General features: G+C 35.1%; 9 protein-coding genes across 12 annotated transcripts in view; 5 read left to right on the top strand and 4 right to left on the bottom strand.

Annotated features, from left to right (window-relative positions):
- Positions 1 to 20,688: 20,688 nt before the first annotated feature.
- Positions 20,689 to 23,846, bottom strand: LOC120344612 (cytochrome P450 4V2-like). Its single transcript, XM_039413906.2, has 6 exons — positions 23,378 to 23,846; positions 22,907 to 23,113; positions 22,399 to 22,688; positions 21,655 to 21,889; positions 21,363 to 21,455; positions 20,689 to 21,101 (listed from the first exon to the last, which is right to left on the bottom strand). Exons 1-6 carry the CDS (start codon positions 23,815 to 23,817, stop codon positions 20,846 to 20,848), a joined length of 1,521 nt encoding a protein of 506 aa, XP_039269840.2. The 5' UTR covers positions 23,818 to 23,846; the 3' UTR covers positions 20,689 to 20,845.
- Positions 23,847 to 25,227: 1,381 nt separating this feature from the next.
- LOC120344998 (uncharacterized) lies at positions 25,228 to 29,360 on the bottom strand. Of its 3 annotated transcripts, XM_078113003.1 has the most exons (7): positions 29,221 to 29,360; positions 28,427 to 28,483; positions 27,479 to 27,628; positions 27,147 to 27,239; positions 26,502 to 26,789; positions 26,054 to 26,259; positions 25,228 to 25,715 (listed from the first exon to the last, which is right to left on the bottom strand). In XM_078113003.1, exons 1-7 carry the CDS (start codon positions 29,279 to 29,281, stop codon positions 25,536 to 25,538), a joined length of 1,035 nt encoding a protein of 344 aa, XP_077969129.1. In that variant the 5' UTR covers positions 29,282 to 29,360; the 3' UTR covers positions 25,228 to 25,535. The 3 variants fall into 3 exon arrangements, with proteins under 3 accessions (XP_077969129.1, XP_039270291.2, XP_077969130.1); XM_039414357.2 differs by lacking the exon at positions 27,147 to 27,239; XM_078113004.1 differs by lacking the exon at positions 28,427 to 28,483 and having other exon boundaries at positions 29,221 to 29,350.
- Positions 29,361 to 32,414: 3,054 nt separating this feature from the next.
- Positions 32,415 to 35,921, top strand: LOC144423004 (cytochrome P450 4V2-like). Its single transcript, XM_078113150.1, has 6 exons — positions 32,415 to 32,879; positions 33,386 to 33,592; positions 33,912 to 34,189; positions 34,537 to 34,771; positions 34,971 to 35,063; positions 35,482 to 35,921. The coding sequence occupies exons 1-6, from the start codon at positions 32,440 to 32,442 to the stop codon at positions 35,741 to 35,743; spliced, it is 1,515 nt and encodes a 504-aa protein (XP_077969276.1). The 5' UTR covers positions 32,415 to 32,439; the 3' UTR covers positions 35,744 to 35,921.
- Positions 35,922 to 37,205: 1,284 nt separating this feature from the next.
- LOC120344824 (cytochrome P450 4V2-like) lies at positions 37,206 to 40,942 on the top strand. The gene is made up of 6 exons (XM_039414137.2): positions 37,206 to 37,659; positions 37,865 to 38,071; positions 38,689 to 38,975; positions 39,349 to 39,583; positions 40,235 to 40,327; positions 40,530 to 40,942. Exons 1-6 carry the CDS (start codon positions 37,223 to 37,225, stop codon positions 40,786 to 40,788), a joined length of 1,518 nt encoding a protein of 505 aa, XP_039270071.2. The 5' UTR covers positions 37,206 to 37,222; the 3' UTR covers positions 40,789 to 40,942.
- Positions 40,943 to 48,542: 7,600 nt separating this feature from the next.
- LOC120344949 (uncharacterized) lies at positions 48,543 to 50,778 on the top strand. Its single transcript, XM_039414292.2, has one exon. It carries the CDS (start codon positions 48,847 to 48,849, stop codon positions 49,834 to 49,836), a length of 990 nt encoding a protein of 329 aa, XP_039270226.2. The 5' UTR covers positions 48,543 to 48,846; the 3' UTR covers positions 49,837 to 50,778.
- Positions 50,779 to 50,896: 118 nt separating this feature from the next.
- On the top strand, positions 50,897 to 52,680 carry LOC120344950 (uncharacterized). The gene has a single exon (XM_039414294.2). The coding sequence runs from the start codon at positions 50,897 to 50,899 to the stop codon at positions 51,884 to 51,886; it is 990 nt and encodes a 329-aa protein (XP_039270228.2). The 3' UTR covers positions 51,887 to 52,680.
- Positions 52,681 to 53,369: 689 nt separating this feature from the next.
- On the top strand, positions 53,370 to 62,762 carry LOC120345066 (putative GTP-binding protein 6). Its single transcript, XM_039414454.2, has 9 exons — positions 53,370 to 54,304; positions 54,906 to 55,026; positions 55,721 to 55,888; positions 56,354 to 56,491; positions 57,565 to 57,746; positions 58,402 to 58,516; positions 60,446 to 60,539; positions 61,166 to 61,332; positions 62,188 to 62,762. The coding sequence occupies exons 1-9, from the start codon at positions 54,061 to 54,063 to the stop codon at positions 62,558 to 62,560; spliced, it is 1,602 nt and encodes a 533-aa protein (XP_039270388.2). The 5' UTR covers positions 53,370 to 54,060; the 3' UTR covers positions 62,561 to 62,762.
- Positions 62,763 to 63,159: 397 nt separating this feature from the next.
- Positions 63,160 to 65,362, bottom strand: LOC120344679 (guanine nucleotide-binding protein-like 3 homolog). The gene has a single exon (XM_039413976.2). It carries the CDS (start codon positions 65,343 to 65,345, stop codon positions 63,552 to 63,554), a length of 1,794 nt encoding a protein of 597 aa, XP_039269910.2. The 5' UTR covers positions 65,346 to 65,362; the 3' UTR covers positions 63,160 to 63,551.
- Positions 65,363 to 89,402: 24,040 nt separating this feature from the next.
- Positions 89,403 to 123,749, bottom strand: part of LOC120344825 (uncharacterized) — a 35,487-nt gene continuing 1,140 nt past the window's right edge. The window contains exons 2-36 of one of the 2 annotated variants that reach the window (XM_078112398.1): positions 122,473 to 122,667; positions 121,332 to 121,490; positions 120,925 to 121,013; positions 120,209 to 120,315; positions 119,445 to 119,602; positions 119,077 to 119,191; positions 118,382 to 118,543; positions 117,690 to 117,764; positions 117,075 to 117,164; positions 116,282 to 116,488; positions 115,608 to 115,699; positions 114,921 to 115,032; positions 114,711 to 114,825; positions 113,299 to 113,423; positions 112,712 to 112,954; positions 111,934 to 112,170; positions 111,103 to 111,313; positions 109,339 to 109,452; positions 108,574 to 108,747; positions 107,784 to 107,895; positions 107,066 to 107,203; positions 106,358 to 106,468; positions 105,658 to 105,885; positions 105,156 to 105,233; positions 104,381 to 104,541; positions 103,249 to 103,530; positions 102,258 to 102,578; positions 96,934 to 101,658; positions 95,791 to 95,975; positions 95,443 to 95,597; positions 94,863 to 95,060; positions 94,174 to 94,251; positions 93,370 to 93,497; positions 92,357 to 92,593; positions 89,403 to 90,524 (exon numbers count right to left, since the gene is read on the bottom strand). In XM_078112398.1, the coding sequence (XP_077968524.1) occupies positions 90,284 to 90,524; positions 92,357 to 92,593; positions 93,370 to 93,497; positions 94,174 to 94,251; positions 94,863 to 95,060; positions 95,443 to 95,597; positions 95,791 to 95,975; positions 96,934 to 101,658; positions 102,258 to 102,578; positions 103,249 to 103,530; positions 104,381 to 104,541; positions 105,156 to 105,233; positions 105,658 to 105,885; positions 106,358 to 106,468; positions 107,066 to 107,203; positions 107,784 to 107,895; positions 108,574 to 108,747; positions 109,339 to 109,452; positions 111,103 to 111,313; positions 111,934 to 112,170; positions 112,712 to 112,954; positions 113,299 to 113,423; positions 114,711 to 114,825; positions 114,921 to 115,032; positions 115,608 to 115,699; positions 116,282 to 116,488; positions 117,075 to 117,164; positions 117,690 to 117,764; positions 118,382 to 118,543; positions 119,077 to 119,191; positions 119,445 to 119,602; positions 120,209 to 120,315; positions 120,925 to 121,013; positions 121,332 to 121,490; positions 122,473 to 122,667 (10,158 nt within the window). In that variant the 3' untranslated portion in view covers positions 89,403 to 90,283. The remainder of the gene's footprint in view (positions 90,525 to 92,356; positions 92,594 to 93,369; positions 93,498 to 94,173; positions 94,252 to 94,862; positions 95,061 to 95,442; positions 95,598 to 95,790; positions 95,976 to 96,933; positions 101,659 to 102,257; positions 102,579 to 103,248; positions 103,531 to 104,380; positions 104,542 to 105,155; positions 105,234 to 105,657; positions 105,886 to 106,357; positions 106,469 to 107,065; positions 107,204 to 107,783; positions 107,896 to 108,573; positions 108,748 to 109,338; positions 109,453 to 111,102; positions 111,314 to 111,933; positions 112,171 to 112,711; positions 112,955 to 113,298; positions 113,424 to 114,710; positions 114,826 to 114,920; positions 115,033 to 115,607; positions 115,700 to 116,281; positions 116,489 to 117,074; positions 117,165 to 117,689; positions 117,765 to 118,381; positions 118,544 to 119,076; positions 119,192 to 119,444; positions 119,603 to 120,208; positions 120,316 to 120,924; positions 121,014 to 121,331; positions 121,491 to 122,472; positions 122,668 to 123,749) is intronic. The other variant, XM_078112399.1, reaches the window with a different exon arrangement.

Genomic DNA, 123,749 nt, shown 5'->3' with positions numbered 1-123,749 from the left:
CTAAAAGTTAATAATGTTGATAATTAAGCCTGCAAGTAATGACGTAAAAAGTCTTTGTATTTCTGCTAAATACTACAAATTAAAATATAATTAAATTATTTAACCAAATAATTACTAGAAATTTAATTGACTATGAATTATTAAATATCCTTTTGTTCTAGAAGCTATTGTGTGTATGACGTACAAAATGTTTTATCCAATTTGCGGTTTTATTAATAACCCAAAATTACTTGACAAGTTGCGTCAAGTCAGGTATTTTAATCGTTATTACATTGTCGTAGGAGTAAACACAGATCCATAATTACATACCCTGGAATTTACGAAAACTGAATATCACAAGGTGTAAAATTGTTACCTATATTTTTCAAAATTGGCATGGAAATTCGAGGCATGAGATATAAGCTTGGAAATATCGATTGGATTTCACGGTAGCACTTTTAACTTTGAATGTGAATAAATAACTTATAAAAGGTATAAACTTATTTAAACATTTGAGCAGTATATCAAATACCTATGGTCGAAGTTTCTTATATATATATATACCTAGTAGATAAAGGAAGCTCACCTGAGCAATCTATTTTTGAACAAGAGAGCAATGGTCAACGATATGGACAAGAAGGCCAAAACGAAGTTTCATCGAATCTTACTGACCGGACCGCAAAATGCTCGGCACGGTGTGCATTTTTTAATTTTAATAACGTCATCACACACAAATTTGAAGTGAAAAACGTATTCCATAGAGCCAACAGAAATTTGTGAAATAAATAAAAGTATTAGTCTTCTAGAGACAACAACAATCTTTAACCACTGCAAATTTCAAAGCAATTGATTCTGTAGTTAATGAGAAAAGCGATTGTTTCTCAACGACAGAAAGACGCCCAACTAGACGTCTTATTGCATGATCGAATCTAAACTGGGATATCTCAATATAAATTGTCATGCCACAAATGTTCTTCGGTCTGTTGGGTAACTGCAATTTCACGGCAATTTCCAACTTATATCAGACGAGTACGGTTCAATAATGTCTTTTATTCGAGCCCACCGTCATACTCGGATATAAAAAAAATATCGAAAAAATACAAAATCGATAAAAGTATAGTTCATTCCCATTCTTATTTTATTCAAAATATTGCGAAGCACATGTATTAGGCAATTTTCAAATACATTAAAAAGTGGGAAACGAAAACAATACTATAGACAAATTTGGGACCTCCTGAAGTATGCGCACCAAGATGACGCACAACCTGAACTCAGGTTGTGTACCAGGTTAGGATTCAGGTTGTGCGACACCTTGGTGCGCATACTTCGGGAGTACCCAAATTTGTTATATCTGAATTTGTGGTTTTGAGTCCAAAATAGCGTCAATGTGTATGTTATTATTGTGATTGATAATATAAATTGTTTCTGAAGTTAATTTATACGTGAAGCACGTCAATTTTGCGTGATTATTTCAAAGTACACATTTTTTGGAATATCGACTTTCATTTATACTAAATTAGTCAATTTATGTCTTTATGTGTTGTTTAATTGTGAAGAAATTGTGTGAGTGAGAATATTGACCGAAATATAAACACTTGAAAGCAAATGAGTAATTCCGACAGATCGATATTATATTTTTATATTCAAAATCCGATGATCCAATTTGGAGCACAACCAACCGTAGAATTAGGTATGCACCGTTGGTACCCAATCTCCATTTGATATTGCCCTTGTAGTAGGGAAATTGGGTTTGCATAATAGGGATTTCAGAAAAGCCATCACTAGAAATGCACTACCAAACAAACGCAAATTATATCCGAGACATCGTTACATTGAATGAAAGATTTTTTTATGGTTGCATTGATACACTGATAGCTATCATGTGCCTGATATTTTAAAAAAATGACTAATAATTACATATGCTTGTTCAAATTGTTTTTGATACATGTCATTGAATTTCTTCAATCAAAAATGAATAAATAAAATAAACGCGTATACCAAAGATATCATATTTTTTTAATTTCTGAAGGTGGAAACGAGTAAATATTGCCTGTTCTTAACGTTAACCCGTTTTATTCTCAACAGCCAAAACGTTGAGAACCTTTGATTAACAATTATAGCTATAATGAAAACTCGCCGATATGGATATTCATTCAAACGAATTTTTGTACGATAGTATGCTTATAATTATTACTTTTTCATTGCAGATTACCTCTGTAATTATCGATGCCTAGACGATCGACATTTTTACAAGTATAAATTTGCCACGAATAAAATTTAAAATATAAATCGGTCCTTTCATCTTTTACTTTAGTGAAACTTTGAGGGTAATTTTATAATATAATTTTATTTGACCCTTTGGTTCCAACCCGAAGACGTTCACGAGTTTGCATACGATAAACTGGTTTCAATAGTTTTCATGGATAGGACAATGGGAAAACTTACCAATTATAAACATTACAGAACAATGTAGCAATTTCAATGACCATTCGAAATATAGTGAGCTGGTTACCTAGTTTAGTTCCATAATCAGGATATTATATTTATTTTATATATGTATCCAACACAATCCCGGCTGTGTTTCATTTCGAACATCAGAACTATAGAAAGTTCTGAAACTCGCTATTTTAATACAGTACTTCTCAACCCCATTATTAGGCTTCCCGCTGCTTGTCAGCAGGGAACCTATTGTATTCCTGTGTTTTATTATTATTATTATTATTATTATTATTATTATTATTATTATTATTATTATTATTATTATTTTCCCGCTGCTTGTCAGCAGGGAACCTATTGTATTCCTGTGTTTTATTATTATTATTATTATTATTATTATTATTATTATTATTATTATTATTATTATTATTATTATTATTATTTTTTCAAATTGGTCCTACAAACTTTAAATTCACCTCAAATGTGCAGAAGTTCTCAGCTAGCAATAAAACGCAAATTTTATGCATGACTGACCATGCTTTCACGCTCCAGTGAGCAAAACGCGTTTTCAGTTTTTTTGCGATTTCTCAAAATTGATACATGCTATTGGGTTGAAATTCATAACAATGATTAATGGACATGTTCCGGATACGATATGTCAAGGATACGCATGAGTGACCTCGGCGATACGCTCCAGTGATCAATATAGGATTTTACATTTTCATCTTCTTCTCGAGAACGACACTACTTAGAGACTTGAAATTTACATCACATGCAGATAATGAGTCCCCCATCATAAATTGCAAATTTTATGCATGAGTGACCACGCTTTCACGCTCCAGTGAACAAAACGCGTTTTCAGTTTTTTTGCGATTTCTCAAAATTAATACATGCTATTGGGTTGAAATTCATAACAATGATTAATGGACATGTTCCGGATACGATATGTCAAGGACACGCATGAGTGACCTCGGCGATACGCTCCAGTAAGCAATATCGGATTTTACATTTTCATCTTCTTCTTGAGAACGACACTACTTAGAGACTTGAAATTTACATCACATGCAGATAATAAGTCCCCCATCATAAATTGCGAATTTTATGCATGACTGACCACGCTTTCACGCTCCAGTGAGCAAAACGCGTCTTCAGTTTTTTTCTACGCGGGAAGCCTGTTAAAGCTGCACGCAGCTCTAGTTCATTTTTGTGTCCCTGTTCCGGAACAGTTGAATTTCTAACAACCATTTTAATATTTTTTAAAGCATACATATATATATATATATATAAGTTTCGACTTCAAAAACATTAACATTTGCAACTTTTCTTCTTATTTTAGTGTGGTATCTAAAACTCTGACTGACCCTCATTTAAATTTTGACACGCCCGATGTGTGATTACGTGATTTCAAGTTTTTCGCCGCCGAATTTGAAAATACGACAAGAGTAATGTTAGTAGTCGACTTAATATTTTGAGCACCACATTTAAACATAAGGTTTGCTTCCTGAATGATTTTTCGATGATTTCACATTTTCGGTTTGCGGGATTTGAAATTGGGTCGACATTTCATCTCGGAAGCAATTGGTTATTTAATTACATACCCATTTCAATGATATATAAACTTTGAAATTTTTGTTGTATATAATTTAAACTATCAAATCAATTAAAATAAATTGAGCTGTTTCAAACTCGTCTTAAGTTAGTGCCATATAATTAGTTCAGGAAATTTGGTTTTGAAAAAATGATAAAATAAACGTCGAGTTTATTCTGGAAATGCCTTGATTGAAAATTTTATTTAGTTTATTTTTCAAAATCGATAAAACAGTTTTTACATATTTTATTTTAGTTTGGAATTTTTTCTTTTGATGAGCAGAGTGTTTTCTCAAGTATATTTCAAGGGCTCGACTGATGGTGCATGCCCAACATACACTTGCCTTTCATTATCCTACGTCTGAAAATCTATCTGAGCAAACAAAGTATCTAAACGGCAGCTAAAATTTCAATTGCCCATTCCCCCTTTGACATCGTGTTGATTACCCCATGTTACGGAAGCGAGTGAGGAGAACAATGCTCGAAAAATACCCATTTGATGTATCTCCCCCTTTGTTACCTCCTGACGAATTCAACAACATTTTATATAAATAAATTTATTTTCATACATATTGCACTGTAAGATAATATTATAAATATATTTCGACGGTAATGTAAAAATATTAATAGCAAGATACAAGAAATTTAAATCCATGTTTCTCCCGGAAATGATTTCGTGGTTTGCAGTTGATAGAACGATACCGTTTTGCGTTTAATTCCGTATTGTAAATTATTTCGTCTTTTTCGTCAATTACCGGTAACATATTGTTCATTTTTCGTCGCAGATTCGTTTTATTATTTTTTGAAAATATTTGTCTTTCCGTGAAATTTCTTTGATTCATTTCAATTTTAATCCATAAATTCGATGATTTGTTTGTTGTTTCCACTTTTTCTTCCAATTCTTTGACTGCGCATAGATTAGTGAATTTTCTTTTTGATTTTGTTGAAAAAACTCGCTTTTGCCTTGCCATTGACGATGGTTTTACCACAGGAGTGAAATTCTTTAGTTCGTTGATGTTCTTCCGACTAGAATTTAAGTTTTTGTTCAAGCAATGTATTCTCTCCACAATTCGATTACTATTGCAATTTTTATCAGTTGTCTCGACAATATTTTTGCTGGAATATTCAATTATTTGTAGAACAGCCATTTTCTCTGCTATGTCTCTTGACAAAGTGTTTCGTAAAATGAGCTCACGGACAACATTCGCGAGCTTATATTCTGAAAGGAGAAAATAAAATATGATAAACCAACTAACTCATGGAAACATCTGAAGCAAAGGGCTAGCACTTAAATAGTATTAAACAAAATTATAAGTTTCAGTATGCCTGATTAAAAGAGTTTAACTTCCTTCCAATTAATTTCTAATTGTTGATTCCAAACACTATAATTAAAAACGTAGCAGCTTCGTATTGTAGTGAAGTCAAACAAATAAATAGGTAAATATTTTGATTAAGTATGAACCAATCATGAAACACGACTTAAAAATGATCACATAGGCACTGATAAATTACCACTATTTTTTGAATTGACAGTTGAATGATGTCATCATTAATTTTTGACAGCAGTCTATCGACAATGTGAATCACTGTAATTCAGAATTTCAATATAACTCACCCCAAGAAAAAGAAAAAACATTTCACCCTCATTCCCACACGTTAACATGTAAAATAGCGGTATTTTTGACTGATACCTCTTTAAGCAAAACTCGGTGCGAATCCTCTAAAGTCTGTAGAAAGTGTAGGGAACTGCCATGGAGTACCGAAATATCCTTGAACTGCTGGGGTCTACCCAACTTTTTACACTCTGCTGAAATGGTAGGCTTCTGTTATGAGTGGTTCTTTCCGTTAAATTCGTACATTTGCGTATTTCGGATTTTTTTATTCCATCTTCACTACGCATTAAAACTACTTTTTTTGTTCACTATTTAATGGATTAGCTTGTGATATGCGCAAGTCGCACTCCCGCTTTTGTACAGTTCAAATAGCTGTGTGCATAAATGTAATACTAAAAAGTATTATAGTAATGATAAAGTACTAAATATTAATACCACATCGAATGCAAAATTTCTCCCAAAGAACGACAAAATTACTTTCGATGGAGAAAACCGGCGATAAAAAATAGCCCATTCGGGATAAAAAAAATTATAAGCATGGTTACAAATATTAGGACATTTTCGAATGATTCCAGAATCAAATCGAACATTTATTCGAATCGAATGTACTTGGAAGATATTTAAATTAATACAACGACGTGTCTGTATGGGACTTTTTTATTGCAATGGGACCTCCAGACACATACGGTAAATTAATGAAAACATAGAATCCATCACTCAGTTAGTACACGGAGTTGTCGTACACAGTAAGAAACATGTTCCATCAATAGCGAAATAGGAAGAAACTCGTCAACTTTGGTGGTCAAAAAAGACAAGATGGCGGCGATTCAAAACTGTCGTATGAATTGACTCGAATAATTTACTTTTCGATTCAAAATACCCAGCCATGCGATGTTGACAGCCATTGTGCTAGATTGTTTATTATTATCCGAAAGCGTTTCCTCCAGCTGCCGGTGTGTTTATTATTTTATTTAGTTCACAATTGATTAAGAAAGCCATAATTTAACAGGAAAACGGAACTACGGTGATAATTATAGTTGTTTGGGATCCGTTAGACCTTTATAATTTTAATCGCAGTCCGACCATTTCCGTATTTTTCCTTCTAATTACAGGCTGGAGTTCGGAAATCAGTGTTTATAATAATAAATACCTCATATGCGGCATACCCGCAACGTGTGCCATATAACGAAGATACTGACAGACGACACGAAATATATATATTATACAGTGAACTCCATTTAAAACCGAATCTTGTTTTAGCCTATAAGCATAAATTTCACCCGAGGTACAAAATAAACAGTAAGTCGGAAGTGATCAAAAAGGTTGAACATCGTCGAAGAATAAACAAAAGAGCTACATTGAATTAAGGACATTTTTTTTTCTATTTTTGTAGCGTCAATCATGCTTTAACATCTGTAACTTGTTCTATGTCAAAAAACTTTTGTATCTTCATTGTTAACGCGTACATTATGTTTAAGGGTTACATGCTCTTATTGTTCATGAACTATTAACTTTTAATTCGACGCATCATTTGTTCTGTACAAGAAATAGTAGTAATTGATGATTGTGGTTAACGTTGACGTATAGTTCGTGGATGCCGGCTTTTTGATAAAGACGATTACAATCAATTATATTTCTATTTATGTTTCCAAATACGATCCAGAAAATTTGTCTTTGGGTTCATGTTTTATAATATATGAGTTTGATTATGATTTCAGAATGGACCGCATTTTGAAAGAATAAAATTTATAATAAGCAAAATAATATTTGAAATATCTTTTGTCGCGTGTATTGTTTCTCCAAAATAAATCCAAGCGAAGATTCATATGTGGTTGCCTGCTAACCAATAATACGATATAGTGAAAAAACAGACAAAACAAATTAGGTAATTTTTCTATTCTTTCAGGCTTAAACAACAAATTTGCTTTTAAACAGTGAAATTAATAAATTTATATCAGTTATATTACCTAAAATGAAAAAAAAAAGATTTGCAGATTTTTTCACGATATGTGATATATTCAAACGACATATATTCGCAATAATCTTTTTTTTTTTTTTTTGCAGTAAAATGACAAATACTTTTCCTGGTTTCAATATATTTGCACCAACGTACAATTGTACACGTACATTTGCACCCAGGATAATTGCATCTGTATATTTTTGCACCCACGAACATTTGCACCCATGAACAATTGCACCGATACATTTGCACCAGCAGATTTTAGCACCAACACAGATTGCGCAGATGAACATTTGCACCCATGAACATTTGCACCTATAGATATTTGCACCCATGTATATTTGCACCCCCTTAAATTTTCACCCACGGAAATTGACACTCGCGGACATTTGCAACGCGTACATTTGCAGCCGAGAAAATACATTTGCACCTGCGTACATTTGCACCCACGTACTTTTGCCCCTGGGTTCGGTAGAGCTTTATCAGGGGTTCGTCGGAGCTCCTCTGAAATAATTTCACATCATGAAATCCTTCCATTACCAAGCCACTCATGTAAAGAATACCATATTTAACCAAAGATATCAACAATCCTACGTTTAGCTTGGCTGAGTGTGATTTCACACATATACAAGTTTAATTGGAACTGTCAATGGTGGTTATACCTCAGATCCCACTTCATCGAAAACTCGTTGTATCACCACAGGTGTCGCACGCTCTGTGTACATCTGCGCGATAGCGTTTCAAGATGCCTTCTGCTTATAAGAATATCTTAGGTTGTGGTTACAAACCTCATGGTTTTAAGCTGAATATTTGCGTCAACTTCACCAATACATATTCATAATCTGCTTATAAAATGTAGCTAAGCTTTACGCAAAAGTGGGAAATCGTAACAATTTAATCTTCGAGTCTGAATGAGTCACAACCAAAAAAAACATTTGTTCAGACCAATTTTTAGTCACGACGCCCTACAGGCCTACACTACATTAACCAAACGAAGACAGATCAATCATTGCGTTAACATTGTTTACTTTTGAGTATGAACTAGTGAGTTTTCTGTATCAAAGAATCGATGTCGGTAAATTTTTCAGCTCACTTTTCGCCACCCAATCCCACTCTTAAGAAATGTAATCTTGACCTTTCTACTCTACAAAATCATTTAACGTAAAATATGATTAATAGCAAATTAACTTTATTTAAAAAATCTTGCACGCAATGTTAATAAATATATTTCAATAAAAGTTTTAAATAATATAATGACGAGCTGAATGGTTTCACAATCAGCAGCAAGATATGACTGTTGCAGTTCCATGTTTTGCGTGGAAAAGATGTCTTGGTTTACAGTTGAGAGAACGATGCTGCTTAGCTTTTAATCACTTGTTGTAGATTATTTCATTTTTTTCGTCATTTGTAGGCAATAAATTGTTCATTTTTCTTCGCAAATCTATTCTAAAATTTTTCCAAAATGTTTGTTTTTGTACAAAATCTTTTTGAATTTCAATCCAAAAGCTTCCATATGTTGTTTGATTTGTTGATTCTTCTGTTTTATCGGATTCCACAATTGAACACAGATTGTTGGTAAATCCATTCTTTATTCTAGATGCAGCAATTATATTTTAGTAATTTATTGATGTTGGCTCAGTTTTTTCGCAACCGTACAGTTTTTCAGTGTTAAGTCCTTCTGTCTACGTAATTTTGTGTTGTTCCTGAATCGATAGATTTTTTCTAGTTTTCTATTTGTTTCATCATTTGTTTCATCATTTTTGCTTTCAAATTCAACTTCTGCAGAATAGCCATTTTGTTCCTATGATTTCGCCAATGAAGTTATTCAAAATAATGCCATAAGTAGAATTATCGTGCTTATAAGGAATATTCTTCTTATATTCAGGAATATAGAAGAGGAAAATATAAAAATTTTCGCACACGTGAGAGAAATGATAATGTGAAACTTCATTCGTCATTTGAGGCAAATTAAAGAGATCTTTAACCAAATTATACGTTTCGATAAATCTTATTAGAAACTTAGAAAGTGACCACTTTCATTGTTCGATCTAATATTGACATCCCTAACAACGATTAGAAATTTACCCATAGATTATTTTGTTATTACTTATCGATTTTAATCGTTACTTATCGATTTTAATCGGTGAGTATGGTGATAGGTATTTGTCTGTCTGTCTGTCTGGTTGTGTGTATGTCTGTTAGATGCACGCGATATCTCATGAAAGCGGGATTGAATCTGCTCCAGATTTTGCATGTGCATTCATCATATCTCGGACCTATTGATTTTGGGCAGATTATGTCGTATAATTAGCGATTTATTAATTAATTAGTGATAGGACATAGAGTGTCACTATGAGGTAAGAGCGCTGTTTTGGGGATCCCCTAACTTTCGATCGATAAGTCTTCGGATACTGACCGATATTCCCGTTATGTTGTTGTTGGTATTTTTGTTCTTATTTTTATGAAAAATTAGCATTTCTTATTAACTTCGGGACCAATTGCTTTGAAATTTCATTTAAAGAAGAAATTTCATTTTCATTTAATTTTGGCTAGAAGCTATTCCTTACCTCAAAATATTTTATGGGCTCCATGAGATTTGTTTTTTCGTTTATTGTGTGCGATGACATTCGCGTTAGTTGTGAAGACAGCGCTAGCATACAGTGACAGATTGTATACCTTATATTACTTCGTTTTGGCTAATGTGTCATATATTTGAGCAACGCTCTCTTATTGCAATGAGTTTCACTTTATAGACAACAGCACATTTACTTGCAAGTTCTATGCCGAGTAGTTAATAATTGCCGTGTAATCTTGTCTGGGATTGAGTGTGAAATACGTCATCAATTTTGGTAGCTCAAAGTGCTCAAAGTGATAAATGCTATTAATTAATTGAGTTGAGATTATGGGCTTAAAGGGAATCATTTTTTAAGTAATGCCTGACCTGTTTCTTACAATTTTGAATATATCGTGAAAATAATAAATTTGAGTTGATTATATTTAAACAAAATAATGATCATTTAGATCCTTTTGTTCAATCCGTTTTAATACAACTAATTTCATTTTAACGTATTTGGTATTACGTCAATTCTTTAATCAAAAAATTTTAATAGTACTGTAAGTATTTAGAAAACACTTGTTTAAACCCATAATCATATGGAATGAGTTACCGGTAGTTGTATTAAGATTGTTAATTAAAGCTTCTTAATTCGCAAATGTTATTAAGTATCTCCAAATAACGTATTTAATTCTAGTTCTTAATTGATAAATTGATTTGACGTCTATCGTATGTAATATTTAATGAATGCATTTATCGGAGAAAATCAGGCTCGCTGTGTTTATTTTGAAGTTAAATTGTCATGACACACCAATTATGCCGTATATCGTTTATCATCTTATTATCTAATATTATTATATCAAATTCTGCTACTAAAGATTCACTTGACTAGTCAAGTACAAATCCATCAATGAGAAGTATCAGCCCCGTGTCATTTCCAGTAAAGTCAGCTTCTGGGACTCAATTCAAATCGAGTTTTAAAAATAAGTTGGAGATTAAGTCTTCATACACATCTCAATTAAATTAAACGACTAATATCTGTGCAACACAGCACATAGAATAAATAACGGAAAATGCATATTTTCACTACTATTTACATTCTGTGCAATTAAGAAACTATTTTTCAACAGACAATCATTTAATTAGCATTTTAAGTAACTACCAGTTCAACTTCGGCAAAGCATGAGAATGCACCAATGCCCAAACCTTGTAGGAACATAAAACCCCATGGATGAATTATAAAAATCCACCAAAAACGATAACAGCCAAAATTAACATAATACAAATGCAAAGTTTTTCGTTTTCCTTGATAAATTTATGAAAGAAATGCAAGCTAGTGTCTTGCAAGAGTTATCCCCGCAACGCAAGCCAAAAATTACGAGAGAATGCAATATTTTTATTTCTCTCGTTTTGTTGAAAATACCTTTTAATAGTTATATTGTGTGAGAGTAGCTTTAAATAATCACCTGAAAGTGGCATAATTATTATGTGTTACACGACGAAAGTATTAAGTATATTTCCTGGAAGTTTGTCTTCGACTTATGATTAGTTTCAGTAAATGAGTGAAAGTCAGGTTGATGTAGTTTTGTCATTCCACTAGGACTGCCACTCCCGGCTATTAGGGGAGTACGAATACGACCAGCGCAATGTTAGTAGTCCACTTAATATCCCAAAAATTACGTTTAAACATAAGTAAGGTATGCTTCTTCTTAACAATCTACAGCTTCTCCTTTGTTTTTAAATTTCGGTTTGCGGATTCAAAATTGGGTCGAAATTTTATTTACTCATTTCGACGATATATAAACTTTGAAATTTTCGTTGTATATAATTTAAACTATTAAATCAAATAAAATAGATTGAGCTGTTTCAAACTCGTCTTAAGTTAGTGCCATATAATTAGTTCAGGAAATTTGGTTTTGAAGAAATGATAAAATAAACCTCGAGTTTATTCTGGAAATGCCTTGATAGAAAATTTTATTCAGTTTATTTTTTCAAAATCGATAAAACAGTATTTACATATTTTATTTCAGTTTGTAATCTCAAGTATATTTCAAGGACTCGACTGATGGTGCATGCCCAACATACACTTGCCATTCATTATCCTACGTCTGAAAATCTATCTGAGCAAACGAAATATCTAAACGGCAGCTAAAATTCCAATTGCCTATTCCCCCTTTGACATCGTGTTGATTACCCTATGTTATACGGAAGTGACTGAGAAAAACAAGGCTCGAAAAAGCACTCAGTTGTCGTATCTACCCCTTTGTTACCTCCTGAAGAATTCAACAACATTTTATATAAATAAATTTATTTTCATACATATTGCACTTTAAGGTAATACTATAAATATATTTCGACGGTAATGTAAAAAAATTAATGGCAAGATACAAATAATTTAAATTCATGTTTCTCCCGGAAATGATTTCGTGGTTTGCAGTTTATAGAACGATACCGTTTTGCGTTTAATTCCGTATTATAAATTATTTCGTCTTTTTCGTCAATTACCGGTAACATATTGTTCATTTTTCGTCGCAGATTTGTTTTATTATTTTTTGAAAATAGTTGTCTTTCCGCGAAATTTCTTTGATTCATTTCAATTTTAATCCATAAATTCGATGTCTTGTTTATTATTTCCACTGTTTCTTCCGATTCCTTGATTGCGCATAGGTTAGTGAATTTTCTTTTTGATTTTGTTGAAAAAACTCGCTTTTGCCTTTCCAATGACTTCGATTCGAATTTCTCCACAGCCATGAAATTCTTTAGTTCGTTGATATGCTTCCGACCAGAATTGATTTCTTTGTTAAAGCAATGTATTCTTTCCGCAATTCGATTACTATTGCAATTTTTATTAGTTTTCTCGACAATATCTTCGCTGGAATATTCAATTATTTGTAGAACAGCCATTTTCTATGCTACGACTTGTGACAAAGTGTTGCGTAAAATGAGATCACGGACAACATTCGCGCACTTATATTCTGCGAAGAGAAAATAAAATGTAATAAATCAACCTACCCACGGAAACATCTGAGGCAAAGTACGTACCACTTAAATAAACTTAATATTAAACAAAATTATTAGTTTCAGTACGCCTATTTAAAAGAGTTTAACTTCCTTTCAATTAATTTCTAATTGTAGATTCCAAACACTATAATTAAAAATATAGCAGCTTCGTATTGTAGTGAAGACAAACAAATAAATAGGTAAATATTTTGATTAAGTATAAACCAATCATGAAACACGACTTAAAAATCACATAAGCACTGATAAATTACCACTATTTTTTGAATTGACAGTTGAATGATGTCATCATTACTTTTTGACAGCAGGCTCAATATAGCTCACCCCATGAAAAAGAAAAAACATTTCACCCTCATTCCCAAACGTTAACATGTAAAATAGCGTTATTTTTGACTGATACCTCTTTAAGCAAAACTCGGTGCGAAATCTCTAAAGTCTAAAGAAAGTGTAGGGAACTGCCATGGAGAACCGAAATATCCTTGGACTGCTGGGGTCTACCCAACTTTTTACACTCTGCTGAAATGGTAGGCTTCTGTTATGAGTGGTTCTTTCCGTTAAATTCGTACTTTTGTGTATTTCGGATTTTTTTATTCCATCTTCACTACGCATTAAAACTACTTTTTTTGTTCAATCTTCAATGGACCATTAGCTTGTGATATGCGCAAGTCGCACTCTCTCTTTTGTACAGTTCAAATAGCTTTTAATGTGTGCATAAATGTAATACTAAAAAGTATTATAGTAATAATAAAGTACTAAATATTAGTAATACCACATCGAATACAAAATTATTTCTCCCCAAGAACGACAAAATTACTTCCGATGGAGAAAACCTGGCGATAAAAAATAGCCCATTCGGGATAAAAAAAAAATTATAAGCATGCTGGGTTACAATCATTAGGACACTTTTCGAATGATTTCAGAATCAAATCGAACATTTATTCGAATCGAATGTACTTGGAAGATATTTAAATTAAAACAACGACGTAACTGTATGAGACTTTTTTATTGCAATCGGGCCTCCTACGGTAAATTAATGAAAACACAGAATCCATCACTCAGTTAGTTCGCGGAGTTGTCGTACACAGTAAGAAACATGTTCCATCAATAGCGAAATATGAAGAAACTCGTCGTCTTTGGCGGTCAAAAAAGACAAGATCGCGGCGATTCAAAATTGTCGTATGAATTGATTCGAATAATTTACTTTTCGATTCGAAATACCCAGCCATGCGATGTAGACAGCAATTGTGCTATCAGTGGTTCTCAACCTTTTTTCTTTCGTGGCCCACTTTCGTTGCATGAAAATTCTGTGGCCCACTATCTTTCTCATGGAAGGAAAAAACTACAAGAAAAACGAGACTTTTTGGCAAAAATAAATACTTTCATTTTAAAATTAGAATGAAAAGCAGCAGCATCATTCATTGCTACCACCCTAAAAATTTGACTATACTGACACAAATGAAACCAAACTTTTCAATAACCGTAGTAATTTTTAATAGGCTTGTGGCCCACTTGAAAAGAATCTATGGCCGAGCAGTGAGCCATGGCCCACTGGTTGAGAACCAGTGTGCTAGATTGTTTATTATTATCCGAAAGCGTTTCCTCCAGCTACCGGTGTGTTTATTATTTTATTTAGTTCACAATTGATTAACAAAGCCATAATTTAACAGGAAAACGGAACTACGGTGATAATTATAGTTGTTTGGGATCCGTTAGACCTTCATAATTTTAATCGCAGTCCGACCATTTCCGTATTTTTTTTCTAATTACAGGCTGAAGTTGGAAATCAGTGTTTATAATAATAAATACATCATATGCGGCATACCCGCAACGTGTGCCATATAACAACGATACCGACAGACGACACGAAATATATTATACAGTGAACTCCATTTAAAACCGAATCTTGTTTCAGCATATAAGCATAAATTTGACCCGAGCTTCAAAATAAGCAGGAAGTCGGAAGTGATCAAAAAGATTGAACTTCTTCGAAGAATAAATAAAAGAGCAATACATTGAATCAAAGACATATTTTTTCTATTTTTGTAGCGCCAATCATGCTTTAACATCTGTAACTTGTTCCATGTAAATGAACTTTTGTATCTTCATTGTTTACGCGTACATAATGTTTAAGTGTTACATGCTACTATTAAGTTCATGAACTAATAACTTTTAATTCGACGCATCATTTGTTCTGTACAAGAAATAGTAGTAATTGATGATTGTGGTTAACGTTGACGTATAGTTCGTGGATGCCGGCTTTTGATAAAGACGATTACAATCAATTATATTTATATTTATCTTTCCAAATATGATCCAGCTGCAAGAACATTCGTCTTTAAGTTCATGTTTTATAATATATAAGGTTGATGTTTATTTGTCAATTTGGCAATTTGTTTATTCTCTCAGGCTTAGCACTTTTGCTTTTGAATAGTAAGATTATTAAATTTATATCGGTAAAATTACCTAGAACGGAAATTTTTTTTTTACCTAAAACGACATAGATTCGCAATTATCTTTTATGCTTTTTTGTAGTAAAATGACAGATATTTCTCTTGCGTTGAAGAAAGAGGTGAAACACCTTAAATAAATAATTCTACAGCGTGACTTCAAATATACTTGAAATTCCAATTCGAAAAATATTATACTAGTTGATATTCTAAAAATACTTACACCGTTTGAATTTACCTATCTCATTTGTAGATATCATAATAAACGTGGCATTTGGCTTGGTTCTTATCGGAAAGAGTTTGGTACGTCCACCATCTAATCAGACAGATTCCATTTATGCATAGCAAAGGTTGTCACAAAATCTTCTGTTTCGTGGAATTCGCCACGTCGAGGTGTTTCTATGGCAGTTTCGACTTGTTTCGTTAAGTAATGCGTCAGTTGCTATGTTCTAAGTTTTATGTTACCACCTCTAAGATGAGCCTATATATAAATACAGACGACAGTGATAGATTCAACATTTTAAATAACAGGTTCTCTGTTGTGTCGAACTAACTAACGACACTTAACTCATTTCAGAAAAGTTATGTCAAATTTATATATCTGTAACTGTACGTAACAATTTCTATTTAATGTCACAAATAAGCTCATTAACATGACATGCTTTACATAAATTTAGTACATAACTTACGCAAAGCAGCAAATACAGTACAACGCTGCAGTCGTCTCGTAGGTACGTTACCAATTTGCTGTGGTCGTCTAACGTTTGAAACAAAACAAAAACAGGGTTGCTAAGTATTGTGCCATTCTGTTAACGGGTTTGAGAGAACCCCATGAATCCTACCACTGGGTACAACCCACCAATTGTCACTTGTAACTCCGCGATTGTTACTATTCATACTTTTTTGCCTACAACTAAATTTGCATACAATTAGGCCCAATTCCTATAGCCCTATATATGCTCGATACTATCTTACTTGGTTACAGCGTAATTTGTCCGAGTTTATAGATCATCCAACTCGGTTGTTATAACAATTCAACCTTCGAGGCTGAATCAGTCACTACCCAAAAAAATTTGAATTCTAAAATTCGTTCAGATTCATTTCCTAATCAAACCAGGACAGATCGATCATTGCGTTAACAGTGTTTACTCTTGAGTAGTCTATATGCTAGTGAGTTTTCTTTATGAAAGAATCGATCTCGAATTTTCAGTTCACTTTCCACTACCCATCCCTACTCTTAAGATATTTAATCTTGACCTTTCTACTCTACAAATTTCATTCAACGTAACCTATGGTAAAAATTAAATTTATTTGAAAAATATTGCACACAATGTCGATAAATATAATTCAATAACAGCTAGAAAAAAATATAATGACGAGCCTAATGGTTTCACAATCAGCAGCAAGATATGATTGTTGTATTTTCATGCTTTGCGTGGAAAAGTTCTCTTGGTTTACAGTTTAAAGAAAGATGCTGCTTAGCTTTTAAATCCTTGTTGTAGACTATTTCATCGTTCTCGTCGATTGTAGGCAATAAATTGTTCAGTTTTCTTCCCAAATCCATTTTAAAATTCTTATAAAATGTTTGTTTTTGTACAAAATCTTTTTGAATTCCAATCCAAAAGCTTGCATTTGTTGTATTATTTGTTGACTCCTCTGTTTCATCGGATTCCACGATTGAACAAAGATTGTTGGTAAATCCTTTATTTCTTTTAGATGCTGCAATCTTATTATAGTTCTGCGTTGATGTTGGTTCAGTTTTTTTCGAAACCGTACAGTTTTTCAGTGTTAAGTGTTTCTGTCTACGTAATTTTGTGTTGTTCCTGAATCGATAGATTTTTTCCAGTTTGCTATACGTTTTAATATTCCTTTCAATATTTTTGCTTTCAAATTCAACTATCTGCAGAATAGCCATTTTGTTTCTATGATTTCGTCAATGAAGTTATTCAAAATAATCTCACGGGTAAAATTCGCGTGCTTATAAGCTATTCAGGAATATAGAAGAGAAAAAATATAAAAAATTTCGCGCACGTGAAAGAAATAATAATGTGGAACTTCATTCGTCAATTGAGTCAAATTAAAGAGATCTTTAACCAAATTATACGTTTCGATAAATCTTATTAGAAAGTGATTACTTCCATTGTTCGATTTAATATTGTCACCCTTAACAACGATTAGAAATTTATTATTGGACACGAAATGGACCTATGAATCGTTTTGTTATTATGTTGTTGTTGGTATTTTTGTTCTTATTGTTATGAAAGAAAATCGAATTTCTTATTAACTGCTTTGAAATATTCAGTGGATAAAGATAGTATTTTTCGATGGAAGACTATTAGTTTCACTTATTTTAAATTTTATGGGCTCTATGGAATTCATTTTTTGTGTGCAATGACGTTCGCGTTAGTCGTGAAGCCTGCGGTATACATGTAGTCTGCTGTGACAGATTGGATACCTGTATTACTTCGTTTTGGCTTTCGTGTCCATATATTTGAGCATCGCTCTCTTGATGCATTGAGTTTTATACCGCAGATAACAGTAAATTTATCTGCGAGTTTTGTGTCGGGTCAGGATTACTAATTGCCGTGTAATCTTGTCTTGGGATTGAGTGTGAAATACGTCATCCATTTTGGTATGGCGAATTACTCAAGCTGCTCAAAGTGATAAATGCTATCAATTAATTGAGAACATCTGAGATTATGGGATTAAAAAGAATAAGTTTTCGAATGAAGCTTGACCTGGTTCTTACAAATTCAAATTTTGATTGTATCGTGAAAATAATAAATTTAAGTTGATTATATTTAAACAAAATAATGATCGTTTGTTTCCTTTTGTTCAATCCGTTTTAATTCAATTAATTTCATTTTAACGTATTTGGTTTTACGTCAATTCCCTAATCAAAATTTTTTAATAGTATACTGTAAGTATTTAGAAAACACTTGTTTAAACCCATAATCATATTGAATGAGTTAGTTGTATTAAGATTGTTAATTAAAGCTTCTTAATTCGCAAATGGTTTTTTTAAGAATCTCCAATGAACGTATTTAATTCTGGTTCCTGATTGATAAATTGATTTGACGTATATTGTATGTAATACTTAATGAATGCACTTATCGGAGTAAATCAGGCTATGTATGTTTATTTCAAGATCAAATTGTCACGACAGACCAATTATTCCGAATATCGTTTATCATATTATTATCGATTATTGTTATATCTAATTCTGCCACTAATGATCATCAAGTATCATCCCATAGTCAAGTATCAGCCACGTGTCGTTTCTAGTAAGCCAGTTTCTGTGACTCAATTTAAATCAGGTTTTGAAAATCGGATGCGAATTAAGTCTAACTCCATTGAATCCTGTTTTTCTTAGTTTTTTTTTTTTGTTTGCTCATTTTATAAAATAATTTTTAGAGTGGTAGTACGATTTTCATGTACGTCGCAATTAAATTAAAAGGACTAATAACTGCGAACAGTACATAAAATAAGAAACGGGAAATGCATATTTTTACTAGTACTTACATTCTGTGCAATTAGGAAACTTTTTCTGAACAGACAATCATTTAGGCAGTTTAATGTAACTATACTGGTTCAACTCAAGCAAAGCATCAGAATACACAAAAGCCCAAACCTCGTAGAAACATACAAACCCATGAATAAATTATAAATTTCCACTAAAAACAATAACAGCCAAAATTAACATAATACAAATGCAAATTTTTTCACTTTACTTCCTAAATTTATGAATGCAAGCTAGGATCAAGTAGGATTTCGTTCCCATGTAACGCAAGTCAGAGATTACGAAAAAATGCAATTTATTTTCTCTCGTTTTGCTGAAAATACCTTTTAATGCTTCTATTGTGTGAAAGTAGAATTGATTAGTCACCTGAAAGTGGCATAATTATTATGTGTTACACGGCGAAAGTATTAATTATATTTCTTGGAAGTTTGTCTTCGACTTATAATTAGTTTCAGTAAAAGGTTGACATTGAAGTTGAGGTAGTTCAAAAAGTTTGATTCTTTGAAAAAAATAATTACAGCCAATTATATTTCTATTTTAGTTCTCACCTGGGCTGAATTTGAAGTTACATTGTGTTAGCGGAACAATAGACAGTGTATTATTTCATATAAAAAAAAATAAACTTTTATTAAAATAGGCATTTTGGTCACAACTTTGATTAAAAATGGGTTTTCTTGTTACAAACGATTTGCAACAACATATTTTTTTTAAATGAAATGCCGACTGTTTTATCATTTTACATAAATTTGAGTTTAATCATTGTATCCAACTTCAAAAAGCGGATAACTCTAATAGTAGTAGTCATCGTATTTTGAGTGTAGTGTCTGACAATTGTGCTTCACAATTGTACATAAATGTATATGAGCCTTCAAAAGGTATTCCCAGAAAACCAAGATTTGCGATGTAAAATCAAAAATAAATCAACATTTAGAAGAATGAACGATTGAAAATTAATCATGAATTATAGCTTTTTTTTTAGTTTTTTTAGTTTTTAAAAATAAATCAACATTTAGAAGAATGGACGATTGAAATTAATCATGAATTATAGCTTTCTTTTTAGTTTTATTTTAAATTCATCGCGCCAAAGTCTATTATCGAAAAAGGTCAGATTCACAAAACTCAATTTTTGCAAACATCATTTTTATAATAAGCGGTCCCTCCAACCATTAACTCAGTGGTTCACAAACGATTGGGTGCGCCCGACACGGGGGGGGGGGGGGTAGATAATTTTCAAGGGGTCATGAAGCTGATTAAAAATATTTGTTAGATTGATCTTGCCCGCCCCATTTTGAATATTTACGTTCCATCCACGTAATTTCAACGTGTTTTTGAATAAAACATACGTTCGTCTCACTTCCTGGTATTTGTAGCTTATTGGGAGTTAGTTATTTTCGAGGGGTTCACGAGACTTGACAAACTCTAAAAAGGGGGCGCGGCTTAAAAAATTTGAGAACTACTGTTTAACTTTTACTACAAGCTGTTATTATCCATATAAACTTAAGGACATACTTAGCAAGGCGTGTATATGGTGTGTTCTATGGATCGTGTCAACAACCAATACTGTAAAAGCGTGTTTAACTTTATTTCATTTGAACAATAATCAATAAATAATCTTTGCAAATTTTGTTAATTGTAAGAAAATACAAATTACAAACAGTGTATTACTTCGAATTCAAAATTGAATCTGGATATAGATTATAAATTGCACATTGGAAAACAAAAATTGGCAAATTATTCGAATCTTTTCTTCAGTTTTACGTTGATACCGTCTCCAGGTCGTAGAATAAGATCTCCAAGTAGTTTTATATCTTCACGTTTATCGCACGCTTCGACAGAAAATTTTCTGAACAAATGTGCCAACATAACTTTCTCCTCCATCATCGCAAATCTCTGACCAATGCAATTTCGAGGACCAGCAGAAAATGGAAGATATGCGTATGGATGTCTTCCAACACTATTTTCAACAGTGAATCTTTCCGGGTTAAAACTAGAGAAGAGTTAAATATTGTTCATCAATTTAGTTTTGCTATGTTGAAATTTTTTTAAAGATATGAAGCGATAGATTTGGTATGAACGTATTTGTCTTGGGCGACCTTAAGACATTACATACAAACGACATTTCTTATTTCTGAATATGAAAAAAACTACTTCCTCAAAACTGATTAAAATTGGGAAAAGGCTGAATGAAATTTAAGTAATACACGACATGTAACAATGATATGAAGCAACACGCCAATCGAAGCATTACCTTTCAGCATCCGGCCAAAATTTTGGAAAGTTGTTCACAAGTTGAGGAAATAGCAAGCATTCCGAGCCTTCGGGTATTTTGTGTCCATCGATTCTGTTTTATCATAAAAAGTAGAATGATTACGTATGTCATATTGTATGTTATTCGCATGAAGAAGATCGCAATAAATATATAAAAATAATTCTTGAATGGTGACAGATGACTTGGAATGAAAATTGAAAGAGGAGTAAGAAAAAAAGTTTGTGAGCGTCAGATAGAAAAGGAGAGAAAGGGTGCAAGTAGAATTTCTTACACGCATTCACAGCTTGTAACTCTTCCGATGAGTGGAACAGATGGTATAACCCTCAAACATTCCTTCACAACAAGTTCCAGATAATCCATCTTTCGAAGATCATCCATGGTTATATTTCTGTTCATATCTTGTCCTAATACTTCATCCAATTCTTCCTGAATTCTTACTTGAACTTCCGGGTGAGATCCAATTAAAAAGATTGCCCATGACATTGCTGCAGCAGTTGTGTCGTGGCCTGCGAAGGGGATGGATCGACAAGTAGAAATGTTGTTTACTGTCATATTATAGTATTTACAACAATCGAATACATACAGTCCGGTATCTTTCCTAACGAAGAAATATTGCTAATTTCTATCAATATTACAAGTGGCGTCTATACTGTACAAACTGTCCACAATAAATCTTAAAACGCCGTGATCACAACTTCTCTGCCATTTGTTGTAGAAGTTACCTTTCATAAATTTGGTATTTATGCCATGATTTTGTTTCCGAAAACTTGCGCCATTTCGAATTGAATTCCTTTGAGTTTGTGGACTTTTAAATCTTTTACAGTGGTTGTTCGTTACTTTTGTTTCAGTGATTTTGTTCACATTTTTTTTGACTTTTTGACTATGCTTTGAATAAAATACTCATGCATGATAATGTATTACTGGTATTTTGTTCATAAAAGAATCAATGTGCATAACTGCTGCTGCAAATCGTTTATAATCGATTATGGATATAATTAATAGCAATAGGCGAAACCTTCAAACATAAATGTATCCACTTCTTCTTGAATATCTTCAAATGAAAGTACTTTTCCGTTTTCCGAAACTCTAAGCAGAAGGTCGAGAAACGCTGGTCGTTTTTTAACATCAGAGGTTGCATCTTCATCGAGATTAAAATTTTGCATTCGATCTTTTATGACAGATTTTGTGAAGCCATGTAAAGTATTCAAGCATTTGTAATACCGTTTACCACTACTTGTGAGAGAGAACGTAAAATCCGGCCATAACCATGGAGACCGTATTCGATTGAATAACATCTCTGATATCCTAAAGAGCAGTTATAGTTTATTTTTTCAAGTCAAGGATGATAAAATTTGGGACCTCATCTTATATATAGCAGCAAACATATAGATTCTCAGTAACGTGAGGAGAAAATCCACAGCGATGTATGAAGGCACAATAAAACTTGTAGTACACATATTAAATGACAAAAAATAAGAAATGGTATATTTTTCCATGCACAATTTGTCGACGCCTATACTTACGTGTACAAAGCAGTGACATAGTCCGACTCTGAATTATCCTGGGCATTAATCTTCTTTCCCATTGCTGTTTCGCATATGATATCAAGTGCGCACAACGTAACTGGATTAAAAATATCCAAACGTTCTCCAGTTTCAGCAAATTTTTCCAAATTTCTTGTAAAAACGCTTGATTGTTCGTTCATGACCTCAAGAAAATCTTGGAGTATGCTGAAAAATGCGGGAATTTGGTTGAAAATGATCAAAATCTATATTATCAAATATATAAACAAAAATCAGATAAACAAACAAATTATTAGTGTTGGTTGCTTGTTAAAGAAGGAAGCAATAATAAATCAAATTGTATCTCATTGCTTATCAAGACCGTTCCAAGACTATTCTTGTGAAAAAAATAATAAAAGTTTCATTAGTTATTAGTTATCAGTAGACGTAGTACATGTACACATATATACTATGGTACAGAATATTCCAAACCTGAAATGGAATGTCGGCGTGAGTAATCTCCTCCTTTCCTTCCATTTGTCACCTTTTGATGTCAACAAACCCGTTCCTAGCCATTCAGTTAAAAAATGATACATGAAGCCTTTTTCGTTGTGTTTGGAGCTCCGGAGAATTACTTCTGCTGCATTTGGACCGCAAATGAACAAAACCGGTATCGGGCCTAGAAAGACGCACGCCACTTCACGCTCACTTGAAATCGCCATTTCATTCAAGCCGGTAGTGATACGTGTGTAAAATTCCTCTACTCCTACGCGTTCTCTGAGTAAGTGTCCTACGAGAGGTAATGGTCGATGCGGGGGGCCGGGCACATCTTTGAAAGTGATCCAATTCTTTGCAAACGTTTTTAAAACAAAAAATATTTGGAATGAAATGTATGCTACAAGTAGATATACAGAGTATACTGCCACCCCCATCTTACATACTATCGGTGGCTTTTAGGAATAAATCTGTGATAAATAAAGCAACATATATTTCAATTTCTATGGCTGTTTTTAAAAAACAATTATTTTGGAAATTTTCCATAAAATGATACGACATCAGGTACTCCCGATGTATGTGAACCAATTGGGCGGACAACGTAACGTAGTTTGTGTACCATGTTAGGGTTGGGCTATAATCTTATTCCAATTTTCCATATTTTAGTTCTATTACGAGGTCGGGGACTACCCAAGGGACTCCCGTAGTATTTGTACTTGAATTCCGGTTCCGGTGTCCGCCATCTTGGTTCACATACTTCGGGAGTACCCGATATCGCAGCTACTATAACTAAGAACTAGCTAGAATAGCGTCCTCAATTATATAGCCGAGCACGATGCCTTTCTTCTCAGCCTTCTTGAGTGGCTGGTTCTCATCTTACCTCATGTAAGACCCCATAAACCGTTTGCAGAGACTATACATTTTGCACTCTTGTTCAACTCTCACCCCGCCTTTTAGATACGGTTTAAGCCTATATTGATCACCTATTGTACTTCGACAAGATTCAGTTATGGAAAATAATTATTAACTACACGAAGGCTATAAACGCTTGTCGTATTCGTTGATTGGCTATGGCAAACAAAGTACGTAAATCATTGTGAAATTTGGATTGTATATTTGAAAGATATGTTGGCAAAGGTTGTGTTTATGAGCTAATTTCGTATAGAGATATATATGACAAACCCAGACACAGTGTACTCAAACCAAAACTCATTTCAAATACCCGAAATTGGTAAACGCCATGGTCTGCTATCTCATTATAAAAGTACAGTACCCTACCTTTTTGTCAGACCCCGCCGTTTGAAATACACATTCTCTCGTTTATTCGCCGATAGCGCTGTCTTGAAAGCCCTTGTCGACCGCTATTTACAGGTATCTCTGCCGTCGAGATAAACTACGTAATCGCTTTTTCACATCTTCTAGACCAGACATGGGCAAAGTACGGCCCGCGGGCTAAATCAGACCCGCTAGGTAATTCAATCTGGCCCGCTTGATGCTGCCACAAACAAACTGAAACCAAATTTTGATGTTTTAGTTAAAAATAGCTCAATGAATTTGTTGAGATTGCTGTTAAATTTAGTTTTGGCGCGAGGTTAATTGTTTTCCACAGTTGCTTTTGAAACACGATAGAGTATAGATATTGTTCATAAAATGTAACTCTTCACGTCATACCCACATGGCCCGCCAGTTTAGCTGGGCAAAAAATTTGGCCCCTGATCCAAAAACCGTGCCCACCTCTGTTCTAGACGTAAGTTTTCCATTTTAACAAAAACATGTAATTTAGATATCACCAGTGGGGGGATTCAGCCGGGGATTCATACAATTGTTCCATCATCATGTATTCATCATCAGCTACTATAGTTTACCGGGCAATTGTGACAAAATAAACATCGGCGGTTTGCGCATGAACGCAAACTTCGAGGTTTCATTTCATGTATGATAAATTGTAAATTTTTCTTGTGGAACGCAATATCTAGTTAGCACAACATACAGATTGTGGAATAGAATAATGTCACAAAATATACTCTCTAAGCCGTTAATGAATAATGACGCAAAAAATTAATGTTATTCTACCTCCTTCTCGCATGTGAGTTTTAATTATTAAGCTACAAGGGCGAACCCATTGTTCTTTTAAATGTAGCATAACACTTTTGTTTCACAGTTGACACAATACTTTGGTTCTCGCCCAATTTGGTTCAGCGTTCATCATTCCACTATACATCGGATCTGAACGAACTACAAGTGAGATGTTTGTATAAGTTTTGTAGCTACTGCCGATTCCTGGTTCTCCGCTAATCCATTTCGTGAAACCGTCAGTTGGACAGATTTGTTTTGTCTGAAAAATAATATTAGAAATATTCCATTTCCCAGTTAAGGTTTATTTTCACATAACCGCGTTTCCCAAATAATAATTCTAGGCCGAGATCCAACATACACCGGTATAGCAGAGCAGTGGTGGTTCAATAATCAAATTTCTAGGAGCAGATAAAATAATGCAAAAGTCAATACCGTCAAATTGGCGGAATTGATAGTAAGGAAATTTAATTTAAGTAAAAGACGACATAAGCTTTGTGAACATCAATAGAAAAAATCAGTCAGAAGTTTTGTGAATGATCAATGCTACCTTCTCAAAATTGATAATTTTGCAATGACGTATAATTTATTGGGACTTACTATTGGATTTATTCCCAAGCCAATCCATACCGTAATAAATCCACTTTTTGGGCGCAACATCGACATCACAACATCATATTCCTGTCTATTTTTTATTTGTGCCATTGTTGACCAGTACTTCGCACACACATTGTAGGCCACAGTATAATTCAATCCAGGTGCAGTACCGGTCCAAAATAACTTGCCATCGACGGTGGTATAATTCTCTGTGTGAAGAAATCATGTGATTGGTATTTTGTCACAACATGAACATATTACAAAACACTTTCAAACGACGGAAATTTCATATCATGTTGTGCTACTCAGCCCGGATTGAAAAGTATGAAATAACGAAAACTAGTTATTAAATTATTTTTTAATATTCAGGTTGTACGAACTTGCATATACAAATGATGCTTATTCTCGGTATACTATGGCCCAAGATAGAACGGGCCATTGGAAATATTACCTCCCGCCTCAATTACAGTATCTTTAATCAAATATTCTTGTGCAGACTTCAACTGGTTTGTCGCTATTTGAAGTTGTTCCAGAACTGTTTTGTTGACTTCCCTCGAATCACCTTCAATTATGCCAAGTACCTCCAATTTTATGTCGGATAAGTTCTCTTGTACTTCACCGAAACTTAACTCCAACTCGGTGATATCTTTTCTCTGCTCGTCAATATAGTGAACAAGATTCGCTGGAGTTTTGTTGCCGACTCCAACATTTCCGATTAGTTGTGTTTCTTGATTTTTGGCTAAAAACATATTTTGTTAGGTTAAAGTAGACTAGTTGGTTATATTTTTAAACGGTTTGAATGGCATATAATGTGGTTTGATAATCTCTGTTTCAAACATTAGAAAGAATTTAATGACTGAGAAATTGTGAAAGATGAAAAATTGTGAATGATTGTCCCTTTTTAAAATCTTCGTTATTTTCCAATATTGAATGTAAACCGCATAGCTAAACTAGCTATTGTTACTGGTCCAAGCTTTTCCAACGTTCAATCAAGACCCAAATGCGTCCCTCCCCGGATCTCTCTAAATGACAGCACATTGAAATGGGTTTTAAACGCCAAGTCAAACCTTAGTCGGCAGCTTTAAATGATACTTACTCAGCATGTATACTGTGGCCAATCCAATTCCAAGTAGCACTGCAAACGTTATTGTGATCAAGATGAGGAATTTTTGCTGACGAACTACAACTTCTACAAAAATATAAAACAACATGAGAATAATGCTCAAATATATGTACACGAGAGTTATATGTTAAAACAGTGTTACCGTGAATGTAAAATAAACAGCTAAGTTTGGGTGAAATATCGGGCTATGCATGCTCTTAAACAAAAAATAATAGTCTCATAAAGACTTCTTCAATTGCCAAGTACTAAAAATTTGCAAAAAATTTGTGCAATGAATGAAGCATTAAATATCGAACTTAACCTACTAGATAGCTTGGAGGTTTGCGCCTCCACATTGGTCACAGCGTTCTTGGTTTTTGTAAGTTCTTGTCTGTGACTTTCTGCAGCTGCATCACCTGCGCTTGTCTGAGCGAGATCCAGATAGAATCCTTCATTACTTGCAATTTGCCTACTACCTGGATAAAAATACAAGTCTTGTTTTAGGAAGTTAAGAAAGTCAAAGTACGGTGCACATTTCACTTTTAATACCGTACTCTGGCAGTATGTTAAGAATGAGAAGGAACTCAAGACCATAAATTTACCAATATCAGTCAATGAGGATATGTGCATAATTGGACACGAAATGTACATGTGGACCGGAGTGGTAAATTCTTGTTGTTGTTGGCGTTTAACTTATCGTTATGATTGTTATTGGAAAAATTTGACTTTTATCCAAGTATTGCACAATTTTATATTTTGGTATTTAAATATAGACCTAGCTGTTTCATTCATGGTGGTATGTAAAGTGCAGCTGATGAATTGATGCTTCGTAGCATAAAATGATTTATTTTATTATTACATGCCAACAAAAATATTGAAAATTTCCAGGCAAATCAATATCACAATCTATATATTGTGGTATAATCCGTGGCTGTGATAACAATAAGTTTTTCTCATTACTCATGTATTCTGGACTTCTCAGAGTCAAAATTCAATATATATTTTTTATGAGCGATTTTACGGTATTTGCAATTAGTCACATACTCGTGCGTCGTTTTCAAAGATCTTTTGCTCTTTCTTCATATATAAACTGATATATAAACTGTCTACTGGTAACGAAAAAGACGATTTTTACCAACAACACTCCATAATCACGACAACAATAATACCAATAATAACAACAACAAAAACGATCCCTAATTCCACTTCGTTTCCAATAACACATATGCTATAATACCCGCCTTAAATTATGTTTGAATAGATAGGATACATACCTGCATTCGCTTCCGAATACATATTCTGTCCCGAACTGATGGGATTTGCTGCCGAACCTTGAACAAAGAATACAAGTTGTTCTATTTTTTACAGTTATGAGATTGCATTGTAGAGATTTTCCCATCGCAGGTGTGGGCAACCTTCATTACAGGAGGGCCAAATACAAGAAACTGGGTGGAGCTGCGGGCCGCATCTTAATTTAAGATAGCCTTTCTAGTAGTTGCAGGCACAATTTTTTTTTTTTTTTTTTTTTTGGTATTGATCTTACGGCATTATTAGGAGCCCTTGCGGAAATTGTGAGTTAAAACGCATAAATTTCTATAAAAATAAACTTTTATTTAAATTTACTGTCACAACTACTTTAAACGAATTCAGTAAGAGGCACGTTTTTATAAAATCATGTATTTTGCAAAAGGAGTTTTGCTAATATGACAGTAGCACCCAGGTTCTGGTATGGGCTTTGCGGCGCAAAAGGATTGGAATTGCTCGCACGTACCATGTTAAACAAACTAAAAACTCGTTTTGCTGGCACACCATTCCAGATTGGCACTTCTCCGCGCAATTTTTCCTTGTGGGCCGCTTTTGGCCCGCACTTTGCACACTCAGGCATGTTCAGAGTGAAAACTTGAAGTTATAAAGTTAGTGAAAGTTTTTACATTGCACGTGTGGAAAAATATTACTTTTATAATTGTCAGGAAAAGTAGAGAGTTTTTTTGCCAATCATCACATTCAAACGAACAAATCATTAAATCTTGCAGAGATTAATTTCTGAAATTTACTATTTCATACTTACTTTGTTCCCGTACATTGAATACTTGTGTCCTCAAATCATTTGCATAAATTCTATCAGCCATAATTAACAGTGTCGCTTAATCAGCTAACATAATTTATGCGGTTAAAAAAAAACTTAAAACATTTTACTTTCTATATTTGGAAGTTCTAATTTGCCTAATCAAAGCCATGAACAATATTTATTTTTAACAATTTTTTGATTTTATAGAAGTATAACCCCAACCTTCTTTTTCTAGATTTATTTACTTGGAAAAATCTGCTTTACATGACAAAAAAATCTATAAAAGTATCCGTGATCGTTCAAATAGTTCTAATTTTTGGTCTTTTCATTGAATTGAACTTTCATTGAAAGACATTGAACCAGTCTACTACGCAGCCTCACCAGAACTCCGGAAATAGCTCAGACACAATGTCATATATATAGACACATAAGCAATAATAGTTGGTGATAATCGAAAAAGACTTTAATAAACGAAACTTCTCGGGACTTATTCCGAATTGAATGTAAAATCCAAAAACTAAAATTTAACAGTACATAAAAGCAACACGAAACCAGAATAAACAGTGCAAAGATGAACAAATATGACTCACAAATGAAGAGCTCATACCGTATATAATGTTCACTTTAAATTCTATTGACAATACGAGTAATACGTTTCAAAAATATAGAGGAAATGCTGACCGTTATCTCGACTTGTTGACGCGCGGTATTATTACTACACCGTGCCATTTTTTCAGAGTTAAAATAAATAATTTTGATGTCGTCATCGCACACAAAAAACCATAGATTCTTCAAAAAATTTTGATATGAATTAAAGTAATACTCTTTCAGCGAAAACTACAATCTTTAACTACTGAACATTTCAGAGCAATTGGTCCGGTAGTTAATGAGAAAAACTTTTTTTACAAGAAGACGAAAAAGACTAATAATAACAGCAACAACATAATAACAACACGTTCATTATGTACACTACGTGTCAAAACCTAGGCGCGCGGCCTAGTTAGCAACCCCAGTCAAAATTTCAAAACAGAGTTTTAAGACAAGAACAATTTTAATGTAGTTGGAATTCGAAACGCCTTTAAGCGTTTTAGCGGGGTTATTGGTGTTTTTTGACGGTTTTTCACTGTTTTTAAGCGTTTTAGCAGGGTTATTGGTGTTTTTTGACGGTTTTTCACTGTTTTTAAGCGTTTCAGCAGGGTTATTGGTGTTTTTTGACGGTTTTTCACTGTTTTTAAGCGTTTCAGCAGGGTTAAGAGGAAGTTTGCGATATTGAACTTCAGACTGGAAGCGAAAAAGAGATTTTTCTGGTGGATAGAATCCGATTTAGGTATGTGTATATTTATGTCATGTTTGGCATAGGCAGTTTCCATACTTGTATATTCCCATACAATAATGCCGACCATAGCTAATATAACGGAAGTCCCAGTATTGCTGACGCAGCATACTAAAGTTGCATAGCAAGTCCTTTTTCGAATAGACGTCAAACTTGCAGCTGCATCGCCGATGTTTCTTTGGTGTTGCTGCAATGGATGGAAGAACAGTTCAAGGACCATGACTTGCATTAAAAAAGATGAGATGCTAAAAGCCAACAACAGAATTTATTGAAAAGAAATTTTACGCCCCATCACCACACAGCGCCCTTGTGTAACTTCAGCCGCGGCGAAATTGAACATGACAAATCCATTTGCGATTGAAAAAGACAACCAAGGCCTGAACAATTATACTCACTGTACGTGTAAGAGAGTTCGTTAAATGTGCCATTGAAGGTATGCTATAGATCAGTGGTTCACAAAGTCTTTTTTTGCGCGACCCCAAATTTTGTAAAATCGCGACCGGCAATAAGAAAAGTACAATAATTTCAAAAATCAGAGGATTATATTCAATTCTTCATGAGAAATGTATATTGTAATTGTATATATATCGTCTGCAAGTTTTTCGTGCGTTGTGTGACGTTGTTGTATGCAACTGTTAGCCTTGGGGTTTCCCAGCTCTCTACCCTGGTGAACTGGTAACATCAAATAAAATGACGACGAGGACTAGTAACAAAATAAGAAATCAATGAAACAGATAATACACCTGTGTTTGAGTAATATTATAACCTAATGTTTCGTTGCAGATTTGAAAAAGAGAGCAAGAATATCGGGTTATTGAACTCAAATATAAGCATTTGCATTCACATAGACGGTGAATATTTGCCCAAAATTTGAATATATTTGGACGCGTTCGACAACGCGTTTCATTTTTCTTGATTTGTAGTCTAACGGTATTATCGTTACAGATTTCTTCACTACGAAATTCGAAAGTAAAACAAAGAATGAAAGTAGTATGGGAAAAACATGTATGAGGTCTCAAAATCCCATTTTTTTTGCTTGGATTTGCTGTCGTGTTGTTTTGGTATCTAATTACAATAATACTGCAATAATAGAATGCAGCATTATTCACTTATATACGGAGGCGACGCGGACTTGAACACATATAAATAGATTTTCAGATTTTGAAGACTTGTGAGAATTGTTAAAAACCTTTCTCAACAATCGGATCCTGAAGTGTGATTACTGGGCAAAGACACCACTGCGAAATCAATTGCATTTCTTCTTTCAACACCCAATTTAACGACGGAAGACAAATCGATTAATTAAGCAATGTGACTTCGTATTCTCTGTAACCAAGTGGTCACGCTGGCAGCAAAATAATAAAATAAATAAAAACAATAACACATGTCTCGCGGACAAGATAACTGGGAACTACTGGTTTAGCCTGATGACTTATGCATAAAATGTTAACAGTATTATTTCGACTTTTATGCTATCAACCTCTCTCATTGTTTGCGCTAGTCTGTGGTAATTGTTTTTTGTTTGACTTGAAGGTAGATTTATTATAGGAATTCCGATAATCATTCAACCACAGCGAGTTCACACAGTGCTATGTTAAAAAAATGTCCTTCATAAGCACTCCCATTTCGTTATGATCAGTGAAATGTATAGTATAAGCAGGATTTTGCCGCGGTGTGCTTAATTCCTGAACGCTGATTTGGTTTTGTTAGTTTTAAACATTTTTTACTCCAGATATTAATTAATCTTGAAAACTGTAGAAGATGAAGAAATTTTAATTCACGGCTGTGTACCCCCTATGATTTATTGCTTAGTTTAGCAAATTAATCGAATTTGAATTATTTATTACAGCAGTATTTTTAACCTGTATTACGCTTGAAAATAAAACATGGAAGTTTTGTTCACAATCATATCTTTAGCGGCGGTTTGGGCAGGAATTAAGCTACTATTTTTTCTTAAAGAATATAAACGTAAATGGGACATCTTCAAGGGACTGCCAGGCCCGGGAGTCAGGGCGATCCCGTTCTTGGGACATGCTTTGATTTTGACTGGAACACCTGACAAGTACTACGAAAACGTACTTAAACTAATGATTGAAAGTCCTGCACCTGAAACAAGTGATGTCGGACTGGCTTGGGTCGGAACAGTTCCAGTTCTTATTGTCGGTGGAGCAAAAGCCGCTGAAAGCATCCTTCATTCCTCTGATCACACCGAAAAAACATTCTTTTATGATTTTCTTCATTCGTGGTTGGGAACTGGTCTTTTGACTTCATCTGGAGAAAAATGGAAGTCAAGAAGAAGATTATTGACACCGACGTTTCATTTTAGGTCTGCATACCGTATAGCTAGCTGATAGCTGATAAATTTTTTCAAAGAAAAATTTGCCGTCTGGGTGCAATTTGTAAAAATTTAAACGCATATTCGTGAAGATGGATATACGCAATATATATTGAATGCACAGATTGTAATAAATTATATTTTACTTCAAATGCCCAAAATTTAAATCGAAAACTCAAAAATCAGTCAAATTTTTATGAAATCATTGCATAGAACCTTAGAGCTTTCTAAATAAACCCGTCGGAAATTTTCAGCAAGTGTAAATATCTCAAAAATACTATTCTATCACTTGAATAAAGATAGTTTCGGCGTAAATCATTTTATCATTTATTCATCATAATATGCCACGCTCGGCCTTAATCTTATTGCGTATAATAGACACTCGTACTCCGGGTTATCCCAGCAGTTGTGATTGTTCAATGGAATTCAGAATAATTTTGCAAAAACTTCACAAGTCAAAATATTATACAACTTGATAGTAAATCTTCATTTTTCAGCATTTTGAAAGATTTTCTCGAGGTAATGAATGAACAGGCAAAAGTGTTTATGGAGAAATTGAGTCCATATTCGAATACGGAAAAATCTTTTGACGTTTGGAAACCGGTAACTTTATGCACGCTGGACATAATATGTGAAACAGCAATGGGAAAGTCGATCAACGCACAGGATAATGAGAACTCGGAATATGTGAAAGCAATATACAAGTAATTATTGTGTGCTAATTGCGATAAAAGGACCAGTTGCAATTTTATTTTTCCATGCAACTCCGCCAACTTACACAAAATCCAACGCTTAGACATCAAACACGCGGAAGCACATGCATATAAAAGCGATTGGCTGTGTATATACATTACCTGAATGGCTGAGCACATTAGGTTGGTTGTTTATGCATGTCACAGGCTGTATATGCATACTTGGCTGTATATGTACATTTTTGGCTCTATGAGCATAACAAATTATCAACTCCGTTGGTATTTTCCAGATAGTACTGTATCAAGTAATTTTAATATAAACTTGTTGCAGATGTACCGAATTCATACTCGATCGTGGGAAATCTCCGTGGCTCTGGCCCAATTTCATTTATCGCCATACTGCCGATGGAAAAGAATATGAAAAATGCCTGAGTATTGTTCATGAGTTTACACGATCAGTTATTCAAGATAGGAAAGATAATTTTGGTGGAACGTTTGAGAAAAAGAAACGCTTAGCTTTCTTAGATACTCTCATGACTGCATCAGACGACGGTACACCACTGTCATTCAAAGATATTCAGGAAGAAACGGATACTTTCATGTTTGAAGGTAAGGGGATTATTCAAGGCAAAATGTGACCCAAAAAGGTCACCATCGTGGTGTAGAATAATGCTCACCCTTTAATCATACACCAACGCAGTTCACAGTCTCGACGACAAGATTTTGGGAGACTATATCTAAAGTGGTAGTAGCGGCGTTTGACAAATATAGCGCAGAAAATTGTACTCTGTTCTTGTTTGAAATCATGATAATTCTTCATTGCTATTTCTGCTTATATGAGTTTCAAATTTTACCTCCAGTTATTTGTAATATATATATTATGGTTTTCATTCTTTGTTCATTTTTACATAAGGTAACTTCTACCTAATTTATTGAGTATCCATTTTATCTCGAAGGACATGACACTACTGCAGCTGCATTAAGTTGGGCAATTTATTTAATCGGACTTCATCCAAAAATCCAAAGGAAAATACATGCAGAATTAGACGAAGTTTTTTACGGGAAACTCGATATAGATGTAACCATGAACGATTTAGCAAATCTGAAGTATTTGGATCTCGTAGTAAAAGAAGCTCTACGGTTGTTGCCATCGGTACCGATGATCGGACGAGTCACCACTCGAGATTGCACGTAAGACATAATCCCCAATGTCGGTATTATTATTACCAATTCTAGAAAAAAAGAAGAGCACACAAATATAATTATTATTTTTATTTATATATAATGGTGCTTGTTAACAGTATTTCTAACAGCTATGTATAAATGCATTCACGAATATGAATGGCTTCTTCTGTAGAAATGTGTTTGAGATTGTTTCTTCTCTTCACAGGGTGGATGGGCATTTCATTCCAGAAAGAACAGAGTGTCTTATATTTTTACATGCTGTCAACAATAATCCAAGATATTGGACAGAACCTCTGAGGTGAATAGAAATACTATTTTATTCACTTCTATTGATTTTCTAGAAAATCATATGTACATTTATATATCTGAGTTTTCCGAACAGTTTTCTTGGAAAATCGGTAATAATTTTATATCAACAGGCACTGACTAGGCTAAAGAATGGTATATTATGGTATTGTATTTCCGTATGTATAAATATTTTCTAAGTACTTTTTGTCATTAAGCGAGCTTGCATTTTGCAATATATATGCAATAAATTTCCAGAAATCTTTTCAAGCGTCATAATTATTCAAACCAAACTGAAAAAACGGCATGCGCACTTTTATATTATATTTTAGTTTTCGACCCCTGAGGATAGATTTTTACAAAATGTATTTCAATATATTTTGCATTTTTGTGGGTAACCCCCGAAAGCAGACAAATTAGTTTTTGTTCAGATTCGATCCAGAACGCTTCACCGTTGAGAATAGCGTAGGAAGACATCCATATGCATACGTACCGTTTTCTGCCGGTCCTCGAAACTGCATCGGACAAAAGTTCGCAACGATGGAAGAAAAAGTAATTCTTGCTCATTTCTTGCAAAAATATTCCGTTGAATCATGCGATAGAATTGAAGATATAAAACTCATGGGTGACGTCATACTCAGATCAAGAAATGGGATAAATATAAAAATAAAAAGAAGAAGTGTTGAAATGTGACAATATTTTGATTGTTTAGTTATCAAGTTTATGAATGAAATGCTATAACTGTGATTTTTTGGTAATTATAAATGCCATAGATAAAAATGTTCAAATACAAGCACACTGGTCAAATCCATGCAATACCCTAGCCTAGCCCAAAGGTTAAAAAACAGAACACATACATACGGCCATCAACGTCGTTGCTGTGTCGAACTTTATTTCGTTTATACCTTCTCACCGTGTTTCTTCGAAAATAAGACCTAGCCTGAAAATAGGACCTATACTAAATTTTAAAAATGATTGTAATATAAATCCTCCCCTTAAAAGCGAGTAGAAAAAAAGCTCTCCTATACCTTCTAAATTATTGATAATCTATGTTAACCCGTTTTTGAAATAAAAACTTGTTATTTATAAGTAAATGGATATCGGTTTTCATATTTTGTATATTTGAAAACCTCGTAATTTTCTACTTTGTAGTTTTGTTTACGATAAATGAAAATAAAAAACATCTCCTCGAAATATTCCTTAGCGCTTTTTTTCGAAAGAAAATTGAAATAAAACCCTGTCTTATTTTACGGGAAATACGGTAAAAATGAATGCCAAATTATGAGACCAATTAGATGATTTATCACTTTTGACTTAGTCTAACCTAATTATAAATAAACAGAACCAATGAAAACATATCGAAAAATTAGTGGAACAAAACTTTGTTAGTGCGACGAATTTTGTGTTATTCAATAAATAATAAATGGACAAATCAAAATGTTATTTCATTCGATGTGTTATTATCGACACAGAATTGGTAACTGCGTATTAGTAGCAAAAGCGTTTCGTTAGAAGAAACGCTCTAGTTGTAATGTTAGTAACAAACTTCAGCAAATACCTGTTGAGGCCGGACTATGCGACTCGAAATCATGGCAAATACAGGTAATAATAATACGACCTTCTGGCATGATAGACCGAAGAAAAATTTCGGTATATTTTGAGCCCTGAAACAATACGGTCCAAAGTTCAACAAGCATATCTTAAAATATTAATGCATTGATATAGCAGTGTGCGAGAAGGTTTTGGGTATTTTCGGGAAGGTATAGCTCATAACAATATGAATATACTATTCGAGCTGAGAACAAGGGCAGCTATAGTATAAATGTGTTAAAGTTAAGGCTGAGATTGTTAGGCTATTATTTATGATCTAGATTAATTCTAGAAAGTATGTTGATATATATGATTACGGAAGAGTGTAATAAAATCGAACATTGGATTAATATCAAATAGTGTACGAAGTTTGACAGAAAAGTTGATCGCTCCATTAGTATAAGGTGCTGGAAAATGCGGTGCGTTCTTCTGAGGTATTATGTTCGAATCAATTTTGTATGTGACCGAACCTACTATTAATATATAGTCAATCACAAAGCTTAGGTAATAGGTTTCGTTATATTTAACCATTTATAACTTCTACTATAGATATATATATAAATATCTTCTAGCATTGTAAAAATGGAGGCCGCTTTTCTGACAGTAAGCCTTGTTATAGCTGTTGTACTCGTCAAACTGTTTGCATTCTTCAAAGATTACGTGCAAAAATTGAACGCTTTCAAAAACATCCCATCGCCACTACTGAAGGCTTATCCAATTATTGGTCATGCATTGCAACTGAGAGGTGATCCTGATGAAATGTATGAGTTTCTAATGAAAATGATTAAAGATAGACCAAACCAAGAAGACGAAGTAGGAATAGGTTGGATGGGAATGAAACCTGTAATTGTTATACTTGGACCAAAAAGCGCGGAAACGTTACTCCATAGTACCAATCACATCAAAAAGTCATTCTTCTACGACTTCCTGCATTCTTGGCTTGGCACTGGCCTGCTGACAGCTAGTGGAGAAAAATGGAAGACTAGACGACGATTATTGACACCAACTTTCCATTTCAGGTATAAATTCATAGTACCGAGTAAGTTGCAAATATCTTTATCCATATTTCAGAGATATACTGGTATATATAATAATATACTATCTACCTGTATGCGCCTATGTTGCTCAAATTATTTGCTAGGCTACTTTTTGCGCGACCCATGCAGTCGCTTTGAAATAAACTTGCCAGACTCGACTCGCTTAACAATTTTTTGTTTTATTCAGTATTCTCAACGACTTCCTTGCGGTGATGAACGAACAGGCAAAAGTTTTTTCCACTAACCTTGAGAAATTTGCGAAAACCGGAGAAACATTCAACGTCTGTACACCTATAACACTCTGCACACTTGATATCATTTGTGAGACTGCGATGGGGAAATCTATCAACGCACAAGATTCTGAAGACTCAGAATACGTTAACGCCATCTATAGGTAGAAGAAAATCATAATCAAATTTGCTTGGTAAAAGACTATTTAATTGAACTTCAACGTTTAGGTCTTTCGTTTAAAATTTTGTAATGTAATATGGCATAGTTCAGTTTTTTATAGAATACTTTCACATTCACAAGTTTCTAACGTTCGCTAATGCCATAACAGAACAAAACAATATTATATATATATATATACGTCTATATAGTGCCATGTTAATTTGGTCCAATTGGCATCTAAGTATATATATTGTGACCAGAGTTTGAAAAATATGTTATGATGATAAGAAATATCCGTACTCCCGGGGTATGTGAACCAAGATGGCGGACACCGGAACGTAGTGCGTGTACCAGGTCAGGTTTAGGCCATAATTTTATTCCAATTTTCCTTATTTTAGTATTATTACGAGTTCGGGGACTAGCCAAGTGACTCCCGTAGTATCAGCACCTGAAATTATGGCCTAACCTTAACCTGGTACTCAAACTACGTTCCGGTGTCCGCCATCTTGGTTCACACACTACGAAAGTACCGATATATCTTGTTCATATATATGTTTCTTCATAACATATATGTATTTTACATTGGCTTTCATCATATATATTATTGATGATGATTTTTAGAACATCTAGCATCATACAAGAACGTCAAAAGTCGCCTTGGATTTGGTCGGATTTGGTTTTTCGTCACACTAAGTATGGTAAAGAATATTACAAATGTCTTGGCATATTGCACGGTTTTACGAAATCAGTTATCAAAGAAAAAATGGAAACATTTTCGGCGAGTGAATCAGGGGAAAAGAAGCCCAAACGTTTGGCATTCCTTGACATGCTTCTCAGTGTTGCAGACGATGGAAAGGTGCTTTCATTTGATGATATTCGAGAAGAAGTAGATACTTTTATGTTTGAAGGTATGCGCAACATATTACTGTATATAGTCTAATGTAAAGTCTATTGTAATTAACAAATATGCCGGCTTGAAAAACTTTAAACTTTTATTTCAATTGGTCCAACACACGGCACCGCCCACAACGAGGGTTTCGATAGAGACAAGGTAGGCGTATATTGCAATAAAACAGTTAATGAGCACATCATCGCTATATATAGCTAATGTGTAGTCGAAGACGATCCATTTATGCTGTGCCACACCTCGTCGTTGGCTCATACTCGACAATATATATAATCGATTTCATATTAGCCAAAGAAGTACAATCAGTATGTTTGCAAACCGTCAACAAAATAAGAATTGTGCTCAGTTAAAAACAAATATTTTCTTTTACCAAGGACACGATACCACAGCAGCAGCTTTAGCATGGGCTCTGCATTTGATTGGCGCCCATCCGGATGTTCAAGCTAAAATTTATGACGAACTCGACAGGGTATTAAATGAAACCGATTCTGCGTACATAACAATGGAAAATCTAAAAAAGCTTGAATACCTGGAAATGGTAGTAAAAGAAAGCCTTCGCATCCTACCATCTGTTCCTATCATTGGACGTATAACGAGCAAAGATTGCGAGTAAGATCGTCCATGATCCCTATTTATTAATTATGATCACAATCAGACAAGCCAGAACTCAATTTTTTGGTCACATTGGAATTAGTGATGGGCCGAAATGACCTGCTAGTGATTCCTATGATACCTATATTCCAGTTTTTATGATAAATTATCTCTATAAATTTTTATTCAACGTCTGGCTGAGATATATTGATTTATTTTTTACGCTTAAACTAGTTCATCACCAACGGTACGGCATTTGGGAATTCCGACTTTTTAAAGGTATTTTTTCAGGAAACTAGAAAATTCAAGGGCAAACCCATAAATGGATATAATTCTTTATTATAATATATTAAAATGGATGGAATTCTAAAAGTTCATTTCGACCAATCTACTGTTATTTTTAGCAATATTTTGTTAACAGACAGTTCCCAGAGAAATTTGTTCAATCGTAGGTGTGACCGGTATGGCCCTTTTTTCAAAAATGTTCATGTAGAATTCTGCGAAACAAATTTAGGTTGTGTATCATCATAAGAAGACTTTTCCAAATTCAAGCTTGTGCCCTGCCCAACCTACCAACTTTATCATCATTGATATCGCGCTCGGTATAGCTATGTCGTTATCTTACATGTTTTGTCTCAAACTATAAATCCTATGAATGCAATATTTCAGGATGGATGGACATTTGATACCAGCTGGAACTGACTGCGTCTTGTTCACACAAGCAGTAAATAAGAATCCTAACTATTGGACCGATCCCGAGAGGTAATATTTAGTTTTACGATGCCTAATGCGCTTGCTTCGGATAAGGAACTTAATATGAAATTGGTCGTTTGATTTGTGAATTAGTACGAGTGTATGACGTGTTAAGTCTCGGGCTCAAGTCATTCATTCACGAAATGATAATTCTTTCAGCTCTGATTTTAAAAGCTCATTTTGTATTTTTGAATAACTGCTTCTATTTCAGTTTCGAGCCTGACCGATTCAGTTCTGAAAACAGCGTCGGACGACATCCCTACTCATATTTGCCGTTTTCAGCAGGACCCCGAAATTGCATAGGTCAAAGGTTTGCATTGATGGAAGAAAAAGTCGTATTGGCTCATTTACTACGAAAGTATGCAGTTACATCTTGTGACAAGACTAAAGAATTGCGTTTGATGGGCGATATCATATTAAGATCACGCAATGGTATAAATATAAAACTATCCCAAAGAAATGTAGATTAAATAAACATCGAGCATGTCATCAAGTATTCTACTTTTTGAATTTTTATAATTCGTTGCAAAAAATATGCAATAAAAATATCGATAATTGTGAAAATTCTGACTTTATGAACAAATGCAATATCATCTATGTAGGTATAAATAGTTAGACATTACTACTACACTATGTACACTACACTACGTGGTCAGCGTGACGACACGACCAATCCAAGGCGACAGACGCGATTTGCTATTAGCACACAAAACTGTCTATTCACGGTTGGCGTGGCCGCTATTTTAGCTCAGTCTATTTTAGCGAAGGTGTACGAAATGCGATTGTCGATGTCTACGAAGCTCGTGTTCCTGAATATATTTGGGATAATGTCAATTCTAAATGTTTTAATATGTTCAAATACGTATTCAATATATATATATGTATAAATAAAAACGCGGTGTGGTGCATCGTTAGGGATTAGCTCGCTAATGTCACTACTGATTACCTTGCATTTGCAGGTTTATGAGCGAGAGAGTTGCTGGCAGTGTTCCCTCTAAGAAAATTTCACACTGCGCAAATGTTGTTTTTACTGAGCAAAACTATTTTAAGGCTGAGCAGAATCCTAAATTATTTCAAACTTTGTGAAATGTAGTAATAGTAGTATATTATCGGAATGCGAACAAAGCCCACGTTTAACTCAAGTAGCTTCTCATTGTTTTCGTGCCTTTCCAACGTTTATACACTTTGTCCATGTTTGTTGTGTTTATTGCTGAATCAAGCGACAATCATCCAAAGTGCAATACTTAATGTACAATCTAGATAGACATATTTGTTGTTGAAATATCATTGCTTTCATCAACACTCAGCGTATGAAATTTTGCTTGTCTTATGCTCCGCATGATTTCTTCCCTGGCGACAAAGTCTATGCTTATCAAAAATTCGAAGCCGTAATTTTTGCTTCACCATGAATGTGGCAATTTAGTGTATTTTGACATATTATTAATTTGCGACTATTTATTAAAATTTGCGGGACAATATTGACGAATTCAGCTTAACACGTGGTGGACACTAACTATGTGAGTCTTTATTTCACTTGAGGTTTTTTTTAATATTTCACTCTCTTCAGCGGTTGGAATTGCGGTGAAAAAATTCGAACAACATCCTCTTGCTTCCACGTTTCGCTTCTGATGCATCTAGTGCAGAGGTCGGCAACCTTTTGTCGCTCGCGGGCCAAAATTAAGGTTGCAAGTCATTGACGGGCCGCACATATTTTTTAGAAAGTTGAAAAACCGAACGGATGGTACTTTTTATAATAAAAATCAAGCAGTGATACATCTCTCGAATGGAATATAGATTTATTTCCTCATTGCATCTCATAAAATTTCATTTGAATATTTTCAGCGCCATTGAACCCTTTGCTCTTAGCATCAACTTTACGGCGTTTTGTTGCCATTTGCTTAATTATATTTAAATTATATGCTCATTAAACGAGTGATTGTGAAATATATAGTTGTTAGGCTATAATATAATTTATTCTAAAGAATATATTCGTCAAAACGGATGTTTTGTTACTATAATTTAGTGAAGCGTCGCGGGCCGGATTATAGTGCTCCGTGGGCCGGATCCGGCCCGCGGGCCGTAGGTTGCCGACCCCTGATCTAGTGCGTCAACGTGCTTATATTATTTTTTTAAATGGCGTTTTAGATAGTCAACTTCTTATTCCCACCCATGATTTTCATATCACTATCAGGTGACACTTCCCGACAAACTTTGTGGATTATCACATTCCTTGGCGTGAAATAGCAAAAAATTTTGTAAAGTTTAGCAGTTATTTTTAGCTTATGCATACCGGTATCCACGATTGCAAATTAGTGTCAAACACCTCACTGTTGTATGTAGCCATTCCACTTTAAAATCAGTTTTCTTATTTTTAGCTTTACTTCCTTGAATAGACATTTCACCCACGCGTCAGATAAAGAAAACTAGTATATTATTGGTTTTGGTTAATTAATAAACCACTCATTCTAGTAATGTGCTGAATATGAAAACGCTTAAAACTCTTTTTAGTAATTTCTGGTGAAACATACTTACAGCATCGCTATATTATATAACATCGGTATCATTCAGTATAAGCTCATGGCCACGTGTGTACGGCTTATGTTCCCCAGCTTTTCATTTTATGGAGGGGGGGGGGTGTTTCGAAATTTAGGGGGTAGTAAAATAAAACTACTTCTATTCTTAAAAAAATGGTATGGATTTAAGAAGCGATGTACTTATGGCGATGTACGATGGCTACTTATGGCTTGTTTTGTTACACATTTCCCATTTTTTTGAACATGTTTGTTTGACTTTTGTATGAATTAAGCAATTAATTAAATGCCGAAATACGCGCGTCAACTGATCATAATGGCGCATAATGTTGTATTCCTTCAGAACTGAAATATTTTGTTGGCAAGGAAGACAAATCGCTGAAGTTTGATTCTTTTCAATGAGAAAATAAAAACGCTGCCATTCATCTAGAAAACGTCTATTTTCAGTACCTAGTTTTTGTTTTGTGACATCTTTGAGCTTTCTTAATATACGGCTGATATCTAAAATACTGCAGTGTGTAATCCTAATACCCGTACGTATACATAAGATCCCGGTATAATTCAATTGTTACGAAATAAACGTGCTTAAACTGTGATAATGATGTAACGATAGACGGTATCTAAAACTCAATAGGTACCACCATTGATGACTTAACATTTAAGGTATCAATGGTACCACTTGAAAACTATTTCACTTTTCAAATCGTTACGCGGGCCGTAATTGGCCCGCAGACTGCGGTTTGGAACCCCTCATCTACACTGATGAATATGCCATGGTCGTTATATTTAAATACAATTATACTTGAGTTAGGAATTACAGTGTGGAATCGCACCTCAAAAGGAGGGGGGGGGTTAAATTTTTAGGGGAGGTGTTAACCCCTTATAAGAGGGGGGGATTATTGTGTGCACCAACCTCGAGATTCAAGAGCCGACACTGCTACCAACTCAGACCTCCTCCAAATCCCATCTAGTTTAGCCTACGAAGAAGATCAAGGGGGGCCACGACACAAGTTTAAAATTGTTCATAAAGAGGCTTCGTTTGCATACTTTCCTTTAAAAATATAATTCCCCGTCCAGGCCTTCACCGCATTCTCAGAATCTGAATATGTTATTTGCGATCACAGGGTGTATTTACTTTATTATGCGTGAATTGTTTGTTCATAATTGATTTTGGAATCTACAAATCAAAATATATCGCTGGTAGGCCGTCTAACCCAGTGTTCTTCAACCTTTTTTATCGAAGTATACCTTTTACAGTTTTTCAGGAACTTTGTATACCATTACCTTACAAATACCAATGTTTATTTAGGGCTCAAATAAACAATAAATTTTAAGCACATATTGTACTGCAATATCATCATGCAATCTAATAGGCTAGTGACCGCAAGTTATAAATTTGACTGACTGCCTTAGCGTCGACGGGAATAATGTTCGACGTAAATCAAACAAAGTGCATGGCAGCCGAAATCACCAACCCAGACACATAACCGTATTATCTATATAATTTGTGATGTAACAACGTGCTCACTTCGGTTCTTAGCGTTAATAACATTTTATATTTCATGTGCGCCGCGTTTGCATTGTTGTCTCCAATTGAATATTTTATTATATATATATTAGAGTTTAGATTTCCTGAGTTAGGTTGTACACCTTTCGTATACCCTTTATCAGTTGTATACCCAACTTATGGTCTGGTATACACTTGGGTATACCGTATACCCGGTTGAACAGCACTGGTCTAACCTACGAACGGTGGGTTTCTCTAGGACTAGACTACGAGATAACCTTCACTATCGCATCATATACGCAAAAATCGATTTGTAAATTCCTGATGCCTAAAATACAAAAAAAGACCGAGAGTTACGTTGGCTTTACCAAAATAAGTCGAGATGACAAAGAATGTGCCCAGTGCCTGCATGGACCTTTCCCCGACCTTTGACCCTCGGAAAATTCTCCCTATACTTTACCATTGCAAAATTGTCAAGGCTATTTTAAGAGTGCTTTTGCGAGTTGGCGTCTGTAAAATGGGGTATGTGTTTCAAACCATCATTATGATTCATCGCATACAACAATCTGTTTTTTAAAAGTACCGGTAAAGAATTTCAGGCTAGTCTATCACAGCCTAATTTTTATGACTGCAATTAAATTAAAACTCCTAGAAAGACAGAGTGATCATTGAATTATCTGATTTTTATTTAAGTTCCCAAAACACAACTGAAAACTAACGAATAGAGTTCAAAAACGCGAAAACGAGGTAATGTTTACAATCACGCTTGAAAATCTGTCTGAGTGAGAAAAGTGTCAGAGCGGAAGCGAAAAGGGGGCATTGTTACGTCACTTTTTGCATCTTGCTGATTGGCCAATGTCACGAAGTAAACAAGGAAGTCCATGCCCGGGGAAAGGTCCATTGCTCGTACGTAACACGAGAGCTATGCTCAAATATATGGACACGTAGAGTCACATAATTTTGATGACGTCATAGCGAAAAAAAAAGTAATAGCCTTCTGGAGAAAATTTTTATCTTTAACCACTGAAAATTTCAAAGCAATTGGTCCAGTATTCGAAGAGAAAAGCGACTTTTTAAAAACGTGTCAAAGAACAAGAACAACAACATAATATTGAAACGATCGTTATGTCCACTACGTGTCCAATAAGCAATGAATCATTAAGTCCATCTAAAGTTCAAACCTACCGTGACAAAAATCATCCCCAGGCGAAAGACGTTGACGGTTTCTTGGCTGCCAAGCGAGTTGTGACAATAAAGGAGCAGCCTTGGCCAAGATCGGGTTTCTGATCTTGTTACCATCAAACAAAATCTAGAAACCGTCTTGATGTTGACAGTGACACTCGTCTAGCTTTATCAAAGACAGTGTCTAATATAAGCAACCTCTTCAGACAGTCCCAAGTGCAAGATTCCCATTGATTGTATACTAAAAAATTTGGACTCTCTTGCCTGTGGTTTGTTTTTGCATTCCATAAAAGGTTGTACATACTTATTTCGCACGAGTGCAAAAAGACACCGGAAGGGGGCCATGAGTCATAAAAGGTTGGGAACCACTGTTCTAAAGATTCCAACCACTGTTCTACTAGATAATTACCAATCTGGTATTTTATAGCGTGTCGGGGGTGTTTTTCACAATCTTGCATCAGTGGTGGATGCCTTGTACAAAAATGCCCCGCGATAAACGTAAATCCCATCCAGAGGCACACAGCCTAGCCCTATAGCTATAATGTCAGCAGTCTGATGTCGCTAACGTTACAAGAGACTCCGATTACTTCTGTAGATTGTATCAGCAAAACATTAGCAAAAGAAGTCCCTTAAGCACAAAAACATGTTAAAATGATAAAAAAAAACATGGTGAAATGCTGCTATTGAAACCGTGAAAAAAATGGAAAGTACTGTAACTAACATATTCCCAAAACGGCGGACAACGCTCCCTGTTGTGATGGATTTGTAAAATTTTGTGCAGGTGTTTGTTAGAAGTTTAGGACACCTTAACTACCATCGAACATTGGTAGAATGCTAGACCTCACTAGTCTTCTAGTGTTTGTTAGGCCATACTGGTACTGAGTACAATATTGCATTTGTATGCGATCCAGGAGGGGTGCGGTAGGTTTATCGGGTGGAGGGCAATTTTGGGGTCTGATGTAGTTTCTTACCTGAATAACTTCTAGTGGCCGTCACGTAACAATTATTGCATATGTCAATCCGAACCCCCACCTGTCTGCGTTATACAAAATTACGTCATCACGACGTCACTGACATAATACCGATAAGTCCTTTCAAACGGGGCTATACGAACTGTCATCCAAGATGTGCAGACGATCATCCAAAATTGGGCAAGGTATTTCTGTCGTTTTAACGATCCCGATATGACAGCTGCTGTTCTGATTAGTGAGTTCTTTATCGTCAGCGCAGAGGTGCAGTTCTTACATCCACCCAAAATGTATCCATAAGATAAACGTTCCAACTTACCCAATATTTATCACCATCAGGGGCCGACATGCCGTGGTTACGGCAGCAAAATTGGTGGTATTCGATTTGCTGCCGTTGGCTTGATCATAGCGGCCATGGTTTTGCGGCAGTTCTAGGCGTCACAAAAAACTTGAAACAGCACTTGTCAGCGCAGATGCCATTTTGGGTGATCGTAGGTACTGTAAAATCGGCTAACTTCGAATGCCCTGTAACTTCGGATGAAATTTTCAAACGTTTATATCTCGACTAAATTGCGTCATACTGTGCTCCTGACAGTTTCTAAAGTGAGTCCTTATATATTTAAATCAGTTATCATATTCAATCAGGCAATTTAATCTTTTTTTTGATAAAAAAAAATCATGTTTTACGATAAAATTGATACTCCGTTTTCGAGTGGCTTAAATCGTGACTTGTAACTTCCTTAAAATATCGTCATTCGACAGAGGGCGTCGAATGACGGGTTGGCAGTAGATTTAAAAATAACAACGATATTTTGTTTAATTGGATCAATATCGGCTAACATATACATCAACAGTTTTCTGTGGATCTTGAATTCATGGCGTCAAATGTTGGAAATGTAATATAATTAAATTGATTGAAAATGGCAATTAACGAAAAGCATTTTCGTTCAATTTGACGATTTCAAATTCCTCCATTTGGAACGGCAGCATGGTTCGAAATAGAAAAATTGTGAGCAGTCGTGAAATACTGCGTAATTATAAAATATATGACCAGCGATAAGTTGTCGCAAATGAGTTCGGTTTTATAAATTTAACAAAAGTTATTTAAATCAAAGTTGCCTATTGCCAAATCAGTGTTTTGTCGTGATTATGCGCAAATATTTTCATAAAGAAACAGCCTTATGAATGCTTAATAACATTTATCGTGCGACTATTTACGAAGTGGAGTTTGAAAAACGGTATCAAAACATTATCGGCTATAACAAAATCAGCTTTGATCGGTGAATATTCGGATCTAAAGTTACGATAATAGAAAATACAAGAGAGCTATGCTCAAATATATGAATACGTAGAGTTACATAATTTGGATGACGTCATGGCGGAAAAAAGTAATAACCTTCTGGAGAAAATTTTTATCTTTAACCACTGAAAATTTCGAAGCAATTGGTCCGGTAATCAAAGAGAAAAGCGATTTCTTCAAAACGTGTCAAAGAACAACGAAACGATCGTTATGTCCACTAAACGTGTCCAATAACAACAAAATGTTGAAACGATCGTTATGTCCACTACGTGTCCAAAAACAAGACGTTTTAGATGAGCACAACTTGAGAGTGCTGCACCGGAAAATCTACGGACGTCATCATCACCGCCGCTCGCGATGGGGATTGAACATCTGGCATTTACGCAACGACGTAAAGCGTGTTTTGTCTTCTCGCACGCACTTTTATCTCGAGTTGCGGTGACGCAAGGAGGTGATTCCCCATCCGAAGTTAGATATTTAGTGGCGTAGTAAAAATGAGACAATTAAGACATAAAAAATGATCCGATCGACGAGAAAATTAAATGCATGTACAGAGAATTACATCAATGTAATGTTAAGTTTGACGCGAATCGGACAACAAACGGCTGATTAAAGTACCGGTATAGTGAAGTCATCCTAAGTTACGGTAACCAGTTTTACGGTACCGGTACCGGTTTACTTTGGCAAGCTTTATGACGTGATTGTGACATATGGTGTAGGTTTGGGTGGTGTCAGACCCAGGGTGTAGTCACTAGTCAGGTGAGGGTTAGGATTGATCCAGCTGTCTTATCAACTTTTCTTTCCCGGGATAAATATGTAAATCCTATTCTATCCTACTTTATTCCGATTTCCTCTTGTTTATTTGACAAATATTTTATTTTTAATTTCAATAGGCTACATCATTCAGTTATTAGGCTGAACAAAATATATTTGAAAAATAAATTTGTACCAGTATACCGTAGGTATATTAATGTATTAGCAAAACTTTATGTTAATAATAATAAGGCGAATTTATTCAGTAATAACAACCATCTTGAACCATGAACAAAGAGAAACATACCAAAAAATCCACTTCTGGTGATGTTATAGCTGCAGAAATAAAAGAATTTGAATGTGAGATATGTGGAAAACAATACAGTAGCGAGGGCAGCAAAAGACAGCACTGGAAAAAACATTGGAAGAAGAAGCAGTACAAATGCCCTTTATGCGAAAAATGCTTCATATTCAAGTGTTACATGGAGAATCATTTGATTTCTCATTCAGACGAAAAGCTCCATCAATGTAAAATATGTAAAAAGCAGTTTTCCAGAGCAAGTGGCGTAAGTACCCATCTTCGACGTATTCATTCTGAAAACAAAACTTACTATCCATGTGATATATGCGGGAAAAAATTCACCTCTAAATCCTATCTAGAAGAACACATGATGATACATATTGGTGTTAAAATGCATGTATGTGAAGTATGCGATAAGAAATTCACTCACACTGGAAGCTTGACGCAACATTTGAGAACCCATACAAAAGAAAAGCCATATGCTTGTGAAACATGTGGGAAGAGATTCAGCTATTGCAGCAATCGCAATAGACATGCGAAACACCATGCAGACCAGAAAAACTATAAATGTGAAATATGTTCTAAGACCTTTCGTTGGGAGAGCAGTCTTGAGTTGCATTTGAGAACCCATATGCGTGACAAGAGATTTCAGTGTGAAATTTGCGAAAAATACTTCACTGGAAGCCTGAAACGTCATATGGTCATTCACAATTCGGAAAGAAATTATAAATGTCCATTGTGCGATAAAAGATTTAAGAGATCTTATGATGTGCAAGTTCATTCAACCGTTCACACTGGCATAAGAAATTTTGAATGCAAGAAATGTGGTAAGAAATTCAGTCATGCAAGTGGACTTAAAAGACACATGGTGACTCATATGACTGAAAAAAAATTCAGATGTGAAATTTGTGCAAAAACATTTAAGCAACCAGCAGATGTGGACAATCATATGAGAATCCATGCTGTCGTATCATAAAACCTAAGATGTAATTTGATGCATTCGGTCTCTAGAGTACTTCCGAGAGTAAGCGAGAAGCTATGGTTCACCATATAATCAAGCTAGTTTATCAGACTTCCTCTCCCGCAATAAATCTGAAAATGCCATATTAGCAAATTGTATTTTTCTTTTGTCTATTACCTAAAATCGATGCAGTTGCATAAACAAGGCAACAATTGTATACTTAGTTGTGATGGTGAATGCCATTTCAATTTTGAATAGATCATCGAAAACTAAACAGACCTGAAGTGGGCTAACAGGACTGTATTTGTTCATGTAATTCCTGCTACAATCCTACAAATCTTCGAGTATTCAGATATTGCTATTTTATCAGAGATATGTCACATGCAAACATTTTTGTGCAACACTGATTGCTTCGCATTCAGATAATAGATGACCTGAATTGCCATCATTTTGTGATCTGCATCTTGGCTGCACTACCAGTAACTTACTTTATTTTGTGCTAGGGTTTAGTCACTCGGGCTAATGATTAGGCAACAATTTTTGGCCTTTCGTTTTGTTCTGTATATATTCTATTCTCACAAGAAAGCGACAATAGCTTGTGCCTTTGAATACATTGTGAATTTATACCATAATATTGTACAGTATAAGTGTTTTGGTTGCATAATTGGTCAACATGGCTCATTAAAGTTTTGTCAGGGATTTTGTATTTCCAGATATCGTAACCCTTCCTTATGACTTTCTCCATCATTCCAGTTCATGCTCCTGAAAATAAATAACTGGCTAGTCCCATATCCTAAATAAACTGGTAACCTGATGAGAGGCCATGGTTCGTCACATGATTAGGCTTTCTCCGGGTTAAATATGTAAATCCTATTCTATTTAACTTTATTCTGGTTTCCTTTTGTTTATTTAACAAATATTTTATTTATAATTTCAATGCATCAATCCGTCATTAGACCGAACAAAATATATTTGAAAAATAAATTTGTACCAGTATCGTACTTAATGTATTAGCAAAACTTCCTGTCAATACTAAGAAGGCGAATTCATTCAGTCATAACAACCATCTTGAACCATGAACAAGGAGAAACATCCCAAAAAATCCACTCCTGGTGATGTCATAGCTGCAGAAAGGAAAGAATTTGAATGTGAGATATGTGGAAAAAAATACAGTAGCAAGAGCAGCAAAAAACAGCACTGGAAAAAACATTGGGAGAAGAAGCAGTACAAATGCCCATTATGTGAAAAATGCTTCATATTCAAGTGTTACATGGAGAATCATTTGATTTCTCATTCAGACGAAAAGCTCCATCAATGTAAAATATGTAAAAAGCAGTTTTCCAGAGCAAGTGGCGTAAAAACCCATCTTCGACGTATTCATTCTGAAAACAGAACTTATTATCCATGTGATATATGCGGGAAAAAATTCACCTCTAAAACCCATCTAGAAGAACACATGATGATACATATTGGTGTTAAAATGCATGTATGTGAAGTATGCGATAAGAAATTCACTCACTCTGGAAGCTTGACGCAACATTTGAGAACCCATACAAAAGAAAAGCCATATGCTTGTGAAACATGTGGGAAGAGATTCAGCTATTGCAGCAATCGCAATAGACATGCGAAACACCATGCAGACCAGAAAAACTATAAATGTGAAATATGTTCTAAGACCTTTCGTTGGGAGAGCAGTCTTAAGTTGCATTTGAGAACCCATATGCGTGACAAGAGATTTCAGTGTGAAATTTGCGAAAAATTCTTCACTGGAAGCCTGAAACGTCATATGGTCATTCACAATTCGGAAAGAAATTATAAATGTCCATTGTGCGATAAAACATTTAAGAGATCTTATGATGTGCAAATTCATTCAACCGTTCACACTGGCATAAGAAATTTTGAATGCAAGAAATGTGGTAAGAAATTCAGTCATGCAAGTGGACTTAACAGACACATGGTGACTCACATGACTGAAAAAAAATTTAAATGTATAGTTTGTGCAAAAACATTTAAACAACCAGCAGATGTGGAATATCATATGAAAATCCACACTGTTGTATCATAAAACCTGCATTCAGCCGCCAGAGTTCTTCCGAGAGATAGAGAGAAGCTGTGAATCACCATGTAATTAAGCTAGCTTATCATACTTCCTCTCCTGCAATAAATCTGAAAATGCCATATTAGTGAATTGTATTTTTCTTCTACCTAAAATCGATGCAATTGCACAAACAATTTTGAATAGATCATCGAATACTAAACAGACCTAAAGTGGGCTAACAGAACTGTATTTGTTCATGTGTATGCATGCATTTTTATAGTGCCGACCTGAACGATAATGCTGGTTGAACTTGTAAATAGCTTAATTTGAACTGCAGGAGTAGTATTAACACTAGGGATGGGCAATTCAGAAAAATTCACTATATTAGTGTCAGTAATGTGCTTCAATCATATTCAGAATACCGAATCCTCTTCTACTTAGATTTACAGTGAGCTGAAAAATTCTGAAGATAATTGATTTTTCAATAACTGAGTGGAAATGTTATGAGAATTGGATTTTAATTGGTGCTAGTCATACATCACTTGTGTTGATAAAATTTATAAATTTGGGCCATGGTTTTCTCTTTTCAAAATTGAACACATATGCCAATCGAATTGCCCATCTGAGACAGTCGCTTCAAAATTTTCTGTGCTTAAAGCTTGTTGTTATCGTTATCAATAAGGCTATATCAATTTAAGTAAAAGCTGACATTACTTGTATAGTATTGTGTGTCTTATTGTTATGATGGTGAATCAGCAATTCTATTTGACAATCGAAATGAGTGACTTGCTTTTTTTTGTCAATTAAAGACTTCAATCATATACATGTGAGTTTCTGGCTTAGTTTGATGATTTATTTAACAAAAGAGAAATGCTTAAATATATTGAAACGAAGGCCGAAACGAAGTAACAAAAGATATCATTTTTAGTTCTGGGTCTAGGGAGGCCGATAAGACTCGGCTTATGTATTGTTTGGGAACAATTAGCCAGCTATGGCGCATGTTTTAGAATTAGATACTTGGCGGTCGAGGTAGGATAGGATTTTACTTTTTTATCCCGGGGGAGAGGAAAGACGGCTTATCCATATGGCAAACCACGGCCTTTCGTCCGGTTACCATTCCATGTCGGGTATGGGATTAGTTACTTGTTTTTCGGAAGCATGGACTTGATGGTGGAGGATGCCCTAACCCACCAGCGGTTATGTGAACCACCCTACGGCGGCGAGGAGTCCAGCAATCCTCTCGCACATAACCTTCCCGCATGGGATCCGAACCTGCGAACCCACGCAGAGTAATTAGAGGTGCGGTGGCGAATCGCGATGAGCCACACCAGCGCGCAGGTAACCAGTTACCGGTACCACCCCACAACTAGGCGGTATGGCGCATTGTGCTAAGCGTTAGGAATACGCTAGCCACCGCACCTCTAACACTAATCCCATAACAGACATTTATCGGCAACCTGACGAACGGCCGTGGTTCGCCATATGATTAGGCCGCCTTGTCGCAGTATCGACTTTCCTCTCCCTCGGGATAATTATGTAGTACTGTCCTATGATTCGAATCTGCGACCAGAGGCGTCATGGCTATCGTATTCCCAAAGTTTAGCACATGAGAGAGACGCCTCCATTTATATCGTCTTATATCACATTATGCATCCTTGAGAAACGGATCTACGCACTTGGGCCTAAGTGGACAATGTTCTAAAGAAAGTATAACTTATACCGGTATACAAAATGATTGGCTCAAATATGAGATTTATTATTTCGTCAACGAAAAATACAGTCATCAATAAAATAGAAACAGCAACAGCATTAACATTGTTTTGGTAGGAAGAGGAGGAACGATACGGCTATTGAGTTCAGTTCATTTACACTGGAAGATGACTAGTGGCAAATTTTGAACTAGTACGATAATATTTTTCAAGCTTCTATAACAGAATTGGGGGATTCCCAAGAAATTTCAATGTTAAACACGACTACACGTGTGTTTTAAAGGGGAGTTGGGTGCCAATGAAAGTAGGGGAATCCCCGCCGTATTCGTCGTCGCAGGAAAATTTCTGTAATAAGGTAGTATGAAGGATCCGATTTGACAACATTACCGGTATCGTTTGACGTTTCATATATCTGTACCGGTACGGTAGGGTATATCGGGAAATGCGATGGCCCTAATGATGAATTATTCGTAGCAATTTTTTTTCCAAAAGATGATAAATAAATTATTTAGTAGAAAGATTTTATGTGTAGGTAATAATTTACTGAGAAATAAGTATCAAACTTTTGTAACTTATCAAGCCGCAATTCCTTTGAGACGTGTACATTGTTCTGCAAACTTTTATCGATCCATAGATGATGAATATGAGGACAATGAACCAATAAATGACATTATTGACAGTGAAGTACTGAAATTAGGAGATCACAATGTATTTGTTATACAGCCTGACTTGATAGGCAAGTTTATTTTCAAAGTTTTTTTTTTTTTTGAAGCATTGGACAAAAATAAATAGATAAAGTATTTGAAAAACTCTGGGTCTACAGGTCTATTTAAGTAAGGTTTCGTGTTTTGAATATTTGTTGATGTTACTGTTAAGCATTCTTCTCATCATACCTCTCCATACTGCCATATGCATAGAGGGACGGGCTATAGATATTATTAAAATGAACTGGTCGTTTCATGTTAGGAGGATACCAGAGACCTTTTTTAAATTATCCTCTCCACTAATATATGAACACACTGTAATAAAACTAAGTAATTTGTTGAAGGGTTAGGGAGAACTTGAAAACGATCCTCTCATTACTCTCTAGCATATTTTTAATATAACTCAGTTATTTCATGTATTGCAGAAAGGGGGGGGGGGGGGTATAGGGTATTATTTAAAAAAAGTGGTTTGGATAATCATTATATGCTCACATTACTGCACTAAGTCAAGATTGTATCACTATCCTCCATTCTAGTTCATCACTTCACATTGTTCATCATGTGTATAACCTGGTATTCTGAGAATGCAGGGATAAGTATTGCTTTGTCTATTCTAGCTATTTGTGTATTCAGGTGAAGTTCGTCCTCATAATTTGATCAACACAACCACTGAATTACAACTTGAGGAATCGGTAGCTTTAGTTGAATGTTTACCAGGATGGAAAGTCAGTGGGAAAATGATCTTGAAAACAAGGTATTTTGTAGAACAGCTTGACACTTGGGATATTTGCAATAGTCATTGCAATTTTCAATCTTTTTTTAAGTGCAGTTTTAAGTATTCTGTGGCGTCTGCAGATGCCCCAAAACCATGGCGGTATTTCCATACCATGGCCGCTACAGCCAAACCTATGGCGACTGACTTTTTAGCTGCCACAAACCAATGACGAGCTGCCGTTACGATGGCGGCAAATTGAAAACCAATGGCAGGTAAAATTTTGTTGCCGTAACCACGGCAGGTGGACCGTAAAAACAGGGCTGCCCCTTATGGTGACAAATATTGGGTAAGTTGGAACGTTTTTCTTATGGATACAGTTTTGATGGATTTGGGTTTAGGTAGATATAATTCCACATGATCAATTGAAATCTGGTACATACTGAATACTGAATAGCACTATAAAACCATGGCAAGAGCTTTCGCGGTTCGTTCGTGGCAGGAGCTGCCATGAAGTGGTAAAAACTGCGCCTCCTTTTTGTAGCGATGATATAGAGTTAAGACTTTGAAAGAAACTTTGTTTTTTAACTTTCCTATTTTTGCTAAATAAAACATTTACTGGTGAAGAAATTGGAAACTCATTTTTTCCGATTTTGCAATTTGAATTTATTTAATTCAAAAGCTATATTCTATGTCTTGCAAACATAATTTACAAATACATTTTGTACATTCTTAGAACACCACATGAACAAAGAATTTTTAGAGGTGAAAGACTTGAACGTCTGAAAGAACAGATAGTTCAACATCAAGATATCACGGCTATATTTTTAAGTCTGAATGGATTAAACGGACTCCAAAGAAAATATATTTCTGATATGACACGAATCGAAAGTATTTTCGACAGGTAAGATGAAAAGGAGTATATATTGAAAAAGGAGTTTTATCATCACAACCTTTACCTAAATATATAGGTGCTTTAGATGTGATCTTGGTGTGTGAAATCTGTGAATTTGTTACTCCGGACATCAATTGTAGATATGTTGAAACATGAGATAGTTATATGATAATGTAGTCTCTGAATAAACACTGCTTTTGAAGGGTACTCTATATAATATATTTTTATTGAAAAAAAAAATAAAGGTGCAAACTTTCAAGAACATTTGTGAACCTTCCAACCTTGTTTACTCCTCTCTCTTTCATTACCCAATGCCTAAGGTAGGATGGCCTATCAGCAAGAGGTTCGGGAACTTTGAGAAGAAGTAGATTAAACAACTTATTGTCTTAATCTTGTCTTATATCAAACTCTATGCTCGTATCAACGGTATCATTACAGATATTTAAATTTTAGTTTTCAAAATTCCATCAACAGATATTCACTTGTTTTGGAAATCTTCCGATTGAGAGCACAAACCAAACAAGCAAAACTACAAGTTGCATTGGCCGAAATTCCATATCTGAGAACGCATTCGAAATCTGAGCTAGCATCTTACAACAGACAAGGAAGAGGGTATGATAGCATTATTTTTCATTGATCTATAATATGTCAAATCTATATTTTTATATGATGAATAGCAAAATATGACAGATTTTAATTTTTGAATGTCATTGCTCATTGGGTCACTATGACATCAGTGCCAGTTATATAGCTTTTAGTATGTTCCTCGTCGCTTGTAACTCTACTCTTGGCGCGGCGGTTCGGCTCAACGGGCTAAGCGTTAGGGATACGCTCGCCACCGCACCTCTAATTACTCTACGTGGGTTCGCAGGTTCGAATCCCATGCAGGGATGGTTATGTGCGAGAGGATTGCTGGACTCCTCGCCGCCGTTGGGTGGTTCACGTAACCGCTGGTCGGTTACGGCTTCCTCCACCACCAAGTCCATGCTTCCAAAAACAAACAATATAACTAATCCCATACCCGACTTGGAATGGTAACCAGACAAGAGGCCGTGGTTCGCCATATGGATAAGCCGTCTTATCGGCTTTCCTCTCCCCCGGGATAAATATGTTAATCCTAATCCTACTATGTAGTACAGCATTGTATCTGCTATACGAAAATGCATGTGACCTTGCTTACATGAGAAATTCATGCACTTACGGTATTTGTTTTATAATAAGCCCATCCATGGATGTCGAAAATGAGACATAAAATAGGTTTCTGACAAAATAGAAAACTAATCAAAATAAGTTTATATATTTTAGCAGTGGTCCCTATGCATTACTGGACTAAATATGTACATAGTTGGCAATAATTTCCGCTTATAGAGAATTGCCGGAATCAAATTTTGTATAATGACGCACCTGAGATACCTATTCCTGTGTTAATTACGAATGATAGTGAGTATGATCGCAAGTAAACTTGCAACTGACACATGTTCCAGTTACTTCTACTCTACAAAATGTTTTCATGTATTTAAAATTTGCTTGCGGGCCACAGTTTGCTGAACCCTGATCTATAGTAGGCCTATAGTAAATTACCTGTTTCTGGGTATCCTTGCCACCACCCTTTGTTATCCGCGGAGATGATAACATGTACGATAATCTAATTCTGATATATTATCAATACATATATATTCAATAAGGCACGGTGCTGTCGGTGGCCCTGGAGAAACGCCAATGGAATTACTGAAACGACAATTTAAAATTCGAGAACAAAAAATTAGATCCCGTTTGACAGAATTAAGCAAACATCGAACATATCAGAGACAAGCAAAGAGGAAGAATAATATACCAGTAGTTGCTGTTGTTGGATACACAAATGCTGGTTAGTCGCTAGTGTTGCTCTTAAGAAGTAGAAAATATGAATACATTTGAAATTCTAATATTCTCTTTACCAGTAGTCAATTGTTTATTTTAGGAATACTTTAGAAGTTTTTCGTTTTATCATAACCATGAAAAAATCAACGTAAAATTTATAAATTTTTTCTGGCTATAACACAGATCTGTGCAACAAGTGGGCCACTAACCGGCTCGCCAAGCCATTTAGTGTGGCCCTTGTCAACACTCACTCTGTTTAAAAAGTCACTCACATCAATCACATGCTTATAAATACATATTATTTTTTGCCCTTGTCGCTGTGTTAAATCTTTCGTCGTTTCGCCTTTGTTACTGCGAGGTTAAGCAATAGCCGCATTTTCTTTTCTTGCCTTCCCTGCATTGATTAACAAAATTTTATGTGTGGCCCCGTCACTGGCCCAGCTAGATGTCTGAAGTTGGTTATATGGCCCACTGACAAAAAATGTTGTACACCCATGGGCTCATTTAATCAATCTTCACAAATATAAATCTAATCCCAATTCAGTATTTATTCGATTTAACATATTCAAATATAATATTTCAGGAGATAGTCAACATACATCCTTGCAATTTTTGGCAATTTAGTTGTTTCTTTTAAATATCAACACATTTTTTTTGTTTAGGTAAAACAACTTTAATAAAAGCACTTACTAAATCTGAGAGACTTGAACCAAAGAATCATTTATTTGCAACATTAGATGTTACAACTCACTCAGCATTATCTTGTGGTAACTTAAGGTAAGATGGCAACGATAACTAATGTTCATGATGCATGGCAATCATGATTCTGTATATTTGAATACATTGTTGTAAAAAAAGTTCTTGGTCAACTCCATTAATTAATAGGAATTCGCCAAATAATATCAGTATCGTGGTATGGTGAAAATTTTCATTATTTTCGCTGGTTTTTGCAAAAAACAAATTGCCAAGCCTGAACCATCTAGGTTATTCTCATGTAAAACAAATTATCTCTGTTTTTTCTGAAAAGTTTATCTTTTAGAGCAGGCATGTCCAAACTTTTTAGTGTCGCGGGCCACTTCCACGTGGGGGAATTCATTGCGGGCCGCAAACGTTTTTACCAAACTCAAATAGCAACCCAATTCCGATTTACGTTAGAATTTGATCGTCGCTAAATCAAACGCGCCTGGATTGCACAAAAATTTTGCGGATTCCTGAACACAAGATGCACACAAAGACCATGGACCATGAAATTCAACTCATTTTTTATTCAAAATGTACATACATTGGCGTAAATAATCAAAAAAATAAATAAATATGAAGTCAGCAATTTTCCTCTTCAACTAGTTCGAAACTTGCTTTTGATTGTCATTGCACAACTGTTTAATATCAACGTGTAGTTTTGATACTGCCAAATGTAACTAACTGGCTTGTCAAATTATCGTTCGTCAGCGTACTTCTAGGCTTCGACTTCATAATTTTTAAAATATAAGACTTCAAGCTCGAAACAAATTTACGGCATATTAGGCATACATCGTTGTCTTACAACTCTTCCCAATCCTTTTGATATTTCTGATTTAAATCCTCAAGTGACTTCAACCTTGACTCCACAATGGGTGGAGAAATTTACGGCATATTAGGCATACATCGTTGTCTTACAACTCTTCCCAATCCTTTTGATATTTCTGATTTAAATCCTCAAGTGACTTCAACCTTGACTCCACAATGGGTAGAAAAACCCATTGTATCGCCGCAGGTGTCGCACGCTTGAGTGGCCTTTGTGAAATCATGTTCTGTAGCGCATAACAACGCTTTCCATATGGCGGAATCACGTGAAATCATAGCCCAAATTATGGTAAGATTTGATATCATACCAGGAAATTTATGTTAAATATGTTTATATGTCGGTATTTATATAAAAACTACACGTGGGTCGCACAAATTCTATCTGTGGGCCACATGCGGCTCGCGGGTTAGACATCCCTGTTTTAGAGAAAACACAAGAAGAACCAACATTACCAAATTGCTTCGGGCTTTGTATTTGCTCTAGTATTACGATTATAATATTCTTCAGTTCTTTATTATTATCATAATAATTATTTATGCACACATCTTCGAACTGGTACTTAAACTGTACAAAAATGGCTTGTGCATAACACTAGCTGAGGATCTATTAAAGATTGAATAAATAAAGGGAGTTTTTATGCATAGCGAGGTAGAAATGAAGAATTCCAAATTAGGCGAAGGGAAGAATTTAACAACAAAGATTGGGAGCCACAAACACCCTACAAAAAGTATACTGCTTGAAATGATTACTGACCTGATGAAAATAAACGCAACATATTATGCACATGTTTAGGATTTACAAATTTACTCATAAGAACATAAAAATTGGATAAAAGTGTTCAGTTATGAACAAACATAACTACCTGCCCGGTTACCAGTCTATGTGTAGTGTGACACTTGGGAGTAGTTCTGGATGCATGGACACATTTTGTGAAATAGCCTCTATTGATGAGCTGCTATTATGTTCCACTTACAATGGCGAGCAATGCTTTTTGATGTGGCAACACCTAGTTGGGCTGCATAATCAGTCTGCAAGTCAAATAATATGTGAAAAAGGGATATTGGTATCAGATAAGAGTTACGCAAAAGATAAGAAATTTGTTCCCTCATGCTTAAAAATTTTTAAAACCCGATATTTTTCAGATACTTATTAATTGACACTGTGGGATTTTTATCTGATTTACCTCATTCACTTATTGATGCTTTTAGTGCTACAATGGAGGATATGTTACAAGCTGTAAGTCCAATTTTTCTTGAAGATGTACTTTTTCACCTTTTTTCCAAAAAACATAAAAACAAATATATGAATATAACATGCAGTTTAGAATAATAACAGGAGGGAGAAATGCTCAAATATGTAAACACGAAAGCCAAATTGAAATATTTTACTCAAAATGTTCCCCAAAAATATATCTCGGATGAAGCTGCAACTTCTGAACTTACTAGTACCGGTACCCAAACTTTCCTAGCTTTACCTGGTCCTGTCATGATGATGATTCATGTGTATTGTGCCAGCGCGAATGAAATTACCAAATGTTTCGACAATCTTTCAACGGTAACCTAACGTACGTAGTTTACAGTAAGTCACCAGTAGCGTGAAGCTCTAGACTTTTGCGTAGCACGAAATCAAAATCCGAAGACTGACGTTTCGTTGTGTTCTCATGAATAAAAATTGGATAAAATATCAAATCTTATAGGAATTATAGAAAATTTAGGATAAATAAAAGTAATAGCCTTTTAGCGATGACCACGATATTCAACCACTGAAAATTTCAAAACAATTGGTCCAGTAGTTAGAGAGAAAAAAGATTTCTTTATAGAACTCCAATAATGGAAAAATTCTAACATTACCTCTATTTTCAGGATATGATAATTCATGTGAGTGATATAAGTCATCCAGACTACAAAAATCAGAAGATGAATGTTTATAAAGTATTATCGGATCTCAATTTGCCGGAAAAACTACTAGAAAATATGATAGAAGTTCAAAATAAAATTGATTTATTGCCAGATACTCGAAATATTGAACAGTAAGTTATATAATTTTACTTGCATTTGTGTCTACATTGTGATTCGTCTAATTCTAATTTTTCTAAGAGTTCGTTCATCCAGATTTTAGTATCCATATGTCGTGTCTAAGAAATGGTCAACTTTTGGTACAGGGTGATCCCCAAAAAAACAGATCTGTCGGAACATAATTATGTACAGTAAGAGACTTTTGTGCAAAGCTTCTTTCCTAGTTTACCTAAACGTTTGGGTACAATCATAAACAATGGGAAATTTAAGTGTTAAATTAATTTCATGCATTTTTGCAGAATTGAGAAATTTATGGGTTCTGTTTCTTAGTCACCCTGTATGAATGCTGGTTCATGTTTTTATATTATTCAGACATCTGAATTTCAGTATGTTTTTTTCTTTATTCAATTAGTATCAAAATTGTTTATATTTGGTGGTCTCAATCTTATAGTCATCTCTGCTTGAGTGGATCCTCGTCGTTGGTTAAAGAAACTCCAGTAGATATATACAAAACTAGTGAAACAAGGAAATACTTTAACATACAATAAATTTTTGAATAGACTTCATTATTTTAAGACTAGTATTTTTATACATCGCTTATCATTGCCTTTCACTCCAAGCAAGGCACTATACCAGCTGCTTTTGATTGAAGGACAGATATGGGGCGACATTGTCTATCAATTTTATTATAGCGTGGGTGAGGTGGGGGCTTCGGATTCGAACTCGAAAGGTGCAATCTGCAACACAATTAAGTTTTATCATTTAACCGTTACGCCAAAAGTTCAAATTGCGGAGAAATGATTTTGCGTTTGGGAACCGCTGGTATACTAAGAAAACTTTATTTGTACTTATGCTTCGCTACATTACAGAAAAGATTCTTCAATTCCAATTCAAAAAGAAGCTGCCTATTCAAAACGTGGTAAAAAGCTGAAGCGCCACCACCTCTATCTTCAACCGTCATCTACATGTATGGTATCTGCCACAGAGGGGCCTGGTTTAGATGAATTGAATAAAATAATACACGATCGATTAGTAAAAGTTACTGGAAGTTCTTATTGTAAAATAAAAGTTCCGGCTGATGGTGACCATATGGATTGGTTTAATCAATTTGCAAATGTGAATGATGTAAAAACTGATGGAGATTTTCATTTTATATTTGATGTTGTTATTTCTCAACCTATGCTTAATAAGTTTAAATCAAAATACAGTGTTTATGATATACTCTCAGGCGATGTATCGTAATTTTATGCATATAAAAATAGTTGCACATAACATTACTGCGTTGTCATAATGTGGTATATGGTAATGTTCCCTGAATTAGAGCCCCTTGGAAAAAATCTTTGCCAACATTATTTGATTCGCAGATAATTTTAATAACTTCTTGTGTTTTTTAATGAACCATATATATGCGTTACAGAGTACTAATAAATGGTTTTGTTTGTTATCTGCATGAAGAACCAGTTTGGATCAGGGTAGCGCAGCATTCGAATAGTATAAGACGTTGTTGATTTATGAGAAAAATACGATATATCCAGGTTGTTGACATGCTATTTTAAGAGAAAACATACAATTGTAATTAGCATTGGTTGCAGTAACAAGAGATCAATTTGAGTCCCATTTATCTCGTGCTTGACTAACCGGCAGCGGGACTCTGATGACTACGACCTGTAAACCGATTCAGGAACTACTCAATGCTGAAAGAGATGATAGTAATGAACAGTTAGTTGAATTGTGCTTGAGATAACGGCAGTATTCAAACCACAGAGGTTTTATGAAGTCTCCCTAAGGCTCTGACCTCAAGCAGCAGTGGCTACCCAGTAAGAAATAAATATGCAATCATGTGCCGTATGACCGCTATTTATTGACCAGAAAAAGGCATTGCATCTTTATTCCCTCTATTTTATTAACCAGGCAAAAGCAATGTAAACATTTATATGATATCACATTACTAAAAGAAAAAATATGAAATAAACCAATTTGATATAGCTGCTAACATTGGATTTTTAACATGATAATTTTGTTAGAAAGGAATACTCTATTGAAATTTTAATGCTTTGATAATTTTTCACTCAGAATTTCAAAGGTACTTGTGAATAATATTTCATGTAATACCGGATTGATGGCTTTATCGAGATATGGAGTAAACGAACAATAGAACGGGAAATTAAGGTATTATCCGTCTGAAATTAATTGTTAGTCCCAATAATATTTCTGTATCTGAATCTAAGCATTATTAATTCATATTAAAATCAGATTCAAAATCATATTCTTGGTCTTTGTCACCGTCACGGAAATCCATTGCAGACATGAGAGATTCTCCAAGTTTATCAGATAAAACATCAGCACGTTTCTTTTTCTTTTTGTTCTTTTTCATCATGTCCTTCAAACCTTTATTTGCTTGTATATTGCTGCCAGAACTTTGTAGTTCATCCGCTGCAGAGACGTGTCTGATTGCGGAATGTTTATCTCCTTCCGGTTTGGTTACTTCGACTTTTTTCTGTTTTGTGCTTCGCATAGTGATTTTTCCCATTTCTATGTCATCATCGCTTTCTTGCATTTCTTCAACATCGCTATCTTCTTCAATGTTTTCCTCAGTTTCCATGTGGCCGATTGATTCAAATACAACGCCTCCGGATAGTGATGGATTACCTCGAACGGCATTCAATGTTGCTAAATTATCAGATTCAAGTGACGCCCAATCGAATTCTTTCGCCATTTTTGAAACAATCTCAGCAGATACTTGTGATTTTCTCGATACATCTTCAGGTGGGTGTGTGTAGTAGCTTATCTTGCCACTGTTCCAGTCATTAAGCACTGATCTTGCTGCTTTGTTGACATTCGGAATACCACCTTTTTTCAATTTACCTTGCCGCCTTGCTAACTGTGATAAAAACTCATTTGTATTTTCGTAGTTACTAATATTATAATGCATGATCATCTGTTGTTTGTTACATCTTTTCAAAATAGCGTCCACAGGTGTAACTGGATCTTCAATGCTTTCAACTCTGACGCAATTCCTTAAAACTGCCGTGGCCTCGTTACCACTTGCCATTACGATTCCAGGACAATCCAAGATCTTGATATTCTTATCAATGTTCACAGGTTGCACGGATTTTGTAACCCCAGGAGTGGCTCCTACGTTACAAGCTTTAGCTCTCTTCAAACTGTTGATTATACTGCTCTTTCCAACATTTGGGAATCCAACAACCCCGACAGTGATGCTCGTTTTGATGTCGGCGTTCCGACAGTAATTACCTAACAATTTGAGGAGATTATCGGCACCGAGACATTTACTGGATTTCAGCAAGAGATCCTTGTTTAACTCGCGAACCGGAACTCGATTCTGACTCAAATTCTGTCTTTGTGACTGTGTACTTGCTTTAAAAGCAACTGTTGGAAACTCAGCTCGAAGATACTTGAGCCAAGCTTCCACATTCTCTTTGGGGACAAGGTCAATTTTGTTTAAAACTAGTATGATTCTTTTATTCAATCCAGAATCCAAGACAGCCTTCTCAACTTCAGCACATCTGCATCCTATTGGATCTCTGGCATCAACTACCTCTAAAATTACATCAGCAGATTCAATAACTTTTTTAAATTCTTTGTAATATGCCCGCCGAGAGTTCTCGTGAACAAGATTCTTCGTTTCATTTGAATCTTTTCCTCCAAACTTGGATGAAATTTTTTCAAAATCTTTTTGCCTTTTCAATATGCCTTTCTGAAAACTTTCCAAGTCATTGCCCTCAATTTTAAGATCACGCTGTTTATTAAACATCTTTCGTCTTTCTTCTTTTTGTCGTTCTTTTTGCTCAGCTAGTCTTTGTTTTCGTATTTCTGCCTCTCTGAGAATTTCTTCTTTAAACGGACAGTCATTCGGGATACCAGGATCTTTCTTTTTTGCTCCTTTTCCGTTTTTCTTGCTTTCCTTGCGAGCTTTTCGGTGATGTTCCTTGACCCTCTTTTGTATCTTAAATTTCAGTCGACATGTCATTCGTTTGCTTGCCTTTTTTAGTTTAGGACGTTTCATTATTAAATAATATAGTCCTGTAAATGCATAGTTATAAAATACTGAATTAAAATGAATACCATGGCCAAATGATGTTTTGGCAAATGCAGAGCAACACTGCAACATGGCTCGATTATAATGTATCAAAATATTATTACAATGTCACGTGGGTCAAACTTTCGAACATTATTAAATCATAGTTTTTATGGCCATAAAAAGAAACTTGTTTTCACGAAAATTATCAGGCACTCAAGGCCAGTGTTCCCTCTACGGTGTGCGCGTGTGCGCGCGCACACAGCTTTCAGAGGCTGCGCACACGCATAGATTTATTTATTTCGATGTAATATAACAATGTGCTCGGTTGGCAGGTTGAGAAAATTGTTGTTGGCCCACTTATTACCCGGTTAGAACGCCAAAATTTCTTCATTGGTTTTTGCACAAATATTAGTCATTTCCAAAAAAGTGCGCACACACCAAAATTTCTGCGCACACATACTACAAAAAATTAGAGGGAACATTGCTCAAGGCGTAAAGCTATTTTATAATGATTGCACCATAGAGCCATGTTAAAAATCAAGGTTCGTTTGCGTTGGAACTTTCAAGTTCATCTCCACTTCCAGACTTGGGCCTCCTGAAGTACGTGCCGTCAAGTACTTCTAGTGAGTGAGAGTAGCATAACGATTTTATTAATATAATATTTCTAACCCTCACCTTTGTACGTCCAGACGTCAGCCAAAAATTACATTACATGCGATGTCACAATTGCGTCATAGAGCTTGCTAAAGTATAGCTACAATCGTCCAAAATGACATCTGTGCCGACTATAATAAACTCACTAACGTCAGCGACTTCTCTGTTATCGGTATCGTTTCAAGGAGAAAACGAGAGAAATAGCTAGCTCGATTTCGGATGATTGTCTGGGCGACCATCTGTACAGCCGAAAGGGCTTGGGAGGTCTGTAGGCCTATTACGACACTGCGAATTTGCAGTGATGTAATTTTCGAATGACGTAGTCAGGTGGGGGTCAGAAATGACATATGCAAAATTATTGAGCCAGGCCAACTAGACGTATGTGCGGCGTGTACTTCAAGAGACCCCCAGACTTCGGGTCTCGTGTAGTTTCGTACCTAACGTACTTCTAGTGGGCGTAGCATAACAATTTTTTGATATGTCAATCCTAACCCCCATCTGATTACGCCATCCAAAAATTAAATCACTACGACATCACAATCACGTCATAGAGCTTGCCAAATATACTCACGATCCACCGAAATGGCATTGGCGCCGACGATAAAGAACTGACTGACGTTATCGGTCTCTCTCCTATTGGAATCGTTGCGACGAGAAAACGAGAAAAACAACTGTTCGATTTCGGGTGCTCGTTTGGATTTCGGGTGCTCGTTTGCACGTCTTGGATGGCAGTTCGTATAGTTTGAAGGGCTCTATTACGTCACTGTGACGTCGTAATGACGTAATTTTCAGATGGTATAGTCAGGTGGGGGTTAGGATTGATACGTAAAAAAATTGACATGCTACGCCCACTAGAAGTATGTTAGGTAAGAAACTACATGAGACCCCAGACTTCGTCATAACGAAACAATTTAAGGAAATCATAACCTAACAGTACACTACCGAAATAGGTTTTTCCTTTTTTATTAACAAAATACGTATAAAATTACGACGATCGAGCCTAGTCTTTTATCGCATGCGCATTGTCTGATTGTGTATGAAAGTATTTCCAACCAGCATGGGTAAGCTGTATCCTGGTATCGGTAAGCTATTTGAATGGGATCCCTATAATCCATAAATCTGTTCCTTCTTGGTTCTCTACTGTTTTACCTCTAACATCAGAACATAAAAATAAAAACGTTACGGGTACCGTATTGTTTCGTGTACGGTACCGGAATTCGACGTCAAGACTTGAAAAGACAACCCTAAGACAGTAAGACAGGCTGAGCCAAACGGTACCAGTATTTGCATAACTGGAGGTTAGTGGATGTGTTAAATGCCTAGCTTACCCTAGCCATATTCTGACAAGTCCGTTACCGGTACATGTACCTAAAAAAACGAGGAAAACGATTACCGTACAATTTACCACTGTGAAGCTAGTAGCAATTTGACCTTTGTGTGCGGCGAAGCGGAAAGGTTAATATTTATGGCAGAAATGGAGGCGTGTCAAAATCTACACCCGAAAAAATGAAGATAAACGAAATTAGCATACTATTATGGGAAATATGTTTATAATTTAGGAAAAATAACAATTATATAGCAAAAAATAAAAAATAAAAGCTTGAAAAGGAATGAAAAAACAAAAAAAAGGGGAAACGAATTTTATTTAACTTCCTTCGAAAAAGCAAATAAGCCAGATAATTTCAAATCCAAGCAAAAATCCCTTCCGCGGGAGAGGCATTCGATTTCATTATTTATTAATAAAGAGGTTAATTTTTTCCCACAACTAGAACCTAAGTCTTTTTTTTTATTTTAGAATCTACGTTTTTCTCATAGCGAAAATGACCTTATTTGGGAAAATTACGTATAACGAAAAAAGTTAAATCTAGTCAATTTTCAAAGTCCAGCAACACACCCTTCTGCACAAAAGACATTCGATTTCATTATTTGTTATTAAAGAAGTTTACCTGAAGTTTTTCACTCAACTAGAACCTAAGCCTTTTTCATTTTAAAATCAAGGGTATTCTCATAGCGAATATGGCCTTGTTTGAAAAAAATACGTATATCGACAAAAGATAATTTAGTCAATTTTCAAAGCCCAGCTGCACACCCTTCCCCACAAGAGGCATTCGGTTTGATTATTTTCCATTAAATAAGATTACCAGAAGTTTTTCACACAACTAGAACCTAAGCCTTTTTTATTTTAGAATCTGGGGTATTCTCATAGCGAAAATGGCCTTATTTGGAAAAATTAGGTATAGCGAAAAAAGCTAATGTAGTCCATTTTCAAAGCCTAGCAGCACACTCTTCCGCACAAGAGGCATTCAATTTGATTATTTCACGTTAAAGAGGTTTATCTGAAGTTTTTCACACAACTAGAACCTAAGCCTTTTTTATTTTAGAATCTACGTTATTCTTATGGCGAAAATGGCCTTATTTTGAAAAATTACGTATAGCGAAAAAAGCTAATTTAGTCAATTTTCAAAGCCTATCAGCACACCCTTCCGCACAAGAGGCATTCGATTTGATTATTTCATGTTAAAGAGGTTTACCTGAAGTTTGCCACACAACTAGAAGCTAAGCCTTTTTTATTTTAGAATCTGGGGTATTCTCATAGCGAAAATGGCCTTATTTGGAAAAAAACATATAGCGAAATAAGCTTATTTAGTCAATTTTCAAAGCCTAGCAGCACACCCTTCCGCACAAGAGGCATTCGATTTGATTATTTCATGTTAAAAAGGTTTACCTGAAGTTTGCCACACAAGTAAAACCTAAGCCTTTTTTATTTTAGAATCTACGTTATTCTTATGGCGAAAATGGCCTTATTTTGAAAAATTACGTATAGCGAAAAAAGCTAATTTAGTCAATTTTCAAAGCCTGACAGCAAACCCTTCCGCACAAGAGGCATTCGATTTGATTATTTCATGTTAAAGGGGTTTACCTGAAGTTTTCCACACAACTAGAACCTAAGCCTTTTTTATTTTAGAATCTACGTTTTTCTCATGGCGAAAATGGCCCTAATTAGAAAAATTACGCATAGCGAAAAAAGCTAATTTAGTCAATTTTGAAAGCCTAGCAGCACACCCTTCCGCACAAGAGGCATTCGATTTGATTATTTCCCATTAAAGAAGATTACCTGAAGTTTTCCACACAACTAGAACCTAAGCCTTTTTTGTTTCAGAATCTACGTTATTCTTATGGCGAAAATGGCCTTATTCTGAAAATTACGTATAGCGAAAAAAGCTAATTTAGTCAATTTTCAAAGCCTAGCAGCACACCCTTCCGCACAAGAGGCATTCGATTTGATTATTTCATGTTAAAGAGGTTTACCTGAAGTTTGCCACACAACTAGAAGCTAAGCCTTTTTTATTTTAGAATCTGGGGTATTCTCATAGCGAAAATGGCCTTATTTGGAAAAATAACATATAGCGAAATAAGCTTATTTGGTCAATTTTCAAAGCCTAGCAGCACACCCTTCCGCACAAGAGGCATTCGATTTAATTATTTCATGTTAAAAAGGTCTACCTGAAGTTTGCCACACAAATAAAACCTAAGCCTTTTTTATTTTAGAATCTACGTTATTCTTATGGCGAAAATGGCCTTATTTTGAAAAATTACGTATAGCGAAAAAAGCTAATTTAGTCAATTTTCAAAGCCTAGCAGCACACCCTTCCGCACAAGAGGCATTCGATTTGATTATTTCATGTTAAAGAGGTTTACCTGAAGTTTGCCACACAACTAGAAGCTAAGCCTTTTTTATTTTAGAATCTGGGGTATTCTCATAGCGAAAATGGCCTTATTTGGAAAAATAACATATAGCGAAATAAGCTTATTTAGTCAATTTTCAAAGCCTAGCAGCACACCCTTCCGCACAAGAGGCATTCGATTTGATTATTTCATGTTAAAGAGGTTTACCTGAAGTTTGCCACACAACTAGAAGCTAAGCCTTTTTTATTTTAGAATCTGGGGTATTCTCATAGCGAAAATGGCCTTATTTGGAAAAATAACATATAGCGAAATAAGCTTATTTAGTCAATTTTCAAAGCCTAGCAGCACACCCTTCCGCACAAGAGGCATTCGATTTGATTATTTCATGTTAAAGAGGTTTACCTGAAGTTTGCCACACAACTAGAAGCTAAGCCTTTTTTATTTTAGAATCTACGTTTTTCTCATGGCAAAAATGGCCCTAATTGAAAAAATTACGCATAGCGAAAAAAGCTAATTTAGTCAATTTTGAAAGCCTAGCAGCACACCCTTCCGCACAAGAGGCATTCGATTTGATTATTTCATGTTAAAAAGGTTTACCTGAAGTTTGCCACACAAATAAAACCTAAGCCTTTTTTATTTTAGAATCTACGTTATTCTTATGGCGAGAATGGCCTTATTTTGAAAAATTACGTATAGCGAAAAAAGCTAATTTAGTCAATTTTCACAGCCTAGCAGCACACCCTTCCGCACAAGAGGCATTCGATTTGATTATTTCATGTTAAAGAGGTTTACCTGAAGTTTGCCACACAACTAGAAGCTAAGCCTTTTTTATTTTAGAATCTACGTTTTTCTCATGGCGAAAATGACCTTATTTGGAAAAATAACATATAGCGAAATAAGCTTATTTAGTCAATTTTCAAAGCCTAGCAGCACACCCTTCCGCACAAGAGGCATTCGATTTGATTATTTCATGTTAAAAAGGTTTACCTGAAGTTTGCCACACAACTAGAACCTAAGCCTTTTTTATTTTAGAATCTACGTTATTCTTATGGCGAAAATGGCCTTATTTTGAAAAATTACGTATAGCGAAAAAAGCTAATTTAGTCAATTTTCAACGCCTAGCAGCACACCCTTCCGCACAAGAGGCATTCGATTTGAATATTTCATGTTAAAGTGGTTTACCTGAAATTTGCCACACAACTAGAAGCTAAGCCTTTTTTATTTTAGAATCTGGGGTATTCTCATAGCGAAAATGGCCTTATTTGGAAAAATAATATATAGCGAAATAAGCTTATTTAGTCAATTTTGAAAGCCTAGCAGCACACCCTTCCGCACAAGAGGCATTCGATTTGATTATTTCCCATTAAAGAAGATTACCTGAAGTGTTCAACACAACTAGAACCTAAGCATTTTGTTTCAGAATCTACGTTATTCTTACGGCGAAAATGGCCTTATTTTGAAAAATTACGTATAGCGAAAAAAGCTAATTTAGTCAATTTTCAAAGCCTAGCAGCACACCCTTCCGCACAAGAGGCATTCGATTTGAATATTTCATGTTAAAGAGGTTTACCTGAAGTTTGCCACACAACTAGAAGCTAAGCCTTTTTATTTTAGAATCTGGGGTATTCTCATAGCGAAAATGACCTTATTTGGAAAAATAACATATAGCGAAATAAGCTTATTTAGTCAATTTTCAAAGCCTAGCAGCACACCCTTCCGCACAAGAGGCATTCGATTTGATTATTTCATGTTAAAGAGGTTTACCTGAAGTTTGCCACACAACTAGAAGCTAAGCCTTTTTTATTTTAGAATCTGGGGTATTCTCATAGCGAAAATGACCTTATTTGGAAAAATAATATATAGCGAAATAAGCTTATTTAGTCAATTTTGAAAGCCTAGCAGCACACCCTTCCGCACAAGACGCATTCGATTTGATTACTTCCCATTAAAGAAGATTACCTGAAATGTTCAACACAACTAGAACCTAAGCCTTTTTTGTTTCAGAATCTACGTTATTCTTACGGCGAAAATGGCCTTATTTTGAAAAATTACGTATAGCGAAAAAAGCTAATTTAGTCAATTTTCAAAGCCTAGCAGCACACCCTTCCGCACAAGAGGCATTCGATTTGATTATTTCATGTTAAAGAGGTTTACCTGAAGTTTGCCACACAACTAGAAGCTAAGCCTTTTTTATTTTAGAATCTGGGGTATTCTCATAGCGAAAATGACCTTATTTGGAAAAATAACATATAGCGAAATAAGCTTATTTAGTCAATTTTCAAAGCCTAGCAGCACACCCTTCCGCACAAGAGGCATTCGATTTGAATATTTCATGTTAAAGTGGTTTACCTGAACTTTGCCACACAAATAAAACCTAAGCCTTTTTTATTTTAGAATCTACGTTATTCTTATGGCGAAAATGGCCTTATTTTGAAAAATTACGTATAGCGAAAAAAGCTAATTTAGTCAATTTTCAACGCCTAGCAGCACACCCTTCCGCACAAGAGGCATTCGATTTGAATATTTCATGTTAAAGTGGTTTACCTGAAGTTTGCCACACAACTAGAAGCTAAGCCTTTTTTATTTTAGAATCTGGGGTATTCTCATAGCGAAAATGGCCTTATTACTTTTCAAAATACTGACTAATTTTGTAACTGTTTAAAGAAGCAATAACAGCTTTGAAAAAATCTGACAACAATATGGCAAAGAGGCTGAATAAAAAAATGACATTATTTATAAGCAGGAGCGCAGCCAGGATTCTCAAGAGGGAGGTGGTTCAAAATTGGAATCGGAAATTACCGCGCAACATTCTTCGCGATTAAAAAAAACGTATAACGAGATTTCTGTTGTGTGAAATATTCAATCCATGACCAATGCGAGCATTTAACGTGTCTCGTCGTTATAATGTAATTGTGCTCATCGTTACTCACGTTTGATTCGAGATTACTATTAGGATTCCTAAAATGAAAGAATATTATTCTGAAATAACATAAAATATGTGATAAACTGCCAACTATCAATAAATTGGAGTCGTATTTTTGCGATATTGGGATTTGTCAAACTTGATTTGTTCTTTCGCACTTGAGATTATTATTAAGCAAGATATCGCCCTTTAAAAAAACACAATGTCTGGGCAAAATACGAACAATTGAAATTTATTTTATTGCATTCGGCTCCGTCGGTAGTTTCAGAATGAAAAAAGGTACATCGCGGATCGCGCGCACAATTGATTGCGTGCGGCTCCGTCGGTAGTTTCAAAATGGGAAAAAAAGGTAGGCCTACATCGCGCGCACAATTGTACTTGTGTTTCGATTTCGCAGTTACTACAATGAAAACCTAACATAACACCAAATTTTGTGATTTGCAATGTCTATAAAAGCGTTTTCAATCCTAGGTGAGTCTGCTGAAACCAAACGTGTGATCTTCCATTTTAAGTTTTAGTTTTAATATTTCAGAATGCCGCTTTTTAATCAAGAAATTTGAGTTGCAGATTTATCTCTTTATTAGTTATTATTTTTAGCATTTCGTCGCCGATGACTATAATATGGTAACATGTTTTTCACATTGAACTCATAATTCCCCACGAAAACACAAAAGCCATTAACGTCGTCATTGTGTAACAATACATGTATATGCAGGGGGAAATTTGAATCAGGGAGAATAAACACCGGCGTGAAGATGTTTAAAGGTTCAAAAACACGCCATGCTGAGGAAAAATCGGCGATTGTAACAAAATGCAATCGCGCACATTATTAGCGGCCTTTTAAGTCTTCCAAACATGTCAAAAGGGAAAAGATTCGACCATGTTTGTCAAGTGTCAAATTTACAGCTTTAGTATATATAATTTATGTTTGAAATTTAGATTTTTTTATGACTTGTATTAACCCTTTCAAAAAAGGTTCAGCATTTAAATTGAGTAAAGTACTTTTAACTTGCTCAGGAATATTAATCCGAAAGTAACAATTTTGACATTTATTTTGGGGCTCCGTGAATAATAGTTAACCTTTTCAAGGGCTCCGCAACACCAAAAGTTTGAGAACCCCTGCTCTAGGCTTTGAAATTTGACTAAATTAGCTTTTTTCGCTATACGTAATTTTCCCAAATAAGGCCATTTTCGCTATGAGAATACCCCAGATTCTAAAATAAAAAAGGCTTAGGTTCTAGTTGTGTGGCAAACTTCAGGTAAACCTCTTTAACATGAAATAATCAAATCGAATGCGTCTTGTGCGGAAGGGTGTGCTGCTAGGCTTTGGAAATTGACTAAATTAGCTTTTTTCGCTATACGTAATTTTTCAAAATAAGGCCATTTTCGCCATAAGAATAACGTAGATTCTAAAATAAAAAAGGCTTAGGTTCTAGTTGTAGCAAAAACTTCAGGTGAACCTCTTTAACGTGAAATAATCAAATCGAATGCCTCTTGTGCGGAAGGGTGTGCTGCTAGGCTTTGAAAATTGACTAAATAAGCTTATTTCGCTATACGTAATTTTTCAAAATAAGGCCATTTTCGCCATAAGAATAACGTAGATTCTAAAATAAAAAAGGCTTAGGTTCTAGTTGTAGGAAAAACTTCAGGTGAACCTCTTTAACGTGAAATAATCAAATCGAATGCGTCTTGTGCGGAAGGGTGTGCTGCTAGGCTTTGAAAATTGACTAAATAAGCTTATTTCGCTATACGTAATTTTTCAAAATAAGGCCATTTTCGCCATAAGAATAACGTAGATTCTAAAATGAAAAAAGCTTAGGTTCTAGTTGTAGGAAAAACTTCAGGTAAACTTCTTTAACGTGAAATAATCAAATCGAATGCGTCTTGTGCGGAAGGGTGTGCTGCTAGGCTTTGAAAATTGACTAAATAAGCTTATTTCGCTATATGTAATTTTTCCAAATAAGGCCATTTTCGCTATGAGAATACCCCAGATTCTAAAATAAAAAAGGCTTAGCTTCTAGTTGTGTGGCAAACTTCAGGTAAACCTCTTTAACATAAAATAATCAAATCGAATGCGTCTTGTGCGGAAGGGTGTGCTGCTAGGCTTTGAAAATTAACTAAATAAGCTTATTTCGCTATATGTAATTTTTCCAAATAAGGCCATTTTCGCTATGAGAATACCCCAGATTCTAAAATAAAAAAGGCTTAGCTTCTAGTTGTAGGAAAAACTTCAGGTAAACCTCTTTAACATAAAATAATCAAATCGAATGCGTCTTGTGCGGAAGGGTGTGCTGCTAGGCTTTGAAAATTAACTAAATAAGCTTATTTCGCTATATGTAATTTTTCCAAATAAGGCCATTTTCGCTATGAGAATACCCCAGATTCTAAAATAAAAAAGGCTTAGGTTCTAGTTGTAGGAAAAACTTCAGATAAACCTCTTTAACATAAAATAATCAAATCGAATGCGTCTTGTGCGGAAGGGTGTGCTGCTAGGCTTTGGAAATTGACTAAATTAGCTTTTTTCGCTATACGTAATTTTTCAAAATAAGGCCATTTTCGTCATAGGAATAACGTAGATTCTAAAATGAAAAAGGCTTAGGTACTAGTTGTAGGAAAAACTTCAGTTAAACCTCTTTAACGTGAAATAATCAAATCGAATGCCTCTTGTGCGGAAGGGTGTGCTGCTAGGCTTTGAAAATTAACTAAATAAGCTTATTTCGCTATATGTAATTTTTCCAAATAAGGCCATTTTCGCTATGAGAATACCCCAGATTCTAAAATAAAAAAGGCTTAGCTTCTAGTTGTGTGGCAAACTTCAGGTAAACCTCTTTAACATGAAATAATCAAATCGAATGCGTCTTGTGCGGAAGGGTGTGATGCTAGGCTTTGGAAATTGACTAAATTAGCTTTTTTCGCTATACGTAATTTTTCAAAATAAGGCCATTTTCGCCATAAGAATAACGTTGATTCTAAAATAAAAAAGGCTTAGGTTCTAGTTGTAGGAAAAACTTCAGGTAAACCTCTTTAACGTGAAATAATCAAATCGAATGCCTCTTGTGCGGAAGGGTGTGCTGCTAGGCTTTGAAAATTGACTAAATAAGCTTATTTCGCTATACGTAATTTTTCAAAATAAGGCCATTTTCGCTACGAGAATACCCCAGATTCTAAAATTAAAAAGGCTTAGGTTCTAGTTGTGTGGCAAACTTCAGGTAAACTTCTTTAACATAAAAGAATCAAATCGAATGCCTCTTGTGCTGGAGGGTGTGCTGCTAGGCTTTGAAAATTGACTAAATTAGCTTTTTTCGCTATACGTAATTTTTCCAAATAAGGCCATTTTCGCTACGAGAATACCCCAGATTCTAAAATAAAAAAGGCTTAGGTTCTAGTTGTGTGGAAAACTTCAGGTTAACTTCTTCAACATAAAAGAATCAAATCGAATGCCTCTAGTGCGGAAGGGTGTGCTGCTAGGCTTTGAAAATTGACTAAATTAGCTTTTTTCGCTATACGTAATTTTCCAAATAAGGTCATTTTCGCTATGAGAATACCCCAGATTCTAAAATAAAAAAGGCTTAGGTTCTAGTTGTGTGGCAAACATCAGGTAAACTTCTTTAACATAAAAGAATCAAATGGAATGCCTCTTGTGCGGATGAGTGTGCTGCTAGGCTTTGAAAAATGACTAAATTTTCTTTTTTCGCTATACGTAGTTTTTCCAATTAAGGCCATTTTCGCCATAAGAATAACGTAGATTATAAAATAAAAAAGGCTTAGGTTCTAGTTGTAGGAAAAACTTCAGGTGAACCTCTTTAACGTGAAATAATCAAATCGAATGCCTCTTGTGCGGAAGGGTGTGCTGCTAGGCTTTGAAAATTGACTAAATTAGCTTTTTTCGCTATACGTAATTTTCCAAATAAGGTCATTTTCGCTATGAGAATACCCCAGATTCTAAAATAAAAAAGGCTTAGGTTCTAGTTGTGTGGCAAACATCAGGTAAACCTCTTTAACATGAAATAATCAAATCGAATGCGTCTTGTGCGGAAGGGTGTGATGCTAGGCTTTGAAAATTGACTAAATTAGCTTTTTTCGCTATACGTAATTTTTCAAAATAAGGCCATTTTCGCCATAAGAATAACGTAGATTCTAAAATAAAAAAGGCTTAGCTTCTAGTTGTGTGGCAAACTTCAGGTAAACTTCTTTAACATAAAATAATCAAATCGAATGCCTCTTGTGCGGAGAGTGTGCTGCAGGGATTTGAAAGTTGCCAAAATTAGCTTTTTTGACTTTTGTAAATTGCATAATTTTGTTTGTACCATTTTTATAAAATTATCGTGTATTAATGACACGATTGCACATAATTCTGGAAATTTGTCATCTCTTGAATAAAAAATTAATATTTCGCGCCGCCAATATAGAAGAGACGTTATGCTGATTTTCAAAATATCCAAATTACGATATAACGATAATGTACGACATATAATAACCTGACTTCTGATTTCAGCGCCAGTGAGACATATTGAAACAAAACAATTTTTACGTTCTGTTTATTGCATGTGTTGAAGAATTTGCTTTATACTACAAAATGCATTTGAAACTTCTTAAATTACTAAGACATATTATAATGAAGTTTAACGTTTGTTACGTAATACAGTACACAGTTTGAAACGAAGTAAAGCACTTTTACGGCTACGAAATGTTGTAATTTAGTAGGCTGGTTTTGAAATATTTTTAAAGTTATACAAAAATGCTCGGGGCTCTTGGTTGAATTAACACTTTAGCAAAATAAGCAGCGCGCATAAAGCATCACGGAATGGGCACCATATAAATTTTTATCGGTATCACAGTGTTTAATAATGTAAATCGAGTTGGTCAGACGATTTGGACCTCAACTCAATGGCTCGGTTGATATTGCTTATTTCTCTTAGTTCGCGTACCATCTTGCACTTCTGTATAAATGTTTGCAGGCATGAGAAGTATTTCCAAAAAATGTCACATAAATTGAACATAACTTAGCTTTTAATTAGCAGTTATTACCGAAACCTATGCAGGTGACATGGAACACTCGTTTCGTTATATTTTCAAGCTTATATGAATACTTAATCTAACATTTTTTGTCAAAATATTTGTCCTGATCAATTTTATCAGCCGAGTATATTTAATTTCGACAACGTACCATGACAAATGAAACTGCATAGGCGATCAAACCGCCGGGATGCTCTCCACTCTGTGTCCTAAGTTGCCGTCAAATATATTTGAATTTACTGCTTATCGTGATGTATTTCTTCCACAGCCTGTCTACAAACTTAATCATTGTTCTCTGTGTGGAATTTAGGACTCGCCCATGTTTTACGCCATCACCCTTCAATAAGCACAAAACTGTCATATCACCCTTCAATGAGCACAAAAACGAGATTATACGCACTGCTGCGCAAAATTAGAAGAAGGTTTGCTACTAGCTTCACAGTGGTGTACAATTTCTAACTAAAACACGACACACGTGTGCGGAGGTGAATGGAGTCTTCAAAATGAGCAAAGTTCTAGGTCACAAATTTTCTGCATTCATTGCTAGGGAGAGGAAAATTGGGGAATAAAATAATAATAATAATCTTTATTTTGATTTCCCCAAAAAACATACACATATATAACAAATAATGAACACATAAAACAAACACACAGAATAATGGGAAATCGGGAAAAGAGGCAAAACCTCGAGTAGGGTTTAAAACACGTATAAATACATGTGCCTGTTCACCCATGATATTACAAAAAATATCGTAACACTTTAACAAAAATACTGTATATATCTTAACAATGTCGGCAAAACGCGCTTTTTTCGAGGAGGGTTGGTAGCATAAAAGTCATATTGGGGATGGCAAAATAGCGATGGCGAAATACGGTCGAAAGGTGACAGATTAGGGATGGCGAAATAGGGACGAAAAGACAAATTGGGGATGGCAAAATGCGGTCGAAGCGTGGCAGATTAGGGATGGCGAAATACGGTCGAATGGTGGCAGATTAGGGATGGCAAAATGCGGTCGATGGCTGTCAGTTTTTGCCAAATCGACTGTCATAATGCGCTGTTTAGTATACAGATAACAATAAACAATTGCCTCAAAATTACAAAGAAATATGGCCAAAGTGTTTAGATTTGGGGCTGATGAAATGGATTAGTACCTGTCAAATTCGGGCTTGGAAAACACAGTCGATGAGTGTCAAAATGGGATGGCGAAATGGGGTCGAAGCGTGGCAGATTAGGGATGGCGAAATGCGGTCGAAGCGTGGCAGATTAGGGATGGCAAAATGCGGTCGAAGCGTGGTGGCAGATTAGGGATGGCAAAATGCGGTCGAAGCGTGGTGGCAGATTAGGGATGGCGAAATACGGTCGAAACGTGGCAGATTAGGGATGGCAAAATGCGGTCGAAGCGTGGTGGCAGATTAGGGATGCCGAAATACGGTCGAAGCGTGGCAGGTTAGGGATGGCAAAATACGGACGAAGCGTGTCAAATTGGGGGTGGCAAAATAGGGTCGATTCCTGTCAGGTTAGAGATGATGAAATATGGTCGATGCGTGTCAGATTAAGGAGGGCGAAATAGGGCAGTGGGTTGACGGGTGTCATGTTAAGGATGGCGAAATGCATGTCAGATTTGGAAACGAACATTGTCAAATTTAAGGAACTAATCTGATCAGTGTTTCACATTTTAAAATTCATTTAACCCTTTCCATGCGATTTTTATTTTTTATTAAATAATCGTATTTGCTACGCCGACTTTATGCATTTGTACCCCCACAACTAATCGATCGACTAACGAAAAAGTAATGATCCTCTGCTGCCCACTGACGGCTCGTTGGAAAGCTTATTTAAAGAGCTTGCAATTGGCGATTGAAAAATTTTTTTTTTTTTCAAAAGGGGTGGTCTGAGTCACAAACAGGATAGAAAAAAGACATTTTTTTTCTTGGGTGTTGAAACTTCAAGCCGTGATAAAAAATAGAAATATTCGCTAAATCCTTTACTGTTACCGCTTCTTGGTTGGCAAACAATAGCATAATATTACTGTAGCAATTTCGTTATCTAACTCAAAATACTTTGGTAGATGGAAGGGATAATATGTCTTCTATTACCACCCAAAAAACACCGAAATTTGCATAAATCAAAAACACTCCCTCGTTCCGCCGCAAATAAAACTCCCATGGTAAACGAAAGCGAGATTTACCGTCGCTTATGTTAATCTCGAAGAAGGCTTCTTATCAATAAACTAAAACCCGGAAAAACTAGACCAACAGTTTGCGACCGATTGCTAAATAAAACAGTGGAGTACATCAACGTACCCGCCGCAAACTAGCGAGTTTTGTCGTGGGTACGTATACGTGCCCACAAGGTATTGTCCGATTTTACATCGTGTCTTTATTTTATGATTAATTTTAATGTTTTATATATTATTACATTTTTCTCATCATGTCTTGAACATTTTTTTTATATTTTTCTGATTAATAATTTTAATACAATCTTTTAATGTTTGATATATTATTACGTTTCTCTCATCAAGTTTTGGGTACTCCTGAAGTATGCGCACCAAGATGTCGCACAACCTGAACCCTAACCTGGTACACAACCTGAGTTCAGGTTATGCGCCAGCTTGTTGCGCATATTTCAAGAGGTCTGCATTGGCTAGCATAGCATTGTGGATCGTGCCATCATTTATGAGGTCATATGTTTTATCTCTTTCGTCATGGAAATTTCAATTTTTCCCTGGTATTATTGTTCCTACAATTTTTTACGCCACCCCGAAGCCTGCGATATTTCTATTCCAAATACTGTTATTAAACAATTCTTTTCAATTACAAATATTTTAAATTGCTCAAGTATATATGTAGAAGAATCCTGTTTTGCTTTAAAATATTTTTGGCATAATTCACGATCACACTGCATGAAGAGTTCATTCTCCGTGTTTCGTTAATTTCAATTCTCAAAATTTCTTTCGAAGTTAATTGGTTTTATAATTTGAATATAACCTTTTGATGTAAAGATGTGTTCGATATATTATGCTATAAAATGATTTTTATGATATTGGGTGAATTCCTATCTAGAGGAGAGTCTTTGAATAAGAATATACGTTGTAGTATTACTCACTTTTGTATAATATTATTCATGAAAACGCGACAAACTATTTGAACTGCGTAAAAATGAAAATGCGACTTTTGTATAACACTGGCAAAGAATCTACAAAAGGCAAGGTAATTAAACATAGGGATTTTGGTATAAACAGTTCAAAAACCAACTAATAGAAGATTTCAACACAAAATGTTGGAAACCACCAAATTCATCCATTTTATCGTTTTTCAGAAAGTAAATGTCGAAGACTAGTTTGACTTTTTAGGAATCTTCTTGCATGCTTTACTTCTTGAGGAACATAATTACCATTACCTGGTACAGAATCCAACCCATGTCTTACTGGATAGCGAAGGAGCAACTTATAAATTAATGTGTTACGTGTAACGCAAGTCTTGTTCTCTGTTGCAATTGAATTCCAAGGAAAGACGCATTTGCGACAAATTTTCCGTGCTGTTTGGAATAGGGTGGGTTAGACCTTGGTGCTATATATATCCGCATTGTTTAATATTTAATAGTGCTTATAACTGGCGTAGTTTCGTGCACCGTTATTTCGCGTTCAAATGCGTTTGATGAGGGATTAATTTTGAGCTAGTAATACGTTCAATATTCATATCTAATGATTGTAATATTTGTTCTGGTGAGTATAACATAAAAAAAGCATTTCTAGATTTTCAATTGAAATCAAATGAAATTATACTTTCAAAAACTTATAGGCGAAATGTTTTGAAAACATTCTGCGCTGAGCAGGGTCTCTATAATTGTACGGACATTTAGCGAAATAAAGCCAGTGAAATACTTCCCTGAATATTCGACATTTACACTGGAGTCAAATTACTACTAATCTGCAACTGAAAAGTTTCAACCTAATTGTTTTTGAACTTTACAAAACAATCTCAAACATTTGATGGTCAGAAAACGCTAATGTTTCATGTAGTAGTCAGGGAACACGCAATTTGATGGGTTAGTCTAGCAAGAATGGCGAACCTTTTTAAAGAATTGGGTCGAAAATTATTGTTGTATTGTAGAAAAGAAGACTGTGGTTCGTAGACAGGGTTGTCCAAAACGAATCAAATATTCGAATACATTTTCGGCTGATTTTCGAATAATATATAGTCTCTTTTCATCGTAAACACGGTTTTTCGTTTTTGCGGGAATCTTCAAACGATTTTACACATTCATTTCCATTACGTCAAGAAATTGAAGATTATTCAATGTCGTAATTGTTATGATACCCAATAAATTGTCGCAAGTCGGAAAACAAGTCGATTTATTAGAGGAAATAATCAATACTTTTTCCCGCTTTATGGCAAATAATTTTGACAATGATATTTGAAAGTTTCGACTTTTTACTGGGATGATTTTCTGTTGTGCAAATTATTTATATCCATGACCGATACTAGCATATAAAATTATTATGCGTTATTAATTTAGTTTTGTTTAACGTAACTTATGGTTGCGACGACAATTTGTGAGCATAAAATGTGTGGTGAACTGCCCGATATTATTCATTTTTGATTCCTATTTTCGGATTTACTGAATAATAAAAGTATTATTACTCTGAAATCTACTGGAATTTGTGGACTTAAAATGTGTGGCAAGGTGCCCGAATATAATTAATTTCTGATTCGTATTCACAAAATAATATTACTCAAAAATACACTACACGGACTTAAAATGTGTGGTAAAGTGCCCGAATATAATTAATTGCTGATTCGTATTTTCGTATTCACAAAATAATAAAAGTATTATTACTCCAAAATACAACGGCAATTTGTGGGCTTAAAATGTGTGGTAAAGTGCCCGAATATAATTGATTGCTGATTCGTATTTTCGTATTCACAAAATAATAAAAGTATTATTACTCCAAAATACAACGGTAATTTGTGGGCTTAAAATGTGTGGTGAAGTGCCTGAATATAATTAATTGCTGATTCGTATTTTCGTATTCACAAAATAATAAAAGTATTATTACTCCGAAATACAACGGCAATTTGTGGGCTTAAAATGTGTGGTAAAGCGCCTGAATATAATTAATTTTTGATTCGTATTTTAAGACTCTTGGAAAAATTGTCCCAAGTCGGAAAAATAATTTATACTTTATCCCGTTATCCTATTATACTTTTTGGCAAATAATTTGAATAATGGTTGGTAGAAAGTATGAACTTTTTACCAGGGTGATTTTGTGTTGCGCCAAATATTCAAATCCATGACCGATACCACTATTTCAAATGCCTTGCCATATTAATTTAAATCTGTTAACGTAACTAACTCATGATTACGTCGACTTGTGAAAAAATAAAAGCGTTACTATTCTAAAATATATATCGCAGTAATCTGTGAATATGAAATGCCTGGTAATATAGCCAGTTATTCCATTGTTTATTGCATGCAAATTCTTTCGCATATTATAGATAAGCGTTTTTTGAACTTCAAATGTATTCGAAACAGTGAACTATTCGGTATTGGCCACTCGTAGGTAAACCCGCTACCGCAATTTTTCCGTTAGACTCATAATCTTTGACGTTGAAGGACTAAGGTAATATCTTGTACTTGATTTTATGTAATTTGTGTAATACTAATTACCGAAATATGTTCCAACGCTACGGACTACGGTAAATATTCCCGTGGTTTCAGAAGAGCTTTGAAACGGGATTTCACTGTATGAGAATTGCATTTTTAGATTGGCTTTCTGCCACGTTGAAGTCACTACCACTCTAATCACAACCCTCTAACGACTACGTGATTGAAGAGGCGTTATAAACTCTCCATTTCATTTTCAGTTTTCCACGATAAAAACAGTGAATTAGGAGGCCTCTTTATTTCATTTTATTCAGTTTTCCACGATAAAAACAATCTCAAAACTTTCCAAGACTAGACTAACATTGAAAACATATTGAACGGTATATATGTAGGGATGAATTAAATGTCCCTGAACTAAATGACCAGAGAGTTTGACAAGCCCGTGAATCGATGCTCTAAGAACGACCAGAGATCGTAGGTTTTATGGTATTTTCAAATTTGAGGTAATGGCATTGGTTACTTAAGATATGTAAATGGTGAATGACTCAAAGTAAGGTGTAAGGCATTAAAAAGTAACTATAATGGTCTAGTTGTTGTAACTAAGTAGGTTTAAAAAGATCATCATCATCAATCATTTCAAAATTGAGCAACATTAAAGTTGGCTCATGTAATATGATATGATTTTGAAAGCTTTATATTATAGAAACGAAAGCGCACTGACATGAGAGTGAGCGTATATTCCTTCAAATGGCCAGAATGAATCATATATACAGCACCTAATGAAAGTGATGAATTGAATATTTCGAAATTTCGAATATTTTGAAAAAATAGTGTTCACAAGCAACAAGAAATATATGACATTGGAAGGCATAGAGAGTGAGGGTTAAATGCTAATTGGAGTGCTTAGTATCAGCAATAGTGTCAGCATCAGCATTTTCCTGATTACAGGGAATTAATAAAAATAGAAGAAAGAACACCAATGTTAAATTATAAATTACAATAGTTTTTCATTCTGCTTTTAAGAAAATTACAAGCAGGACATTCATGAGAAAACATGCAAATGTTAGTGAACCATGCATGTTTATTCATACATGCGCGCAAGAAAGAAGTTGTAAACGGAAATAAAGAGATGACATTTGATAACATGAAGCACATAATTTGAGATGACATGATGCTATAAAGATATCGGGTATAAATGCAAAATGGGAAATCCTACATCATTTACAGTAAGGTTCAAAATGTGAACACAAAAATTGGGATATCCAACCAATAAAAAATTATTACATTATTGAGAAATTAATTTACAATATTTTATAATAATAAAAGCATATAACACCAGTATATCATATTGATTCGAAATGTTGTCACACAATTACATTGTGTTTCCATGCATAGTTTGGCATATTAAAACATGAACTTAACCAAAGGACTTAGTAAATGCTAGGACATTATCTGGGGGAAGACATACCGGTATTTTCACTGCAAGATTTCAAGATTACACACTGAAAACTTTTGCTACAGAAAGTAATCAGGAACTTCATTATAGAATATATATAACAGCATATGCACCCACCCACATAACTAACAAGTTTATCTTATAACAAGAACAAAATAACACAGTATGGAGTAGTAGCAGAGAAATTGTTATTTTAGGATTGCAGACAATGCATTAGTACAAAGTGGTTATGATTCATGAATGAAATCAGATCTTATTGATTGACTTCAAAACAAACAAGGACTAGACAAAGTATATAATATCGTGTACACAAATGCTACAGTCCCCATAAATAGTGTTTAATAATTGGCAAAAAATACTGAAAGCAAATTAAAACATAATTCTGTATCTTGGAAAAATGAATCTCAAACAAATACAATTTAGTATGTTGCACGTTATTTGAAGCAAAAAAATAAATATTTGGAATTTGTGTACACAAGTTGAAGTCAGTGACATTAACGACGCTTCTGTAGTATGTGCACTGAGATGGCGTACAACCCGATAACCCTAACATGGTACACATACTATGTTCAGGCTGTGTGCCATCTTGGTGCACATGCTGGGACGGGATGCACACACGGGAGCACCTATTAAACATATAAAGGTATTCAAACTCAGCGATTGTGTGATCTCAGTGATCTTAGGTAGGGTTAGGAACTGAATTTTATGAGAATGTCTTCAAGACACGAAAATGGAAATCACAAAAGTAAGTGAGATTGCATACTAGTAGCAAGTCGAAATGATAAAATATTCGTGGCAGTAAAGGATCAGACCAGGAGATTGCACTCTTTCAAATGTTTGTGTAAATAAAATGATAACTATAGGGCTGCCTATGTGCTATTAGGTGAAATCTATGAAAAAGTTGATCTGTCATAAAAATGTTTAGATTAGCTGGATGGATAACCTTGGATGCAACAATTGGAAAACAGTTTGCATAAAAAACAGTAGCAATAAATAAACTATAAAACAAGATTAACAATGAGAGTGATTTTTATGATTGATCCAAGTTACATTAACAAAAATAGGAAAATTATTTTAATAGAAGCAATTATGGCAAATAGACAACTCTTACTAACATGGATTAGCAAACATACACTAAAGTTTAATGTTTTACATGCCCTTTACAAATAACAAGTATCTAATTTCTCATTTAACATTTGCCTTATAAGCTAAAATGCTGAATAAATATTAAATATTACTAGATTAGAATGGTTCCTTTATGAAATTTGAACATAATCATATTCCAAGAACTTGTGAAATACTACACGAAGCTATTGTGTTAGAAAGTATCTTCAATACATTTTTGTACCAGGGTAAAGTTAACTATAACAAAATAGGAACCTCCGTCTGCTGAACGATTATTATTACTTTTTAATGAGTTGTCCGAAGCAATGATCAGCAATGATACCAAATCTGAACTGAAACGTAAGTTTCAGCACTTCAAATTCATAAACATTCTCAAGTTTCAGAATATTTGCAGATTGAACCAATACACAGTAGAGTATGTGAGCCGGTCATCAACTTCAAAACACAGTTTTGAAGTACAAAGATAGTTTTGGAGATAAAACTATATCAAGTCCCATGTCACAATTCATTTGTGGGCATGTAGTGGACCTATGGATCGTTTTGTTATTATGTTGTTGTTCTTTGACACATATTGAAAAACCGCTTTTCTTGTTGATTACTGGACGAATTGCTTTGAAATTTTTAATGGTTTAAGATTGATTTGCCTGAAGGCTATTACTTTCATGTATTTCCAATATTTCTGAGAGCTGCATGGAATTCATTTCTTTTGTGCTATGACCTCATCAAAAATTGCCACCATGTGGCGGTTCATCGTGCGCAGCGAGTCACGAGGTCAGCGAACATTGGTGCTTCTAGTGTTTAGCGAACCGTCAAAGGTAAGCTGGACTACTGCTTCTCTCAGGCTGCATGTCCATATATTTGAGCATCGCTCTCTTGTTGAAAGTGCAAACTATAAAGTTCTTGATCCCCTTTCTGGCACAAATAGACTCACTTCAGTCATTGCAGCAATATCCCTAAAGACTAGATAACCTTAATCTTCATATCTGAAATTATATCAAAATACTTGACAGAGTTTCAAGTAGTCATTATAGACTTAATGTCATTTACGATCAAATTTTATAATAGAATTGGAAGTTCGGGCTTTTACTACAGTTAATTGACATGACATGTGTCTCGCTCGGATTAACGATAGGATCTACATATCTATCCCAGGAGAGAGATAATGGACCAGATGGTGGAGGAAGCTGTAACCGACCAGCAGTTATGTGAACCACCCAACTGCGACGAGGAGTCCAGTAATCCTCTCGCACATAACCATGGGGTGACGAGCGTATTCCTAACAATCTCCACATTTACCCTGCGAACCTACACAGACTGACATAGTGTAAGTAATAAGAGGTGCGATGCCAAGCTTATTCCGCTCACAGGCTTAGCATGATGAGCCACACCACTGCTAATTTGAGACAATTCAGAAATTAAATATATCAAATGGTTAGAATGCATATTAACTTTTTGCTTAGGTCTGCGGAGTTCACTCAAACAGTCAAATGGCTTTAGCAGTTTCACTTTTTACTTTATCGCTTGCTACACACAAAGCTGCAATGTTACGGTACCAGTCCCAATTTGACATACCGTGTTCGTGCCTACATCTTGCCACACAATAATTCCACCGCGAAGGCATACCGGTACCGTAGTCCAATGATACGGTACCGTACCGGTATTCTACCGTTACCATATTAATTAAAAGTCCAAGTCTTGGTACGGTACCGGTCTGTCCTTGTAATTACCACCAAAACAATTGCCAGAGTAGCCTAATTTGAACCAGAAGAATGTTAAATCTCTTATTTTCTGTCTACTGCCATTCTCTACGCTGCCCATGCCGCCAAGGACTGGATTAGCATTAACAGATTAATGATGTAATGGGCCACATACCGGTACCGTACTCACTACGGTACGTACCGGTAGGTGGTACCGGTACCTATTACTGTATTACCGTATTCTGGCATATGCAGGTACGGTACGGTACGGTAACACTAACACCATGCCCTTCACTTTCTCAAACGTCGCCATCCCTAGTCTGCTCCACAATTCGACCGCATTTTGCCATCCCTAATCTGCCACCACGCTTCGACCGCATTTTGCCATCCCTAATCTGCCACCATTCGACCGCATTTCGCCATCCCTAATCTGCCACGCTTCGACCGCATTTCGCCATCCCCAATTTGACTTTTCGTCCCTATTTCGTCATCCCTAATCTGCCACCTTTCGACCGTATTTCGCCATCCCTATTCTGCCATCCCCAATATGACTTTTATGCTACCACCACTATAGCTTTTTTCAGGGTAGTCCACGTTACCGCTGATCGGTTACGGCTTCCTCCACCATAAAGTCCATGCTTCCAAATACAAATAAATACCGGTAACTAATCCCGTACGGTACCCGACATGGAATGGTAACAGGACGAGAGACCCGTGGTTCCCCATATAGTTAAGCCATCTTATCGACTTTCTTCTCCCCCGGGATAAATATGTAAATCCTATCTTATCCAAGCTAGACTTAGCCTAACCGCACTGAAAAGCACTCTCCACTTGATCGACGCGGGTTCATAGCCTAGTCAGGTGTAAATATAAATATATACTGTGTCTGTATCCTTGAAATCATATACACTTACAATATTGCTTGACTTATGCAATCTAAGTGAACTGCTATTGTTTTCTCAATGTGAATTTGGAGATTACTGTTTTTTTTTCTGTTTGCAATCCTTCGCTATATTCTCCAATGTTACATATCGTGTGTTGTACTTTGCTGCTCTAAACGAAAATTTCACCTTATATCCCATCCATGATATTTCATAAGCAACTTTAACTCTCTATTTTATATATTTGATTACTACAGTATTATTAAATGCTCATATTTAAAGTTTCCCAAATCATGTTATAAAATGTTGCACTCTTCATTTTTTTATTTCATAAGGCTAATATGCCAAACTTATATTGCATTCATGATACTTACTCTGTAAAATGATTTCATATAATTTTACGTATTCGATTATGACTATTAAATGTTCACATCCAAATTGTCCCAAATCGTGTTATAAAATGTTACATTCTTCCTTTTATAAAGTCAATATGCCAAGCTAATAGCTTTTTTCCCAAATAATTTGTATCTGAGTGCCTGAGCTCCAATCTATTTTTGAAATTTAATTGATAATGAGAAATGGTAATTACATGTAAATATTGTATATAGTAAACAAAAATGATAGGTATTGATATATTGGCACTGAACCTGTTATTTATTTTATGCTTTATTATCGTTGCTTCCCAGTCATATACCGAAAACATCTGTTTATTTGATATTTATATGTGTATGTATATGTTGTTTTCTTGGTTTGACAAAACGAAATAAACTCTCTCTCTCTCATATCACACAGCGATACTTAATGAGATCACATACTATACTCTCATTCGGATACTGTACCTAACATAACAAATAGCCGAACTCTTCCGTATTACAGTCGTTATCGTATCCAGACATATATGCCGCCGAATCTCAATTGAATTCGATTTTTCAGCTTGTCAGCACTCCTATTTGTCAAACCAGCGCAGTACCGGTGTCCAACTCAAAACGCAGCAATAACATTGGCAGCAAATGTAATTTATTGTGAAAAAACCAAACAGGACAGCATTTTTACACCCCTAATAAATCATAGATAAAGTTAATATGGACAACAATACAAACAAAAAAATCACAATCTATTCAACAAGAACTAATTTTGAAGAATTTCACAAAATCAAAATCTGTGATATTGACAAAGAACATCCCAAAGAGAAAGTAAAGATTCAGAGTAACAATGTCTGTGTAGAACTACCGAAACATGGCAGTTGTCAATTAGAAAAGAAGAAGATATTCTAGAATGATTGATATATTTGAGCAGTTAATATTTGAAAATTATGATTGATTTATCACGAACATCAAAATGAACAGCTAATATGTCGTGCAATGAGTTTCCAGGGGGATACAAAAAACATAAGTATAAGTTTTGTAATTATTTCAACAAAATGAAGAAAAAATTTTCAACACCTGAACTTCCGTCTGTGTAACATTTTACCGCAAATTTTTCAGTTATCTTGGACGCTTTGCACAAAAGTAGTGTTCTCTTTAGAGAATGTTCCAACGCGATAGAAAAAAGATGTTGAAATATTTTTCATCATAATGATTGAATGATGTTGTGAACTTTGGAATTTGATCAATAACGTGAAATCTGAGCTCTGTCATTAAATCTTTTCAATGTTTTTTTAATATCTTTTTAAGTTGTACAGATTATCAGCATACAAATACCAGCTGTTCTACTAATGTGTAACACAATTCATAATGACATGATATACATTTTTACTAATGAGTTACTGAAAATAAACTTAGAATCAGAAAATATATATACAACATTATTCAATGGATGTTACCCCACCCCGATTACTAGAAAATCAGATAGGTATCGGAGAATGTACTGTTCTGAATCAAGTGAGAAGCTCAATCAATGTATTGATGCAACTGAGCGGATCTGAATCATCATAAGCGATAGATTTCAAATTTGTCGGCTCTATGACTTCTTTGCTCGGATTTTCGTCTTTCCCAATTACACTTGATTGACCAGCTTCACTAATTGGATGAATGGCTTTAATTTTCTGCATTCCTGCAATCTTTTTCAATCTTGCACCTTGAAATTTGGGTGACTGAGGTTTAGTGACTTTCCTGGATCTGAAGGTAAAATAATTTGGATTAGTCGGAAAGTTAAGAGTATGGCTCGGCGGTGCATCATGCTTAGCATTGGGATTATTAAGTGCAAGGGGATTACTGGACTCCTTGTCGCCGCAGGGTGGTCCATGTAACCGCTGGCCGGTTACGGCTTCCTCCACCATCAAGCCCATGCATCTGGAAACAATAACTGGCTAACTAATCCTATACATGACATGGACTGCTAACCAGACGAGAGGCTGTGGATCGTCATATGATTAAGCTGTTTAAATTGAATAACAGAATGTCATTATTGGATCTCCGCTTTAGGAGACCCTTATTATCAGTCGTTCTGTCTGTGTATCTGTCTGTCTGTTTAGATGTAGCGTCTTAACGAGTGGACCAATCTGGATGAAATTTTCTATGTGGGTTGTCCTGGCACCCTAGTATTGTGCGTTTTATGGAAAGTTTGGATGGAGGTTTCGTTTCCATGGAAACAACGAAAAATGCGCCGATCGTTATGAAATTTAAATTTATTTCACAATTTATCGCCGTTTTCGAAAGTCGAAAATTAAAATCCCAAGAACGATACCTTCCGCATAGCAAAATACTCTTTCCAAAAGGTTATCTTTGGTCCCGATAAACTGGAGGAGCCTCAGGGATTTTAGTGGAGATTATTTTTTAATTTTCAGCCACAATATACCAGTCATGCGAATAACACTACGAAACGCGCAGCGTTTGAAATGAACTCAGCGAAACGCGCAGCGTTCAAAATGAACCGGCGTTTTTAGTAGTGTCTCCTATTATCCGTTAGTAAACTGAAATGATGCGGGCCTCAAGCAATGGCGGAGATCCAACTGGGCGCCTACCAGCTTGTCTTAAGAGTGAGCAAAACATCAGCAACATTGAAAACGATACAATACCATATAGAAATTGTAGTGAAATCATGTGGCTCTCGAACGACCCCACTTTTTAGACATAAAAACAATAATTGCTCATAAATCTGTTATTACCTGCACACGGATGTATGTCCTAATGCAGGGGACGGCAATCTTTTGTCGCTCGCGGGCCAAAATTAAGGGTTGCAACTTGCAACCTGCAAGTCATTGGCGGGCTGCACATATTTTTAGAAAGTAGAAAACCGAACGGATGATACTTTTTATAATAAAAATCAAGCAGTGATCCATCTCTCGAATAGAATATAGATTTATTTTCTCAGTGAATTTCAAAAAATTCCATTTGAATATTTTCAGCGCCCTTGAACCCTTTGCACTTAGCATCAACTTTTCTGCGTTTTTTTGCCATTTGTCTAATTATAATTAAATTATAGGCTCATTAAACGATGAACTATGTACTTGTTAGGTTATAATATAATTTAGTTTAAAAAATATAATCGTCAAAACGGCTGTTTTGTTACTATAATTTAGTGAAGTGTCACGGGCCGGATCTGGCTCGTAGTTGCCGACCCCTGCCGTAATGTAAACATGTCAGTTATTCATCGATGAGTTGCCAAATGCGCTTACGCCTACCATAAGATGTAATTAATGCAGAAATACAAGTCCTAATCGAGCGAGTCTTAATTTGAAGTTTAAGATAGCGAGTGTTTAGCTTGAAATTAATCGTGGCCCACACACTACCGTCAATGTGCATATTTGGCCCAGTAGTACATTGCGGACCCCTGATATACACGGTTAGGCCAAAAAACATCTCTCGTTTTAAATGGAAATAAAATGTGGGAGATATTTTTTTTCTCCATGCTGCACAATATATGAATAAAATAACATAACATCACTTTATAAATTAAAAATGTTATGAAATCAGAATTGCTTCGTAAAATCTTGATTCATGTCACCTACCTATGGAACGGAACATTAGTGTTCCAAGCTGTCCTCTGTGTCAGCAATGTCTGTCTCACTTTTGGTGGCGCAGCTGATATTCCTTCACTACCAAATAAATTTGAAACAATTTTTTTGGTAGATAGGTTTCTAGCGGGTTGTTTAGATGGGTCACAGTTTTCAGCATTTTTCTTATTCTGTTTTGATTTTGGTGTTGACGATCGCTTCATTTCCATGTTACAAATAAAACTTGTTTCTCTGAGTAAAATAAAAAAAAATGAATATTTTACGTTTTGCACATGCTTGACATGAAATTAAAATTGGGTGGACCTGCACAAATTGAGGCTTCAAGCCAGAGGGGTGAAACTTGAAAAATCTGTCTTGGGAAAATAAGAAAAATGGGCGCTCCAGAAGTGTATGCATCAATATAGAGGTAACTAATTTTGTTGTATAAAGGGACTGAAACCTATGGGCAGGGGGTATATTCACTTGGCTAACACAGACAGTCGCTGAACTCGTAAATAGAACTAAAATAAGAAAAATCGGAATAAAATTATGGCCTAACCTTGACCTGGTACATATACTACCGGAGTATCGAAAAATGTATAAGATTGGTTTTTAAACTTTTTATTGAGATATTTTGATGAATATTGTTCGAAGTTCAAACTATCATCAAATATTATCTTAAAAAGACCTATTTTATTGAAATATAATCAAATAACTTTTCTTTGAAATTTCAAAACTTGTCTCTTTGACTGAAAACCCCTGCATAAAAATACTATATTTCAAAGGAAACAGAATATTTTATTTTAGAAATGTAACGCTCAGGGTGAGGTAGTCATTGGGGATAAGACCCATGATATTTGCCCTGTGGATCCCAATATAATTGCAACAAGCATGCTAACTGCAACCATCACAATTATTGACAAAATTTAACTATATTGGCGATTGACGTTTAGATGAGAGCATCATACCTCAAATTACCACTAACTTTATACCAAATTTTTAAGTAAAAATCTAGATATCTTAAATACCTTGTCGAAACATCAAGAAAATTATGTTGACCGCTGCTCGTATGAGGTTCAGAAATGGTGGATGACAATGACAAATATCCAGTTGTATCTCTTTGTCTTTTGCGTCTACATTCCTCCGTTCTATGAGCCTGATAAAATCAGAAACATTGATTAAACCCATTCATGAGTTGAAGTTTGATTTGGGTAATAATTTTTTACACGTCTGTGAAATACATACATTTCATATATATCACCATAAACATCAATAAATCAAGAAGCTTCCTCGTGTTATAACAAATACTACATAGTACATACTAAGAGTGACTTGCCAGTAAGAGAGTTGTAGAATTGCTGCTCAATATGCAGGGGGCAGAGCAGTTATTAATTTATCGTCTTACAGAGTTGTACAGGTTAAGTTGTATTTTATGTTATTCACATGCTTATCTGTTGGACACAATAGTGCTGGCATGGCGATGTTATATGATAGTGTCAAGACCAGGGCTGGGGAGCCTGGGAAACCTTTGTATCCTTGTTTAAATCCCACCTTCATGAAAATCCACATGGGCGGATGTTCATCCACCTAACAACTAAAAATGTCAATGAGCATGGAATCGGAGCTGAGAGCCCAGCTATGGTGTAAAAAAAAAGAAAGCTCTGCGGCCAGAGCCATAGTTCAAATACACTACTGCTCCGGAGCCCCTGTAATTTGCCGTAGAGAGCGGATTGGAAGGCACAAACACATAGCATGCTTGAACACCTTGTTCGGTCACTCACAGATAGGCTGAGCCACTAAAAGTCCCATATCAGAAAAGTTCACCATATTACCTTAGTTTTCATTTTGATCATCATCTCTTTATTGACATACCGTATCATATCAACAGATTTTGATTTTGATTTGAGAATCTGTGAGAGAAAGGGAGTACTGTGATCGAATTACATTTCGATGACAAAAATTTATTCGAAAAAAATAACAATAAAATTACAGGCAAATATTCCCTTATAATAAAGATTGCTTTAAATCTCCTCTTGAATATTTGTGCCAATTTGAGACTAAAATGACATGCAATATTTCAGAGTTTCAATTCGACTATAGCCTATAGGGTTGATTTAGAATAATCACGTACAAAGAACCAACAATTGAGCATTAAAATTTCATAATACACCGGTAATTAGAACATCATTCATATAATTTCTGAAAACTGTGAAAATAGAAAGCCAACCGAATCACCGTTTATCTGCAACTTTTTTGCATTTCCACAATAAAAATCAACTTTTTAGATGTTTTTTCTAGAACATAATCCAATCCTGGCCATGTTTAATATTTGAAAATATTCTTTTGGGGTGTATTGAGTATAAAAGATTATTCAGCACTGGCCATTTCCGTTTGGATAAAAAAAAAATAATATGCCATTGAAAAAGAAAATTACTCTTTCGTAAATATTCTCGATCCTAAAATCCTTCAAAATCTAATCTTTGAGGTAACCGTATGGAATAGTAAAAGCATTATTCCTTACTTCGATATTTCTTTCATCTCTACAAAATTCTATAAGCACAGAGCAAGTTGCAGAAAACACCAATAATTGCACAGGATCTCGACCACTTTTATCGCGAAATCGAGGCAGCAGATTGACAAGAAGTTCTACTGGTGCACTATCATGTTTGGGGTCGGTTGTGGCCATGATACGACATGTGTTGTGTCTTGTCGATGGATTCTAGAAAAAATTTTGGATAAGAAGTACAATGGAATGGAAATGCTTAGGAGGGTGTGCATAAAGTATATTTACAATTTCGATTTTGTTTTCAAAATATCTTAACCAGGTTCATTTTAATTTAATCATTTTTTATTTTGTTTTGAAAAAACGAAGAAAACGTATGTTTATGATTTTCAAACTTCTGTAACTTTTGATGAAAAATTTAGTGAAAATTGCTTCAAACGATGATTAGATACCAGCTTAAAGATCACCTATTTTTTGTAATTTTTTTCAAATGAATTGTTCTTTCAAATTTTTTAAATTTAGGGCATGTTTCAGGCATAGAATAATAAGCAAAAATTGATATTTTGAGAATATATTTTATTTCTCTTGAATTTATTACCTGGACTAAGTTCAATAGAATATTGATAGAGAATTTATAGACAAAGGCTGCATGGATGCTTCTATTAGAATTCCCAATCAATTCACAAAGAACTTCGATTCCACCAGCATTTGAAATTCTTTCACAACAATAAGGCAGAAGATGTGACAATGAATCTAAGAAAAAAGAAGATTCTGAATGAAGCAAAGTAGACAGACGCTCCTAAAATGAGCTCAATCAACCGGCAATTACAATTACAAATTGTACAAATAAAACTTGGAATATGTGGAAAAGCTTCACTAAATATGAATTCACTAAATCTGAAAAATTTCTAGCCAATTTTTTTTTTTCAAAAATCAATAAACTTACATATATCTTCCAACGTAGCATAAACTTGGTCATATGCTTTTGAATCCAATAATGTTGACAATACAGAATCCATGCGATTTGATATTTTTCGATTCGGATTGTTACGTGCATGATGAAAAGCTAGCTCACATTTACGTCGGACACGAAGAACTTTATTATTTGTGATCGATTTCCGAACCAAATATCTATGATAAAAATGATGGAGCATATATACAATTACAGAGTAACACGAAGAAAAAAATTTCTCAAATTACTTCAACAAAAAATGAAGAAAATTTATTCAACGACTTCTGTTTGTGTATGTTTGTACCCAAAGTTTTAGTAGAATGCTTTGTATAAAAGTTATATGTTCTGTCAGCTGGCTTATATTTTTTTGTGGTCACCCTGTATTGTTTTATTATCAGCAGTAATATTAAAATAAGGGGATGGCAAATTGTAACTAAATTTGGAAAAAATCCTGAATTTTTATGAATTTTAAACAACACGAAATTTTGAAAAAAACTTTTGAGAAATATAATCCCATTTCTTTTGTTTAATTTTGCATGAAAATTATTATAAAATATAAAAGTTCATACAACTTTTTTGAATTGCAAAAAGAATTTATCGATATTATATTTAGTTTATTGGCCCCCACAGATGTATTAATAAACAAATTAAAAAAAAAATTAAAAGAAACAATGATTAAAATAAAACAAACCTGGTTGAGATATATTGAGAACTAATTTCATAACAAAATTTTGAAATTGTAACGTAATACCATGTATATTATGTCAGTAATTATGATGGTACATGCAAATATATACAGTTGATACCTTGGTAGATGAACAACTCAATACTAGAACGGTACTCAAACACACAAGCCCACTGTCGAGTGAGATGGTGTCACCCGAGCCACACATCTCGGCTGCCTCTTGGCCATTCAACAAGAGAACGTTGCTCAAATATATGGACACTAAGACCAAAACGAAGTAGTACTGGTATGCAATCTGTCACAGATTGTAATGTGCGAGATCGACTTAAAATAATTATCTTTGTTTCTTATGGAAAAATAAGTTTCGGTAGTCGAACACCAATCCAAAACAAATTATGTTCGACTACCAAGGTATCACTGTATTTATACATAGAATATGTATGGAAACATACCCCCTGTAAACTCTTTGAATTGTTAGAATAGCTTCTTTCTTGAGATGGAAATTCCTCATCTCCCTCTTCATCAAAGCTATATATCTCCATTTACTCTGAAGTATGATAGCTGCATGATTTTTCTTTCTTAGATCATCGACGGTTCGTTTTGCTACAAAACTTCTGAAAGCGCATTGCAATTTAATCGCAGCTTTACGTTTCTTTAAAAATTCGTTTCTTTCTCTATTACGAAGCAAAACAGATTTCCAAATCCTTTGAATGAGCAATACTGCGTTTCGTCTCTTTTGCATTTTCGTTAGTTGACCTTTTGCGTAAAGGCATCGAAAGTGATTTTGAATAACAACAGCGGCCGTTTGTTGTCTCAAATATTCTCGCCTTTCTTTCTTCATTAGAAGAGTGCTTTTCCATCTTGTTTGAATAATTTTAACAGCATCAAGCACTTTTTTCATTTGTGCTTCTTTCACTTTAGCCATATAACCTCTCCAGAAAGATTGAATACAAATCGTTGCCTTTTTCATCCGAATAAACTCATCTCTCGTTTTCCTCATTTCAACTGTGGCTCTCCATTTTGCTTGTATAACTTTTACACTTTGTTTCATCACAATGTATCGTCGTTTGGAGAAATGACATCTCCAAGCTGATTGTATAATAACAGCAGATAACTGTTTTGCTAAGAAATTTTCACGAGCTTCTTTCATTAGCGTTTTAGTTCTCCATATTTGCTGAATTGTTCGTGCGGCCTCAATCTGTTTTTGAATCTGTACGGCTCTTCTCGATGCTAAATGTTGTCTCCAGGCTCGTTGAATTATGATGGCGCATCTTTTTTTCTTGGTATAAACAGATCTGGTCGTTTTCATATATTTGTTAGCTCGCCATCTTCTTTGTATCACCAGGGCAGCTGACAGAATTTTGCCATCCTCTTTTTTAACTATAAAATTCCGCCAAGCGTTTTGAATAACAAGAACTGCTTTTTTAATTCCTAGGAATTCCTTTCTTTGTTTTTTCATGTGAATAATCGCTCTCCATCGATTTTGGATAATTAGCACTTTTTTCATCTTATACTGTAAAGCAGATAACTCTTTCTTAGCCAGGAAACATCTCCAGAAACATTGTATGGTTAAAGCAGCCATTTTCATCTCGATAAACTGCTTTCTATATTGTTTCATAAGACGTGTAGCTTTCCATTTGTGTTGGATGACTGAACCAGCATTCCATTGTTTCCTCATAAGCGCTAATTGTCTTCTAGCCAAAACACTTCTCCAGATGCTTTGTATTGCTACCACGGCTTGTCTTTTTTCAATAAACGATATCTTATCAGCCCTCATCATTAAAGTAGCCCTCCATTTTGCTTGAATATAGCATGCAGCGATTCTTTGCTTTCTCATGTTCAAAACTTTCCGCTTAGCTAATATCGATCTGAAGATAGTCTGGATTATGATTGCTGCTTGTTTCTTTTCAATGAATTCCTTGCGCACTTTCCGCATAGCCAGAGTAGCTCTCCATTTCTGTTGGATGAATTTGGCAGCAGATAGTTCGTTTCTCATACTATCAACTTTTCGTGAGGCTAATACGCGTCTCCAATTGCATTGAATAGTAATGGCAGCTGCTTTTTTATCACAAAAAGCCTTGCGTTGCTTGTTTTTTATCAAAGTCGCTTTCCATTTTTCTTGTATGATTACAACTGCTTTAAATAGTATAAAACGTTTCTTGCGTTCCAGTCTCGCTACATAGCATCTCCATGAACATTGAATAACAATAGCAGCTGATTTCATTTTTAAGAATCCATTTTTTACATCTTTCATGCAAAGTGTTGCTCTCCATTTTCTTTGTATTACGACAGCAGCATTGTAACGTCGCACGAGTCGGGCACGCTCCTGAATAGCCAATACACGTCTCCACCAGCATTGAATTGTTAGGGTAGCAGTTTTCATTTCAATGTATTTTCTTTTGAGTTCTCTCATGTCAAGAGTTGCCTTCCAACGTTTTTGAATAACTTTAGCATAATACAGTTGCTTTCGAAGTACATGGAGTGTTTTTTTGGCTGAAAAACATCTCCAGGAACGTTGAATAACGCTGGCTGCATTTTTCATCGCAGAAAATCGCCTTTTTTCTTTTATCATAGAAATTTTAGCTTTCCACCAGTTTTGAATGACTGATGCTGCTTTGGACCTTCTGCGTAGTTTTGCTAATTCTTTTTTAGCAATGTATACTCTCCAAAAACCCTGAATAGAAATAGCGGCATTCTTCTTATTCAAGAATACTGATCGTTCTTTTTTCATTTTGACGCTTCCTTGCCATCTTTCTTGGATTATTTTTGCAGCATTGTTTCTATTTCTCAATTCTTTCAACACCCTTTTAGCAAGTACACACCTATAAAAACACTGAATAATAATAGCAGATTTTTTCATTTCCACAAAAAGCATTTTTTGTTCTTTCATGGCCATAGTTGCTCTCCATTTTACTTGGATTATATTTACAGATATGAGCAATTTCTTTTTACGAGCAAAAATTTTCTGAGCGAGTATTCGCCTCCATAACGACTGAATAATGACAATTGCATTTCTCTTTTTCATAAACTCGTTTCTTTCTTTTTTCATCAGAAGAGTAGCGCTCCATTTTTGTTGTAACAAAACAACAGCATTGTATCGTTTCCGTAATTCTGAAAGTTGTGTCTTTGCTAAATAACATCTCCAAAAACATTGAATGTCAATCGCAGATCTTTTCTTCAATACATACTCTTTCTTCTGTTTTATCATTAATACAGTAGCCCTCCATCTTCTTTGAATAACCAAAACTGCGTTTTTTCTTTCACATAATTCCTTGTACTTTTTTCTTGCTACATAACATCTCAAAGCACATTGTAAAACAGTCGTAGCTTCCTTTTTACACAAAAACTCTCTTCTCAGTTTTCTCATACAAAGAGTTGCTCTCCATTTCGCTTGAATCGTTTGAGTAGCTTTGAGTTCTTTGCGTAGAGACGATACTTTACGCTTAGCAAGTACACACCTCCGAGCGCATTGAATTGAAATAGCGCTACGTTTCAAAGTTAGAAAACTATTCCTTTCAATTCTCATTTCAATTGTAGCTTTCCATTTCTTTTGAATGACGCAAACAGCTTGCATACGACGTTTCAAAATCCTTTTCGCAACGAGGCATCTCCAGAAACATTGAATTGTGATTACTGAATTTTTTATTCTCAAATATTCGAGTTTTTCTTCTCGCATTTGTAATGTTGCTCTCCATTTTCTTTGAATAACAATAGCAGCGTTATGTCTACATCTCAATGTTTCAAGTTCAGTTTTAGCAGCGAAAACTCTCCATGTGCACTGAATTGTGACCACTGCCTTTTTCTTTTCCGTATATCGTTCTTTCTCTCTTTTCATGAGAAGTGTGGCTCTCCATTTTTTTTGTAACACGAGAGTTGCATTTTGTCTTTTTCTCAGTTTCATCAATTCGTTTCGCGCTACGTAACATCTCAAAGAACATTGTATAACAATAGCTGCAGTTATCTTTTGCACAAATTCCTTTCTTTCACTTCTCATCAAAATTGTAGATTTCCATTTCTGTTGAATGTACAAAATTGCGGAATATTTCTTTCTCATATGCACTAACTTTATTCTGGCCATAAAACATCTCAAAGCACATTGAATCACAATAGCAGCTTTCTTCTTTTCCAAATAGTGTTTTCTTACGTTGCGCATTTCGAGAGTAGCTTTCCAATGTTTTTGAATTACAATTGAAGCACTCAATCGTTTTCTCAGCAAAGTCGCTCTTCTATTCGCCAAAATGCGTCTCCATGCACATTGTAATAAAATAGTAGCGTCTTTTATTTCGCCAAAATTTTTCTTTTGTTTTTTCATGGCAATATAGGCTTTCCATTGACGCTGTATTACTACAGCAGCCTTGTGTTGCTTTCGCAATTCCGTTGTTTTCGTTCTAGCTAGGAAACCTCTAAAAAAGCATTGCATTTTGATCGCGGATTTCTTCATTATCACATAATTTTGCCTCTCTTTTCTCATTTGGATAATGCTTCGCCATATTTGTTGAATAATCATCGCGGAAGATATTCGCTTTCTTAAAAATTTTACTTTTGTTTTGGCCAAGCACGACCTGAGACAACTTTGCATTAGAATAATGGACCTAAGCTTCGTATCATATTCCTTTTTCTGTTTTTTCATCAGAAGTGTAGCTTTCCATCGGATTTGAATTACTCGAGTGGCAGAAAGACGTTTCCGCTTTTCATTTGCAGCTTTTTTCGCAAGATAGCATCTCCATGCACATTGTACTTTGACCGCAGAACTCTTTTTTAAAGCAAAAATTGACTTTTCTTTCTTCATTAAAATACGAGCCCTCCATCTTGTTTGAATAAGCGAAGCGGCAGATTGTATTTTTCGAATTTTTTCTACTTTCCGTTTAGCAAGAAAACATCTCCATGAGCATTGTATTACAATCGTAGCTTTTCTTATTGCAATGTAACGATTTCTTTCATTTTTCATCAGTAAATACGCTTTCCAATAAGCTTGAATGATAAAAGCAGCTTTTTGTTGTTTTCTAACACGTTCGAGCGTTTTTCTCGCTAAGAAACATTTAACAGCGCATTGAATTTTGATTGTTGCAGATTTTTGAAGTAAATACTGTGATCTGAATTCTCGCATTAACAAGATCGCACGCCATTTTCTTTGGATGCAAACAACAGCATTTACTCGTTTGTTTGCAGCATATTGCCTGGGTAGAAAATATAAAAATTCACAATATTAATTTGATGGAAAAAAATTACAGAACCCATTATGAAAACTCCTGGTTACGGCCCTAACATAAGATCATATTTATGGTTCTTTTTTGAAGTTGGTCTAGGACAGCGTTTCTCAAACTTTTTTTGTTTCGAAACGCCTACAACTTTTTATCTCCCCGGGCGGAACATCAAGAAATTAGAAAGTAAAATTGATACAAAAAAATCGTGGTGGTTTCCAAAAAATTAGCTTATGGTAAAATTAAAAAAAGTTAGCTTCAAACTTTACAATTAAAAAATTAGGCAATATCAACGATATCAAACGGTCAAAGAAAACACCATGAGTTCCAAGGGGCCTGTTTAGTAAGGCCTGTCTGACTGTTTGTCGCCAGTTGGGAGACAAATACACAACCAGAGTCGTCGAAGTATGACCGAGATTGCAATGACCACCAATTTAGTCACAGTTTTGAGGAAGCTCGCAAAACACAGTTTGAGAAACGCTGGTCTAGAATGTTTAATATGGTCACAGGAGCACCAGATATCCTAGAATAGCCATGTCTAATATTATTCTCTATTTCACTAATTATAATCTAACCTGAAGACATTCTGAATCAAGATGGCTGCTTCTCTTTTAGTAGAGTATATAGCAACTTGCTTCCTCATTTCCAATGTCGCTCTCCATTGTATTTGGACTTTCATCACTGCAGATTTATAAGCTAAATATTCAGATCTTTGCGATCTTGCTGCTCGTAGATTTCGAAACCAATTTTGAATTATGATTGCATTTTTCTTCTTTTTAAGATAATCTTTCCGCATCAATGCACCTCGCCAATAATGTTGGATTTTCGAAGCAGCGGCGATACGCTCGATTTGTTCTTTTTTCAATTGTTCGACAAGTTTATTTGCCTTCTTTGCTCTGTAAATGGTATAACAAACTATAAGGAAAATAATGACTTCAAGATGATATCGAATCTGGATACAATCGAAGTTCTGTTTTTTCAGTTCCCATTATTTTTAACTTGGAAAATTGTATGGTTGTTTTTCACATCAAACTCCTAATGCTGTCGATTGGGTCTGATGGATTGACGACCCTAATGCTGTCGATTGGGTCTGATGGATTGACGACTTATCTTTCTGCTATTCTTTTGTGCCACATACAAGAATGCTGTATCAAGTGTGAAGATAACTATCTTAAGTGATTTAAGAGTCTTGCTTCACACTTAACAGAAATATTTTTCTGCAACGTTTTATCTGACTAAGTGTTATTTTGATCGGTAGTTTCCAAACCAATTATGATCAGACAATTCATGCAAAAGGAAGTGAAAATGCCATGTGAAATAACCTTATCACATAATTGATTGTGTAGAACACAGAATTTTTTTATAAAGGAAAGAGTGTCTAGTTGTGCGGCCCCCTCCAACTTTTCTGGGGCCCCCTTGGGAGGACACGAGTCTCCGGTTGGGAAACGCTGCCTTCGGTCATCTCAAGTGGTTGTTTACACAGGTGGATTAAAAGAAGCTTTTGAACAATTTCATTTTTATTTGTTGAAGTATCGACAGATTTTGAAATTGAGCTTAACCATTTACCTGTAGAGAGACTGAATTAAGATAACAGCAGATTTCAGTTTCAGAAACTCTTTTCTTTGTGGATGAATCATTTTTTTCATTCTCCATATTCTTTGTATTATCAGTGTGGCATCTTTGTATTGTTTGAATTGTTTTCTCTGCTTATATCTTTTATAATAAGCTTGTATGATGGAAGCTGCTCTATTTCGTTTAAATCTCTCTTCCTCAGCGAGTCGCATTTCTTCAAGAACTCTTTTTCGATACATGTAAGCTCGCCATGCAATTTGAATAGTACGAGCGGCTCTGAAAATGAAAATATAGCAATATTTATTAAGTTGTGGGTTTTCACAAATATAAAAAGTACAGGGTGGCATAGTGGTCAAAGTGTTAGACTTCGTTGCGAGGCATCGCAATTTAAAATCTCGGGTTCAAATCCCATGTCTACCACTCCACCCAGGGTGTAATAAGTTGAGTAGGCAATGATTAAACAGAAAGATTATAATCGTTCTAAATAATAGTAGTAATACCTATATATCAGTGTTTGGAGCAAAAGATGTGAATGGGTGTCGCATAAAAAAGCTGCTAGATATATATATCCTATACAAAAATTCTTTATTTCAGAAAACACAATGAAAATCACATAAGCAAAGTGGCGCTTTGTCATAAGCCAATACTGGTGGCATTAAGGTTTAGGATCAGTGTTCCCGAACTTTTTTTGGCCACAGACCATTTCTGAAGCAAAATGAATTGCTATGAACTCAACATGCAAAAATAAAAAAAAGCTCATTTTAACAAAATTTGTTTGTTGAGGTAACCACTAAATACCATTTATCAATTAACATTTGTAAGTCATAACAATCAATGGAAACCTTGAACTCATAAGCAAGGCTGTAAAGTCCTACTCCGTATTGAAAAAATTGCTACTTCTAGCTCCGAAAATCGATAGCTCACATAACTTTTGTGCAAAGCAGCCTGTGAGTGCAATCATAGACAAACAGCTGTTCAAGTGTTAAATAAATTTTCTCTATTTTCGTAGAAGGAATTGGGAAATTTATGGGTTCTGTTTTTTGGGGGTGTCGTAACCCCTATATAAACAAAAACATAAAAAAAATGTCGAATACAGAAATAACTACAAAAATTTCTCAAATCTCACTTGTCCTCAATGCTGATATCCAGAAGTCGAGTACACAGAAACGAAACAAGAAGTTTTACAACTTTGTCATCTGGTATTGTATTGCAAATATCATCCATTCGAAGCAGATTTGGAATTCCACCAATTTCATAGGCTGCGTTCTGCACAAGCTTCAAATTTGACTGAAAATAATGTAAAACGTGTTAAATAACATCTGGGGAATTGGAGCTACCAGAAATTTAGGAGCACCACATCAAATAGGGTAATCAACCCCATTAATTCGAGTACCAAATTTGTGGGTTACATTTATTTTCGGAGACTGTGTATCAAATTTATATTAATTCACTGCTGTCGCTTCTGGTCCTCCAGAGAACAGCTCTATGGCACACCAAAGAGACCCGAGGGCTGAGCCTAATCTAGGAGTTAAGAAGCTTGTCGATTCACATTAACGTGATTACTTGTTATGTTATATTAAAACTAACTAAATTTTGACTTCATGAACATTCTGTAGAACTTATATTCACATTTCTATGTAACGTTAAACATATACCGTATTTACCATAAGGCGCATTGTCAATATACTGCTCAGATTGGGTTCCCTTTTATCGCATTTGTCTGAGCACGCAACAGTTCTTAAAGCAATACCGTACTGGTTTTCGTGTGGAGACAAAAAAACATAAACCACTACCTGATCCATACATTAGGCGCACAATCGATTTTTGGGAAAAATTAAGGATTTAAAGTGCGCTTTATAGTTTCGTAAAATACGGTAATTATGTAAAGAAAAAATACAAACCTTTTCATTTTTCATCAATTGTGCTCGATCAATTTCTTCCTCGATAACCATTGATTGTACGAAAGCTGAATCATCAAGCTAAAGCAGATACATAAAGCTATTAACAAGAATCGATAACAATTGAATTAGGATTTACAAATAGGATTTATATTTTAATCCAGCAGAGAGGAAAGCCCATAACTTATAAGACATCTAATTAATATGGCGAACCACAAACTCTTGTTTGGTTACCAGTCCATGTTGGGTATGGGAATATTTAGCCAGTTATTTTTTTTATTAGATGCATGTTGGTTGATGCATGGACTTGAGGAAGCCGTTACCACTGGTCTTGACCCACCTTGGGGCAGCGAAGAGTCCAACAATTCTCTCGCACATATTTATCCCCTACAAAATTCGAACCCTAAACCACCAGGGCAGGGTAACCAGAGGCATGGTGGCATGCTCCCTAATGCTTAGCATGGTGCATCGCATCGCTGAGCATGAAACAGCAACAAATACATACCATAGGATCAGGGTCACTTCTGCTCTGCATAGTTTTCATAAAAATTTGCGACGGAGCAATGAGATTCGACTGATAATAAGATATCAAGCAAGCCAAGACTCTGCCGTCGGAAAAAGAAGCTCCAAAGTTATGAACAGGGATTGATTTTAAAGCACAAACAAGCCGACACCATTCCAAAAGAAGAAAAGTGTTGTCATCAGATTTTGAAACACGAGATAAAAACTGGTCCTAAAATCCAAGAATAAATGAATTCGTATGATTCTACCGTATAATGTTCTATACTATATCAAATTATTTTGTATGGACATTTTCAATGCTACTACTTGATAATAGTTTTTTTGTTGACACAATATATTTATACACCTTTTGCTTCAAACAACGCTTCGCAAATAAAGCCACTGTTTGGTAATGAGCTACTATTGTTCTAAGAAACCAAAATCTTTGCAGTTTGTCATTATCGAGCCAAATTAGAACATTCTGAGTGAGGGGGTGGGAATGGGATTTGTACCCGAGATTTTAACTGCATTGGCATCATAGTTAAGTCTAACGCTTTAACCTCTAGGTCACTGCCTTACAAATAGTGGCTATTCATTTACAGCCTCGTTTGATTAATTAGCAAATAAAAAATAACTCTGTTCATTTCACATTGGCAAATAAGTTATGACAATGGCCAACTATTATTATTAAATTCATTTCTCACTTGTTCTTCATAAAAATTCCTCGTCTTTTCCATCATATGTTTTAATCGCAGGTTCTTTTTCAAATATTCGATTTCATCTCTCAGTTGAACTTTGTTGACACCTTTCTCAAGCTAAAATATTTGAAAAGAACCAAACAATTCATTGGTTAGTTGGCAATGGAACAATTAGACTTGGAGTAACATTCTGCACTCAGTACCGTATTTCAAAGATTATAAGGCACACCAGGTTACAGCATGCACCATCGATGAATTGCCTAGATTTGAGTATTGTCCATACATAATACACACTCGACAATAAGATGCAGTCGGTTCTGGGATTGCTTTCGTGCGTACGCAATGAGGCATAAAGCACACACCCTGATGCATATGCTTAAAAGGCGACAATCAATTTTTGAGAAATGAGGATTTTAAAGTGTGTCTCATGGTCCATAAGATGAAATATGGTATTTGAAAAATACCTAGAGGGGGCTGGTCGATTATTCACCCGACCTTTCAAAAGCCATTTGTCAAAAAATAGGATTTGACCTGATTCAAAAAATTGCCTTGGGTTGGGTGAGATTCAAACACGGTATGAGACATTGTGATGATGAAAAATTTACTTCCCCAAAAATTTAACTAAAATTGAGTTGCAATATTAATTTTATATTACAAATCAATTTTGAAATGATCATTCTCAATTACATCAAGCCAGCAGGACTTCTTGCAAACCTGAAAATATGAAGCAATATTCCATAGCAATGCTAATGTCATTTCGCAATGTCCTCTAACGACATGATCAGATTCAATTTTCTTCCCAGCACCATCATTCATGCTGACACCATGAAATTCGAGGGCTTTCAATGCAATCTAAATCAAAATAAATTTATAATTACAGACTATCCACTGCAACAACTAAAATGTATTATCACAAGTCAGGCTTATATACATTGCCATATTTTACGAGTTACAGATCTTGGGTCTGAACAAGGTTCTTGCAATAATAAAAATATTATTCATGGTAATAATCATAGAGGTCATGCATGCTCACGGTAGAAAATAAAATACCGTAATTAAATTTTCTAGAAAAACAGAATTGAAAAATTCTATTTTTTCATTGAAAAAAGTAACACTCACACATTGGAAAACAATAGTCTGTGATTCAATATGGGATTCTTTCATTTCATTTTTTGTACTGCTTCAGGGGGTGATTATGTAGGCCTATAGAGTGCTGTAAGGGGGCAAGGCCCTAAAGCAAAGTACCAAGTAGTAGAAACACATGGCACATACGATTTGTCATATAAATAAAACAAATCTATACAGTGGCGCAGCCAGAGAGAGGGTTAGTGGCCAATTGTGGGTTAAAACCCCCTATTAAAATTTTGGGAAGACTGAAAGAAGTCGCTAATGACGCGTGCGATTTCATTTTGTTAAAATCTAAAAAACTTACTGCAACGTTGTGTTTCTTCTGAAATAAGCTTGTAGCAGGAACACGAAGTTTAGGTGTAAGATCATGCTGATGAAACAATAATTCAACAATTCGAACCAATCTCACTCCATCCCTGAAAAACAGAAAATAAAAGATTAGTTAGTCGGAAATGAACAAAAGTGCTGCTATATTTTACAAAGTAAATGCAGGCAGATTCGAGTTCTTCTTGAATAAAGGCCCAGTCGCTTCTACGAAGCATTGTTCGAGGCAAGGTGTGAAAACAGGAAATAAACATTAGGAACACACTCTGCATAAAACTCACTCACTGATATGTGTTCAAAAATACATTGATGGAACCATGCTAATGAATACGAATATGCTTGACAATTGACATCACAACTCTGATTACCCTGCACGGATTTGCAGGATGATTATGGGTTATTATGTGTAAAAGGATTGTTAGACTGCTGGTATGCTACTATTTTATTGTCATTGCAATGAAGGCGCGAAAAATCTTTTGAAGATTTCCCTCAAAAACGAAACATCTCGCCGACGGCGAAAATTGGCTATTATTTGGAAAATCAGGTGAAAAGGTATTCGAATATTCAATTTGTTTTAAACAACCCTAGTTACAACTTTTTCCATCCTTAGGTGAATGCATTTGAAATAAATAATTGGCTAACTTATCCCTATACCCCACATGAACTGGTAACCAGACGAAAGGCCGTGGTTCACCATACAACTAAGTCATCTTATCCCTTTTTCTCTCACTGGGTTAATTATGTTGGTCTTAACCTATCCTAAGACTTACCTCAAATCAATGGCAATATTTTTGATACCAAATTCAAACTCATCAATAAATGTTTGGTTGTAATTCACTTTGTATCCAAGATAACCCAAATGTTTTACAATATCTCCTTCACCTTTCAACAGATCTCGTGAAAATGAATGAAGAATGTCCCGACAATTGCGAAATTTACTCTCTCTAAACAAAACAAATAAAGAGAATTCAACAACAGTATATGTATATCCATAGATTCTAGGTAGGTCTAATACATTTATTGAATAAAATTTTGGCACACTCAATTTGCTGCCTAAATTTTATCGAAAATTGATTATTTGTTTTTGGCAGAAATAAAAAAAGAAATGAATCGAATCTTATGTATTGAAATACTGTAATGTAGTTTTGACTACGACAACCTTGGCGTTTGAAAGTCTTTTCAATTTAAACCTAAGAATTTCGTCTCCAGTTCTCACTCATGAGTCTACATTATGAAAATTACATTGGAACTGGCTGTAACTTCAGCATGTGGAATTCACCTCCTCAAAGCTGTTCTCTGATCCACTTACAGTCAACCAGTATTTAATTAATTTCTGAGTGAGTGCATGTGACCCCTAGAGCTTTGAGCAAATTTCCTCTAAAAATTCCAAATATTAAAAAACTTAGACTCCCACTAGAACTGACCACAGAACAGGTTTTAAAACAAGTGTTTGAAAATCTAACTCAAATAAGAATTCTCTCTATCTATGAGCTTATACACAGGAAATTTCAGAAAGTGATATGGTAAATACGTACTTTCGAAACAAACACGGATCATGGTCGATCAGACGTTTTTGTTTCGCTTGGTCAAGAAAATAAATCAAAATAAGAAATTTCTTCAGTGTATGCTTCGAGATTTTTTCTTTATAGCTGTAGAGTATGATATACCAGATTTTAAATGAAACAAATTTACCTAAATATAGTCAAAAACTTGAATAAACAAAACCTGTCAAAATTCATAAAAATATATTTTATGGTGAAATGATTGTGCATTCAATACAAATACCATATTTTAGGGATCATAAGCCGCACCGTATTATAGGGTGCACTGTCAATAAATTGCTCAGATTACGTTTTTTCATACACAAGACACATCGGACTATAAGACACAGCAATATCGGTACTGGTTTTGAATGTAGGCAATAAAGCATAAAGCACTACCCTATCCATACATTAGTCGGCTTATAAGGCAAACAGTCGATTTCTGGAAAAAGGGGGTTTAAAGTGCGCCTTATGGTCCGAAAAATATGGTAAACCAATAATATTATATGAGATTCTTTAACAATTTTAAAAAAGTCATGTTACTCATGTTCGCTCGAAACACCATCATTTATAAGATGAATAAAAAATTTTCCAAGCAATGTGTAGTCAAATGTTGTCGGGATAAAACTAAAATAGCTTATGTCACATTTTTTCAGAAATGAACCTTTTTTTGTTCTTCTATCATTATAACCCAAAAGTCGTCTTTCAGTCTGAGTTTCAAAGCTGTACCTGTTTTAGTTTTGATTTCAGTTAAAATTTATTGACCATTTTTAGGTTTGACTGTACAGATCTGAAAATTACGAAAATGTGTTTTTTCAAATCCTCAAAACACAAGCTGAATTGGTTCTACTGCGTCCAATTTATTGCTTATTTCTCACTTCGTTGATGTAGAAGCCGTATAGTTAGGCTTACCATATGTCCCGCTTTAGGCGGGACAGTCCCGCTTTTTAGGGTTTTGTCCCGCCGTCCCGATAAGTCAACTAAAAGTCCCGCTTTTCCAGCATAATACACAAACATGTTCTCATTACTGTTGTTTCTGTGTAGCGCAGTGCTAGCTACCCACTGAATGTGAATGCGATCGTTTCCCGCTAATCCCGCTTTCCCATTGATGGCAGACGTATCGCATCTAAAACCAATACTAATTCGTCTAAATTCGAGCTATTTGTACCGGTATCGTTAACGTCAATTCCTTCCTATTTTTCGAACTGAACCCGATATTTGGACAGAGAATATGCGCATGATATTTCGATAACAATATGATGAATAAAGACAGCCGAGACAGCTTCAAATGTAGGAAAGTAGGCCTATGTAGTAAAATCGGTAAATGTGAAGTTACAAAATCACAGCTAAGGGGTCGTTGTCTTTTGAGGCGTCCCGATTTGAAGTCACAAAAATATGACAACCCTACGTATAGTGTTCATCAGAAATAATATACAGGGTGTCCAAAATAGATGGAACCCATTAATTCGATTACCAATTTTGTAGGTTTCATTTATTTTGGTACACCCTGTACTTAAAAAAAATGTCAAATTTCAAAAGTCAAATGTGCATGTATCAAGATGAATCAGACTGTCAATATAACGAACTAAAATGAAAAATTGGGTACACAATATTGAGCTGAACCAAAGAGGTTTCTGTTCCTTCCAAAATTACTTGCATATCAGTGTCTGCCTGGCTAGAGACTTGCTCAGAGAGAAAAAGTGATAACACATCGTAAAAAGAAAAATACTGTCTTCAAACAACATCCTATAAATTTACCCAGGTTTAAATGAGTGAGGAACAGTAGGATGAGCAAACTCCTCAGCAATCAGAGTACAATTGAGTAGCTTTTTAAGAACAAATTTGCCGAGTCCTACGATGTCAGTGTTGGCATGAATCGGTAATATTTCTCCGAAAACAACTTCTAAGCAAACTCGCAACCACAATGGATGAAAACTCAATATCAAATCCAAAACGAGAGTTTTGTTGCCTGTAACGAGAGTTGTGAACATTAAGTGATAAAACATAATATCCCCAATGAATTGTTCTGCTAGCTTTAGCAATTGCTCATGTCGTGATGATTAGAGACACACATTTTATAAACATGAGGTGTGCAACATATGGCCATTTATTTGTGTTGTGAATGCATGATCGGCATGAGCACAAAAGTAACTATTTCAGATAGTACAAATTGATGAGAATATTGAAAGTTTGGGTGCCGTTTGTCTACCTACACTAGAAGTGCCGAGGGTGCAACGTTTTTTGTCGGTATGCCGTATTATAACCATTCAGACATTAGTTTTTCCATGTACACAACGAATTAAAAAATTAGGGACAACCAAAGCGCTGCGAGAAAGGCAAGAGAAGAGAATGTGACTGTCGCTCATCCTTCCAGGCACCGGACATTACAGCGAAAGATTTAACACAGCGACATGAGTAAATATCATTACGGTATGTATTTTTACCCATGGGAGCGCCTTTTTAAAAATAAACTGTCGGATTAGGAGTTTATGCTTGATGGGGAAAAATCCGAGTGTTGACAAGGGGCCACATTAAATGGCTTGGCGAGCCTATACCTAATATATCATAACATTCCCAAAAATCGCTTACCAACGTCAGCCCACAGTCTTTTATCATCTCGTAACTTAACATGACCACTTTCAACAGCTTCTTCTACTTTTCGGACTACGTTTATCATCGATTCAGACTGAAAAAGTTGACACGCAGATCGTCTCAGTCTATCCAATCTGGATCTTATTCGAAATACTCGAAGCGAGGCAGTTTCTTTTGAAGGAGCTGGAACTGACTTATCTATGTTGTGAGTAAAAATATCCGAGTGTTGTAATGCTGGAATACAAAGTATTATAAAATATGAGATAAAAATTAAATAAACACTGATTGAAATGAAAATAAATGGTCAATTGAGCTATATCCAGAACAGACCTTATAACAGGACATTATGAACACCCTGTGTTTTAGGGTATCCGCTTTAGAAGACCATTAGGAATTTTAGTGAACATCATATCAATTATACAGTATACTACAGTACAGTATACAACTTAGGCAAGAATGTCTACAAAATGTGCAATGCTCAAAATGAACTGACAGTTTTGGTAACCCGCTCAATAAATCACGCTGCCGTTATAGATCCACAAGTTTGTATAGATGGTAACCGGTTACTTACTGCAGGCCCCAACTATCAGAGGAGAGCCTGAGCGCCTACCGGCTTGTTCTTTTAGAAATGGTTATTTTTCAAGAAAAGAAGAAAGCATTCCCTGGCGCTAATTGGCTGTTATTTGTCGTCAAGTTTTGACAAATATTATGTATTTGTATTGTATACATTTGACACATTTATTCAACCATTTATTTTTTTTTCAATCCTACTCACTTTTATTTTTGCCTTTAGAAGATGACAATGTATTATCTTTAGACTCGAGATCTGATTTAAATTCATCAGGTGTGAGAATATAGTTGAGCCATGTCATGTATGCATGTTCTTGTTTTTTTCTCCATTTTTCATCGTAATACATATTACCAGAAGCAAACGGCATACGAACAACCATTGTTGAAGATTCTGGTGTCTGTGTCAAGGTTTTGTTACTCGGTTTCAAAACAAGGCGAGTGATAGGTGCTGAAAAATAATTTGTACTTTTTTATACAGCGTTTCTTCACGCGTTTATTTTTTCGATATTATCTATGGCAATGCATAATATGCACTCCATTATTCATTTCTGAACTTGAATTTCGGCATCAAAAGTACGTATTATATGCAGAGAAATACAGTACATTCAATTCCGAGAGTCTGTATCATTTGGTGTATATTGCTTGAATTGAATATAATCAATATCTGGTATGATAAAATAGGCGTGTTTCTGTGAAAGACCTTCATGTCTTCACTTTTGAATTGGCATATTTTATGATAACTAATATAATCAAACATTAAGAAGAACACACAACAATTTGACAATATAATACCTTTCATTTTCAATCTTTTCATGGCAATTTTTTGTGCTTCATTCACAGATGATGACAAAGAACGTTTAGTCAGATGTTGTGAAGATGATTTGTCTTGTTTGATTTGCTTCGGTACCTTGTTCACACTGTTAACAATGTCAAAATATGTGAATAAAATTTTAAAAAAGAAATATATGCGGCAACTCCTTTAGGTATGGCCCAGTGACTTTCAACCGGTCATCCGCGGAACAATGTGGTGTTCTGTGAACGACCTTCAAGTGTTTCGCATAAATTTGTTGTTTCCAACTTTTTTCTGCTCAGCATATTCCATAATACCAAATTGAAAGCAATAGAAATCAAAAACTCTGAAATTCCATAATCTCTATTTAATGACATCATAACTTAGTTATTCATATCATATGCCGCATGTTATATCAAATACTCTTGACATGAGAGAGATATATTTAAGAAGAACAACTAACGAGGAAAAAAATGTGAGAACTGTTGAAGAAGAACTGAGTGTGTGTCGCGTCAATCACTGTCAAAGTAAGTGGCATGTTTTTTAAGTTTTTTTTGTAACACCCTAATTTGAGGCTCACCAGGGATGTGGAATCAAATATCAAAGCTTGGGATGTTTTTACTGTAATCTGAGGAGAGTTAAAGTCAAAATTTTGAATTCCAAGAAGTTGGAATTGCAAACTTTAAATGATGATAAAATAGGTCGAAATTTTCGATTAAGAACTGAAAAGCATTAATTTTACTGAGCATTCATCACAGTCTAATACAGGGGTTCTCAACCTGGGGTTCGTGAACCCCAGAAGATTTTCGGGGGTACTTGGACGGCAGTCGAGTTTTTGTGTGCTGCTGTTTTTTAATACCCTTTATTACTATCAGAGGAAAATGCGTGTCGATTGAAACTAGATGCCAATTGGAACGTAGATATTCCCTGATGTTGCGTTGTTGTGATTGTGACGCAACAATGTGAAATCTTATAAGACAGCGCTCACAAGACTGCTTGTGAAAACTTGGGAGAGATTTTGAGAATTCATCAGTTGGGTTGAGGACAAGGGCAATAATATCAACATGAAGATTTAATTTAGTTACATCTGGTCAATAAATTGTTGTTTCAACAAATCGTTAGTCAACATATCACAACTTTGTTCAATGTCTGATTACCGGGGGTTCGCATTGATTGTTTCGTGACTAGGGGGGTACTTGACAGAAAAAAGGTTGAGAACCCCTGGTCTAATAGATAAGGCTTGTTTATGCCACAGTTTTCGTCATCAAAATTTTCCCAAGAGTTTGGGAGCAGGAGATGACATTTTGTATACCACACGGTAAAATAAGTATAAAGTTTTTCTTAACCCAAAGTTGAGTCCTGCATGACATGATTGTTTTCATCCTCAAATATCATTCAATTTTTTTATCATTACCTTGATCTACGCTTTTTAGCTGACGTACCAGAAGCCTTATGAATCGGCATTGTCTCACTTGCCCTCGCAGCTCTGAAACGCTGAAGTGCTCTTCCTTTAGGTGTTCCATAAGCACCTATAAAATAAAAATTGAAAAAAAATAAATTGTATAATAGAATTTTCGCTTGCCAAAAAATAAAATAATGAAAAAAAAAAAAACCTAAATCTTACCACTGTTTCTTCGTACTCTGGTACCGGATGGTTTAGTTACTGTAGTATCTGTACAATTTGAAGATAAAGAAGGTCTTCTTGACATTCCAACAGCCATTGACCGACGTTTGTTCTATTGAAAAAAAATTATTTCAAAATAAAATGTTTTTTATTGTATTTTCAGGTGATAGATAAAAAAAAAAATTTTTATGCCACATTCATTCATACCTTTCGCTCTGAACTAATATGGGAGAAGCTATTATTGGACACGAATTGTGCCTTCTGCTAATATGTTCTTGTTACTGATGGTATTTTTTATGAAAACAACACTTTTCTCATTTACTAATAGACCAAATTGCTTTGAAATTTTCTAATATATATGCTAATTTGGTACCGGTAGGTACGGTACGAGAAGTACTTTCCGGTTCGAAATTGCCTACCCAATTTATTACCCCGGATGAAATGGGATTTGAACCCAAGACTTCCATTGAAACTAACTTGGCTATATACAGTTTGAAGGAGGCATTAATTCAACTTTATTCTCAATTACGCTGTTTATGAGCAATCCTTGTGAAAAACTGCTAAATTTGGAAGGACATAATTTCTCCAGTTCGGCATTGATAATTCAATTTGTTACGGCAAGATTGGGTCCGAATTTGAAATTGTTTTTATTACAAGTTGTTAACTTTAGAAATTTGAAATACCAACCAATGATGGAGAGAGTTTCGGTGATTTTCTCTTCCTACTTTTCATTGGAGAATGCAAAGATATAACAGATATATCAGGAACAGGTAATCCGACTAGAAAAAATAGAAGATTATTCATTTAACTATGAAGCAATAAACACTTACTTCCGAGTAAGTCTAAAATCTTGGTCAAATTCAGTTTATTTCTTTAGAATTTTCTTCTCTGCAGAAGATTTTAATATACCGATTATGTGTCTGTCTACCAAGTACCAACAATGTTTTTTAACTGAATTTGCCATGAGCAAGGTTTGCCATGAGCACAAAAGTGAGAGGGACACATCTTTGAGTGAAGGTATGTGCAAAAACTGAAACACCAAGAATTTCATACTATACTGATACTATCTTGAGGTGGGTTTTACTGTTTGCGACTTTTTTTTTCAAAAAAGATTCTCACAATTTTTACACAAGAGTTGGTACTAGTGAATATGCTGTGAGTGAGGTTCTTTTACTTTTGACTCAAATTTGATTTTCGAGTGAGGTTTCTAAGCCAGTCCTTTCGACTTTGCTTTTTGAAAAAATTGTCACAATATTTACTCTGAGTGGGTACTAGTGAAGTTCCTCATAATTTAGACTCTTGAGTAGGTTTCTGATTGTAATTTTGTTATAAGCAAATAACAATACTTAGAAAAATCAAACCTGCTCCATCATGACTAGTACGATCGAGTGCTTGTGTGCTGCTGAGTCTTTCAGTAATCTCATCACTCTGTAAATTACTTGTTATATTGACGTCAGTAGGATTATCTTCGGTGATTTCAATGTCAGGAATATCATGAGTAGAAGGATTAACTTCAGTAAAACAAGATTTGATATCTTCCAAACTGTCATCTTCTGGGCTTGAGTTGTCTAAAAAAAATTTTTCAGAAATAAAAATGTGTTAAATTAATTACGGTAGGTCATTTTTGTAGGGGAGTATTTTTATGAGTGCGTCACTGGGAATGTTTAAATCAAACAAAATTCAGAAATAAAGGCTTGTTTTAAAATTTTCATTTATAAACCTTGTATTTTCTGAAATTTGCATCACAATTTTTTTTTTAAAGGATGTTATTCATGCTTTCTGCCTCCAGTTAGACAATGCTTACCCAATTCTTTACCCACTGGGTGTAGTGGGGGCATGGGATTTGAATCAGATATATGTAATCTGCGATAGGCCATTGCGTCGCCAGAATAAATGTTGATTTTAGTTAATTTGACTTGGCATGGAAATCAAAATATCAGTATGTGGCAAACTTTATGAACAGAAACCAAAATTTCAATACAAAAATACCTAGGTACATATTCCAGAGTGGACATAATTTTTAGGAAAACGTCCTAAATTACTATACATTTTGGGTACAATTATACACAAAGTGAGTATTGAATAAATTTTCTTCATTTTCGTATAGGTAATTAAGTAATTTATGGGCCCTATTTTTTTTTCTTGGTTGCATACTTTCTACTTCAAAATTTTCTGGTTTTGCAGTTGTGGGTCGTTTGATGACGGACAAAGCATAATCCAGCATGTTCACCTCTGTTTTCTCATCTGAAAATATCAGAAATTTTATAAATAATTCTGGAGAGGGATGGTTTGGGGAGTTGAGCCTTGACTATTATTCCTGTATATTAATATGAATATTGCCTAACAAAGAAGACAGTAGGACTTGATCATGAGCCTATCAAAAATCACACTTCAAGCCTGATAGGACTCTTGTGATTTTGAAATATTATTCCAGGGCTAGAAAATACCTAGATTAATAAAGAGCATTGTTAGCCGCAATAAACTAGGATTCATAAGCCCACCTACATGGAAAAGGTGAAAGAAAGAGCGCTCCAAAAGTGTGTGTACCAATATGGAGGTAACCAATTTTGTTCGCCTACTTTACATCGAGTTGTGTAAAGGGACTAAAGCCAATAGGCAAGGGGTATGTATATTTACTTGGCTAACACAGACAGTTCCCGAACTCGTAATCGAAATAAAATAAGGAAAATAGGAATAAAATTATGTCCTAACCCTACCCTGGTACACACAGTACGGGAGTACTGAAAAAAGTCTATATTTCTAACAAACCTTTTGCAATTACAGGCTCCTTTTTAGTGAAAGTACGTGACCTTCTGTGAGAACGAGGAGTGAGGTTTCCACTGCCTGTGATGAGTACAATATTTGTATTACAACCATTAATGAATATCATAATATAATCAGGCTAATATAAATATGATAATTTGCCGTGCCAAACACAATTTTTTTATTGAATAATCAGGAATACTTATTGTTGCATTTTATGATGCATAAATATTTTGAAAATAAAATAATAGAAGCACAAAAATAGTGAAGAGTTCAGTACTCAGTCTGTGCAAAGCAGTAGGCTACAATATAGCAGGTGTTCATAAAGCCATGTTAAAATTTCAAAATTTTGTCATAATGTACGGTAAGTGTTCAATATATTACAACCAGGTGTGTTTTATATCGATCAGAGTATATTTGAGTTTTCACTTCATTAACACCTTTCTATACCCACCATTAGTTGCACAAAAGCACATCAAAGTTTTTTCACCTAATTTATTATCATAGGACTTTATGAACCCCCTGCATATTAGGTAGGTTTGTAAAATCGGTAAACAACCAAAAACTGAAGTCCAGCAATTTTGACAATCCAATTTCTCGTAGGTTCAATATTTTTATACAGTTCTTTAAACTTTGATAAACTTTCATACAAATTAGGTACAAGATGACAATGGCCTTGAAATGCAATAAAATCTTACCTAATTTTTGATTATTTGATGGTGTAAAAGGAGTTGACAACAATGGATTCAATATTTGTCTAGTTTGATTAGCAGCAGGTAAAATATAAGTAGGCCTGCCAGTCGTTTCTTGTTGTTTAAAGGGGGATGAAGGTCCAATAGAGTTACCAGCGATTGAAGAATCTGAGAAGTGTGAAGTAACAAATTTTTTTTTATTCGATTGGATAGTGAGTGGTTGGTGCATCTTGGTTAGGATTGGGAATACACTTGCCATCACACCTCTAATTACCCTGCAAGGGTTCGTAGGCTCAAATTTCGTGAGGGATAATTAAACTGTCGAACAAAATAAAATTTTTGTTTTCAGATTTTTGCCTAGATTTCCTGTTAGCTTTTAATATGTACTTTAAAGAAAAAAACTCCAGACTTTTGGTTGTGGTGTACAAAAAAGTGACTCTGAAACTGGCTCTCGACTCACGGCTAGAGGGAAAATCGAAAAAAAAAAAAAAATTGGACAAAAAAACTTCGGTGAACACATAATTTCTCAACATAATTATCTGTTGACAATGTTTAGTCAACTAGATGCTGTTTCGGTTCTTGAAACAAAGAGATTAAGATTCAGGCAAATTCAATATTCGTATTTCATTTCAAATTAATAAAAACATGACAAACTGTATAACTGTGGTGTTGTTTCCGATATTTGAATAAATAGAACTCACCAATATTGTATGTGATTTGATGTGGCTCAGGATGATGATCAGTACTTTTGCTGACAACACTTTTATCTCTTGCCAAAGGACTTGGCGCAAGCGAATGATGCTCAATAACAGGGGCCTAAAAATGAACGGTTACGGCTACAATCAAAGATTTGTGTCAAGAAAAACCCACAATTTTTTGTTAAACTCCAATACACTCTCAAGATAAGCATAGAAAACTTTGAAATAGAAAACTATAGGAAGAATTTCTCTGGGGTCGAGGGTCAAGGAAACATCCATGATCGCAATCTTAGCTCAGACTCTAATCAAATATTACAGCTCTGTGGATCCGGCTTCTAAGCCCTGATTATATTACATTAAATTGTACTTACATCCAGACCGCTTGGTGATGTAGGTGCTGTAATGCTTCCACATGAATCTCTGGGATTGTCACTAACAACATGGAAAGGCAGAAGAGCATTTCTCAAATTACTGAAGTCTTGTTTTTCTTCCAAAACAGGAAGAGTCACGTCATCATTTTTCTGGAGGCCTGGAATAATAGTAGATATGAAAACCATGGATGATAAAATGGAATAATTTACCGTTTCAATAACAGGGTAACCCAAAAAAAGTACCCTCATAAATTTCTTTTACGAAGTGGAAGAAATTTTTGTCAACATCTGTGCATGATTGTACTCAGTTTCAGTAACATAGGACCATTTTCACGAAAGTCATTATCTATCTTGAATGTGTCACAAATGATTGGTATTGTTTTTTTTTGGGGAGGGGGGGGGGGGGGGGTAATAATAGATAAAGCACTACATGATTCATACATTTTCAAGAAAAAAACGGATTTTATCAAGTGTGTCCTATTATGGTCCATGAAACACGAAAGGTATTTGTAGTTGTACAGAAGACCAGAGATCAGTAGACACAAGTGTTGAACTTCTTTTAATTGTGGACATGTATCATAAAAGAGAACCAAAATATCAAGCAAGCATATTATTTTCATCATTTGGCAGTCAGTCAAATCGAGTGTTTTTCATTTACCAAACCTACATCAAGCCATACTAACATAAACCAGAAAACGTTCTCCATATCAGAGAGTAAATACAATGTATGTACGAATGAAAATATATTGTTTGATATAACTTACATTTCGTTTTATTTGAGCTTGGGCTACTTTGCGATACTAAAACACTGTCCTGACTACTTGATGTTTGTGAACAAATGCTTTTTTGTGGATCTATATTCTCTGTATCACTGAAAAATAAAAATGATGTGCCTATGATTTTGTTGAAGGGATTCAGCTGTGAATCATTGACTTGATCAGGCACACCATATCGAGCCAAGTGCTAGGAATACGCTTGTCATCTGATTAACCACAGCGAGTTCGCAAGTTTGAACCCATGGGGAATAACTGTGCAAGAAAATTGCTGGATTTCATGTCGCAGTAGGGTGGTTCTCGTAACCGTTGGCTTAAAGCTGCATCCACCATATGTATGAAACAAATAACAGGTTAACTATTTCCATACGCATGGACTGGTAACATAAGCCGTCCTATTGGCTTTCCTTTTCCCTAAAATAGATATGTACCGGTATATCTTATTCTTAGCATAGCCAACTGATTGAAAGCATATTACTTATAGTCTTGTAAGATTAAATAGTATATCATGGGTCAGTTGAGATAGACATATATATGAAATTAGCATGGGATGAGCAATACCCACAGATCTAGTTCTATCACATTGCCTAAAAGGAGTTTATTATGAATTAGCAAGTGAGAAAAAGAATCATATAACTCCTAAACTTAAGATTCTCCCATAAACAGTATGAAATTGAAAACATCTCAAAATGTAAAGCAACACTCACTTCATAGAACTTAATTTGCTCAAATCATTCTTAATACTTCTCCTCGGTAACTTTTTAGCGGCAGCTCCTCTTCTTGTTCTAGTTTTGACCTGAAGTCAATAATAAATTCGATACACAAATTCTTAATATATACCGGTATTTCCAATTTTCAAAAATGTTCCAGTTCTAAAACTGGGGTTCAAATAGTTTAGGGGTGATATTCTGTTTTTAATTATTTACAGAATGTTCCAGTTCTGAAACTGGGGTTCAAATAGTTTTAGGGGTGATATTCGTACTTATTAAGTTATTATTTTAAATTGTATTATACCGTATATTGGACATTTTTTTTCGAGTTTTGACTGAAATATAGAAAAAATTTCCATAACCATCTTTTATTAATTTCATCTAACAAGTTCTCCAACAAATACCTTTTTCTTAGGTGATTCGGCATGTCCAATGATAAGAACATGTACTCGAAATCCAGAATCATACTTCATCATCACTAATTCTCTGCAATTTCCACTCTGTGTCGGCGTCCAAGTAATTTCCACATAATTGATTCCTTCTTCTTCTACATTGAAAGTTTCCTGTAATACGGGTGTTCATAAAGTGCTAAAAAATTTTAATTGTAAAGGGAATTCGATACCATGTATATAGTTTCTGCATGTGTATTGAATGGAAGAAAAAAATTATTCGATTTTCAAAAGTTTAATCGAAGATTTTGAAATTTGTCAGTCTCATCTGACAAAAAAAAAATTTTATATGAAAAGGGTAATTTTTGTGTTCACTGTACAGGGAGTCCTCGACTATCGACGTTGTTCTGTTCTTGACACGCGGTGTAACCCGAATTTCAGTGTAAGTCAGAACATTATACATAAATTACTCTATACATATCGTACGATCAAACAAGTTACGAAAAAAAAAGCTTAAACAACCATGAATGGTGTATCATTGAAACTATGTACCATGTGACTGAAGCTCAGTGATTATTCGTCTAAATCATAATAGTTCGCAATTGTCCACGTCATTTACGATGTAAATGACGAAAACCAATGAGCCCAAAGCACTGATTTTCTTGATCACAATGATCCAGTTTAAGGGCTTCAATATTACAGTATTATCTTTTATATTTCTATGGAGTGTGTTTGTAACCTCGAAACAGTGTAAGTCGGGACCGCCGTAATCCGAGGACTTACTGTATATATAAAACTTACATTGGCTAGTTTTCTAGTTATTACCGTACTAATGTTTAAACAAAGTTCAAAAATATAAATAGGAATGATTCTTTCCTTTTTCGATTAAATTTTGAATAATTAGATTTTATTTAACAATATGATATCAGAATATATATGAAAAAGACAATTTCAAGGAATAAATACATATAAAAGTGTGGCCTCAAAAATGTACTGCCTAGTCATTCAACATTTGTGCCACTCTCTCCAAACTTACCCCGCATGTGTCCAATTTGTGTGTGGTTCAGACATTTGAGACAAGTGGGGGCACATAGAACGGGACATTTTTGAAACACGCATTCAAGTGCATTATTTTAGAACAAACAGTCAATATCACCTGATCAATTGAGAAATTTTTCTTCCAAGGAAATTTTTCCACACTGACTTCCACTTCATAGTAGTTTGGATTTTCCACAACAAGTTTTCTTGTCACTGTTTTTCCTGTTTTCACAGTTCCAAAATCAACAATAGGTTTCGTTGAAAAATGAATCAGCTTTACCCTCGGAGGAGATGACTCAACCAAGACAGAACTCTGTAAAATTTAAATAGATTTTAAATACTCGACAATGAAATAAAGGAGAAATACAGAGACATGTCAAAATCCAAACCTCCAATTGCCCGAAACGAGAGAAACAACAGATTTAGGCTACTATTTATAATTAATTTTGAAATATTTTGAATGAAATAAAAGCTGGACATTCTGACATTTGATAGTCCAGTCGCACACTGGTCGTTCGGTCGCAAATTTGTCTTCCGAGTGTCGTACTTTGGTGGTTTGTATAGCTTTAACCACTAGTAGTAGACCAGACTGGATTCCATGGCAGATGCACGCCCGAGGGCGCTAGCGCTCCACAAAAATGCACGCGAGCGAATTCAATTTTGCACGCCGAAAATTTGCAATTGCTCACCAATGTAAATCGGTTTAAATAGTTTTTAAATCAATAATCTAGTAATATAAAGATGCCAAAAAATTATAACTTTACAATTGTCGACTAATACTTGCTTGCAAGATTTGGCCTGATCGAAAAATGCGAAGCAAAAATCACCATATCGTGTTGAATGATAGGAATCCCGTGAGAAAAATCGCCTCCTCACCGACGCTGGCCAGTTATGGCTCTGATTCAGCGTATTTTTAATACAATAATTTTACACGGATGTACTGAACAGTACCGGTATCTAAAGTCGCACAAACACTCTCAAAATTAGTGACAAAATATAGAAATGATGTTTTGGGGGTCAAAGGTTAAACGTCCATTTTTGCTATGATCCAACTTATTTTTACGCGGATGTATTGAGAGGTATCTTAGGTCGAAATCAGTTTAGCGGGCGCAGTTGTTTTGCACGCCGTGAGCTAGGGTGGTGTAGCCAGTCTGCGGACGATTTCATTCAAACCGCTATAAAACAAAAACCAATATTTCTAACCCGTTAATTTTTTCACCGTAGGTGCATTGGCATTTATTCTACACGCTGAACTTCGAATTAACTTTCTACGACCAGGGGTTAAAGCTATACAAACCACCAAAGTACGACACTCTGAAGACGTATTTGCGACCGAACGACCAGTGTGCGACCACGGATTTCAAGCCTTGAACATCGTTTCTGCTGCGTCGAGAC

The sequence above is a fragment of the Styela clava genome, chromosome 5, assembly GCF_964204865.1.
Source record: "Styela clava chromosome 5, kaStyClav1.hap1.2, whole genome shotgun sequence".
Taxonomy (NCBI): Eukaryota; Metazoa; Chordata; class Ascidiacea; order Stolidobranchia; family Styelidae; genus Styela; species Styela clava.
This window is presented reverse-complemented; position numbering and strand designations above follow the sequence as displayed.

Excerpts from the sequence above, each read along its gene's own strand:
- LOC120344612 (XM_039413906.2), bottom strand. The coding sequence starts at position 23,817 with ATGGGGGTGGCAGTATACTCTGTATATCTACTTGTAGCATACATTTCA. Across the intron at positions 22,689-22,906 it reads TATGTCACTGCTTTGTACAC|GATATCAGAGATGTTATTCA; the intron begins GTAAGTATAGGC and ends ACTGCTCTTTAG. Across the intron at positions 21,456-21,654 it reads GTTACAAGCTGTGAATGCGT|AATCGATGGACACAAAATAC; the intron begins GTAAGAAATTCT and ends ATGATAAAACAG.
- LOC120344998 (XM_078113003.1), bottom strand. The coding sequence starts at position 29,281 with ATGGCTGATAGAATTTATGCAAATGATTTGAGGACACAAGTATTCAAT. Across the intron at positions 27,240-27,478 it reads GCAAACCTCCAAGCTATCTA|AAGTTGTAGTTCGTCAGCAA; the intron begins GTAGGTTAAGTT and ends ATATTTTTGTAG. Across the intron at positions 25,716-26,053 it reads GCTTGGGAATAAATCCAATA|ACAAAACAAATCTGTCCAAC; the intron begins GTAAGTCCCAAT and ends ATTATTTTTCAG.
- LOC144423004 (XM_078113150.1), top strand. The coding sequence starts at position 32,440 with ATGGAAGTTTTGTTCACAATCATATCTTTAGCGGCGGTTTGGGCAGGA. Across the intron at positions 34,772-34,970 it reads GTCACCACTCGAGATTGCAC|GGTGGATGGGCATTTCATTC; the intron begins GTAAGACATAAT and ends TTCTCTTCACAG. Across the intron at positions 35,064-35,481 it reads TATTGGACAGAACCTCTGAG|ATTCGATCCAGAACGCTTCA; the intron begins GTGAATAGAAAT and ends GTTTTTGTTCAG.
- LOC120344824 (XM_039414137.2), top strand. The coding sequence starts at position 37,223 with ATGGAGGCCGCTTTTCTGACAGTAAGCCTTGTTATAGCTGTTGTACTC. Across the intron at positions 37,660-37,864 it reads ACACCAACTTTCCATTTCAG|TATTCTCAACGACTTCCTTG; the intron begins GTATAAATTCAT and ends TGTTTTATTCAG. Across the intron at positions 39,584-40,234 it reads ATAACGAGCAAAGATTGCGA|GATGGATGGACATTTGATAC; the intron begins GTAAGATCGTCC and ends GCAATATTTCAG.
- LOC120344949 (XM_039414292.2), top strand. The coding sequence starts at position 48,847 with ATGAACAAAGAGAAACATACCAAAAAATCCACTTCTGGTGATGTTATA.
- LOC120344950 (XM_039414294.2), top strand. The coding sequence starts at position 50,897 with ATGAACAAGGAGAAACATCCCAAAAAATCCACTCCTGGTGATGTCATA.
- LOC120345066 (XM_039414454.2), top strand. The coding sequence starts at position 54,061 with ATGATAAATAAATTATTTAGTAGAAAGATTTTATGTGTAGGTAATAAT. Across the intron at positions 60,540-61,165 it reads TGGAGGATATGTTACAAGCT|GATATGATAATTCATGTGAG; the intron begins GTAAGTCCAATT and ends CTCTATTTTCAG. Across the intron at positions 61,333-62,187 it reads GATACTCGAAATATTGAACA|AAAAGATTCTTCAATTCCAA; the intron begins GTAAGTTATATA and ends GCTACATTACAG.
- LOC120344679 (XM_039413976.2), bottom strand. The coding sequence starts at position 65,345 with ATGAAACGTCCTAAACTAAAAAAGGCAAGCAAACGAATGACATGTCGA.